Below are 143,775 nucleotides of genomic sequence, written 5' to 3'. Positions count from 1 at the left end.
CTCAATGTCCAGCTCCTGTTAACAGAATCTGTAATGGTTTTAATGGTTATAATGGAAGCGGTCACGTGCTTATTAAAACTGGTATTTATAAGTATCACACAGTAATAATTATTTTTCCTTAATCTGGTCAAAGAACATTTTGAAAACCACTATTTATTCTGCCTCATGTAGTACAAGAACAATGACAGCGCTCTAGTACAGCATTTAGATTAAAGAGCACCAATTATGCTAATAAATTAGCACGTTAGCACCTTATTGTAATATCCCATAGTACATACATGTTATTAAAACTTGAACTAATGCACTGTGAGTCTTATAAATTGCTTACATACCTCACCGATTTCTGCCAGTCTGGAAAACGCTCGGTTTAGTTCCTGTCTCCATAGATATGTATATAAAGGCTAGATGGCTCAAGGCGGAGTCAGCTGTGTCGTCACTTGGCGGCCATCTTAGGTCAGTGCTGCCATAGTGCTGCTCCCTGCTGCTGTGGACGGAAGGTGAGTGACATACGCCAACTAAAATGCTCGTAACTTGCTGAATTCTTGACGGATTTACAAACGGTTTGGTTTTTTACAAACGTTATTAACGTGGCTATAATTCTGGATGCTTTAACATGTTTCATGAATTTTTTATTTATTTTTAGTATACGTATTCAGTGTCATAGGTACATCTTTGACGTTTATAACAAACCAATCCGTTTGAAAATCGGTAAAAAATTAAGCAAGTTATGGTCATTTAAAAGTACCTGCATCATTCAAACTCAATGCTACGAGTGAGCGAGCGCCCTGTCCTAAGATGGCCGCCAAAATGCGGACGTTCCACTCAATTGGCCATCAGCGCGGACGAGCCATCTAGCCTTTATATACATATCTATGCCTGTCTCCGCCTCCCAAAATGTCTAGTGTATTCGGATTGGTCAGATGACTACTCAACTGTTATTGGTCAACTGGGTTCGGCGTGTGTTTGAAAGGTTACGCCCCTGACTACGCGTGGGTTTTCCGGTTCTGACTGAGAGTCACAGGCAACGTAAACTAGACCCCGAAGCCATTTGTTTTGAGAATAATGGCTGGCTGATGAAGTTATTGGCTGGCTAGCCGGCTCAGCCGAAACCTAAATGGCTGCTGCAGCCGCCAAACTTTTCATAGCTGCAAATGGCTGAAGCTGCCACATGTCTACAGATGTCTACGTTATACTGATTAACAGTGTTGGGAAAATTACTTACAAAGTGTAATACATTATATATTACAAATTACTGTAATTTGAAAGTAATTAGTCACATTACAATATTACTGTCTCTGAACTGTAATGAGTTATGTTACTTTTGAGTTACTTTCATAAAAATAACAGAAGTATGACTAATTATAAAATGTTAAAATATAGTTTATTGCTGCATAAATCTAGAAGTTTTGTGTTTGCCCTCGAGCTTTGAATAGGCACAGTGAAGACTTATGGCAAAATACAATAACAATCACTGTCAGAATTATAAACATAGACATATGATCTGGTAAAAGTCTGGTAAATTATGGTACACATTACCAAACACAATAGAGCTAGAGCCCACTATAATGCTACCTATAGACTAATAACATGGCAAAACACGCAACCTCTTTTCATTTCTATTCTTTAATTCACTTTTAATTCAGATTCACAGCACAAACCTGGCATGCACTGGGTTGAATGAATGAATGAATATAGGTTCCCATACAAAGGTTGGTAAAAACTTTTAACATTGATGTTTAAAAGTCTACACTAATTTTACGTTGTAGTTTTGGTTGCTGTTTGTAATAAAACTGAAGATAGCATAGCAATAGCCTAGCAATCTATTATGTATCTGGACTGTAACCATAGCAACGTTAGCTTACCTTGTCATTGCTGGTGTGATATGGATTTTACTGGCAAGCTTTTTAAAAGTCTCTTTACTTCTGGGGTTGAAGCAGCATGGGAGACCGATAGAAAGAACTTTCTGTTGCTTTTACTTAGTGCTCTCATTCGCAGAATTATGCGTGCGCGACGCTACCGGACCTGATTGCGACCACTTTAGTCAATGTTATACAGCCACGGACTTCCCAGAAGAAACGCTCTTATAAGAAACGCGTCTATATTTTACTTCACCGATTCCAAATCGCAGTTCCAATACAATATTAAAGTAAAAATGAACATGCTGCATACAGCACCCGGAAACAGACATACAAAATTTTACCGGCAGCTTTTTCCTGTGTGGATGCTGGTCGCGCGCATTGGTCAAAAATAAAAATAACACGGTCTATTTTTGAAATGCATTGTCGTGACGCGCACGTTGCATCACTTCTTCTGTACGGAAAACGAGCAATTTTAATTTCCCAATCCGAAGACTGCAGCCTCCGGAGGTCGCATTTTTACGCTGCCTACGTCATCAACACGGTCTTATTTCAAAATATCAACAATTATAAAGTTTATTCTTATTATAAGTTAATCGTAAATTGTTGTAATATGCGTATGGCTTGCGAATGTAATGCTCAGTTAACTTAAATAAACCAGGCTTGATGACGTTTGCAGCCTGCATATGCAACCTCCACAGGTTGCAACCCCTTTGTGTATTGTACGAGCGAGCACAAGACTGTGCTGTTATGAAACCAATCGGAAAATGGATCTCGTGTATTGTTTATATATTTTGTGTGTGTATGTCTTTATGTGATAGAATTATTATCTGATTGCAAATAATTCTAGCCGGCTCAGCCAAACTTTATCAGCTGGCGGCTCAATTTGGCTTAGGAAATTATTGGCTGATGGCGGCTGAACTTCTAAATGGCGCAAATGGCGGCGCCTGGCGGCGGCTTCGGGGTCTAACGTAAACAAGCGCTATATTTCTCTATAAACGATGGTGTCTGTACTGCCTTAGCACTTCGAGCTCGATCCAGAGAATTCAGACGGCCGTTACGATATAAACGATCTCCGTCAATGAACGCGATTGGATTTAACTTTTTTAGGTGTCCTTAGCTCTGCCAGAATGCTAAACGAAGACGAAAATGTGTTGCAAAAACATCCAAAAGGTAATTATAACGTACTACATTACTTTGCAAACTATATGGAAACACCAAATGTAACACATAGAAAGTATTTTTTGAAATGATTATAAAACTATTTCACTTATTAACATTATTTTACTATAGTAAACTTTATTATAAAAGCCTGCTTACATACTATATTACTGTGCAAACTATATGGAAACACCAAATGTAGCACATAGAAAGTATTTGTTGAAATGATTATAAAACTATTTCATTTGTTAACATTATTTTACTATAGTAAACTGTATTATAAAAGACTGCTTACATACTATATCACTGTGCAAACTATATGGAAACACCAAATGTAGCACAAAAAAAGTATTAATTGCAATGAATGTTAGTTCTACATTATTTTACTATGGTAAACTTTATTATGAAAAACCGCTTACTTATAAGTGCTATGTTTTTACTTATTAGGTTTTAAGGAGAATGCAACATGTTCCAGGGCCTCTTACCTGCGTGATTCATCATCCAGGTTTTGCACAAATTGTCTAAATCCCTACACACAGAACATTTATTGTACCGACTATAAGCCTTTGAGGTGCAGGACTAGAGTAAGTTTTATTACATTTTTAAACCAATAACACTAAAGTATCATTATAGTAACAAAGTACCCAAAAGAACAAAAGATGTAACTTTAAAGAAAATATAATAGTCAGTCAAAAGTTTTTTTTATTTATTACAAATATATATTTAAATGTTAAACAATATACAAATAAACATACTTTAGTAACCATATTGTGCTCTTGTTTCAAAAATTGTTCAATTCATTTCTTACAGCTATCTATTCAGATAAATGGCATATCAAAGCTTTGTCAGCTGGTGCTATTTAAGACAACACTATAAGGTTATCATCCTGTCGTGTTGTTGTTCTCCAGATACGCTTGGAGCTAACTGATCAGATCGGTCACAATTTTGGCTTTCGACGACCCCTGCACTGAAGATGGCCTCCTTTGAAGGTCTCTCAAACTGTGATGCCAGGTCCATTGGAATCAGGGCTTCCTTCAGCTTATCTTCAAATACCTCATCAAACACAAGCCTGATCACATCATCCACATAACTGTAGAAATATTGCAGTCAATAAATCTTTTGTTTTGATCATTTATTTCCCTGCTTCATACATTAAGTTTTTAATTATGAATGTATTTGAAATAAAACATTACTGCTTACGGTATGTCACTTGTGTGTTTTGGGAACATAGCCTTGTACTTTCCCTCTCCTGCTTTTGTTACGGCTTGGTGACATTGTAATGGATGGCTGCAAGGTACAAATACCTGTAAAATATAAACAAGCAATTAATTTATTGTAAAAGTAAATACTACTTTATTTAACACAGTTACTAAAATACTTAAATACCTGCACAGCATTCCAATAAATGAGAAAATCAAATTTTTTTTGCTGCAAATCTGAAATCTCAGGCTACAGACGGCAAAGGCATCCACTGATGATGGTGATGGAAACATTGTGAAACGATGCTACTGCCTGGGTTCCTATTATTATGCAGAGAAAAAAACTTTGTCATCATCAGTTATACATTTAAGACTGGTAGTGGTATCACTAGCTAAATACATCATATGTGTTAAACACCTTTGCTCCTCATATGCCAGTTTGACTCCTTGTACTGTGTGTTATGATGTTGCATGTTTGCATACAGTGTAGAAGGATGTGTCCAGCTGCGAATCTAGGATATAGAGAAATAAAACAAACATGTATTCAGTCAAAAAGACATATTATAACAATAGAGTACAACGACTATAACTCGTTAGACTATTCATTAAAACGTTAATGTATTACATATTACATGGCCCAACATTAGCAACACACATTACGTGTTTACTTCGTTTCAAAATCTAAGAAAGCTTCAAGTAAATACAACAGTAAAATACATATAACTTTAAACAAATCATCTGTACTTAGAGTTTCTTGAGTTTGATCATGAGAACAAATTTTACTGGTAACAGTTTAGCTGGCATTTGTATTTGTATTTAGCTTAGCAACTTAGCAAGTTTGTAAACATGTCTAAACCAACATCGATAAAAAAAAACGATAGTCTGCATAATTCAACATACACGTGTGTAAATATGGTACGTTGTTTATGAAATACAGTATTACAACACAAAACAATTAGCTTGCAAGCTTAGCTCTACACGCACATTATGTTAATCTCCGGTTACCGGTTACGTAATGTACAGTAAAAGGCAAATAATAAACGTGAATACTTACAGCCTGTGATCCAAAGTGCACAGTAATCCAACTTTCAAGAGGAGACGTCGCGCAAATCCAGCTTCGGTTCATGAGAAGCAGTTATTGTGAAAACTCCGTGAAGAACTTCTGACTGGATTTTTCCGGAACCGTATTAAACATGATGTCCTCTGTGTAAGTCCATAAAGTGCTATTTTGCCCTCGCATCTAAAGAGACAGCGTCTACTCGAGAGATTTAATCGCTTAAACAATGAAACAAGAGTTTGCAAACAGAGTCAATGCAGGGACTCCCAACCTCCGCCATTTTAGCTCTCTTCTGACTCGGCGCTCCCCACCCTCGTCTTTGAGGGCGTACCCAAGCAAAGCAGAGAGGGCTGAACTATGATAATGTTGGTCTTATCTACGTCACTAATCCCAGGAAGTAAACTGTTGCCTACAATCCGAGTGTTTTTTGTAGTCCTCGAACGTTAGAGACGATAACTCGCGTCATCGTTTTCTTTGAGGTATGTACTTTTTGAATATCGTTAGCATGTACTAATGCACACTTACACACAAAAGGATGTTTAAAAACGTGTATCCCATAATAGGTGCTCTTTAAATAGAATATCTATTTAGTATATAAATATATAAGTAATGGCATGTATTTGACACATCGGCCATTGATTACATGAAAGAAATTAACACAAAATTCTTTAATCTGAAAGCATCATCAAATCATTGGGACTCTGATCTCTCGTGTGTGTGTGTGCATGCATGGCACAGTGGTTTCTCAGCAATTAAAATGAAAGCTCAGTTGTTGTCTCATTCAATTTTATTGTATGTAAGCGAGTAGCAATAATTTTTTTTTTTTTTTGAAAAATTAAAAAGTGCACTGTTATAGACTCTTTTAGTTGTGGATGTGTGTGTGTTTGTTGGTCACATTGAGGATGTTGTACATGTTCACCCCTTCATTTATGTGTATGCAAAATTTGCATTGTGTTGCATTTATTGATGGTTATTGGACTAATAAATGCTTAATATTTATATTTTGAGAAATGTTTATAACCAAACCGTTCATAAGCCCTACTCATTATGGAAAAATGAATACTATGGTTTGGTTTCAAACATTCCTGAAAATATCTTCATTTGCGTTCATCAGAACAAAGAAATGTATACAGATTTGTAACATCATAAGAGTTGGAAAATTATGACAGAATTTTAATTTTGGGGTGAACTATCCCTTTGAGTTTTTAACATTGTTGAATGAAGTCTAGCTTTATCTGGTATGCTTAGGTGGCAAACTTAAATGTTGTACCGATCAGGGGTGCATTTCCCAAAACCATAGTTGCTAACCTGTTAGCAACAGTGTTGGGGAAGGTTACTTTTAAAAGTAATGCATTACAATATTAAGGTACTCTCCAAAAAAGTAACTAATTGCGTTACTTAGTTACTTTTATGGAAAGTATGCTTACTTTACTTTTGCATTACTTTTGCTGGCGGAGGCTTGATCTCTTTCAGGCCTTGCAGGTGTTTTTATGATCGCAAAAATGTCAAGCGCTGGCCTGCCATCTCTGTTTCTGACTCAAACTGTTCCCGCTCAGGCGCATAGAGTGCGTAATTCTATGTTCATATGATCAGTTTAATTCAGTACATTATTTTATTTTTAAATCAAATTAATTAAACTGAATACTAACTCGCATTACTTTTTAAAAAAAGTTACTCAAATATGAATGTGTAAATTTTGAAAGTAATGTGCTACTTGTTACTTTAAAAAAAGTAATATTACGTAATGCGCGTTACTTGTAACGCGTTAATTTTTTGCCCATAGTTTAGATATAGTTCCCATGTCCTGTCAGGAAATCACAAAATCTGTGCTCAAATATCAGCTCTGTTGTGAGAGTTAATACTTCAAATCAACCATGAGGTAGACACAGAGATGAAGAGAAAAACAGCAGACAGGAGATGAAGTGATGTTGAATCAAATAAAGATGCTTTATTGAATAATTTTAGTTGCACTGTCAATGCTCTGAGTAACTTTGTCTGACTAGAAGCAGATTAAGGAGGTGTTATTATATCAAACAGAGAGTGGACACTTAATGTTTTACAACATTATAATGAGGTTAATAAAAACCTTGCGATCTAGTCCATCGGAGACTCAAATCAGCATTTAAAGACAATACAGCGGCAACATAAGATTTCAATAATATTAAGAAAAATAATGTAGAATAGAATAACTAGATAGAATAAAATATGTAAGGGAAAATGTATAGGCAGCAGGTTGCAGAAATAACTCCCGATACTCTGATCATGTATCACACTGAAGGGGCTTATTTTGCGATAACAACCTGCTGCCTGTGTACACTATCCCGCTTATTACACGGCTATTTACCTCATAAGTCTAACAAGGAATATTTTATATTGACTTGAAATATATTTAATTTGCTAATTTTTAACGAATGCATACCTTTCATGAGAAAAACGCGTTTACTTTTGGTTTTAAGATAAGACCATCAAATGTCACGAGCGCAATACTTGGTTTAATCACTTATAATGCTGGAATTTGTTAAATTGTATCTGTCAAAATGATTCGGAGCATCCGTGTAACCGTATGTTATTTGCTTTGAGCGGTAGTTATTTGAAAAGAACGAACCTTGGAATGTCATGACTGGCCAATCAGAATCTAGTATTTTAGAGAGCAGTGTAATAAAACATATTAATTAAAATAAAGGTGAATGATAAAATAAATGAATATGTAAGGGATAATCAACAAATCGTGCATTTAAGGATTTTAAATGCATGACACAAACAAAGAACAACCTGACACGCTGTGCTGTAGATTAACAGCAGCTCCGGGAACGTGAAGTAATGCTCAGATCTCATTGGTCAACCAGGGAAAAAGAGGGGAAATTTGACACAATGGTCAAAAAAAATAACATTCGCTTTTCGTCGCAACTAACCGAGGTCAATGTAAAGTCATTAATAATAAAAGCTATTGTTTTCATAGCATGTTATAGCATGCAGAATAGGACCACACGGTCAGTCTGGAAAGTCTTTTAGATGCTATGATGATTTCAGTCTATTTGTTCATCAGTATGTTCCTTCTGATTAGGGGTGTGACGGTCATTATATAACCGTGAGACCGACGGTTATAGTTGAACACCGTCATTAGAACTCTATAACCGGCAAAACCGTGTTATTAAAATATTTTTTTTTAAACATTTTTTATCATAAAGAATTTTTAAATACTAATTAAAAACAATTGTTAACAGTCTGTGTTATACGGCCCCTCACGTTCTCACGCAGTGAAAAATACAGAGCGGAGCAGACACTGACAACGCGCTGACATACAGGACAAACCAGGTTGCTTTTCGGTTACTTTTGAGATTAAACATATTAAACAAAGTCTCACCTTTGAAATCATCTCTTCCTTCTAGTTAATTTATAGCATCAAATAAACATGAATGACCATGAGAAGGAATGTTGTTTTAACCGCGGAAAGGCGTCAGTACTCTCCGCTTTTCAAGTTCAAATCCTCCCATGCTAATCTACTAACTCTCTTGAACGCACATTCACTGCTAGTTGTCTTGCTGTTAGTTTTAAAGAAACGTAGAGCAAGTAGCTAATCAGCGTCTAGTTTATTCAAACGCCGGGTGAACACTGTGCAGCGCGTCTGCGGAGAGCGTTTGCTGCGCGTGGCCATTGTGCTTTTACACCGGCTGCGTTTAATAACAATCTCAAGTTCACATTACTTTCTTTTACCTGCATTTATGAGCAAAACCTCTTCAATACGCTTTTAATCCACATTGTTTTCGTGCTGTTCTGGTCCGTGTAATGACCGATATAGACACAATTACAGACATAAAAAGCCCAATGCACAAATCTGTTTCTATTAAGATTATTAAAATAGATGATAGATGAGAGAGTGACAACGCAGTCTTCTGGCAACAGTGTGTTTTTTAAATATTTCATTGCTTTCTGTTAAATTGTTCAAAGTTATTACTGTTTAAAACACACTTGGCATCACATTCATGATTTGATGGTAAAATGACACTTTCCCGTCAATCCACGAGCATTTAAATGAGCAAAACGCCCCCCACCGACGGTTATGTTATGAACCGTCACATTTGACTCACGTCATAACCGTCATCACCAATTCTAAAACCGGCACACCCCTACTTCTGATGATTTTGAAGACTTTTGGCATGAGTGAATTTCTTCTCACAGATCAAGCAGACGTAAGGTTTCTCTCCTGTATGAAATCTCTCATGGGCTTTTAAGGAACCTGACTGAGAAAACATCTTCTCACAATGAGCGCATTTGTAAGGTTTCTCTCCAGTATGAACTCTCTGATGAGATTTAAGGTGACCTGACTTTGTAAACGTCTTCTCACACTGAGAGCATTTGTAAAGTTTCTCTCCAGTATGAAGTCTCTGATGGACTTTAAAGTCAGATGAATAAACAAACGTCTTCTCACAATGAGAACATTTGAAAGGTTTTTCACCTGTATGAATTATCTGGTGTCTCACTAAACTGCTTCTATGATCAAAACTCTTCTCACAGACATTACAGTGATGAGGGTTATCTCCAGTGTGAAGTTGCTGATGGGCTTTAAATTTACCTGAATGAGCAAACGTCTTCTCACACTGAGAGCATTTGTACGGTTTTTCACCTGTATGAGTTCTCTGATGAGTCACTAAATGTTCACGTCGACTGAAACTCTTCTCACAGACATCACAGTAATGAGGTTTCTCTCCAGTGTGAAGTATTTGATGGGCTGTAAGAGTAGTTTTACGATTGAAACGTTTATCACAGTGTGAACATTGAAAGGGTTTCTCTTTAGTGTGTAGTGTTTGGTGTGATTTTAATTGACTTGAATCCCTAAAGTTTTTTCCACATTCACTGCACTGATATGGACTGTCATTGGTGTGTGTAAACACATGTTTCCTCATATTATATTTTTGGCTGAATCTCTTCTCACAGTAAGGACACTTGTATGGTTTTTCTCCTGTATGAATTCTCTGATGAACATCAAGACTTTGTTTGCTGCTAAAGTAATAGCCACATTCAGTGCAGTAGAAAGGCTTTTCAGCATTGTGTGTCCTCATGTGAACTCTCAAATGAGATAAGGAGCCAAAATCCTCCCCACACTGCTCACAGTCAAACGTCAGCTGCTGCTGCTTCTCTCTGTGCTCTCCAGTATGAAGTCTCTCATGGGCTTTTAAGTGACCTGACTGAGAAAACGTCTTGTCACAATAAGCACATTTGTAAGGTTTCTCTCCAGTATGAAGTCTCTGATGACATTTTAAGTTAGATGAATAAGCAAACGTCTTCTCACACTGAGAGCATTTGTAAGGTTTCTCTCCTGTATGAAGTCTCTGATGGGCTTTTAAGGAACCTGACTGAGAAAACGTCTTGTCACAATAAGCACATTTGTAAGGTTTCTCTCCAGTATGAAGTCTCTGATGAGATTTTAAGTTAGATGAATAAGCAAACGTCTTCTCACACTGAGAGCATTTGTAAGGTTTCTCTCCAGTATGAAGTCTCTGATGGTCTTTAAAGTCAGATGAATAAACAAACGTCTTCTCACAATGAGCGCATTTGAAAGGTTTTTCACCTGTATGAATTATCTGGTGTCTCACTAAACTGCTTCTATGATCAAAACTCTTCCCACAAACATTACAGTGATGAGGGTTCTCTCCAGTGTGAAGTTGCTGATGGGCTTTAAATTTACCTGAATGGGCAAAGGTCTTCTCACACTGAGAGCATTTGTAAGGTCTTTCACCTGTATGAGTTCTCTGATGAGTCACTAAATGTTCACGTCGACTGAAACTCTTCTCACAGACATCACAGTAATGAGGTTTCTCTCCAGTGTGAAGTGTCTGATGGGCTGTAAGAGTAGTTTTACGATTGAAACGTTTATCACAGTGTAAACATTGAAAGGGTTTCTCTTTAGTGTGAAGTGTTTGGTGTGATTTTAATTGACTTGAATCCCTAAAGGTTTTTCCACATTCATCGCACTGATATGGACTGTCATTGGTGTGTGTAAACACATGTTTCCTCAAATTGATTTTGTGGCTGAATCTCTTCTTACAGTAAGGACACTCGTATGGTTTTTCTCCTGTGTGAATTCTCTTATGAGAATCAAGATTTGCTTTGGTGCTGAAGTAATAGCCACATTCAGTGCAGTAGAAAGGCTTTTTAGCATTGTGTGTCCTCATGTGAAATCTCAGATGAGATAAGGAGCCAAAATCCTTCCCACACTGCTGACAGTGAAACAACTTCTTCTTCTTCTTCTTCTTCTTCTTTCTGTGCTCTTCTGAATGAAGTTTCTTCTCTTGTAAGGTAGTAAAGCTGATCTTACATCTCCTGCAGGTGAAGAGTTTCTGTTCTGTGTGTTTTCTCTCTAAATGTCTCTGTGAGCTCAATAGGGGTGGGCAAAAAAATCGATTCTTAGATGAATCGCGATTCGGACGTGGGACGATTCTGAATCGATTCACAAATGTCAAGAATCGATTCTTAAATGTTAGTTTACAAAATAACGTCACGTTATCAGAACCAAAAGGCGGAACTCAACTGGGGGAGCGGTGATGCACACGGACAACTTAAGAGAGCGCGCCCTGCAAGAGCGCATAGCGGAGCTTACAAGAGCAGAAGAGAAAGAACATTTTAAATGCTTGTAGGACTATACTGCATATATCTTTACATTGAATTTAGGGCTGTCACCATTACTCTATTCTTTTTGAGGAGTTTTAAAAAAAAAATCCTTGAGTACATGTCGAGTACTCCTTAAAATAGCGGAGATGCGGTTTAGTGAAACAAACAGAAGCATACAAATCAGCGCTACGCTGCCTCTCTCTCCCTCTCGTTTGCTCGCTCACACACACCGTGCGTGTGAATCAGGAACTGCGTGAGACAAAAATGCGCATCCATGTGAATTTTGGAAGTTAAAGACGACTGAGCTGCAGTGGCATGGCAAAACACATTTGAGAAGAAAGGCGCAGCAACTCAAAAAGACCTGCATGTTTCACAATTACTCCAAAAGACCATAATGACAATTTTGCGCGTGGAGCAGCAGTTGTGCGATCTACCGGCATTGCCTTTGCGATCGACGTATTGGACACCCCTGCCCTAAACCATCCGCAGACTGTTTAGATATAACATGAATATACTTCTGTAAAAATATGCACATAGTTTGTTATTCAGTCGCTGGGTGCGCTGCATTATATAAATACAGTAATACTGCCAATCACTGTGTATAATGATGATGATTAGACGCTTAACGTTCGTGGAAGTTAATGCCGGTTAACATATATAATTAATATGTCACGTTAAATTAATATTTTTACTGGTTTTAATGTCTTACAACGGAAACAGGACATGTATGTATATAAGAATGACATTATTTATCCCTAGTTGCATTAAAGTACAGTATATGACAGTTCAGAGACTAGCAAAAGCGCAAACATTAACCTGGCTTTGAAAGCAAATGCGATGTAATGACGTCACATATATGCAAATTAGTACGTCAAGAATCGATTCTGAATCGAATCGGGACCCTAAGAATCGATTCTGAATCGATTCATGAGGGTCCAAGCGATTCCCACCCCTAGAGCTCAATGTCTCTCCACCGGTGATGCAGGAAAGAGTCAAGGATGTTATTTCTCCATCCAAACATAATTCACTCTTTACATCTGAAAGAAACATAAAACAATTAAATGATTTTTTATTTACACAAAGAAGGATGAATTGAGATTGTGTATCTTTCTCTATATTCAGAGACAGAAGACAGCTGGGTCACTGCACATCAAATAAACCAAATTATGTTAACAAACACAGCTAAAAACATAACTAGTGATGAACGAAAAAATATTAAATTCAATGCATTGAGTAATCCACAATTTTGTAGTACATCTTTCACAATCCGACCGTGATGCATTAAATCTGGGAATAACCATCGGATGTCATGAAGAAGGATTTATATAAAGAAATAAAGTATAATCTATATGAATATAACCAGTTATGTGTATCAATTAGTTTAGCATTATGTACTCAGGTTGTTCTTTTACCAATATGCTAGGGGTGTGCAAAAAAATCGATTCACATTTGAATCGCGATTCAAGCTTTGCCGATTCTGAATCGATTCATAGAATTCCAAAAATCGATTCATAAATTTTTTTTGTAATGCCGTTTTACTATTGTCCTGAAATGAGTTTATCTCAGTATTCCCATAGATGACGCTGCGTCGTATTCACTCTGACGCCTGCACACTCGTCACAGTGTTTCCCACACATTGACTTTACTTGGGTGCTGTGCTTAGTTATATTAACAAGTGCCCAAGTATTTCTGGCGTCAAATTAAGTCTTTTTTGTTTTTCTGTGATGATGACACTCTTTAATAATGACATTTTGTGTGCGACATGATGAGCTCGGTGTCCGTTCACGTGCTCTCTGTTTCGCAATGAATTGGGATGCGACGCGAACAAGCTCGTGTCACATTATCCTTCATGTTTCTGAACTTGAGCAGAGTTTTACCATTAGAGGACTTCACTGAGCACCCGCGGACCGTATTCCGGGTTTGTATTTGAAATGGTCAGCCAGGTCCGGGTCAGTCAAAGTTAAATTACTTCGGGTCCCGAGTCTGATTAGTGAGTAAAACCCGAGTCGATCGGAGAATGACCGTGAGCGCTACCGTGCTAAAGCTCGCGTGCAGTTTCAGCGTGCCTGCGGTTTCTATGGCGATAAAAACGGGCTCTTTTCTAACATTATTAATAAACCATATCTTTTCCAAAATCTATTGCACTGAACGAGCAAAGCTCAAGCTGACTCAAGATTTACAAAACGCAAAGCTGTAATGTAAAGTCCCCTGTCACTGGGACAGCAAGAAGACTTTTGAATCTGAAATAATGAGTGGATTTAGCTTTTTTTTAATTGGCAAGAGAGAAATAGAGAGGGACTTTCCTTGCTTCTGCTCTATCTAATAGACATAATAACCATTATAACACCAGTCACATTTATAATCTATAGACCTGCACTGTCTATCATTCATATTATATTATTTGTATTTAATAGAGTTTGATAAAAGGGTTCATCTAATTGCTTCATATCAGTTTTTATTTTTGCATAAAGACATAAAGTAATATCAAACTACATTTAATTTGTTGTGTTTTTTTCTTTAAAATTGTATATCTCCTACATTCAGTCACATAGGAAGAAGTAAACTACATTTACATACTGTGAATAGTTTTTTAAAATCAAGAATCGTTTTTGAATCGAAAATCGATTTTGAATCGAATCTTGAGCCTAAGAATCGGAATCGGATCGAATCGTGAAATTTTCTGAATCGTGCACCCCTACAATATGCATTGCAATCATGTGTTGGAGAAGAAAGGCATACATTGTGAAGGTCTACCGCATGTCAAGGGTCACAGAGGGTCTTAATATTATGAGTAGCCCCCGGGCTAAAGGGCGATTTATAGTCGTGCGTAGGTCCAACGGTGTAGCAGCGACGGCGTAGGTTCCGCGTCGGTTTTCATTTATACTTGTGCGTCGCCGTCCGCGTCGACGTGCAAAGACACGCGAAACCGCTGGTTGGCAGTAATCACGCGTGTAACCACAGTAGCAGCAGAAGTCGTCACAGAAGAAGAAGCTAAGCAAGTAAACCCACAAACGAAGAAGAAATAGCAACTTGTTGTGTATAATTTGAGAAGACCAGCAATGATGGAAGTAAATAAACAGCGACTTATGTTTCAGTTTGAGTTAAATCACTCCTCAACTTGGCTCATCTTTGTTTTCACCGTCTCAAACGGAAATACCTATGACGCTAGGGGTGTAACGGTACGCAAAAATCACGGTTCGGTGCGAACCCCGGTTTTGAAGCCACGGTTCGGTTCATTTTCGGTACAGTAAGGGAGAAATGCAAACATTAAACTGCAGGTTGTTTATTACTTTAAACTTTTTTTTACAATTTGTTTACACTTTTTTAAACACTTTATTAAAGTATAAAATATATATAAAATGAAAAAATAATAAATAAAATACTACTGCAAAGTTATTTTTTACATTATTTTATAACAGAAGGTAACTCTTATCTTAACCTTCTCTTAAACTTTTTCTACTAAAACCTTGAACTAACAAATTCAATTCCTGAATACATTTATGAACTATTAGCCTACATTTTTGCCACTAAAAATTTTCTGTTTTGATTTATTTTGGATTGTTTAACTCACAGAATTGAATTGGCTATGTACCATCTCTGTATAAAAATAATATTACTGCTCTATGTGTAACTGCATAGCAAGCAACATGATGATATATTTATTATACACTCATTTTGAGATTAGTGAGCTGCATACATAGCCATCTTTGATCTTTTGCACGTTTCTCCTAATCTTTGCTTGTGTCATCAATGTAAGCTGTGACTTTACTTACGAACCCCTCCGTAGCTGAGTAACAACTGAGTAAGCCCGGGTTACAGCTCTTCTCTGTCCCGACCAGCTGATCGCATTGTGACAATGATATGATTGACGTGATATGCAGATGAAAAATCTGATCACGCATTCCTTATTCTTGCTGTCACAGAAAGCGCGTCTCATGAATGCGTAGCAACGAAAGACGTGCATCCTCTCACGCACTTTTGAAAGAACAAAGCAGCGCGTTGACACGCGTTTAACATGCGCTTTTAGATACGACACGTAAACGTTTACATCAATAATCAAACGGATATACAACTAAGTAAATAAAAATCTTTCTGCGGGCCGAATTATGTTATATGTTTGACAGAAGACTTGCGCTGAACGCGGAGACTTCCGCCACTTAATATGTTCGTGCGGAAACGCACGTATTATGTTCCGCACAGGCGCACACAAAATACTTTCGGTGCACGTGCGCACCGTGCCGAAAGCCCTGAACCGAAACGGTCCGGTTCGAATACACGAACCGTTACACCCCTATATGACGCAGTTTTTTTTACCTGACGGGAGGGGTTCTGGTGGACCAATCACAGCGCTTACGGTCCGCGTAGAGCCGACGCGCTGTTAGAAATTTTGTGAGGTGCGCGTCAGGCTACGCAGAGCTACGCACAGGCTACGGATAGCCTACGCCGTAGCTACGCCGTAGGACCTACGCACGACTATAAATCGCCCTTAATGGGGCATGGGAAATAGACACTCAGTCTCAGAAACGATGACCTAGGGCAGTGTTTCCCAACCTTTTTTCTGCCACGGCACAGTTTTGATAAGGAAAAAAATCATACGGCACACCACTTTCACAATAAGAATTAACAGATCTGCATAAACCTGTATTGCAATGCTTAAAGGGACACTTCACCCATTTGCATTAAGCTTTGTATAGTTAGAACCCTAGTCATGTTTTTGAATGGTCATGCATCATTTTCTCAGTTGCCGCTGAGACAGGAGAAATACAGATTTCAGTGTTGCACTTCCTTCTTTCAATGATGTAAAAAGCATAATTTTGCATCATTGAAAGAAGGAAGTGCTATATCTTTGTTGAGGGAGTGAGACTACAAACACCCCTTTTCTCTGTCAAATAGGCACCAAATTCGAAATGTATGTTACATTTCGACTACAAATATGAAACACTTTCAATATTAGAGGTGTGAATCTTCACTGGTTCCTCGATTCAATTCGATTCCGATTATTAAGTTAACGATTCGATTCAATTCGATGTTACGATGCATCATGATGCATCACGATGCATCACGATGCATTGCATCCTTTTTTTTTAATTACTGCACATTGCTACATTTATTTTGATGAATGTAAGAAGTCAGATACAGTATTTGAACTCCTTTGTATTTTGTTTTCTTCAAGAAGTATACTAAAGTATACTACTTAATAGGAAACAAGACAAACTTGTTCTGTAAACAGCAAACAACAGCAGCATTTAAAACTAAAACATTAGGAAAAACTAAAAGTGCATAATACTACTGTCAATTAAAGCATTATCAACACTTGCATTCTTTAGCAGCTCAGGGTGAAAACGGTTAACGTGGTTTCTTAGATTAGTGGTATTGCCTACATATTTTATTTGTGCATGGCAGGCTTTACACTAGAGCTGAAGATCTTTGCCCGAACCCGACGGGACCCGTCGGAACCCGACGGGCTCGGGCGGGTTCGGGCTTTATTTCTAACATTTTACACGGGCTCGGGGCGGGCTCGGGCTTCCGCTCCGGCTTTGTGAGGTAAATGAGCAGTCAAGTTCAGTAGCGCAGGACCGCGCTGAAGCCATTTATTTAATAATTTTCCTAATCAAAAACATGTAGTCTAATCTTGGTGAGTAAAGGTTTTTCAATGTATAACTAAATATTAATTGAGTCTTAAATACATAATTTAGACAAAGGATATAGACTAATGTTGGCAGTAATGGAGAGAAGTGCCGACGCAAATCCCACGGAGCCTTTCTCTTAATTTCGTTATTGCCAAATACCCATCTTAATTCAGAATGTATTATCTTAATTTAATTCGTTAAGAAATAATCTTTTTATTGGCCTATTTATAGTGTATTGCATAGGCATATTTAGAATGAGATGTTACAATGTTACAGATGACTTATTTTATTTCTTTGTTTCAACTTCAACTTTGCGTGTAGATAATTAGTAATGAATAAATAATGTTAAAACCTGTGTAAATTTCTCATTCTTTACAAAAGCTGTGTGTGTGCGCACATTTAAATAATGTCGTGCTGTAAACGGGTTCGGGCTTTTAAAAAGCTGTCAATCTAAATGTACGTTCGGATTCGGGCTGCATTATGTCGGGCTCCGGTCATTTCGGGCGTGTGTCTTGTCCAGTTCGTGCTTACCAGCATGTTCATAGAAGCCGAAATAAGCCCAGACATCGGCTTTTAAAATACCCGGTGCATTTTTTATCACTCGTTTCTCACAACCCTCTGCCATTTTTTCTACCGCCACATACCTGTACGCGACGAATGATGTAAGCAGGCTAGGGGTGGGCGATAAACCGGTAGACAAAATTAACCGGTAGAAATTTGTCAACCGGTAGAGATTTTGGACTATCGTTTCTATCGAGGTTACGTGCCCACGTCACGCTCCTGTGCGTGTGGTCGCGAAAACGTAACGTTTGTACACGTATTTAAGCACTGCAGTTTTAAAACAAGTTATTTTAAGCCATTGAAACACAGACAACAGATCTGTATGCGTGCGTTCTTTCTGTGTGTCAGGAGCGGACAAGTCGCGCAACCGCTGCTCTTTCTGTCTGTGAGGAGCGCGCAAGTCGCGCGACCTCTGCTTATTAAGCTCGTGAGCATTTTTCCCGCTTTATTGGCCTTAAATACACATATGCGTCAAAATTCCCGTCTTTGCAAGCATCATCATAAACACGACCAGTAAGGTCTTAAGAGAAAGTAAACAGCTAAAAGAGAAAGCGCATGTGTAACAGTGTATTGGATCCGGACTTTGGTCTTAAAGGGGAAGTTACCTAATTTTGCTCCTGTCTGTCACTCGTGTTAATCAAACAGCATTGAGAAAAAAATCTCTCGCTCCTGATTAAATCACTTTTCTACCTTAAATAAAAATATATATAGGCCTATACATACATGCATAATTATTTATTATCATTCTTATTGACTGTGTATCTTCAGAGAGCTTGAGTTTTGTTTGTTTTTATCTTCTTTCTATGCTTGTATATGTTTTTTGTGAGAATTATGAACATTTCTATGGTATTAAAGATTTAAACCTTATTAAAACATAAAAAACTCTACCGTGATACATATCGTTATCATGATATAAAATTAATCCTATTGTGATAGAAGATTTTGGTCATATCGCCCACCCCTAAAGCAGGCTATAATCGATTATGGGTTATTACTGCATCGATGCAGAATCGTCCACCCCCGCATCGCGATGCATCGCACAATCGATTAATTGTGACACCCCTATTCAATATAGATTAATGTTTCAACGGGTGAAATGCTCCTTTAAATGACTTGTTAAATAATACACTGTATTAAGCTTAGTATTCACATTAAATGTAAAACTTGATCTAGTTTTTATGAACACTAATGATATCCTGGCTGGAATTGATGACAGTGACACACACAGCTGTAACCAACTCGGCAACCTGGTAGCTAGATTCGGGTGCTTTTTCAAACACTGTGGCAGTTAGTGATGCTCCGATCAATGCCAATCTCCACAAAAAAAAGCACGGAAGGGAGGGGGAGTGGGAGGAGTTAGCTTCGCTCCGTTTGTTTGAAAACAGTTCAAACATCAACAAAAAGTGACGTCTCGCAGATTCGCTTAGAGCGCCTTTAAGACATTTCCTGGAGCTGCGTGTCATCATTCAATTCAATTCAATTTTATGTATATAGCGCTTTTCACAATAGTTAATTGTTTCAAAGCAGCTTTACATTAATAGGAGTAGTGAAAAGCACAGAAAAACGACAGATAGCACAACATAATAGACGATAGCATAAGCAGCTAAATTTTTTAGCCAGGGAAATTAAAAAAAAGTCCTACGAGGAAAAAACCCTTGGGAGATATATCAATATATCAGGTTTATCAAAGCCATTAAAAGTACTATTTTTGATGGTTTGTTGATCAAGAAGTACAAAGTAGATGAGGAAAACTAGGATTTCGTGTGTATTCAAAGTGCCGCCATTGTAGGGCTGCAGCTATCGATTCTTTTTTTGTAATCAATTAATCTAGCACTGAATCGATCGATTAATCGAGTAATCGGATAATTTTTTGTGTGTTTTTAAACAACCAAAACAAATAATGCATAACGAAAATGACTTGGCTGTAAAATGTTCAAGCATTTGGCTTTCATTTCTAAAAAAACCAGAGGTATTTGGCTCCAAGAAATAAGCCTATTTATTTCAATTTTTTACCCATTTAGTGTTTATAAGTGCCAGTGCCAACAATTAAACACTTTAATTTATTAATATGCACAACAGGTTTCATGCTGTAATCTAGCCCTGACATCAAAGTAAATATCTGGTTTATGTACATTTCTACACCTGCAGCATTTACCATTAGGCTTTTAACATATAATATATCATTTCTGGGGTGAGCCTATTTGCTATGGTAACAACCTGTGTGTATGTGCGTACGTGCACTTGTGTTTGTGTGTGTGCACGCGTTCTGTGCGTGAGGAAGAGTGACACCCCAGTCAGACGTTCAGTTGCTTCATTGCATTTTGGTACTGCAGAAATACATACATTACTTTTCAATAGAACGCTGCATTTGGTTTGCATCACTTGCATTGCGGTGCATTTTAGGTTAAGAATCCGTTCGAAAAATCACAACATCACGTCCCGCTGTATACAGTGAATGCATGCTGAAATTATTGTTGCGTGGCTACATAAAAGTTTAAGCATATGTGATGCATTGCGCGATCGGTCTGACTCGCGTGAGAGAGAATAACTTCCTTATGCTAAACTCCAATAAGACAGAGATTATTATTATTGAACAGAATATGTCAGATTACAAGTTGCCCATATATGATTGCACTGTGGTGCCGTTTTTTGGTACACACACCTGTAGTGTATGCGTGCGTGTGAAGGGGTTCTTTTTTAATCTATACTGTCCTGCAATTGAACGTGAATACGTTTACTACTTAAAAACATCAAAGCTAAACATCATATCTAGTCAAACCGCATAACGACATCGCTACAAATACAGTATGGGATTAAAATCAACGGAAGCTACGTTACCTTGTTTCATCGACGCTTGGTGAAACAGCAGTGGATGTTTTCGGTTCAGATGCTGAATGTAATGATAATGTAATGATCCCAAACTTTAGACAGTCTCTCTCTGCCGTTTATGGACATATTCGCTCCGCCATCGCGCCAACTAAATTCAAAATGTACCACGCGCTATGATGTGCTTCCTGAACATTGAACAACGGTCCGTGTGAATCAGATCTCGTCATAGGAATTTAACGAGGCTTCGAGGCAGAATTTTTGCCTCGAGGAATTTTTTGAATCGAGTAAATCGAGTAACTCGATGAATCGTTTCAGCCCTACGCCATTGTTGTTTATAATGCGTGGAATGGTTCGCTGTAATTTGTGGAGCAGATTTATTGCATACTGCAGAGAAGGAGGACTGGCGTTTATCGCGTTTTGTGAAAAAGGGAGAAAAGATAACAGAATAACACGGCGGAAATTGGATTTTACGTAAAATGAATGTACTTTTTGATACTGACCTGATACACTACTGATTTTGGTGGTAACTCTTTTTTTTCAAAAATGGCGTTTATTGCGTTTTGGAACCAAACTCTTCATATAGGGTTGTCTACCCACAAACTCCATGTAAAATTATGTTTTTCTATATGAATATAACCAGTTATATGTATCAGTTATATGTAAATAAATCCGCTCCACAAATTACAGCGAACCATTCCACGCACGCATTATAAACAACAATGGCGGCGCGTTGAATGCACACGGAATCCTAGTTTTCCTCATCTACTTTGTACTTCGTGATCAACAAACAAACAAAAAGTGTCTTTTTTACAAGCCAACATGCCTCAAAAAGACGTCAATCTCTCCTTTAAGATTTTTGACCTTCTTTTTGTTTGTTTGTGACTTTAAACTCCATTTTATCAAACAATGACATGAATAAAAATACAACTATAATTGAGGAGACATACCTGAGAGAATAAAATCATGACCATCATTATGTTTGTCTTCATATTTATCTGCTATGGCTTCTGTTATATTCTGCATTTGGTTCCCACTGTCCATCGGTTTGACTGAACACATCTTGAGTTTGGTCTGCAGGATCTGCTGCTGTTCTCCAGCGTTACAGACAAAATCCAGAGACTCTGTGGAGGTTTGATCAGTAGATTCCTCATCCTGTAAGCCCTGATCAGTTTCTGATTTACAGCACATCTCATCTCTCATCATTAACACTAAAATACACAGAGACAAGACTCTGTTTACACTCAATAAAACACTCAAGAGAGAAAAACACTGAGGACACACAAACACATCACACGCGAGCTCTTTCTTTCTTTCTTTCTTTAGAGGGTTTAGCGGCGGACTAAAGAGCTGCAGCGCCTCCTGCTGTACTGGAGAGAGAAGACGCTGCTCTGTTTGTCATTTGTCTCTGAAATTAATCGCATTTTAAGATTGAAAACTCATAAAGATTTGCACACGTATTAGAAGTTGAAGTTACGTTTTTTTTTATCTGTTAGTGGTTTCAAAATTAAATGTGCAAAAACAGCACATGAAGCACTGCTCTGTTTGTCACTTGTCTCTGAAATAAAGCGTACTTTTAAGGGCATAAACATGATTGTTTTCATTCAGGTCATAAAAGTTGTATCCACAGCTATGAGGGAATTTATCATACATTAAACATAAATTTCCATCTCTTTATCCAACTTATGCAAGTGGCAGCCATAGACATATACAGTATAGTCAGCTGCAAATAGGGCTTAACTTGACCCCCCAAAAATTCTAACACAAGGTTTCTCAGTGGTTTACAATAGTATCAGATGTACTTTTTTATTTGTACTTTAATTTACAAAAAAAGTCAATTGTTGTGTGTTTAAAAAATATATATAGGCTAATGTGTTTTTTCCTTTTGGTTTTTTTTATACTTTTTTAATACTTTTTTATTTATACATATATTTTCTATTTTCTTCCGTTGTTTGCTCTTATTCTGGTTTATTTTGTGTACTTTTTGCAATGTGACCTTCACTAGATTAACATTAGTCAACACACACCATAGAGGTTGATTAGTGATTCTCACAATTCCCAACTTGACATGGTCCACAAGCAGGCATCCATATGAAAGTGAATTGAATATATGCCCTCCAACTGCACCATTGTGTTCGGCAGGCAGATGTGCAATTTCAGTGGATCATCTGCACGAGGCTTTCATGGGCAGCAGTCTTTCCATTGCATAGACCACACAGGTCGGGTCGTTCCAGCTCACATTACTTTGGCTTGGTTAGCGTTTCCTTTAGTATCACTTCAGAGTGAGTTTGGTTGTGCTGGCTGGGGGTCTGGCTAGTAGCACATTGCAGTAGTTCAGTCTGGATAGGACAAGAGTCTGGTCTAGGACTGTGTAGCATGGTCAGATAGGAAAGGTCTAATTTTCCTAATGTTGTTGAGGATAAATCTACATGAGTGGGCGGTGCTGGCAACATGCTCTGTGAAACTATGCTGATCATCAATGATCACTCCCAGGTTTCTAGCTGTCCTGGAAGTCGATACACTAAGCTGAGAATCATTTTAGTTGCAAAAAATGCCATGCATACATGCAGATGTGCGTGTGCAATTCTGGAAAACACTGGTGTGGTGTTCCTGATTCTCATCCTGTGGATGTTTTTTTTTTACTGCTAAAAGGTAGTTTGGGAATTTACAACAAAGGACAGATGACAACTGAGACCACACACGCACAAGGGTGAAACTAACCTGCATTTAGCAATGACACTGGCAGTGACGATTCTCTCAGACCAATCAATGATCTACAGTGTTTTCATGTCACGTTTTAGCATTAGCCCAGCTTGCTTGGAACCTCAACCGAGGTGGTACTAAAAACGTATTGTGTACTACATACTGTACCCAGTGAAAAAGCCCCGAAAAGTGAGCTGACCTGACCCGTGGGGTATGAAAAGCGTCATACTGCTCAGGAACTGACTGTCAACCAGTTTCCCAAATCTGGGTGTGGGGTATGTGGTTTAAGTAGTCAAGGTATTTGGTCTGAGCAAAATGAAATACATTGTTCTGCCAACAACATTTGAATGAGCCAAGCAATATCAAATGTCAAATATCAAAAATCTTGGATGCCATCTTGAAAATTACAACTTTCTAGTGGTCAAACTTGGGTAAACTTTTAGTATGTTATTAAGGACGCCTATACAACAAAGAACAGCTGAGAAACCTTTTGTTCGAATTTTTTATAGATTTTTTTCAGCATACCAGCACCAGCATCCCATGCTTGTCATACCAGCATGACCAGCAAATGTTGTGTTTTGGTGCTGTGACCACTAGGTACCCTTACGAACATTAACCTTTTTGTGGTAAAAGTGTAGTAACCATGTTTTTTTGGTGTATTGATTGTTATCAGAAAAACCATGGTTTTACTACACCAACTATGTTTTTTTTTGGTTTTAACTGTAGTAAAACCATGGTTAATTCTGTTATCCAGCACCAAACCAGCATGGGAATACATACAGGGACTTTTTCCTCTTATTAAAATAGTTTTTAATTTTCTCCTACGAGTTTTTATTTAACCCATAGAGAGTCAGCTGTCTTCTATCCCTTACAAAAATCAACCATGTTTTTTGAGGGTAAAGGTGTAGTTTTACCACACAAAACCATGGTCAGTTTTCGTAAGGGATATGTTATTATTACTACGCATAACTAATATGTTTAATCTTATCCGCTGTAGCATACTCTGCTTCTTATGTTGTCCACTTTACTGTGATTTCTCCTGCTTTTATTAATGTAGAGCTGCTTTGAAACAATTAAACAATTGTGGAAAAGCGCTATATAAACAAAATTAAATTGAATTGCTTTCTCCTTTTTTGTGTTTATTTTTATAGCCCATCTTCCTTAGTGATTTCTGTGTTTTATTACCCATTGCTGAATTAGAGCAATGCTGCTGAAAATAACATTGCTGACTATATAGGGTCATTCATTATAGTTCAGTTTTAAACTTCTTTAAACTTTTATTTTATAATTATTACCCATATTTAGGGCTGCAATGCAGTATTAATATTTAAGTTTTATAATTGAAATGTATATATATTATAATATACCAGTGCGAGTCTGACGTTGTTGAGTGTCTTCTCTCTCCAGTACAGCAGGAGGCGCTCTGCAGCACTTTAGTACGCGGATAAACCCACTTAAGAAAGAAAGAAAGAGCTCGCGTGTTTTTCTCTCTTGAGTGTTTTATTGAGTGTAAACAGAGTCTTGTCTCTGTGTATTTTAGTGTTGATGATGAGAGATGAGATGTGCTGTAAATCAGTAGGAACTGATCTGTCCATGCTGGATATTGATGATTTCATCACAGAAATCTCTCACCTAAAGAAAGAGGTGGCGTTACTGGAGACAAAGCTGAGGTTAAGAGGAGATGAAGGACTGAAGAGAGAGGTTTGTACAGGTTAAACATCCCTTACCTGAATCAGACAACATCAAATCATTTCTAATCTTACTCTGTGTGTGTTTGTTGTGAGTCTTCCACACAGGACTCTGAGCTCAGTCTGACTTTACTCTGTTATACTGAGTCAAAGCCCACAGACTCTCAGGACACTACAGTGTGTGACAGTAATCAGGGCTTACAGGATGAGGAATCTACTGATCAAACCTCCACAGAGTCTCTGGATTCTGTCTGGAACGCTGGAGAACAGCAGCAGATCCTGCCGACCAAACTGAAGATGGTGGTAAAAACTGAACCTGTAGAAGAGGAAGATCACCCTGATGATGATGATTTTATTCCCTCAGGTATGTTTTCTCTTTATTTTGTAATATAAGTAAATGTTGATATGTTTAATTCTTGTGAGTCAATTTCAGTTTGATGAATTATAAGTTATTATTATTCATGATTAAACTTTTCGGAGCATTAATAACATGGGGGTATAATGGAGATAAAACATCATTACTAGCATTAGATTTTTTCATTTTAAAGTCCCAGCCCCCCTCACATATATTTGTTTCAGCTGTCACATGAAGCTATAACAGGACTGACAACTGTTTAGTGGTTCTGTGTGAATATAGAAAAAGACCTGAAAGTTATTAAATACTATTGTTTTACTTTCAGAAGTGAAGAGTGAATTATGTTTGGATGGAGAAATAACGTCCTCGACTCTTTCCTGCATCACCGGTGTAGAGACATTGAGCTCACAGAGACATTTAGAGAGAAAACACACCGAACCGAAACTCTTTACCTGCACCAGATCTGAGATCAGCTTTACTACCTTACAAGAGAAGAAACTTCACATGAGGACACACAATAATGAACAGTCTTTCTACTGCAGTGAATGTGGCAAATATTTAAGCAGCAAACACTCTCTTGATGGTCATAAGAGAGTTCACACTGGAGAGAAACCTCATCACTGTAATGTTTGTGGGAAGAGTTTTAATTGTCGCAGCACTTTAGTAAAGCACCAGAGAATTCATACAGGTGAAAAACCTTACAAATGCTCTCAGTGTGAGAAGATGTTTACTCGATCCGACATCCTGAAGGTCCATGAGAGAATTCACACTGGAGAGAAACCTTACGTCTGTTCTCAATGTGGAAAAAGCTTCACTGATCTATCTCGTTTCAGGGTTCATCAGAGAATTCACACTGGAGAAAAACCTTATCACTGTAGTGTTTGTGGGAAGAGTTTCAGTCGACATTACAGTTTAGCAAAGCACCAGAGAACTCATACAGGGGAAAGACCTTACAAATGCTCTCAGTGTGAGAAGACGTTTACTCAGGCATGTCACTTAAAAGCCCATCAGAGTAAAGCCCATACTGAGAACAATTTACTCTGAAATCATCATAGCGTTTCAATCTGTGAAAGTCATACCCGGAGTGCTTTAGAGGTCAATCACATTAGGGTTTCATGTGGTTTAGTGTTGTCGTTTGTTAACAGCCAATGCAGGCCTGGATTGGCCATAGGAAAGACCAGGAGAATTCCCGATGGGCTGGTCTGTTTTTTTGCCAAGAAGGGGCGGTGTTGTCATGCCACCGGGTTGAAGGTTGCTGTCCTTAGGCTGCCAGTACTTATCCAGCCCCACTTGAAAATGTTATTCTCAAGTTGATTGTGTCCTGAGTCCCAACCACTTACTGGAAGAATTCTTGCATTAGGGTCTATTAACATCTAAGACGTATGGAAAACGCAGGACGCACAGCTTTTTTTCTTCTTTTCAAATCCCTCGACCTGTGAACACGAGTTTTGTATCACACTTGTCTATATTTGAGTGTGGTTGCCATTTGTCTAGATTTAAAAATAAACTTGAACGCGACTTCATACGAACTCTAAAAGGAAAAGGATCTACAAATTGTCATAGATGTAACAAGGAGTTGTCTATTGCAAAAGTATCAAAATTCTATTTGATGCAAAGCTTATCAGTTTATTGGAAAAAAGTAAGTTTCATATGACTATCTCAAGTAAAACAAAATGTTGAAAGTTATATATTTGTTCTTTTTTGACACAAGGTAGGCCTACCTTACATTATTTGGCAATATACATGATCTAAGTACTAAAAAATGAAGATAGGGATTTGTATTTTTCCATCTGTTTCCCCTGTATACTAGATAAATATTGTATATTGTATATAAAGAGTTTTCAAACTTTAAAAAAATCTCAAGATTTTTTCAACATCAAAAAAATACAGGGAAAACACAAACACATTTGTTCCCTTTCAGAAGTTTACTCTAATAATATTAAAACACCTTATGGTAGGGCTGCAAGATTATGGGTAAAATAATTGTTTAAGGCTACCGTACGTGCACTGAATTGGATTTATTTTTATTTTTAAATACAATGAATTGCACGGCTGCAGAGGACAGTACACTGTCATTGCATTGAATCAATATCACAATTGCACCCTCCATTAATGTTGAAAAATAGAAATTTCAACAAACCACCATTTTGGTGATCAGTGTTTGCTTTATTTGGGCTCTTGGCTCATGACATTTGCCTAGTTTATTCTTTTTCAGTGCGTGTGTTTGCTTATTTAAGAACACGTGCACTGATGAAGAAGGCAATTTTTCAACGTTAATGGGTGTTAAGTTGGAATGACATTATGCTGCTTTTGGTGTTAATCCTTTTGTGACATGATAAATGACATCATCACTAATGATACAAACTTCAACACTGCTGGGAGTCATGGATGAGTGTGGTAGTATGTTGATATCCAGCATGCATTGCAGCATGAAGCTTACTTCTGTTGATTGTCATCATTGTTGAGTTTCATACACTGAATTTGATCATTCATAAGAATATTACAGCCATAAAACTGCTTCAATCTCACTATACTTTCACACAACATTTACACATCATTAACACAAAACACTATTTTTAAGTTTACAGATTAAATCAACTGATCCCCTAAGATCCTAATTTTCTTTGCAATAACCGATGCATTTTAAGACACTGTTACAACAGCCAGAGAAAACTAAACATTAAAACGCAAGAGTGAAGAGCCCAACTAAAGCAAGCATTGATCACCATAATGGTGGTTTTTTAATTGGGAAGTTATAGTTTTTCTGACTGCTATTTTGGATTTATTTAAAAAATAATTTATTAATTTCCTTGGTGCTCTACATCTCTTAAATAATATATTTGGCAGCAGACCTTGTTTTCTAAATAGCAATGTAACAGATTAAGGGCTCTTCAGAAAACACATTTCAATGTTATCATTAGGAAGTATTTTCATGAATGTATGCTTCATGTCAGATTGTGCTTTGCCATTTAAAAGGCATCTTAGTTTTCAGAAGAACAAACACGGAAAAAACACATTCAAACATGGAAAAAAATGAAAGATTTAACTTAGTGAAAGTCAAGAGCTTAACTAAAGCAGACACTGATCTCCATAATGGTGATTTGTTGAATTTTTTTATATTTTTTCAATATTAATGGAGGGTGCAAACTCATTGACATTGACAAATCAAAATTTTTAACATTGTTTGAATGGTTGCTTGCTATCTGGGCATACAGAGGGAACATAGTTTATCCTTTATGGTCAAGTGCCCCCAAGTTCCCCAATAACAGGACAAAAAAGAAGAGGCTACAGATAATCTATGGCGTAGCTACAGCGTAGACCTAACACATGAATATAAATTAGATTAAGGACCCAACCCCCTTCACCCCCGTGTACAAAAACCTGTAAATATTTACTATAACTATTTAAATCATGTTTTATGCTACGTCCCACAACACTGTTTTCTACCGGCTGGATATTAAAACGGATGTCTCATACAAAAAAGGAAATAAGTCACATCTTTTACTTCCGCGTTTGAAAATAAGATGGATAAAAGGATGAAGTTCTGAAGGGCCTCCAAGGTCTGCATTACATGATGTCATCAAAGCATGGACTCTCAAGTTTAATAACAGTACTGAAATAAAGTTACAATTGAAATTGTTACATCATAAATACATTAAATGGTAAGTAATAATACAATGAACTGTTTCCAATATGTATGAGATATTACCTGTTAGTAAAGTGCAGTGCTCAATCCTGGTCCTCAAGGACCCCCTTTCAAAAAGTTTTAAATGTTTCCTATTTTAAAACACTTTCTTCAACTAATCAGCCTCCTTTCAAAATGGTAAACCATTTGGCACCCAAACAAGCTGATGAGTTAAATCAGGTGTGTTAAATAAGGAGAATCTAAAACTTTTTGGAAGGGGGTCCTCAAGGACCAGGATTGGGAAGCACTGGTAAAGAGAACAGAGAAAGAAAGAATGTTAGAAAAAAAGAAAATTTGGAAGAAACTTGAGAATTGGAATCTTGGCCTTATGGCCTTTACCCCAGAGCTTAAGTAAAGAGGAAGAGCATAGAAAATGAACGGAGTCCCAGAACAGAGCTCATGGAGATCTCCCAGAAGAAGAAAAAAATAGCCCAGAGCCTATGCAAACATTGTCTTTTATCATCCCTTGATCATATGACCAAACCCAACATGATACATTCAAACAGACCAAGACCATCTTACTACATTCCTACGTTTTCAATCTTATATTTTACAGCTCATTTGATAAATTAGATTTTTTGCTATGTAGCCTACGTTTATAATGCTAAACAGCAAACTAGAGCACGAATCAAGCGCATATTTCTCCTCATTGGTCTTTGTTTTAAACTTGTATCAAAGTTGTAAACTGTGTGTTGGGTCGTTTTTACCCAGGGTTGGGTCACTATTGGACAGAACACAACAGCTAGGTTGTTTCAACTCGTGGTTAATTGACAACAACCCAGCAGTTGGGTTAAAGGGCCCATGGCATGAAAATGTTAGCACTGCCACTTTGTAGGTGTGAGCAAAAATGTGTCCTTTAAAATGCAAATTGGCGGATGAAGTGCAAACACTGATCACAATGATGGTGGTTTGATGCAATTCAAACTCAATTGCGCTGTCAATTATTTTTTCTTTCCCTCTGCACTAAATGGCAGTGATGTGGTTGGATAGTGCAGATTAAGGGGGTGGTATTATTATAATAAGAGCTCCTTATGACATCATAAAGAGGGCCAAATTTCAATGACCTAATTTTTGCTCACGCCTACAAAGTGGCAATGCTAACATTTTCATGCCATGGGCCCTTTAAAATCAACACAGCACTTCTTAGAGTTGTTGTCTTGTTGTGTAATGTATTTTGCTGCATTATTTGCATGCACTGTTATAAAACTCAAATGTAGCTAACTGCATGTTTAAATACAAGGCATGTGATTGGCCAAGGACAAAAAATAAGAGACTACAGATAATCTTCGGCATAGTACTTACACACAACTATAAATTGGACTTAAGGAAATTGGATTTATCATCAGAAATCACTGGCTTTACCCCCCCCCCCCAGGAAAATGTATGAACTAAAAAAATTCTAAAACTTAATATTGTAATTAAACAAAACCTATTAAATTATACAATGCATTGCCTTACTTTTCAGATTTTTTTATTACACAGAATTTATGAAACATTAATGTATTTTTAAAATTTCATAAAACTCTGGCCCCCTTGGCACAATCTCACAGCCCCAGTTTGAGAACCACTGCTCTAAAGCACTGGCGTGTATAGATTCACTATGTTTTCAAGTGTAGTTTGTTCTTCAGTATGTTTCTTCTGATGAGCACGAAGACTTCCAGAATAGGTGAATTTCTCTCCACAGATAGAGCACTGGTAAGGTTTCTCTCCTGTGTGAACTCTTAGATGGGTTCTCAGGTCATTTGATCGCGCAAACGTCTTCTCACACTGAGAGCATTTGTAAGGTTTTTCACCTGTATGAATTCTCTGGTGTGACGCTAAACTTTGAGGTTGACTAAAACTCTTCCCACAGACACTACAGTGATGAGGTTTCTCTCCTGTGTGAAGTATCTCATGGGCTTTAAAGGATGATGAATGAGCAAACGTCTTCTCACACTGAGAGCATTTGTAAGGTCTTTCACCTGTATGAATTCTCTGGTGTGACACTAAACTTTGAGGTTGACTAAAACTCTTCCCACAAACACTACAGTGATGAGGTTTCTCTCCAGTGTGAACTCTCTTATGAAATCTGAAATTAGATGGACTTGAGAAGCTCTTTCCACAGATCGAGCAGTCGTAAGGTTTCTCTCCGGTGTGAATTCTCTCATGGACTTTTAAGGACTTTAAAAGAGCAAATGTCTTCTCACAGTGAGAGCATTTGTAAGGTTTTTCACCTGTATGAGTTCTCTGGTGATTCACCAAACTGTCATGTCGATTGAAACTCTTTCCACAAACACTACAGTGATGAAGTTTCTCTCCAGTAGGAACTCTCTGATGAACTTTGACATGAGATGGATCAGGGAAGCTCTTTCTACAGATTGAGCAGAAGTAAGGTTTTTCTCCAATGTGATCTCTCTCATGGGTTATTAAGTGATCTAACTCAGTAAACGTCTTCTCACACTGAGAGCATTTGAAAGGGTTTTCTCCTGTATGAATTCTCGTGTGTTTCACAAAATTGTCATGTCGAGTAAAACTCTTCCCACAAAGATTACAGTGATGAGGTTTCTCTCCAGTGTGAATTCTCTGATGAACAATAATTGCACTTAGACCAGTGAAGCTCTTTTCACAAATCGAGCAGTAGTAAGGTTTCTCTCCGGTGTGAATTCTTTCATGGACTTTCAGATTAGATTTTAGACTGAAACGTTTATCACAGTGTGAACATTGATAGAGTTTATCAGAGTGTGTTTTTTGGTGTGACTTTAGACAACCTGAATCCCTAAAGGCTTTGTCACATTGATTGCACTTATATGGTCTCTCGTTGGTGTGTATACGCACATGTTTCTTTAAACAGGTGTTTTCTGAGAATTTCATCTCACAGTGAGGACACTCGTATGGTTTTTCTCCTGTGTGAATTCTCTTATGACCATTAAGACCGTGTTTGCTGCTGAAGTAATAGCCACATTCAGTGCAGTGGAAAGGCTTTTCACCATTGTGGGTCCTCATGTGACGTTTTAGCTGAGATAAGAAGACAAAAACCTTCCCACACTGCTGACAGTGAAACTGCTTCTTCTTCTCTTTGTGCACTTTTGAATAATGACGTCTCTTTTCTTGTAAGGTAGTAAAGCTGATCTTACATTTGGTGCAGGTGAAGAGTTTCTGTTTTGTGCGTTTTCTCTCACGTCTCTTTAAATGTCTCTGTGAGCTCAATGTCTCTCCACCAGTGATGCAGGAAAGAGTCGAAGATGCTATTTCTCCATCCAAACATAATTCACTCCTCACATCTGAAAGAAACATGATACACAGAAAATGATGAATTGAGATTCTGTATCTTTTTCTATATTTACACAGAGACAAATAGTACACAATTAATCAAGTAATTGGATTCTAAAGTATGAAGTCGACTCTGAATCGCTGAAACGAGTCGTCATATGGATTGAATCCCCTGCCTGTCTTTATCCACGTAATACGAACATTTTGCATAAAAATCTCCGCTTACAGTCTTGCTCGGGAGAAACGAAAACTATGACCTGCCCACAGACACTTTAGTTAGTTAGTTAGTGTGTCAACATCACATCACGCTGTGTTTCAGTCTGTGTTGTTCTCACTACCAAAGGATGAAGATCTGAAGAATCAGTGGTTAAAATTACTTTTTCAAAGAGGGATTTACTAAAGCAATAAGCCCCAAGAAGAAGTGGGTTACCAGTGCATTTTGTAACAGCTAAGGGGCGTTGTTAGGCACGACCCGAAGCGGATGTTATCGTTATTTTGTCACTTATTGGGAGCAGTATGCTAGCTGGAGCCATTCACTTCCAGTCTTTGTGCTAACCTAAGCTACCGGTGGCTGCGTCAGACAAGAGATATAGCACGCACGGAGATGAAAAAGGTACTTATCTAACTCTGGGGGATATGGTGAATAAGCTAAATTCCCATAATGTGGGCGTGTTCCTTTAAGAGACCTTTATTAACCAGCATTCATTTGAGCTTTTTTGCTTCTGTCATTGTCCTGACCTGGCAACGTTGGGTGCGGGATCTTGTGACCTCACAAAACTAATCGATTATGAAATTTGAAGCTCTAATTGGTTTTAGAGTTACATTGACAATTTGGGCCGGCAAAGTTACTGGATTATAAATTGTACAAATACAACATAAATTACGGAGGATACATACCTGACAAAATAAAATCATGACCATCATGATCGCCTTCATGTTCATTTGGTTTAGGTTTTGTTTTGATCTTCATCATGAGGTTCCTGCAGTCGATGAGTTTGACTGAACACATCGTGAGTTTGGTCTGCAGGATCTGCTGCTGTTCTCCAGCGTTCCAGACAGAATCCAGAGACTCTGTGGAGGTTTGATCAGTAGATTCCTCATCCTGTAAGCCCTGATTACTGTCACACACTGTAGTGTCCTGAGCGTCTGTGGGCTTTGACTCAGTATAACAGAGTAAAGTCAGACTGAGCTCGGAGTCCTGTGTGGAAGATTCACAACAAACACACACAGAGTAAGATTAGAAATGATTTGATGTTGTCTGATTCAGGTAAAGGATGTTTAAGCTGTACAAACCTCTCTCTTCAGTCCTTCATCTCCTCTTAACCTCAGCTTTGTCTCCAGTAACGCCACCTCTTTCTTCAGCTGAGAGATTTCTGTGATGAAATCATCAATATCCAGCATGGACAGATCAGTTCCTACTGATTTACAGCACATCTCATCTCTCATCATCAACACTAAAATACACAGAGACAAGACTCTGTTTACACTCAATAAAACACTCAAGAGAGAAAAACACTGAGGATAAACAAACACATCACACGCGAGCTCTTTCTTTCTTTCTTTAGTGGGTTTATCTGTGGACTAAAGAGCTGCAGAGCGCCTCCTGCTGTACTGGAGAGAGAAGACGCAACACTTCATTCATCATTCAATACACAAAACGATTGATGTTTCTTCATGATGTCGTAGAGGATAGAAACGATTATGACCAGATTAAACATACAGAGGAATAATTGACGACGGGCTTTTGAATTATAAGAAAATAATAAACACCCAAGGTGGTAATGCGGAATGACGCGAGACGGACTGCATATTAAAATAATTCAAAAGATCTGAGACAATTATTCTGCAAATACCATGCTTACCACTCCGGTGCCTATTTTTAAGACATTTTAACGGTTAGGTGTGCGGTTAACAGAAAAATAATCATCACCCATGGAACAGCCAATCAGAATAAAGCATAAAGTAAATTAAATAGCACACATCACATTATATAAATGCATCCAACTTTATAATAATTTACTCATTCATGTATTCACATATAAATGTATATTGTAAATGTCTTAATCAAATATTTATATTTGATAACATTGATTATGTTCTTGGTGCTTATGTTATATCTGTATATTAACCCAAATATACGATAATATGCATTATGTTTGGAAACTTCTTCATATGAATATTAAAAACTCTTTAACACTTCCACCTCAACATCCAATTTAATTCCATATGCAAACAACATGTTGGAAGACCCAGTTAACTTGCCATCTGAAAGTATAACCTCTGATTGATCACACCACATCTTCATAGTTTATAGACCCCTGCCTAAGTACACACCCTGAGGTGGTTTTTTTTTTTTTTTTTTTTTTTTGGAGTGTCAGGTCATCTCTGAGTTTCCCTCAGTCATCTCTGTCTTTACATCTCAGTCTTTCTGAATACTTTTAAGCCCTTTTAGGACTCTTGTCAGGATGAGGATGCGAAAATATGTTTTTTTCAGCGTACTTCTAAGTTTGTGCCAGGCCTAGGCATTGTCTTTTCATTTACCAAGAATCATTTGCATCAAGCTGGCTTTCTCTCTCATCAATCCTTTCAGTCAAGATCATCTGAAGCCTCACTTTCTTTTAATGGAAATGCAAGTATCATACTTATTCAGTGATATATCACACATCATTATCACCCTTTTAACTAAGGTGCATTCGCATTAAGTAATTTATCGTTTGTTTTAGGCTTTGATCTGGTGAATTACAAATACTGCCATAACTTCATGATTTATTATTTTCTCTACTTCAACGTTTACTTGTCCCAATACTGAACTGTATATATGTGTGCGTGTTTGTATGTTTAGAGTAATATGTGTTTAATTAGTGGATAAAGAATTTTTATCAGACATGATGTTGTTGTAGTTCATGCTCATAATCTGGAGTCACTAATCATTAAAGTAATCGCTACCTGCTCTTAAAGCTGTTGGATCAATTTTAGGATATTCATCTTTCTAGCCAAGAGAGCTAATAGTTTATAGTGTCTGACTAAACATTCGCTGGACGAATGTTGGCCAGACACCCAAGATTGTTTAATTGGTATGGTGAAGAATGTTTAAAATATTAATAATTAGTATAAATAATTATCATAAGCCGCTCATTTAAATTCCCTTAAATACATAATTGTATTATTGAATAAACTTTAAGACTTTAAATATACATAAAAAGAGCATACAAATACGAAAATTTATAAGAAGAAGTGTTGAGTGTCTTCTGTCTCCAGTACAGCAGGAGGCGCTCTGCAGCTCTTTAGTCCGCCGATAAACCCACTAAAGAAAGAAAGAAAGAAAGAGCTCGCGTATGATGTGTTTGTTTATCCTCAGTGTTTTCCTCTCTTGAGTGTTTTATTGAGTGTAAACAGAGTCTTGTCTCTGTGTATTTTAGTGTTGATGATGAGATGGATGTGATGTGCTGTAAATCAGGAACTGATCAGGGCTTACAGGATGAGGAATCTACTGATCAAACCTCCACAGAGTCTCTGGATTCTGTCTGGAACGCTGGAGAACAGCAGCAGATCCTGCAGACCAAACTGAAGATGGAGGTGAAAACAGAACCCACAGAAGAGGAAGATCACACTGATGATGATGATGATGATTTTATTAACGTTAATTCAGGTATGTTTTCTACTTCAGTTTTGTAATATAAATTAATGTTGATATGTTTAATTTTAATTTCAGTTATCATTCGTATATTATTATTCGTGATTTAATATTTGGGATCATTAATAACATGGGGGTATAATGGAGATATTTAACATCATTATTATCTTTACATTTTGTCATTTTAATGTCCCGACCTGGTGATCTCAGGTATTCTAATCACGACTAATCGTTTGCAGAATAAAAGTTTTTAATTACATCATATATGTTTCTGTACTTTAAATATAATAAATAAATAGAAACACATGCATGTTTAATTTTAAGAAAAAAATTATTTATATATTAAGTATTCATATTTATATATAATATAAATGACATATAAATATAAAAATGTTCATACACATGTAAATAATCCTTACACGTATACATGCATGTGTGTGTATTTATATGTACAGAGCTATTATACACAGTACACACACGTTTATTCTTCAAACGATTAATTGCGATAAAGGGTGTGACGGATCACAAAATTCACGGTTCGGATCACATTATAGTTTTTGAGGCGCAGATCGGATAATTTTTCGGATCAGCAAAAAAGGGGTGGGAAAATCAAATAAAGAAATAACAAACATTAATAGAAAAGTACAAAGCACATTAAGGAAGGTCTTAAATTAGCATTAGGTACAGATATTAAATCAAATGAATAATTATACTGTCTTTATTATATGGATTAAATCTAATTATAATTTTTTGGAGTTACATAAATGATTTTCTTTTTGTCTTGAGCTGTTTGATTAACATAAGTGACAAAGACTTAAGTAGGTTATTTGAGGTTACTGTCTCTTTAAGACAAAATAAGCACAGACTGGTGTCTGACTCCAATCTTAACATACATACACACTTAAGACATAAACAAATGTTGTTATTAGAAAAATAATACTGTGGGGATCATTTTGTTTGTATGTGCCCTGTCAAAAACAGAAAGATTTTATGTTCGCTTGCTTTTTTGAAACGCGTCTCTCCATGTGTGCACTTTTCAGTGCATTTAAATACGCGCATACAGACACAGATAGAGGGCGAATTCCAAACGGTGCAACAGAAACAGTCGCCCACATAAAAACGTTACGTTGTTTTTCATTGCTCTATTGGCCAAATGTATGTTAATGTACTACAGTATGAGACACAGTAGCGCAACTCTTTTTAAAATTTACACATCAAGAGTTCTGATCTTTGAAGGGCATAGGGATGATCACGTCTGACTGGATCTGGACAGGACACATTCAACCGCAGAAAACTGCTCACTTTGTAGTTAAATCACTTGAATGTTAACATTTGCAAGCATTTGAAACACATGCAACTCTCCCTATTTAAATTTGTGTATTCATTCGCAAATCACATGTGAGCCGAACTGTGGGTCGTGATCAGTATGGATCGCAGATCAACTGCGATCTATCACAGCAGTGCGATTAATTGTTATGATTTAAGAACTGGCCAACATTGGGGAGGAACACAGTATGGGCTGACAAAGACTATGTAACAATGCGACACAGATTTGATCAGGTGTCTTGTGATAAAAGTCTGAAACACCCAATGAAGCTGAGGTGCACAACTGATGTTGTGTCGCAGGATCATTCTTGTCTGCTCCCGTCGTCACTCATAAAACATGGAATGTCCTATTAAGCAGTGCTGACTATTGGGACTGTAACGACGCGTCCTACTAAGCAAATCTATGCATATCTACTGTTGACACCAATTAACAAACTCTCACATATAGTTGTCACATAAAGCTATAACAGGACTGTCAACTGTCAATATATTAAATGCTGTTGTTTTTCTTTCAGATGTGAAGAGTGAATTATGTTTGGATGAAGAAATAACGTCATTGACCCTTTTCTGCATCCCCGGTGTAGAGTCATTGAGCTCACAGAGCCATTTCGAGAGAGAACACACAGATCCGAAACTCTTCATCTGCAGGAGATGTAAGATTAGCTTTACCACCTTACAAGAGAAAAAACTTCACATGAAGACACACAATAATGAAAAGTCTTTCTACTGCAGTGAATGTGGAAAATATTTAAGCACCAAAAACGCTCTTGATGGTCATAAGAGAGTTCACACTGGAGAAAAACCATATCACTGTACTGTTTGTGGGAAAAGGTTTAATTCTTGGAGCAATTTAGTGTCACACCAGAGAACTCATACAGGTGAAAGACCTTACAAATGCTTTAAGTGCGAGAAGACGTTTGCTCGATCAGATGTCCTGAGGACCCATGAGAGAATTCACACTGGAGAGAAACCGTACGTCTGCTCTCAATGTGGTTGGAGGTTCTCTGATTCATCTCATTTAAGTATTCATAAGAGAATTCATACTGGAGAAAAACCATATCACTGTAATGTTTGTGGGAAGAGTTATAATTGTCGCAGCACTTTAGTTAAGCACAAGAGAATTCATACAGGTGAAAAACCTTACAAATGCTCTCAGTGTGAGAAGACATTTACTCAAGCAGGCCAATTAAAAGTCCATGAGAGAGTTCACACTGGAGAGAAACCTTTTGTCTGCTCTCAATGTGGAAAGAGCTTCTCTGATCCATCTCGTTTCAGTGTTCATAAGAGGGTTCACACTGGAGCAAAACTTTATCACTGTAATGTTTGTGGGAAGAGTTTTAATCACCGCGGCACTTTAGTGACACACCAGAGAATTCATACAGGTGAAAAACCTTACAAATGCTTTCAGTGCGACAAGACGTTTGCTCGATCAGATGGCCTGAGGACCCATGAGAGAGTTCACACTGGAGAGAAAACTTACGTCTGCTCTTAGTTTGGTTGGAGCTTCTCAGATTCATCTCGCTTACGTTTTCATAAAAGAATCACATTGGAGCAAAACTTTATCACTGTAATGTTTGTGGGAAGAGATTTGATCGCCGCAGGACTATAGTGTCACACCAGAGAACTCATACAGATGATAAATCTCACAAATGCTCTTTGTGTGAGAAGACGTTTACTCCAGCAGACCATTACAAAATTCCATGAGAGAGTTCATACTGGAGAGAAACCTTACGTCTGCTCTCACTGTGGAGAGCTTCTCTGATCCATCTTGTTTCAATGTTCATAAGAGAATACACAGTGGAAAAAAGTTATCACTGTAATGTTTGTGGGAAGAGTTTTAATCAACATTTAGTGTAACACCAGAGAATCCATACAGGTGAAAGACCATAGACTGTAAAAAAAGATGGACGACGCCTGTTCACTCTCTTCCATTGGTGAAAATTGAAGCCGCCAGTGTCCCGATATGGCGCTGACATCTTGGGTCTTGAGTCTGCGCAGTAGCGATTTAGGGACCAGTCATACGCAGTAGTGAGCAGGAAGTGAAGCCGCGAAATCAAGACCCCAACCTCGCTCTCGCAGATTGCGCATATCACACGATATCACAGCTGTCAATCATGACGTGACACCACCGTTTTTATATTATTAAATAACTAACTAAACACACTTATTTTAAAAACGAACATTTGAATTTCCATCAGCGTGATAAAAACTACAGTAAATGGCAGAAATCAGCTTTGGAAAAAAAATAATTGAAGTGTAATTAAATTTTTTTGTTGGCCTCAAGTCCCATTGAATAACATTGGGAGGCAGGCTTTATTACCTATACTGGGACCAGTCACTGGGGGGCGATCGAGACGTTTTGGCTTCACTTTTCAGGGCTTGTGCGGCACGCTTGTGAAAGACCTTACAAATGCTCTAAGTGTGAAAAGAAGTTTGCTCAGTCAAAACACTTAAACATCCATGAGATAGTTCCATCTTTTTTCAGTGTTCATTAGAGAATTCACACTGAAAAAAACTCTATTACTGTTGTGTTTGTGGAAAGAGTTTCAGTCGATATGACAATTGAATGTCACACCAGAGAACTTGTATAGGTAAAATGCTCTCAGTGTGATAAGACATTTACTCAGGCACGTCACTTAAAAGCCCATCAGAGTAAAGCCTATTCATAAAACATACTGAGAACAAATTACTCTGAAATCATCATAGCGTCTCAATATGTGAAAGTCAAACCCGCAGTGCTTTAGAGGTCCACATAACATTAAGGTTTCATGTGGTTTAGTGTTGCCGCTTGTTTACAGCCAGTGATTTCTGCTGAAATTGGACAGAAACCATTAAATAAATGTTCAATATGATTAATTTGTCAATGTTTATTGCATCTAATCAATATCACATTTCCATTCTCCATTAATGTTGAAAAAAATAAAAATTTAAACAAACCACCATTATGGTGATCAGTGTTTGCTTTAGTTGAACTCTTGACCGATGACATTCGTTAAGTTAATTCTTTCTAAGTTCTTATGGGTGTTTCTGTAAGAACACATGTGCACTGATGAAGAAAGCAATCTTTCAAAGTTAATTTGTGGATGGTTGTTTTTTATAATAGGTGTCAAGTTGGAATAACATTATGCTGTTTTAGGTGTTGATCGTTTTGTGACATTCTCTGCTTTGTAAATGCTGACAAACTTAGACATCTTCACTTGTAATTAGGGATGTGAATGTTTGTCATTTTTTTCATTTTGATTAATCCATAGGTCTGAAAAATAAGTACTCGATTAATTGGTGGTGGGGCAATCAAAGGAAGAAATTTCAGTTTTAACAGGATGTGTGATGAAGTAAGACTAAAGGGTTATTAAACACAAAGTGAATCGCTTTCTATATGACGCACTCTACGTTATATTAAGCATTGATACAACATAAATGTATTATACAACATGCATCTATCTGCACAAAGTGCAAGACTTCAACTAAGTTATGTACTCCCATTGTGGATGTGCACCATAACCCTAACAGTGTGTGTAACACTAAACAGACCTCCAAATCCCGCCATAACCACAAAATAAATAAACCCAAACGATAATTGTTTCGTGATTGGTTATCAATGCCACAATGCGAGATGTTTACATACTTTGGTATGTATACCACTGGAGTACACTGAATTGATCAGTTTTTTAATTTTTTATTTAAATTTTTTCTTTGATGTTCTACATCTCTAAAAGAATATATTTGGCAGTTGACCTTATTTTCTAAATAGCAATGTAACAACTTAAGAGGTCTTCAGAAAACACATGTCAATGTTATCATTGAAAATTATTCAGAGTTTCCGCTTCTTGCCGGGTGGTTCTTTGCCATTTAAAATCCTTAAATGCATGGCAAGCCTTTGAATTGAACCTATTGAATCTGTTTCTCAGGCAATGCTAAATAAAAATCATTTTTCATTTTATTTAACATCACTTCGTCTCCTGTCTCCGTTTTTATCTTCATGAAGTCAAAATACATATGACTGATATATACTGAGAGCTGTGTGTGTTAATTGTTTAACCTTAATCACTTTACAGACAAAAATAACTAGCTTTCACTAACAATGCCATCTTGAACTCTTCTGCATTCACGAGACATTGCTATAGGCACACTGCACAGCGACTTGAGTCCAAGATGGTGTTGTCACTGGAAGCTATTTATTACAGTTCAAAAAGTTTCAAATATGGTTCTTTTTCTTACAAAATCACATCTCTTACCCACAACATACTTTAATTTACATCTTAGGGCCATGTGGATTAAGCCTGTGAAATATAGATGCATTTTTGGGGATTGAAGTTGTTCCCTGATGCCTTTTTACTACTGTTATAATCTTGGAAAAGCAGGGACATTTACTAAAATAACTCCAAATGTATTCGTCTGAAAGATGATGGACGTGTATATCTTGGACTGCTTCAGGGTGAATAAATCATGGGGTAATTTTGATATTTGGCTGGGGTATGCATTTAATAAAGTTCTTATCCAAATTATTTTAAAGATGTTGTTTAAAGTGATAAAATTAAGATGGTTTAATCCCCCATTTTTGAATGTTTTTATAAGGACAATTTTTTTTAAAAGAAAATGCGTTTTATTTTTCCAAACAAAGTTCAGGAGCATTTTATCATGTTTTTTAGAATGGCAGTGTCAACATTCAAAGAAAGACCAGCATACTGTATGTTAACCTTGACAGACCTTCTGCTTTTGCCAACAAGATTTTGCCCTTTAACGAAAAGGTCTCTCTGGAGCCACATACAAAGTTTTTATTTGTATTTTTAGTGAATTAACATTCATGGGACATCTTTCTAATACATTTTTGTTATTAAGAAAAGTATGAAACATGATCTCTAATTTGAATAATACAAATTCCTAAATAATTACTTTAGTCTTTAATTGACATCAATTCACATTTGATAAGCCCAAGGCTTTGGAGAAATACTGAATATATTCTAGACAAGAGCTAAAGAGTGGTATCATCACATAATATCAGAAGTTGAATGTGATAGATTTAACTGGGACAGATGCAGATGGGTCATAGCATGAAAATTTGACTTTTCCATGTTTAAAAGCTAAAATTGGGCCCCCAGTGCTTCTATCAAAGTAGAAATTTTGAGAAAGAACAACCCAGTAACTTTGTTTTGGTAAACAATTCTCTGCAAGCTTGTGAAAAAACAGCTCATTCAGATTTCACCTGTTTTGTGACATAGGTAGCGAGTCGCATTACAATAATACAACCTCTCAATCTGCACTATCCAATCAAAGCACTGCCATTTAGTTCAGACAGAAAGAGAGAAGATAATTGACAGCATAATCGAGATTCAATTTCAACAAACCACCATCATGGATATCAGTATTTGCATTTTATTAGCTCATTTGCATAAAAAACACAACTTCGAAGTGTCAATTTTAACATGCTATAATAAATTATCTGTGGGGTATTTTAGCTTAAACCTCACATATGCCTCTGGAGATTCCAAAGACTTATTTTACATCTTAAAAATATCTCATAATATGACCCCTTTAAAGGAATAGTTCACTTTAAAATTAAAATTCTGTCATCATTTACTCATCCTAATGTACCCGTAGTTATAAACCTGTATTTTTTATTTTGATGAAAACAAAAGAAGATAATTTGATAAATGCTTGTAAGCACACAGCTGATTGTAACCATTTGCGTTCATAGTAAGAAAACAAATATTATGAAAGTGTTGTGATAAATGATTGTATGCACACAGTTGACGGTACGCATTGAATTTCCTCGTATTTGTTTTCCCTAACAAATACTAATTCGTATTTATTATTGATATCATAATAACAATAGTTTTCTATTTTTCAATTTCATGTAGGCCTACAGCTGTTTAAAAACAATAAACAACTGTGAATTCAATGGCATGTATTAATACAGTTTAGCACCACAATCACACCCTCCGTAAACCTGACGTAATGCTCAGATCTGAATGAGCGACCTGTTTATTTGTTGGGCGAAAGAGGGAAAATTCAGCACAGTTCTTGAAAAAACCTTTGCTTTATTGTGCCGCAAATAACCGAGATCAATGTAGTAATAAATTGTTTTTGTTCTAGTGCATAATAGCATCGAACCTTAACTCCAATTTCACGCAGTGAGTGACTTCAAGACTTTAAGACACTTCGATGATTTCTGGGTAGTTTGTGTCATCATGTTTCTTCTTCTGATGATGCTGAAGACTTCCAGAATAAAGAAATCTCTCTCCACAGATGGAGCAGACGTAAGGTTTCTCTCTTATGTGAACTCTCTCATGGGATTTTAAGTGACCTGATCTTGGAAACGTCTTCTCACATTGAGAGCATTTGTAAAGTTTTTCACCTGTATGAGTTTTCTGGTGTGTCACTAAACCGACATGTTGACTGAAACTCATCCCACAAACATTGCAGTGATGAGGTTTCTCTCCAGTGTGATTTCTCTCATGGATTTTTAAGTAACCTGCACATGCAAACACCTTTTCACACTGAGAGCATTTGTGCATTTTTTTATCTATATGAGATCTTTGGTGATTCACTAAATTGTCATGTCGCCTAAATCTCTTCCCACAAACATTACAGTGATGAGGTTTCTTTTCAGTATGAACTCCCTGATGGATTGTCAGCTGATATTTAAAACTGAAACATTTATCGCACTGTGAACATTGATAGCGGTTCTCTTTAGAGTGAATTTTCTGGTGTAATTTTAATGAATCCAAATCATTAAAGGGTTTTCCACATTCGTCGCACTGATGCGGTCTCTCCTTGATGTGTATAAACAAATGTTTCTTCAGAGTGGCTTTATATCTGAATCTCTTCTCACACTGAGGACACTCGTATGGTTTTTCTCCTGTGTGAATTCTCTGATGATTAACAAGACTTTGTTTGCTGCTGAGATATTTCCCACATTCAGTGCAGTGGAAAGGCTTTACTTTACTGTGTGTCTTAATGTGAAGTTTTAGATGAGATAAGAAGCCAAAATCCTTCCCACATTGCTCACAATCAAACTTCCTCTTCTTCTTCTTCTCCTCCTTTCTGTGCTCTTCTGAATGACGTTTCTTCTTCTGTATGGTAGTAAAGCTGATCTCAGATCTGGTGTGGGTAAAGTGTTTCTGTTCTGTGTGTTCTCTCTTTAAATGTCTTTGTGAGCTCAATGTCTCTCCACCGGTGAAGCAGGAAAGAGTCGAGGACGTTATTTCTCCATCCAAACATAATTCCCTCTTCACATCTGAAAGAAACAATTAAATTATCTTTTCACTTTTATTTACTCACAGAAGGATGATTTGAGATTTTGTATCTTTTTAAAATATATACAAACACAGACAAAAGACAGCTGTCTGTCCTGTTACTATAGCTGGGTCATTGCAAATCAAATAAATTAAAATTTTGTAAAGTTGCGAAGCTAAAGAGTTAATATTTTTTTATATATATTTTATAGGAATTAAGATAAACATAAATAGTTAATAAAGAAAAAATGGGTCATTTCCACTATTCTGTGGCATTTCAGGGAAGTACCTTTATAATATCCATGATTTTATCATTTCAGCCGAAAGCGGGCATATTAAACTATAAGAAAATTAAATTACATTGAATTAAAGCAGCAGACAAATGTGCAATTCCCTGACAAATCATGAACATTGTCTAAACTAATCTTCTTAAAATGTATAACATTTTAAGAAGTTAATAAGATTGCATATACAGCACTACTGCATTATCACAAAAACTAATAATCTCCTTAGATTTTACTGCTTTTCTTGCCTTTTGGTTAGTGAGTTTATGACTTAAAAAAACTATTTTATATACAGAAACTCACATGACCGTTAAAAATACTACAATGATTAAGGAAACATACCTGTCAGAATAAAATCATGACCATCCTGATTGTCTTCATATTCAGCTGCTGGAGGTTCAGTTTTTATTTCTGTAGGTTCAGTTTTGATCTTCATCGTGAGGTTCGTGAGTTTGACTGAACACATCTTGAGTTTGGTCTGCAGGATCTGCCGCGGTTCTCCAGCGTTACAGACAGAATCCAGAGACTTTGTGGAGGTTCGATCAGTAGATTTATCATCATGGAAGCCGTGATCAGTTCCTACAGATTTACAGCACATCTCATCTCTCATTATCAACACTAAAATACACAGAGACAAGACTCTGTTTACACTTAATAATACACTATAAAGAGAGAACAACACTGAGGATACGCAAACACGTCACACGCGAGCTCTTTCTTTCTTTCTTTAGTGGGTTTATTGGCGGACTAAAGAGCTGCAGAGCGCCTCCTGCTGTACTGGAGGGAGAAGACACTCAACCAGGGCTGGGAATCGACTCCAAAAAGAATCGATTCTGAGGCGTTGGGATTCCCATAAAAGGTGATCGAGTCCTTCTTAGAAGCCCGGGTAAGAGTACACACCCCTAATAAATTCAAAACATTAAAACATGACATTGTCATAACGTTTGAAAATAATAGAATGTAACTTTTGTCTAACATTCACAATATAGGTTTTTTAAAGTTAATAGAAATTGATAGAAACTTTTTTCATTGTTACATCAGTTAATTGTGTCTTTACAATAAACTTCAAAGTATCAGCTTTCAAATGAGATCAAACTTGTGCTTTTAGTGCTAAGCCTTCAAGAACTTTATCTATTCAGATTCATTAGATTTATCTCTCCATCACTAAATCTGTCCTCACATATATCAGCTCTGTTGTGAGAGTTAATCCTTCAAATAAACCATGAAGATACAGAGATGAAGTGACAAACATTAGGCAGGAGATGCTTTGAATAATCTTAGTTGCGTTCTCAATGATTGTCAGATTAACTTCGCTGACTTTAGCAGATTTAGGAGGTGTAATTATAGGACATTCGAAGAGTTTCGTTGCAAAACGAGATAAGTCTGTTTTTAACATTTTTGTCAAAACATGTTTATTATTATGTTTTATGGTGCTACTTAGCTGTATTTTTTAAGTTATGAAGGTTTAAATCAAAACAAACCAACTCAAGTTGAATTGATATTAATTGGAATGCACAACCAAAAGACGAGATCTCTGAAAAATTTATAAAATCTCATTTTGCAACGAAACTCTTAACTGTTTCACAACATTCTCAGTATGTTAATAAAAACCTTACTAAAAACTGCTTCATAGGTATTTCCGTTTGTGATTGTGAAAACAAAGATGGCCCAAGTTAAGAAGTGATTTAACAAAAGTTGCTGTCTATTTACTTCCATTGCTGCTTTCTGGCCAAGCTGCTTCTTCCTTTGCAGTTGAGCTGCTACTGTCGTTACACGTATGGATGATGCCTACCAGCTGTCTGCATGTTTGTTTTCATGCGACGACAACACACAAGTACATAGGAAAACCGACACGAAATAGCCTACGCCGTAGGACATAACTTACAACTATAATGAGTCCTACAATGAGTGGGTAACTGCAAACATATTTTGTCCTTTATTTCTGGATGAAATATTTCAAAGCAACTCGATAGTGCAAACTAGAATTATTGAGAAGAAAACATTTTTTTCAACAATATGAACATTTTATTACAATTTAATGAGCATAATACAAATTCTCAATAAAGCAAAAGTATTAGCACCAGAAGAAAAGTAACAAGTGTGAACTCCTATCATTTAAACCTGATTTACTTTTATACTGAAAAACTCGGCAAAATTCAAAATGTGTTACAGCACTAAAAAAAAACTTTAGATTGATCACTACTATAACACATGAAACCAGAAACACAACTTGTGTGTAAATACTTTAAGGCACAATGGGGTAGTTTCCCGGACAGGGATTATCTTAAGACAGGACTAGGCCTTAGTTTAATTAGGAAATATAACTAGTTTTAACAAAAATGCCTTACTAAAAATATTACTTGTGTGCATTTTGAGGCCAGCCAAAGAGAACTGATGTATTTTAATGATATGTCATTGCAAGTTGTTTTCTCAGTTTGGACAGCTCTTACATTTATTTTAAGTCTAGGACTAGTCTTGTCCCTATCTGGGAAACTGTCCCAATGATGATTTCAGTGTAGTTTGTTCTTCAGTATGTTTCTTCTGATGATGCTGAAGACTTCTAGAAAAAGTGAATCTCTCTCCAGAGATTGAGCAGACGTAAGGTTTCTCTCCAGTATGAACTCTCTCATTGACAATAAATTTAGATGGATTAGTGAAGCCCTTTCCAGAGATCGAGCAGTGATGAGGTTTCTCTCCTGTAGGACGTCTCAGATGGGTTTTTAAGAAAGTTGAATAAGCAAACGTCTTCTTACTCTGAGAGCATTTGTAAGGTTTTTTCACCTGCATGAATTCTCTGGTGATTCATTAAATGTTTACGCTGCCCAAAACTCCTCCCACAAAACACTCAATGATGAGATTTTTCTTCTGTATGAAGCCTCCTCTGATGGGCTTTTAAGGAAGATGACTGAGTAAACGTCTTCTCACAATGAGAGCATTTGTAAGGTCTTTCACCTGTATGAGTTCTCAGGTGTTTCACTAAACTTTCACTTTCATTAAAACTCTTCCCACAAACACTACAGTGATACGGTTTCTCTCCAGTGTGAATTCTCTCATGGACTACCAGATTAGATTTATGACTAAAACGTTTATTACAGTGTGAACACTGATAGAGTTTCACTTCAGAGTGAATATTCTGGTGTAATTTTAATGACCATGAATCCCTAAAGGCTTTGTCACATTCACTGCACTGATACGGTCTCTCATTGGTGTGTAAAAGCACATGTTTCTTCAGATGGGCTTTTTGGTTGAATCTCATCTCACACTGAGGACACTTGTATGGTTTTACTCCTGTGTGAATTCTCTTATGAACACGAAGAGTTTGTTTTCTGCTGAAATATTTGCCACATTCAGTGCAGTGGAAAGGCTTTTCACCACTGTGTGTCCTCATGTGAATCATCAGACTAGATAAAGAGACACAAACAATCCCACAATGCTGACAATCAAACTGCCTCTTCTTCTTCTCTCTGTGTTCTTCTGAATGAAGTTTCTTCTCTTGTAAGGTATTAAAGCTGCTCTCAGATCTGGTGAGGGTGAAGAGTTTCTGTTCTGTGTGTGGTATCTCTAAATGTCTCTGTGAGCTCAATGTCTCTCCACCGGTGAAGCAGGAAAGAGTCGAAGACGTTATTTCTCCATCCAAACATAATTCACTCTTCACATCTGAAAGAAACATGAAACAATTAAATTCACTTTTCACTTTTATTTACATAAATAATGAGGAATTGAGATCTTTTTCTATATTCACAAAGAGACAGAAGGGTCAGTCCTGTTATCATACCCATGTCAAATAAGTCACATGTTGGAAACATACACAGCCAAAAAAAACACATTTTTTGTTAACATTTTATTAGACTTAAGGCAAACTATTGGTAACACTTTACACTAAGGTTGTATTTGTTAACAATAAGTTAATGCATTAGCTATCACAAACTAACAATGAATAAATACTTCTACAGCATTAATCTTAGTTCATGTTAATCCTTTTGTAACACATTTTAAAATCAAGCGTAGCTTTTGCAGCTCAGAATGCCCGCACCTACAAACACCTGACAGCCAGCGCGCACACATTAATGTAAGCAAGCATGAATCGCCTTAGTCAGCTGACAAAAACAGGGAGCCAACTACAAACACTGCCAGCAGAAAAAGCCTCAGAAAGTCACTGGCAGCTAAGGTTGTTACCAGAAGTGCCACCACTGGCTGAAACAAAAAGTGGCAGCGCCCCCAACTGCTCAACTCTACTGTTTTTATAAAAACCAGGCAACAATTAAACAAATACAAACTCACTTTTCATAAAGTAAAAATAAGCCTTAATAAAAGGGAGGGTTCAATGGTATGCATTTTGACAGTTTAAGAGTTGTCAAAAAAACAGTGTGGTATAAACTGTAGCATGACTCGTGACTCGCTCCTCCGGCAGCTCGTGACTCCTCCCTCTAGATTTTTTCGTACGTTATCGGAAAGAGTCTTATAAAGGATGTACTACTATATAGACAGTTTTAGCAGTAACAACATAAACAACTTTCGTGGAACACACGTAACTTTCGGTATACTCCTCTAAGAATCAATACCAACAAAGTCCTTTAAAGAGTAGTTTATTTCTAAAGCAAAATAGTACAGTAGATTACCTTAGTTCATGAATGAAAATAACCAAGGAGACATACCTGACAGAATAAAATCATGAGCATCTAGTGTAGTTTCTATTTTTATTTCCGTAGGTTCCGTTTTTATTTCTGGAGGTTCAGTTTGTATTTCTGTGGTTTCAGTTTGTATTTCTGTAGGTTCAGTTTTTATTTCCGTAGGTTCCGTTTTCATTTCTGGAGGTTCAGATTGTATTTCCGTAGGTTCCGTTTTTATTTCTGGAGGTTCAGTTTGTATTTCTTTGGTTTCAGTTTGTATTTCTGTATGTTCAGTTTTGATCTTCATCATGAGGTTCCTGCAGTCGATGAGTTTGACTGAACACATCTTGAGTTTGGTCTGCAGGATCTGCTGCTGTTCTCCAGCGTTACAGACAGAATCCAGAGACTCTGTGGAGGTTTGATCAGTAGATTCCTCATCCTGTAAACCCTGATCAGTTCCTGATTTACAGCACATCACATCCATCTTATCATCAACACTAAAATACACCGAGACAAGACTCTGTTTACACTCAATAAAACACTCAAGAGAGAAAAACACTGAAGATACTAAAACACGTCACACGCGAGCTCTTTCTATTTTTCTTTAGTGGGTTTATCATCGAACTAAAGAGCTGCAGAGCGCCTCCTGCTGTACTGGAGAGAGAAGACGCTCAACGCTTCATTCTTATTCTTCTTCTATTGACTTTTCATGGCGGATGGCAAACCAACTTATAGTGCATTTACCGCCACCAACTGGATTGGAGTGTGAAGCACTGGTAGCATTCGCATAAGAGTATATCAAAAATTAATTCGATCAAATACTCGTCTTTCTTTAATATATTTTATAATAGAACCATATATAATACTTTGTTTTGCTTTGTTTTGAAGTTCTTTCAAAAGACTTATCAAATTGAATGTTTCAACACCCATATTCTTAACTGCATTAATGAGTTTTAACCTTTCTTTTCATATTTCTTGCATTGTATTAATACATGTTCTATGATCCAACTGGTCTTTGTGAAAATTGTAAGAAGCGACAGATTGAGATAAAAAAAACGGGCCTAGATTTTCCTTCCAAACAGGCTTCACCACCACAAAAACAAACAGCTCCTAACATATAACATATAAATATTCATAAACAGATCATAAATAAATAAGTGTATTATTGTATGAACATTAAAACATTACAGTTGTGGCAAAATGCTGGCACACCCTCTCAGTCAGAATGCACCAGTTGAAGTTGATTCAATAACTACAGCAGATATTTATCTTTTAATAACATTTTGCTTTTAGCTCAGTTTTGTGCATTAATTTAAACTGATCGAAGACTAACCTTGTATTTACATTCAGTTCATTCATGTTCTGTTGATAAAGAGCTGATCTTCATGTTTCATGTTAAACTTCAAGTGTTTGAAAACATATTTGATTAATAAAATGTTTTATCTGCTGAGTGATTGCAGGTCTCTTCGTCATAATTTCTAGATGTCTCTCATTAAAGTTTATTGTATGATATGAATGTTGTGTGAGCTCCAGCCGGTCTGCTTACTGGTCAGTTTTAGGGTTAAAACAACATTTGCTCAAATCATCAGTTATACAATCTAATAGTAAAACTTACATTCCAATAAAGATCATCTGTGTGTATTTGACTCCCTTACTGGTTATTATTGGTCATTACAGAAACCTCTGTTTTAGGTCAATACAGATTAATTTCATACTACATTTAACAAAATTTTTAAATGCCACACTTTTTGTTTTTGCCCCTATTTTTTATGAGCTGAACTCACTGAAGATCTAAGACTTTTTCCATCTACACAAAAGGTTTTCTCTCAAATATTGTTCATAGCTCGGTCTAAATCTGTCTTAGGCCTAGTCCACACGGACACGGGTATTTTTATAACCGTGAGTTTTTTCACGCGGTTTGGCCGTTCGTCCACACGAAACCGCAGTATCAGGGCACTTAAACCGAGCATATTTGAAAACCCCGGCCAGAGCTTTTTAAGAAACCCTGGTTACAGTGGTGTCGTGTAGCGAGTAAAACCGGGAGTTTTGCCTTGCGACGTCAGAGTGTGCACCGTTATCCACTGTGTTTGACGTCAAGATTGTGCGCCGCTGACTGCTTTGTTGATGATTCTGTGCAATGGCGGACGTATCTTGCTAATAATAACTGTGCTAACAGGGCTTCTAACATGTATACAGATATATGCTCAGTTATCTCACTATATTGCGGAACCCGATTTGGGTAATATCCCCGCCTGCTGGTGTGGCATGCTCTTGACAGCGCTTGATAGCGTGCTTTTGCTTTATCGTGTGGATGGATATTTAATTTAAATCGAGCATGTGTGGACGGGATTTTTTTTAGGGAAAACTCCGGTTATAAATATACCCGTGTCCGTGTGGACTAGGCCTTAGTGAGCACTACTCCTTTGCAGAGATAATCCATCCACCTCACAGGTGTGGCATATCAAGATGCTGATTAGACAGCATGATTATTGCACAGGTGTGCCTTAGGCTAGCCACAATGAAAGGCCACTTTAAATGTGCAGTTTTATCACACAGGACAATGCCAAAGATGTTGCAAGTTTTGAGGGAGGGTGAAATTGGCATGCTGTCTGCAGGGATGTCCACCAGCTGTTGCATGTGAATTGAACGTTCATTTCTGTACCATAAGCCATCTCCAAAAGGCGTTTCAGAGAATTTTGCAGTATCCAATTGGCCTTACAACGGCAGACCATGTATAACCACACCAGCCCAGGACCTCCACATCCAGCATCTTCACCACCAAGTTCATCTGAAACCAGCCACCTGGACAGCTGCTGCAACAATTGGTTTGCATTACCAAAGAATTTCTGCAAAAACTGTCAGAAACTTTCTCAGTGAAGCTCATCTGTATGCTCGTCGTCCTCATCGGGGTCTCGACCTGACTGCAATTTGTTGTCGTAACCAGCTGGCAGACAGCGTTTAGGGGTTGTGTGGGTGAGCGGATTGCTGATGTCAACGTTGTGGCCATTATAGAGGAGTGGACCAACATTCCACAGGCCACAATCAACAACCTGATCAACTCTGTGAGAAGGAGATGTGTTGCACTGTGTGAGGCAAATGGTTTTGGACCCCTGGACCCCCCCATAAAGTAAAACTGCACTTGTGGCCTTTTATTGTGACCATCGGCAAACCTGTACAATAATCATGTTTTCAAATCAGCATCTTGATATGCCACACCTTTAAGGTGGAGGGATTATATCGACAAAGAAGAAATGCTCACTACGACAGATTTAGTTAGATTTGTGAACAATATTTGAGAGAAATATGCCTTTTGTGTACATAGAAAAAGTCTTAGATCTTTGAGTTCAGCTCATGAAAAATTGTGTTGTGTTTATCATTTTTATCAGTGTATAATGATGAAGACAGAATGAGCTGATTTTTAACTTCATGATCCTGTATCAATAATGAAGCTTTAAATATTGTTAAAAGGAAACAATAAGTAAATAGTTTATTGAGTTAAATAAGGCAAAAACTACTTCATCTTAACTTCTGATTGTGTGTATAGCAGTGTCATTGTGGCTTCATGTTTCATCTTTAATATGAGGCGAACTGTACGATACAAAACTCTTCTATATTTACAATACATGTGAGAATAAACAGCATTGAGTTGAGTGTAGTGTAGTAAGAGTGCTGTCCACTAGAGGCGCTGTTTGACTGTGATGATGAATGCAGCGTTCAGTCACTGCTGATAGTGGGCGGGGCCAGTAAAGATGATTGACACTGATAAGAGCTGAATAAAGAGGACGAAACTGAAGAGCAGTCAGATGTGTAGAGACACACAGAGAACATTCAGCATCAAGAAGATCAACATCCTCAACTCACAATGAAGATCCTCCTCATCTTCACTTTCTTCATCATCTCAGGTCACAACTTTTCTCTTTCTGTCCTGCAGCACATATCATGTCATCTGCTTACTAATGTCATCATACACTTATTTCATCTATTAGTTTCTGACTCCTTTATATAACTGTACAGACAAATGAAAGGACTAGATGAGCTTTCTGACAGTATGAATCTGATTGACAGGTGCAGTGAGATGCTTCGATGTGATTGGATATTCTGGAGGAAGTGTTCTTGTTAATTCATGGAAATCTTGGTGTGAAGACTGTTATAAATATATGACTAAACTAAACCCACAGAGAAACATAATAAACTATAACAAACATGATCAGTGGATAAATGAAGGAAGATTCACTCTGTATTGTAACAATGATGAAAACCTGATGATCTACATCAAAGATTTGAACACAGAGGATTCTGGGACATACAGGATTGGCGTTTATAACCAAGGGTACATTGATATGACTCTGACTGTGAGAGAAGGTGAGTTATCTTAAACATCAGTGAAGTATCTGCATCATGTCAAAGCTATTGATGATTGTGAAATAAATGTCTTCATATGTGATTGACAGATTCATGTTGTGAGGCGTCACAGACAGTGATGGTGAATACCGAAGAAAATGCAAACTTCAGATGTCAATATTCACAGGATTATAAGTACAATGACAAGATAGTTTTTAAAGAAGGAAAAGACTCAATGAATACTATCTGCAGCAAATGGGAGAAGACAGAGAGATTCAGAATTTCTGATGACAAAGATAAAAAACACTTCAGTGTGAGAATAACTGATGTGAGATCAGAAGATGCAGGAGTTTATTTATGTGGAGTTCAGCGTTACAGAGACTCCTACAGTTACTCCATTATTACTGCTGTTCATCTCAACATTATGAGTGAGTAAAATAAACTCTCAATAACATCTCATGTCAATTCACACAGTCTGTGTTTGCTGCTGTAATATTTGATTCATTCAGATGTGATGAGATGCAGATGTGATATTTGTGATTGACAGGTAAAGTGGGTGTGGTCAAAGTGAGTGGATACTCAGCAGGTCAAATCATCTTCAAGTGTCATCACCCTCAATACAAAAATAACTCAAAATATCTGTGTAAAGAATCAGATGGATGTTCTGAGAGGAAATCTCCATCAGTTCAGGATCAATGGATGAAGAATGGAGATGTTTCTCTATATGATGACACCACAGCAGGAGTCTTGATGGTGTATTTTAGAGATCTGAATGCTGGAGATGCTGGGACATACAGGTGTGGAGTAAATGTATCTCAATATATTGAGAGCTTCACTGAAATACAGATGGACATTAAACAGGGTGAGGAACTTGACATCATTTATTTCATTCTTATAAATATAAACAAGATTTCAATGTGTGTGTAATTGTGTTTCCAGCGATGGCAGACTGGTGGGTGAATCAATCTGTGTATCTTGGTGATGAAGTCAATATTAGCTGTCAGATCCCAGAGGAACATCAAGTCTCAAAACTCTTCTGTAAAGAGGATGAAGATCACATCTGCCAAAACATCAACACATCTAAAGTTAAACTGAATGATTTATCTCCTAAAAGTGTTTTTACTGTGACCATCAGTAATGTGACAGTGAGAGATGCTGGAGTTTACTGGTGTGGAGCAGAAACCACTGAGAGAGATTTAACTTTCTTCTCTCTCACCGCTAAAGTTCAACTCAATCTGATCAGTGAGTAAACACATGTTGTTTTTATACATTCATCTATATGTATTTTTCTTCTGAGAGAATTCAATTTAATTTACTTTTTTATAATTAGAGAAATCATCTAACTACAGCATGATGTAATAAGAGATATTATAATTTTATTACATGTCTATATATATGTTTCATGAGTCTATATAGAAGTTCAGATAACTGGGCTGTTTACATCAATTATAAAAGACAGAGAAAAGAGAAAGCTCAGCTGTTTGAATTTACCAGTTTTACTATCATCATGTCTACAAAACCGCTTTCAATACTAATGTTTTTATTTATCATTCTTTTTTAAGCACTGAAGAAACCCAACGACGGAGAGGTGGAGAGAGATGATGGTTTGTAGATGGGAGATTGATTTGAAAGATTTTGTATTATTGTTTAATATGTACAAATGAGTTTTTTCTGTAAGCATGCATTTTTGTGTTTACTAGCTTTCTCCATGATCATCATTGTGTGTATTTGTGTAATTCTGCTGCTGATTGGAGGAATCACTCTCACTGTTTGTAAATTAAATCACAAGAAGACACCAGGTGATGACACGCATACACACACATTTGAGATTTTAATTGTAATCAACTTGAATTTAGAATTAATCTTCAACCTGTTATTTTTTATCTTGACTAGTTGATAAATTAATAAAAAAGTTAAATTAGTTTAAGTTATTTCTTCTTTATTTAATAAAGTTAAACTTCTCTCTTTATCTTCCTCTGGCTTGTTTTGTGTTAAATAGAAAACAGCTCAAGAACAGACGACACACAGAGAGATAAAAACAGATTGGTGAGTAATTGAGTGTTTCTGAGTGTTTTTGCTGTTATACACACAAGAGTTTCTGCAGTTTGTTTTAATAGTTTTTCTCTGTATGTTTCTGTGTTTATTTTCAGTCGTCCTGTGCAGACAGCAGGCGTCATTCACTCTCAGATCCTCAATCAGCTCCACTTTACTCTAATGCACAATTACCCACAATCCCCTCTGATGATCTGCTGTACGCTGCTGTCAGTTTCCACAAGTATGAAGATTCAGTCAGTGATGTTACAGACAACTTAAGTAAAGAGGAGATTTTAACCGACTACATCACTGTCAGTCGACACACAAGACTCAACTGATTCTTATACAGAAGATCAAAGTTAGTCAAAAATGACCAGCAGTATTTAAGAGAATGATTATGATATTTGCTTGGCTTTTGTTAAAACTGTATAATACGTAATTCAGTGTTTCTTTACTGTAGTTTAGTAAAAGATCATACAGATGTATAGCAGTGCTGAAAAAGTGGCATTTTTACTCTGACCTATGTTTCTTCTTTCATGTTTAGAACAGCAAGTGGCACATTTAATGTGTGTAGAGTTTACATTTAGCTGATGGTGTGAATGAAAGAGGAACAAACCTTTGAGTGACTCTTATAAAATAAACGTAAAGTTTTAAATGCAAACACAAACAGACACAGCATCATTTAATACATAGCCTACTTTTAACATATATTTTATTTAATCTTATTAAAATATCAGCCTTTAAAAGACAGGTAAACCTTTAATTACCCTTAAGTAATGTTTTTGGGGTCCCAGGGGACTTTTCCTTCATTTTTTAAAAATGTGATACCTTCATACCAGGGGCATGAAACTCTGTTACTTTTCCTAAATAATCTATCTAAACATGCACACACAAAAAAACGGGCTTGATTTGGTTGTTCTAAAGGGGTGTAAAAAAATGACCATTTAAGGTGTTTGGGGTCAAAATGACCACACATTGAAAATGAATGAAAAAAAATACTTTTATTAATGTTGTTTGTCAAAAAATAAATGTAAATCCATTATAAATCTGAATATTTCTACATATAAACCAAGGTCTGGTCCTGGAGCATAAATAAAAAGTAGAGCGAACTTCCACATCTCATACACACACACATGCACGCGCCTAATACTTTGATCTCTTAACACAAAGGCTCAATAAAAGAAACAGAAATATCATCAGAAATCACTAAACCACATTAAAACGCAATGTGATGTTGACCTCTAAAGCAGTGGTTCTCAAACTTTTTCAGCATGCGAAAAGTATGAAGACTCTGATGGGTTTTTCAGTTACCTGACTCAGTAAACATCTTCTCACACTGGCTAAATTAATCGGATTGAAGGTTACGACAATGCAGTTTACATGCACATTGCAATCTGGTTAAAATGTTTGTTTACATGTACATTCTAATCTGAACCAAACGTCTGCGCAAGCGCACACCCAGGGTTGCCAAATTTGCTTATCAAAACCATCCCAATGGACATTCAAAACGAAAAAATAACTGTTTGTGATTGCTTTTTTTAAAGCCTACAAGTCTGTGGCTCCAAAAGAGGTCATAATATTATAGATTTGAGTCTTGTAAGGCCAATTTCCTGAGTAAAGATAGCCCCGCCCCAAAGAACACAGCATGGGTTCACAGTGAATGTAGAGTCAGATATCAGTTTCCTCATTCTCTGTATACATTTTACATACACAAAGTATCTGAAACTGGTCTCGTTTGTATTTCAATTGAAATGTCTCAATGCAAGTGGTTACAATAGTCTCACTCATATGTTATGTATGTATCTCACTCACTCGTATCTTTGCATCATGTATTTCATTTTACTTTGAGGAATCTGTAGCCAGATCTTTCATTTGCCAATATTCTCATTTGATTATATTTGATTCTTCGTGTTTTTTTTGGATTGTGAATTGACTTTGAATTATAATCTTCCTACCTGGCTATTAAATTGTGTTTAGATTTATGTTGTGTTGCTACGAAAGTTATTGACATGACTAGTAAATTACGATGTATCCTTGTTACTGCAATGACTGAAATCAGGCTAAAATCCCAGTCTAGATGGCATAGTGGTACATCAGCGGAGGATTTAGGAGATCCGACTAGCACTTGGCGTTAGTTTAAGTTAAATTAGATGCGTGGAGGCTAATAGTGTATTTTGTGTTTAGAGTAACATATACATGTTGTCTGAACACTCTAAATCAGATGAGCCTCAACCTCTGGTTATTATATATATTAATATTAAATTATGGCACGATTATACAAAGCTATCATTAGAGAAGACGGCCAGTTTTGTTTTATGGTAATGGTAAATGGACTGCATTTATATAGCGCTTTTAACAGACCTATGGCCATCCAAAGCGCTTTACAATTTTTATGATAGTGGTTGTGAACCTCTGGATAGAAATAACTATGTAATAATTAAGTTGCACCTCTAAGGGGACTAATAAAATATGTTCAGAGATGAGCCTTCTGAGCATATGGTCCAACCTCTAGCAGCAACCAAGCCTGGTTCAATTGTGATTGTGGGCCCGCATGATTATTAAATATTAATAAATGGCCGGTGTTTGAGTCCAAAGCGACATGAGTAGCCGAATGAAGGGATGTAATACCAAGTAGGGCTAAATCAGAATAACCAAACATCCACCCAAATTCTGTAATCGTTATAAGTAATGATCAACCTGATTTGTATTAATTTTATCTTGTGGAGTCAGATAATAATACCTAAATTGCATATGACAAAACGTCATCAATAAGCACAGAAAAAGACTGAACGCCTAGAATCCTTCTTTTTTATTTATATTTTGTTCCTACCACACTATGAAGAAACATGAACTTGTGTTATAAATGAGAGATGAATGAAGTGTTGAGCGTCTTCTCTCTCCAGTACAGCAGGAGGCGCTCAGCAGCTCTTTAGGCCGCCGATAAACCCACTAAAGAAAGAAAGAAAGAGCTCGCGTGTGATGTGTTTGTTTATCCTGTATGTTCAGTCAAACCCATCGACTGCAGGAACCTCATGATGAAGATCAATTCTGAACCTACAGAAATAAAAACAGAACCTACAGAAATAAAAACTGAACTTATAGAAATAAAAACAGAACCTACAGAAATAAAAACAGAACCGACAGAAATAAAAACTGAACCAGAGGAAGATCACAATAAGGATTTTATTTCGTCAGGTAAGTTTCCTCAAACATTGTAGTATTTTTTACCATTTTTAACTTTCATGTGAGTTTTTGTTTTATTAAAGGGTGTTTTTTAAGCCACTAACCAAAAGACCAAAAAAATGTAAGGACTAAAATCAAAAGGAGTTTATTTAAGATATCTTTAATACTTATTGAGCAACAGACATGTAGTCTTTATAAAAGGACACACAGATGTTTTTCTCATTCCAGAAGAAGTGTCACCATATAATGCCACAAGGATTGTGAAGTCTTTAAACAAATAAAAAAATGTCCCTATCTCTAAATGTGATTCTGCCTGTAAACCCAGCTAATTAACTCTTTTCTACATGAAATAAACCAAAAACCAGCATGTGAAAATGTAAAATTGATATCTTCAGGTCAGGTGAAATAAGCTTTGATGCTCAACATCTTAGACTTTAGCTTAGTTTTTACCGGCAGGCAGGATAACTGACAAATAGTGGATTACTCACTTAGTAAATATTCATGCATAGCATTTCATATTTTATTTTTAATGACTAGTTTGTCTTTATTCTAATAAAATATTAACAGAAAAAAAGGATGGATTCCAACATTTTATATACTAAAAATTTTTGGTAATTGTCAAGGCTGGAAACTTTCCATGGGAATTAACAGGAATATATGGGAACTATTGAGAATAAACTCTGAATTTGAAAAAAATTGCAGAGTTGTCTATAACAGGAAACTTAAATGTAGTTAAAAATATATATATTTATTTTTTCAAAACAACAAGATTTAACGCAATTTCAGATTAATTTCTATATTGCACATTTCTCAGGGTCATTGAGGCCACACCGCCTGCATGTACTGAAAATTTCTTGATGCCAATAAATCAGATATCTAAATAATAATAGTAAGCACTATCTTATTGAAAATGTATGAGGCTAGCTATCATAAAGCTAGCTCAAGCTGTGATGCTCTTTCTTCTGCATTCTGCTAGCCTGTTTATGATACAAAATTACTGTACCAGTACCACACAAAAGTTAAACTTTCGACACATTACTATTTTTTAATGTTTTTTAAAAGAGACTCTGATGCTGATCAAGCCTGCATTTTTTTGATCAAAAATTATTCAGAAATCATTCATTTTACAATGAAATCAAATAAATCTACAGCTTGATAAGCAAAAGTATCAGGAAACTTCAAATTACCTTGTATGCATGTCTGCTTATGACCAAACTAAGTATATAATCAGTGTTGGGGGTAATGCATTACAATTAACTTGCATTACATAATAATATTACTTTTCTGAAGTAACGATGAGTAAAGTAACGCATTACTTTATAAATGTACACATTAATATTTGAGTTCTTATAATTGAACGTTCTGTCGTCAATCATGCCTTAACATAGAATTGTGCACTCTGTGTCGCGGATAAGTGGGAACAGTTTAAATCAGAAACGGAGATGGCAGGCAGAGAGTTTTGTGACGGAAATATGCAATTTCTCAAGTGCAGAACTTCTCTGTCATAAAAAACACCTGCAAAGCCTGAAAGACATCAAGCCTCAGCCAAGTAAGAAAAAGTAACTTAAGCATTACTTTCCATGAAAAGTAATTCCCTAAATTTCCAATTTGGAATATTCTTAAAATTCCCCAGATAAAGTTCTCATGGAACGTATCGAAATTTATCGGAAACTTTCCACCCTTTGCAACCGTAAGTATTTGATATGTAATGACCCAGGCAGCTACCTGTATAATAACAGGACTGACAGCTATATTCTGTCTCTGTGTGAATATAGAAAATGAAACAGAATCTCAATTCATCCTTCTTTGTGTTAATTAAAGTGAAAAGTGAATTTAATTGTTTCATGTTTCTTTCAGATGTGAAGAGTGAATTATGTTCGGATGGAGAAATAACGTCCTCGACTCAATCCTGCATCACCGGTGGAAAGACATTGAGCTCACAGAGACATTTAGAGATACAACACACAGAACAGAAACTCTTCACCTGCACCAGATCTGAGATCAGCTTTAATACCTTACAAGAGAAGAAACTTCATTCAGAAGAGCACAGAGAGAGGAAGCAGCAGCACCAGAAGATGCAGTTTCACTGTAAACAATGTGGGAAGAATTTTTTTACAACAACATCTAATATAAACAGACACATGAGGACACACAATGATGAAAAGTCTTTCTCCTGCACTGAATGTGGCAAATATTTCAGAACAAAACACAGTCTTGATGTTCATCAGAGAATTCATACAGGAGAAAAACCATACGAGTGTCCTCACTGTGAGAAGAGATTCAGCCACAAACCTGATCTGAAGAAACATGTGCGTATACACACCAATGAGAAACCATATCAGTGCAGTGAATGTGGAAAAGCCTTTATGTATTCATGTTCCTTGAAATTACACCAGAAAATTCACTCTGAAGAAAACCCCTATCAATGTTCACACTGTAATAAAGGTTTTAGAAATAAATATCAGCTGATAGTCCATGAGGTAATTCACACTGGAGAGAAACCTCATCACTGTAATGTTTGTGGAAAAAGTTTCAGTCACAACTCCATTTTAGTGTCACACCACAAAACTCATATCGGTGAAAAACCTTACAAATGCTCTCAGTGTGAAAAGACGTTTACTCGATCGGGTTCCTTAAAAGTCCATGAGAGACTTCACACTGGAGAGAAACCTTACCACTGTAGTGTTTGTGGGAAGAGTTTTAATCAACGTGAACATTTAGTGTCGCACCAGAAAACTCATACAGGTGAAAAACCTTACGTTTGCTCGATCTGTGGAGAGAAATTTGCTTATTCTGGAAGTTTTCGGAAACATCAGATGAAACATACTGAAGAACAAACTACACTGAAATCATCATAGTGTCTCAATGTTTGGGAGTCAAACCCAGAGTGCTTTAAAGGTCAACATCACATTGAGTTGTCGTGTGGTTTAGTGTTGTAGTAAAGCCAGTGATATTCTGATGATTCATTTATTGAAGCCTTTGTGTTAAGATATCAAAGGATTTGGCTTTGATACAGTGGGGCACAAACTGTAGCCTTTTGGCTTTGGCTCTATCATTCAAAAAATATTTAAGTTAGATGAATAATTTGTTTTTTACACAATGAACACACACATCTCTGCTACAAATGAACACTTAAAGTTTGTTTGTGGGACCTACCATTATCGTACAATTACACTGAAACTGACAGGAGTCTCTGACTAAACATTAAAACTTTAACAGTTAGAGGAAAAAGACCAAAAGCACAGATTGATCTGCCCTATATAAATATGTAAAGTTGCTGTGTTACAATTAACCCCACATAAGTTTATGCCCCACTCACCCCTATACCTTAAAATCTTTGGTGTTCCCAGAGTGCATATGTGAAGTTTTAGTTTAAAATACTTCACAGCTAATTTATTAAAGCATGTTAAAATTGCACATTTTTAGGCCTGAGCAACAGTGTGCCGTTTTTGGGTGTTGTTCTTTAAAATGCAAATGAGCTGATAAAATACAAACACTGATCGCAATGATGATGGTTTGTTGTAATTGAAACATAATTGTGCTATCAAGTATTTTTTATTTCTCTCTTTTTCTCTGCACTAAATAGCAGTGCTATGGTTGGATAGTGCAGATAAAGGTTAAATCTATACAAACTTATTTTTCAGACGCTTGCAGAAAATGGCTTACCCAAACAAAGTTGGGTTGATCTTTATTACATTTTCTAGGTTGATAGACGCACTGGGGACCCAATTATAGCACTTAAACGTGGAAAAAGTCTGATTTTCACGCTATGACCCCTTTAAATGCAATGTAAGTTACTATAAAGTGTCCAATACATAAATTTAATAGATCTGAGCAGAAACATACATTTGTGTTTTATTACATTATTTTATTTATCGTTAGTTGTATCACTTATTTATTTGATCATTCTATCACTTATTTTTATTATTCTTTTTTTTATATTGCATTTATTTTATTCAATCTAGTTATTCTATACCAGTGGTTTTCAAACTGGGGGCGCGAGATGGTGCCAGGGGGATCCAGTTTTATGACATTTTATGAAATACATTAATTTATCATGAATTCTGTGTAATTAAACCTAAAAAACAAGGCTACTAACCAAAAGCACAACTTTTTTGTATAATTTTAGAGTTTTGGGGGGCCGCGAAGGAATGCATCTTTTAAAAGGGGGGCCGCATGCTGAAAAAGTTTGGGAACCACTGTTCTATACTACATTATGTTTCTTGATATTTAAATCTTATGTTAGTGCTGTATTGTCCTTTTATTGTTGATTTGAGTCTCCAATGGTTTGGTATAATACCACCTAAATCTGCTTCTAGTCAGAAGTTGATCTGACAATTATTAAAAATGCAGCTAAGATTATTCAATGAAGGATCTTTATTTTATTCAACATCACTGTTAGCTTTTAAGTTTTTCGTCTCTGTACGCTATCTTGTGATTGATTTTAAGTATTAGCTCAGAGTTGATATTTAAGTACAGATTTACTGACTGAGAGAGAGAAAAGTTCATGAATGCTTTTCATTTGAATGCTGACACTTTGATGTTTATTGTAAAGTCAAAATAATCTTATGTCTTAATGAAAAAAAAATGTGTTAACATTTCTAGTAACTTTATAAAACCTATATGAAATGTCTTGAAATGCCTCATTAAAATTCTCGTGTGATTGGCTGAATGTTTATTCTGTCAAATTTGAAGCTGCTAAAGCCACAGGTCTGACCATGTTCTGTTTGAAATCTGAAGATGATGACAATTCATTTATAGCACAATTAATTTCAACTTGCGTCAACCAATGTGCTTTCCATCAGGATAACTCTTGTAAGATTGAAAATGTTGGAATTAATCTGTCACACCCCCCATTTCCATCCTGTACCATACATCCATGTGTTCATTGACTATTGGCCAGTATACCAGTATGTGGGTGGTTAAAGGTGGTTTAATGACCACCCAGCGACAGTATCCAATGGCGTGGTGAAGGGATTCTGTCCTTCCTTAACGCTTCTATAAGAATCATTAAATTTATTTGTTTAAATTTAAATCTTTGAACTCCGTGAATGTTCCAATCTGACTCCAAATTAATTTTAGTAAATAATACCAATTGTCTGTTGATCATAATTTAGATATGTGATTATTTATAAATTCTCATAATCTTAGTTATTCGTTCATTAGGGACCCGATATCGAGTATACGTCGGCCATATCTTAAGGAAACAAAATTCTCAGTCTGAGTTTAGTCAGAGGTTGCCGGGTAAACTAATACTTATTAACGTCTGGCCTTGCTAAGATCATAAAAATAGTTACTTTAGTCACGATCATGCAACTTGCTAAGTCAGGTGATAGACATAGATCAGAGAGCCCTGGTGAATGTGCCCTATGCTCCAATCACCTTTAAAACATCGATCATATCCTGACATACTTATTTTGCAGTAATACCAGACTCATTGTAATCTACTGGAAATAACAATTTCTGAAGAATTAAAATGAATCAATAAAAACAATTTATTGTGCCAGGCAGGTTTCAACTTCAAACATCAATTAAAGAATACAAAACAGAATATGATTAAATTCTATATTTAAAATTATCAACAGTTGCAAACGTTACAAATTCATACTGGCTTATGTTTTAATACACACACACACAGTTGTTTACAAATTACAGAATCCTCACTGAGTCATGAGACAAAGAATCATAAAAGTCCCAAATCAGGATTTGGTTGGTCAGGTTCACATGACCTGAAGGGGCACCAAATGGGATTGTTAGCCATCTGTTAACTAGATCTCCTCAGGAGGACACACTTCTCGTAGGAGTGCAGATTATGCTATAAATTCTGAACTTTGGTACAGTTTCTTTTAGACTTATATAGAAATTAGACATTTTTACCCATCACAACATGGCCTTTAAAATGATACCACACATGAATATAAATTGCACTCTCAGTAAGAACAACATATATACATAAGATCATATATATTCAGCAGATACTCAATCATGTGAGCCTGAAGGCTGGGAGGAAGGTTTAGGATGTAAGAATTTGTAGTGAAGAGATCAACGAGGTTTGAATGCATGTCAGCAGCCTCACCTGAGGGTCAAATCAGATTAACAACACCAACCAAGATTGTATTGCTTTACAATATCTCTTCATAAACAAACTCAAATTGACTGTTTAACCTCCTGTCTTATTGGAGGTTATTGTCTTAGTCGTGTAAAGACTTTAAGGCAACTATGTTGATTTCAGTGTAGTTTGTTCTTCAGTTTCTTCTGATGATGCTGAAGACTTCTAGAAAGAGCAAATCTCTCTCCACAGATCGAGCAGATGTAAGGTTTCTCTTCAGTGTGAAATCTCTCATGGGATTTTAAGTGACCTGATCATGTAAACGCTTCTCACACTGAGAGGTTTTTAAGGTTTTTCACCTGTATGAGTTTTCTGGTGTTTCAGTAAACTGCCATGTTGATTGAAACTCTTCCCACAGACATTACATTGATAAGGTTTCTCTTCAGTATGAAGTCTCTGATGGACCTTTAAGTTACCTGACAGAGTAAACGTCTTCCCACACTGAAAGCATTTGTATGGTTTCTCTCCTGTATGAACTCTCTGATGGGCTTTTAAGTGACCTGACTCCGTAAACGTCTTCTCACACTGAGAGCATTTGTAAGGTTTCTCACCTGTATGAATTCTCTGGTGATTTAATAAACGTTCATGTCGACTGAAACTCTTCCCACAAACACTACAGTAATGAGGTTTCTCTCCAGTGTGAACTCTCTCATGGACTTTAAGTGTAGTTTTAAGACTGAAACGTTTATCACAGTGTGAACATTGATGGAGTTTCTCTTCAGAGTGAATATTCAGGTGTGATTTTAATGAATCTGAATGGCTGAAGGTTATTCCACATTCAGGGCACTGATACGGTCTCTCATTGGTGTGTATACGCACGTGTCTCTTCCATTGATGTTTGAGGCTAAATTTCATCTCACAGTGAGGACACTCGTATGGTTTTTCTCCTGTGTGAATTTTCTTATGAGCATTAAGAGTTCCTTTGGTTCTGAAGTAATGGCCACATTCAGTGCAGTAGAAAGGTTTTTCACCATTGTGTGTCCTCATGTGACGTTTTAGCTGAGATAAGAAGTCAAAATCCTTCCCACACTGCTGACAGTGACATTTTTTCTCTCTGTGTTCTTCTGAATGAAGTTTCTTCTCTTTTAAGGTATTAAAGCTGATCTGAGATCTGGTGCGGGTGAAGAGTTTCTGTTCTGTGTGTTTTCTCTCTAAATGTCTCTGTGAGCTCAATGTCTCTCCACCGGTGATGCAGGAAAGAGCCGATGATGTTATTTCTCCATCCAAACATAATTCACTCCTCACATCTGAAAGAAAGAAACATGAAACAAAAATTTTAATCTTAAGCCCTATTCAGACGGTAATTGTTTCGGGTGGTGTGATTTTTTTTTGCCGTCCAAATTTAGAATGTCTGCGTTTTTCTCCAACCACCTGTAAAAAAAATTCCAGCCGAATTACCTACTGATTTTTGAAAAACACCAAGGTTGTGTGGTCATTCTGTACATGGTTTTAAACCACTGAGAAGTACCTTATGGTCACGCACTTTGCATTACTCAGCATCAGTAAAGTAGCTTTCTATGCATGCATTTTAAACATTGACACATTCATAACTGAAATGATGAAAAGTATATATGGGTACAAACTTTCATCATCACTCCAATATAAAGTGTGGAACTGATGTGATTAAAAACAAGAAAATTATTAAACATTTCCAATGGCCCATTATCATAACAACAGGTACTAAATACAATTTTAAAATGTATTTAATTGTACAGATTCATAAACCAAGTAACCGGGTCATGTGAATGATTAACCACATGAAAAGTGCATTTCATGGTGTTTAGAAATATAAACATGCCCACTGCAAATTTATCTTCATCTGAACGCATGATCAAATCAATTTTTACAGACGTCCTAAGATAAACAATTACTGTCCGAATAGGGCTTTATTAAAGAAGGATGAATTAAGATTTTGTATCTTTAACTATCACACGGACACAGAAGACAGCTGTGAGTTCTGTTATTACAGCTGGGTCATTGCACATCAAATAATATAATTTTCAATGTATGCAGGTAAACATTTTTTTCGTTATTTATTATTTTATTTATGCATTGAATGAGTAATCCAGTAATCCACTATTTTCCTAGCTAAAAGATATTGGTGTTTTGTTTAGTTTAAAGTCACCCTTATGGTGATCAGTGTTTGTTTTAGCTGGACTCTTAGACCTTGTACACACTGTCAATCCAAATTTGATTTTGGTGCATATCCGATAACAGACTCACTGTCCGCATTGTGAATCACAACTGTTGATCCAATCTCTGCGTCCTGTAGCGTTTTATGGTTCTAGAAATAAAATGTCTGTAGTTTTTTTTAGGTTATTCAAAAAGACCCACTCTACAAAGTTCTCGGGAACGTAAAAAAATAAAGCATAAAAACACAGTAAGCTAATCCCCCAAAACATTAGTGGATTGTTCTGTGTTAACAGGTGTCAAGTGCACCTGCTTGGCAGTTGATCATGTTCTTCTTGGAATGTCTGAACACCTGTTGCAGTCGATAAAGCGTTTCTGCTGACAGCGCATGCACCTTAAAATAGCTGGGTGTTTGTAATTTATTTTAAGTATGGTATAGCATATGTACAGAGTTTTTACAAACTAATGCACATCACAACAATTAAAACTATAAAATAAATTATAAGGAACAACAGCTGTGTGTAAAGAATGCGAGAAGAAGAACAGACATTCCGAGGAGAACTGAATCGGCTGCTATATGAAAGTGAATTATTGTGAAAAGACAACAAAAGAAACATACCTGAAGAAATAAAATCATCATTGTCATGAATGTCCTTATCTTCTGTGGGTTCAGTTTTAATTTCTGTATGTTCAGTTTTTATTTCTGTAGGTTCAGTTTTGATCTTCATCATGAGGTTCCTGAAGTCGATGAGTTTGACTGAACACATCTTGAGTTTGGTCTGCAGGATCTGCTGCTGTTCTCCAGCGTTCCAGACAGAATCCAGAGACTCTGTGGAGGTTTGATCAGTAGATTCCTCATCCTGTAAGCCCTGATCAGATCCTGATTTACAGCACATCACATCCATCATCAACACTAAAATACACAGGCACAAGACTCTGTTTACACTCAATAAAACACTCAAGAGAGAAAAACACTGAGGATACACAAACACATCACACGCGAGCTCTTTCTTTCTTTCTTTAGTGGGTTTATCTGCGGACTAAAGATAAGAGCTGCAGAGCGCCGCCTACTGGAGAGAGAAAACACTCAACACTTCAATCATCTTTCATTCATTACACAAGCAGTTTTAAGATTACTTTTTTAAAGTTTAAAAAATTTAAAAGGTACATCTATTGTGAAATACAACGCATCTTGTGAATGTCTTTTATTGTCATTTTTTTGTTCTTCAGATTTTTGGAGTTTCTGTCTTTGATGCCTGTTTTCTGTAATGATGTTTATATGTTCTCTAATAAAAAAAAGTTTAAGAGATTGTTTAGCACCTGTTACTATCTGTCATTTATAATCAGTGTTTTGTGTTATTTGATGTACCAGAGTAATATAGTTCATGGGTTTAATCCTCATGTTTATTAGTTCTTATGTTTATTTAATGTTTTGTATTACTGCAGGAACTCATTAATCTTCGAAAAACTGAAAACTATCAGTTTTGCAGTGTGATATAAATCCTGTGAAAAAGTATTTTATCTAAAACTTTCTTTCTTATAGTTACAATAATGTGTGAGAATCTATATTTGTAAATCGTGAATATAAACAGCATTGAGTTGTGTGTAGTGCCGTGCTGTCCACTAGAGGCGCTGTTTGACTGTGATGTCGTTCAGTCACTGCTGATAGTGGGCGGGGCCAGTAAAGATGATTGACACTGATAAGAGCTGAATAAAGAGGAAGAAACTAAAGATCAGTCAGATGTGTAGAGACACACAGAGAACATTCAGCATCAAGAAGATCAACATCCTCAACTCACAATGAAGATCCTCCTCATCTTCACTTTCTTCATCATCTCAGGTCACAACTTTTCTCTTTCTGTACTGTAGCACTCATCATGTCATCTGCTTACTAATGTCATCATACACTTATTTCATCTGACTCATTTATATAACTGTACAGACAAATGAAAGGACTAGATGAGCTTTCTGACAGTATGAATCTGATTGACAGGTGCAGTGAGTTGCTTCGATGTGATTGGATATTCTGGAGGAAGTGTTCTTGTTAATTTATCGAAATCTTGGTACAATGACTATAAACAATATCTACGAAAGAAGCAACCAGATGAATGGCATACCTTATTATATAATGAGAAACACAATGCATGGACTAACAAAGGAAGATTTACACTGGTTCGTGATAAAAATGAAAATTTTATGTTCTTGATTAGCGATATGAAAACAGAAGATTCTGGAAGATATCGGATTGGGGTTGTTAACAAATGGTCTATTGATATGACCCTGACTGTGAGAGAAGGTGAGTTATCTTAAACATCAGTGAAGTATCTGCTGATCATGTCAAAACTACTGATGATTGTGAAATAAATGTCTTCATATGTGATTGACAGATTCATGTTGTGAGGCTTCACAGACAGTGATGGTGAATACTGGAGAAACTGCAAACTTCAGATGTCAATATTCACAGGATTATAAAACTGATGACAAGGTCATCTTCAAGAAAGAAAAAATATCCATTGTGATGATCTACAGCACATGGAGGAAGACAGAGAGATTCAGTATTTCTGATGACAGAGATAAAAACCTCTTCAGTGTGAGAATAACTGACGTGAGTTCAGAAGATGCAGGAGTTTATTTATGTGGAGTTCAGCGTTACAGAGACTCCTACACGTACTTCATTATTACTGCTGTTCATCTCAACATTATGAGTGAGTAAAACAAACTCTCAATAACATCTCATGTCAATTCACACAGTCTGTGTTTGCTGCTGTAATATTTGATTCATTCAGATGTGGTGTGATGGAGATGTGATATTTGTGATTGACAGGTCAAGTGGGTGTGGTCAAAGTGAGTGGATACTCAGGAGGTCAAATCATCTTCAAGTGTCATCACCCTCAATACAAAAATAACCCAAAATATCTGTGTAAAGAATCAGATGGATGTTCTGAGAGGAAATCTCCATCAGTTCAGGATCAATGGATGAAGAATGGAGATGTTTCTCTATATGATGACACCACAGCAGGAGTCTTGATGGTGTATTTTAGAGATCTGAATGCTGGAGATGCTGGGACGTACAGGTGTGGAGTGAAAGTATCTCAATATACTGAGAGCTTCACTGAAATACAGATGGACATTAAACAGGGTGAGGAACTTGACATCATTTATTTCATTCATATAAATATAAACAAGATATCAATGTGTGTGTAATTTTGTTTCCAGCGCTGACACACTGGTGGGTGAATCAATCTGTTTATGTTGGTGATGAAGTCAATATTAGCTGTCAGATCCCAGAGGAACATCAAGTCTCAAAACTCTTCTGTAAAGAGGATGAAAATCACATCTGCCAAAACATCAACACATCTAAAGTTAAACTGAATGATTTATCTCCTAAAAGTGTTTTTACTGTGACCATCAGTAATGTGACAGTGAGAGATGCTGGAGTTTACTGGTGTGGAGCAGAAACCACTGAGAGAGATTTAACTTTGATCTCCCTGACCACTAAAGTTCAACTCAATTTGATCAGTGAGTAAAATCTTTCATTTTTTTTTATTTTTTTATCAAAAAACATCTCAAATTGATCATGTTTCTTTTGTGTGTTTGAAGTGTGTCCACTGCATTTAAACATCAGAAGGGGTAAGAACATTTAGTTTTATTATATTTCTTTTCAAAATATTTTTTGGTTTGTTTTCATTTTCATCATTATGCTTCATCATATAAATATTTAATATAATATATATTAAAAGTTTATTTAACCATTTAAATATATATATATATATATATGTTATATATATATATATTATGTTACTGTAATGTTTTCTTTGTCTGACCTGTGGAACCTCTGCTTTTCTCAACACTAATTTATTATTCAGATATTAACAAAAACCAATAGTCCGATTAGCTGTGATGGGTTAATATAAATGCATAATTTAACACTATGTAATATTATTTTGTCCCAGAGTGCCTTATATACACTGAAGATGTTATTTTGTGTGTGATGAACTGACGTGTTTTTTTCCGACCACAGAAAACAGTTGAAGGTTCAGGGTCTAACTTTATTTTAAGTGTAAAGGTTTAACAAACACATTCAGGAAACCAACAGTAAAACCTCAAGACACAGTTTATATGCAGTCTGCAAGAGACAAGCATTTGTTTTATAAAACTTCATTTATAATTCAGCATTCACTATTTGAAGACACATTTGTTTTGAATAAATTAATGGTAAAATGTTTTTGTTTAACAGATCATCCGTGTATTTCAATAACTTTACTCAGCATTATAAAAACTGATTGAAATGTTATAATGAACAGAGCAACACTGTGAAATTTTATTAAGTAGACTTTAGTTCAGCATGTGTTGTCTATTCATGTTAAATATATAACATGGATATGAAGAATATAAATAACATTCATGTTTTTATTGTTAATATTTTATTTTCAGATTTCTCTCTGATCATTATTGTGTGTGTTTGTGTTTGTCTGCTTCTGATTGGAGGAATCACTCTTATTGTTGTTTGTAAATTCAGACACAACAAGACAGCAGGTAAACACACGCACACATTTAAACACACACGCACACTCAAACAATAAAGTGAGTTATTTTCTTAAAATGTTTGTATTATATGTTATCAGGTCCTGGATCAGCACAACCCACAATCCCATCTGATGATCTGCTGTACGCTGCTGTCAGTTTCCACAAGTATGAAGATTCAGTCAGTAAAGAGGAGATTTTAACCGACTACACCACTGTCAGTCGACACACAAGACTAAAGTAACTTTTAAAGAGATCAAAGTGACAATTACTTTAAGATTTCACTCCAGATGAGACACTGTATCGTTCCCTCATATAATCACTAAAACCTCTTACAGTAAATATCAGCTGATGATTAAACCTTCAGAATGACTTTTGAGGATTGACTTACAACATTGGCACAGTGTTCATGGATAAAATAACAGCTTGATTTGTTATCTGAGATGGAAGAAGATTAATTTTTTATCACAATATATCAGAACTGCTTGACTGAAGATATACTGGAAACTAAAATACTTAAAATTCTTAAAATTATTCATTATATTAAATACAGTACTAGTTTCAAAATGGCACCTGACAAAAAATTTTTTCAGTCAGCTTTAAACCAATAAAAATTACAACAGCAATCTGAAGATGAACTTTTGTGGTTTTACTTTCTGCTGTTTATAGAAACCTGAGGTGACTTTGTGTTTTCTTGTGATAAACAATGGTGGGAACCAGATGAAGGTGTGAGTTAAAACAGGAAATGGTTTCTTTAGCAAAACCATGACCCTAATCTCAATCCGCATGAGCTGCTTATTGGTTAGCATTTAATTTATTTCTGCATCAGAGTGCATCTATATGATTTACATTGAGTAAATGTGTGATGTCTCATTTATGATTTGTTCTCATAATAATTAGTAATGATTGAATAATAATTAAATCTTGAATAGACAGTACAGCACAGACAGTGAACACACAGAGTTGATGTGTAAATTAATCTTGTGTCTCCATCTAGTGGTGAATATTAGTAAGAGTTCAGATTGACTGCTGCTGTCTGTGGTGCTGAACTCACAGCTGTCTGTTAAAGTGATTCTGAATCCTGCTGCTCCTCACAAACATCACAAATAAACATCAACATTGATTCATACATGCAGCTTTATGTTTCAGAAACTTTTATTTTCACATTAACTTACAAAACTCAGTGATGTGCAGGTGACGCCAATTTGTTTACATTTTTATTTTAAACCTCAGCGTGAAAAAGGGCATATAACATGTCAAAGGAATGTTTTGGTTTTAGATTTTTTTTTTAAATAGAATCATGTTATAATAGTTTATTGTGTGTAATATTAATCTAAATAAAACTTGATATAATAGTATTATTTTATCTTTATTTTAACCAGCTTGATTGACACATTCCTATTTAGGAATATTGAGGTCCTCATCTACAATCTACTATCACCAACTAGGGGAAATTTTAAATAATGTCGCTCTAGATTTGTCTTTAATCCTTGTTTCAAATCAAAGAAGAATGTGCAGCTACGACACATAATATATTTCAGAATCAATTGCATAAAGCAAACAAACAATCCCATCATTTTTTTTACATACATGTTAAGATCCATGACTATTTAAAGAGTATAAGGTCTGTCCAATTCTGTTGACTTAATCCAGGGTTCCCCAAATCTTACCCTGGAGGGCTGGAGCACTACAGAGTTTAGGTCCAACCCTGATCAAACTTACCCACCTGTGATTTTCTAGTGATCATGAAGACCTTGATTAGCTTGCTCAGGTGGGTTTGATCAAGGTTGGAGCTAAACTATCCAGTGCTCCGGCCCTTCAGGGTAAGATGTGGTGAACCCTGACTTAATGGGTGACTTTTATTTTGTAACTCGTTACGTTCTTTGGCAGATATGATGATGACGTCAGTAATGCAGTGAGGAGTGATTGTAACTTGCTATTTAAATGTTTACGAGATATGTTTAACACCTGTTATTATCTGTTGTCATTTATAATCAGTGTTTTGTGATATTTAATGTGCCAGAGTAATATAGTTCATGGGTTTAATCCGCATGTTTGTACTATTAAGCTCTTTGTTGTTTTTATTTAATGTTGTATTACTACAGGACAGCAACCAAAATACTAAACATTTTTGTTTATTTTCAGTTTCTTATATATTTTATTGAATTTACAAATAATATACAGGACAGATGCAGGTCGTACACAACAAAAAAATTGTGCTGTAAAATAACAAAAAAATACTGGCAGCTCGGTTGGCTGCCCTATACTGTGAATTTACACCTCTGGTCTAACATTACCTCGGTTAAAATAAATGAATCTCTCTTCAAAGATCAAGCAGTGGTGAGGTTTCTTTCCAGTGCTAACTCTCTGATGAGTCCTCGGGACATCTGATCGAGCAAATGTCTTCTCACATTGAGCAAACTTTAACTTGGACCAGAGAAGCTCTTTCCACAGTGACAGCAAACATAAAGTTTCTCTCCAGTATGAACTTTCTCATGGACTATCAGATGAGATTTCAGATTGAGACGTTGATCACAGTGTGAACATTGACAGAGTTTCTCTGTGTACATTTTGGTGTGCTTTTAAATAGCTGGACCGTGCAAAGGTTTTTCCACATTGACTGCACTGATACAGTCTCTCGTTGGTGTGTAAACGCATGTGTCTCTTCACATGAGGTTTGTATCTAAATCTCTTCTCACAGTGAGGACACTTGTATGGTTTTTCTCCTGTGTGAATTCTCTTATGAGCATCAAGATTTTGTTTGGTGCTGAAGTAATGGCCACATTCAGTGCAGTAGAAAGACTTTACTTCACTGTGTTGCCTCATGTGGACGTTTATATTAGACGTTGTTGTAAAAAGATCCTTTCCACACTGCTCACAGTGAAAATTAAGCTTCTTCCTCTTCTTCTTCTCTCTGTGCTCTTGTGAATGAAGTTTCTTCTCTTGTAAGGTATTAAAGCTGATCTCAGATCTGCTGCGGGTGAAGAGTTTCTGTTCTGTGTGTTTTCTCTCTAAATGTCTCTGTGAGCTCAATGTCTCTCCACCGGTGATGCAGGAAAGAATCGAGGACGTTATTTCTCCATTCAAACATAATTCACTCCTCACATCTGAAAGAAACATGAAACAACTACATCTCTTATTTACACAAAGAAAGATGAATTGAGATTCTGTATCTTTTTCTGTATTCACACAGAGACATAAGACAGCGGTCAAGCCTGTTATGGCTGGATAATAGCTAGAATTGCACACACACACAAAAAATCTAATTTTCGCAACACACACTGCAAAAAAGTGATCAAAGACAAAATATTAAATGTAATGAATATTTACTGAGTGAGATATCCACTATTTTGTAGAAGGAAGTCAAATGGACATTTTTTATTTGTACAAAGACTTTAACAATGCTTACTGCATTAAATGGTGACTCTTCTAAAATGAGAAAAAATAGAATGAGAAAAATAATAATTTTGTGGGTTTTTTTTAAGCCTACATGTCTATTGTTCCAAAAGAGGTCATAATATCCTTAGATTTTAGTCCTTATTTTTTTGTCATTTGGTTAATGAGTCTGTAAATTAAACCCTCCTTTATAAAACAGGTACTCACACGACAATTCACACGAAAAATTGTACAAATACTACAATGATTTAGGAAACATACCTGTCAGAATAAAATCATAAGCATCATTGTGATTGTCTTCATATTCATCTGCTGTGGTTTCAGTTTTTATTTCTGTGGGTTCAGTTTTTTTTATCTCCATCATGAGGTTCGAGCAGTCCATGAGTTTGACTGAACACATCTTGAGTTTGGTCTGCAGGATCTGCTGCTGTTCTCCAGCGTTCCAGACAGAATCCAGAGACTCTGTGGAGGTTTGATCAGTAGATTCCTCATCCTGTAAGCCCTGATTACTGTCACACACTGTAGTGTCCTGAGCGTCTGTGGGCTTTGACTCAGTATAACAGAGTAAAGTCAGACTGAGCTCGGAGTCCTGTGTGGAAGATTCACAACAAACACACACAGAGTAAGATTAGAAATGATTTGATGTTGTCAAACAGGTAAAGGATGTTTAAGCTGTACAAACCTCTCTCTTCAGTCCTTCATCTCCTCTTAACCTCAGCTTTGTCTCCAGTAACGCCACCTCTTTCTTCAGCTGAGAGATTTCTGTGATGAAATCATCAATATCCAGCATGGACAGATCAGTTCCTACTGATTTACAGCACATCTCATCCATCATCAACACTAAAATACACAGAGACAAGACTCTGTTTACACTCAATAAAACACTCAAGAGAGAAAAACAAGTACGTTAAAATAAATCTCAAGTAAACTCACAGCGGTTGATGTTGGTGTCTCTTCGTTGGTTTTAACGGCGGTTTGTATTTACAGAGTGACTCTACTGCCATCTTCTGGGGATGTTTTAACTCCTGCACGCAGTCAGATAAAATTCTTATATGCCTCGTTTTTATTAAACACCAGAAGTTCGTGTTATTCTAATTCTTTCTTTAATTCTTTTATCATTTATTTTTCACGAAGAAACATCAATCTTCTTGTGTAATGAATGCGAGATGAATGAAGTGTTGAGCGTCTTTTCTCTCCAGTACAGCAGGAGGCGCTCTGCAGCTCTTAAGTTCGCCGATAAACCCACTAAAGAAAGAAAGAAAGAAAGAAAGAAAGAAAGAAAGAAAGAAAGAAAGAAAGAAAGAAAAAAGAAAGATAGATAGAAAGAGCTCGCGTGTGATGTGTTTGTGACACTAGGATCTGGGGAAATTATAAGGTCAGTTTTAAAATTTATTAAGTATAGTGGTCTTAGAAATCGAATATAGACATATTTTAACATACTACTAGACTGAAATCACTTCACACTCCAGCACAGGTGGTGGCGGTATGCACCAAAAAGTTGATATGCGACCGGCCAATAAATCCATAGAAAAAGAAGAAGACGAAGACGCTTAATGCATCATAGGTACACCCAATATGTGTTTAATGACATGTGTGAAATATCAGCAGGAAAGAATATTGTATATTAGAGAAGTACAAGAAATTGGTACTACAAAATTCACAATGGGTAATATTTTAAATGAAGGGACAAATACGGGTAGGCTAATAAGGGAAATAATGAAGTTCTTAAAAACATCGCGGTAATTAATAACATTTAATCAGATTCATGCAGAGTATCTTGGTGGCGATATGCACCTTTACAGTTGGTTTGCAACCCGCCAGTAAACCCACAGAAGAAAGAAGAAGAAGAAAATGTGTTTGTGTATCCTCAGTGTTTTTCTCTCTTGAGTGTTTTATTGAGTGTAAACAGAGTCTTGTCTCTGTGTATTTTAGTGTTGATGATGAGATGGATGTGATGTGTTGTAAATCAGGAACTGATCAGGGCTTACAGGATGAGGAATCTACTGATCAAACCTCCACAGAGTCTCTGGATTCTGTCTGGAACGCTGGAGAACAGCAGCGGATCCTGCAGACCAAACTCAACATGTGTTTAGTCAAACTCATCGACTGCAGGAACCTCATGATGAAGATCAAAACTGAACCTACAGAAATAAAAACTGAACATACAAAAGAGAAAGATCACACTGATGAAGATGAGGATTTTATATCGTCAGGTATGTGTCCTCAATGAATGTTGCGTTTTTTACCATTTATCTGTCATTTGAGTTCCTGTTTTATTAAAGGGTATTTTTCAAGTCACTGACCAAAAAAAAGGCAAGGTAAGTTTATTTGTATAGCACATTTCATTCACAGAGGTCATTCAAAATGCTTTACATAGAAATGATAAAACAAGTATGTAGAAATAAGAGAGACACACACACACACACACACACACACACGGAAAAAAATCAAATATACATGAGAATTTAAAATATCTAAAGAAAATAAATGTGATTTTAATAAAAACAGTTTAAAAGTGTGAAAAAGAATAAAACTGGAATAGAAGTATAAAACAGTTAAAAATAGTCAGATATCTAAATACTAATACTAAGCACTATTTCATTGAAGATGTGTAAGGCTAGCTCGAGCTGTGTTGCCCTTTCTTCTACATTCTCCTAGCCACTTTTCTGTTATTTTTATACAGAATTACTGTACCACCCAAATGTTTGGACACATTACAATTTTTTGGAAAAAAGTCTCTTATGCTCATCGAGCCTGCATTTATTTGATTACAAATCTTCCAGAAATCATTCATATTAGAATGAAATCAAATAAATCCACAGCTTGATAAGCATAAGTATCAGGAATCTTCAAATTTTCTTGTATGCAAGTCTGCTTATGACCAAACTAAAGTTTATTTATGATTGTATATGATATAGTTTATTGTAAATTTCCCTAAGTTTCCAATTTTGAATAGTATCTGGAAATTTTCCGCCCCATGCAACCCTAAGCATTTGATATGTAATGACCCAGGCAGTTACTTGTATAATAACAGGCTTGACCGCTGCCTTCTGTCTCTGTGTGAATATAGAAAAAAAAACACAATCTCAATTCATCCTTCTTTGTGTAAATAAAAGTGATTTTAATTGATTTAAACAGATAATAATTGATGCTTCTTTCAGATGTGAGGAGTGAGTTATGTTTGGATGGAGAAATAACGTCGTCGACTCTTTCCTGCATCACCGGTGGAGAGACATTGAGCTCACAGAGACATGAGAGACAGAACAGACAGAACAGAAACTCTGCACCAGATCTGAGATCAGCTTTACTACCTTACAAGAGAAGAAACTTAATTCACAAGTGCACAGAGAAAAGAAGAAGAATAAGAAGAGGCAGTTTCACTGTGGGAAGAATTTCTTTACAACAACATCTCATATAAACACCCACATTAAGACACACAGTGAAGTAAAACCTTTCTACTGCACTGATTGTGGCAATTACTTCAGCACCAAACAAAATCTTGATGTTCATCAGAGAATTCACACAGGAGAAAAACCATACGAGTGTCCTCACTGTGAGAAGAGATTCAGCCACAAACCTCATTTAAAGAAACATGTGCTTATACACACCAATGAGAGACCGTATCAGTGCAGTGAATGTGACAAAGCCTTTAGGTATTCAGTTTCATTAAAATTACACCAGAAAATTCACTCCGAAAAGAAACCCTATCAATGTTCACACTGTGATAGAAGTTTTGGTTATAAATATCAGCTGATAGTCCATGAGGTAATTCACACTGGAGAGAAACCTCATCACTGTAATGTTTGTGGAAAAAGTTTCAGTCACAACTACATTTTAATGTCACACCACAAAACTCATATCGGTGAAAAACCTTACAAATGCTCTCAGTGTGGAAAGACGTTTACTCGATCAGGTTCCTTGAAAATCCATCAGAACGTTCACACTGGAGAGAAACCTTACCAATGTAGTGTTTGTGGGAGGAGTTTTTATCAACGTGAACATTTAGTGAATCACCAGAGAATTCATACAGGTGAAAAACCTTACAAATGCTCTCAGTGTGAGAAGGCGTTTGCTCAAGCAGGCAACTTAAAAGCCCATGAGAGGATTCACACTGGAGAGAAACCTTACCACTGTAATCTTTGTGGGAAGAGTTTTAATCAACCTCAACATTTAATGTCACACCAGAGAATTCATACAGGTGAAAAACACTCTCATTGTGAGAAGACGATTACTCATTCAACTTCTGTAAAATCACATGGGAAAGTTCACACTGGAGAGAAACCTTACAGCTGCTCAATCTGTGGAAAGAGCTTTGCTTATTCTGGAAGTTTTTGGAAACATCAGAAGAAACATACTGAAGAACAAACTACACAATGAAAACATCATAGTGTCTCAATGTTTGGCAGTCAGTCAAACACAAATTGATTTAGAGGTCAACATCACATTGAGTTGTCATGTGGTTTAGTGTTGGAGTGAAGCCAGTGATATTCTGATGATTTATTTATTGAAGCCTTTGTGTTAAGATATCAAAGGATTTGGCTTTGATTTCCTATAAACTAGGGATGTAACGATTCAGTCACGTTCCCCATTAAAAATGCCTGTCTGAAATCGATTCTGAATCGCAAGGCTGCGATTATTTGTTTCATGCACAGCTTGTGCGTGTACTACGGCATTTGGTCAGAAGGAAGTCCTTATTAATCTAAAATAGTTGTTTATAACGTGCATTTAAAAAAGCAACACTCCTTAAATAAACATCATTCAAAATATTCTTTGTTATCATGAAAATACCTCAAACAATTTGAAGAACAGCGTATAAATATTCCTGTAGACATTTCCTGGAATAGCGTTTGTAATGCTACCTCTTCTGTAGCAGAAAGGGAGTTTCTGCAAAAGAACGCCCCCTGGCATTCGGATGTACCGGGATTTCACCGTAATTCATTAAAATTCGTTCATTGAGAAAACGCGCATTTGCACGGTTAATCGTTACACCCCTACTAAAAACACAGAGTAAGGCACTAACTGTCGCTTTTTGACTTTGGCTCTATGAGTCAAAAATATTTAAGTTAGATGAATAATTTTTTACCTAATCAACACACATCTAAATTGTAACACTGTGTGAGTGTTAATAAAATAGACAGCACAAGTGTGTGGTTCCAAAAATAACAGATGTACAACACATTAGATTTTTTATTTTGTATTATTTTATTTTGTTTATTTTAAGAGTTGCTGACATGTTTCAAAATTGTGTTATGTTTTGGGTAACAAATAATATAAGATTGTATTTGGTGACTTGCACACCCAACTCAGAAATCAAAACCAAAAACATAAGATGAAGAATTTCACATCCATGCCTCCAAAACACTCTTTGTGTTCAATATCTTAACAAAAACTTTGCACATATTCACAGGAGTTCATCTTCTGACAGTGCAGATTAAGTGACTTTATTTTGCCGAGTAAAAGGATGGAAAATAGAGAGAGAGAGAGAGTAAAAGATTGGCAATAGCACTATGGCTTAACATCTGCACAAACCATCGGAACCTCTAAGAATAACCTTAATCAATAAGGGGTCATATAAGCTTATACATCAACAAAGTAACAAGCGGATACTTGCATTTGGCTTTTGTGATGCAGTGCAAAGTTTCGGATGCACACGTGTGCGAGCGGATAGAGAGAGAGGATCCAGATGTGTTCGTAAGAAGATATGGTCCGTTAAGTTGTTTTGAATGGTGGATTGTTCTGCGTAGATTGTCTGAAGTGCAAATGCAAGTGCTTATCTCTCCAGCTTATCTCTACTGTCTTATCTTATAAGACACTCGCTTTTGGTGTGAGAGACCCGGGTTCGATTCCACTGAGACACACCATTGTGTCCCTGAGCAAGACACTTCACCCCTAGTTGCTCCAGAGGCCTGCGACCTCTGACATATATAGCAATTGTAAGTCGCTTTGGATAAAAGCGTCAGCTAAATGAATAAATAAGCGAGCTTGGCTGGGTGCTACGGCTGAGTGTCGAACTGTGAACTGCTGGAGGAGAGGTCCTTTTGACCTCTCATGAGTCCAACCCACTAAGGTCTTTGACTGATCACCATAATAGTGACTTTAAATGAAACAGCCAACATCTAAACCTAAGTTAAGAAAATGATTTTACAAAGATGTGAAATGCAATGTTATGTTTCAGACAGAGATGGTAAGAGAGAGGATAACAGAGCTTTTAATTCTGCTCAGTGTTACTTTTAACACTCTGTAAGATGGGACAATATATACATCCAGCAGTGTTCATTTAACTCCTGGGATTTTTCTGTGTGAAAGCTTCCTGGGGGCTAAGTGAGGGCTGCCCATGCAGGGCCAGTGCTAAGGGGCCAACATTTTGCCAATGAGCAAACCTGTGCATGGCCCCAAGGCTAGCTGTAAGTGGGCACACAAAGGGCCATCATAGGCTTGCTTGCAGGCTTTCAATGTCATACAATTTTATTTACACCTGTGTCATTACAACAGAATGCAGCAGACACCCACGTTTCCTATAAATCTCTTATTCTGCCCAATTTTAACATAAACATTGCAAATAACATCAGAAGTAACAATAATTTATGGACACATATCCTACACTGTAAAAAAAATATTGTGAAATTCACAGTAATTAACTGGCAGCAATTGACAAGTAACTTACTTTAGAAAAAGCACAGTAAGTTACTTGTCAATTGCTGCCAGTTAACTACTGTGTTTTTTTCTATAGTAAGTTACTTGTCAATTGCTGCCAGTTAACTACTGTGTTTTTTTCTATAGTAAGTTACTTGTCAATTGCTGCCAGTTAAATACTGTGATTTTGCCGTACTGTAAGTTACTTGTCAATGGCTGCCAGTTAACTACTGTGATTTTGCCGTACTGTAAGTTACTTGTCAATTGCTGCCAGTTAACTACTGTGATTTTTCTGTACAGTAAGTTACTTGTCAATGGCTGCCAGTTAAATACTGTGATTTCTTTTCCACAGTAAGTTACTTGTCAATGGCTGCCAGTTAACTACTGTGATTTCTTTTCTACAGTAAATTACTATTGTCAATGGCTGCCAGGTAACTACTGTGATTTTTTCCACAGTAATTAACTGGCAGTCATTGACAAGTAACTAAGCAGAGATTATATATTTTTAATATATAGTTCATTGTGGTTTTCCCTACAGCATTTGATTGGTTAGTTATTTTCTGTAAACATTCATCAATGTTAAAATAAAGTTGTAATGGCCAGCCTTAAAGGTTGAGTTACAATTATTTAAAAACTCAAGACTGTTAAAAGAAGGAAATACAAAAAACAAATCTAAAACAATATAAAAGTCCAAGCGTGTTAAAAGTCCAAATGTGCAAAGTTTCCACCGTGTATATAAAATCCAAGAAAGTGATATCCAAAGTCCATAAAACGTAACTGGACAGGTAAGCCCAAATACACAAACTCCACACACCAGCAACCGCTTGTTTTAGCTATAGCGTCAGCTAACCATGTGCTCCTGCTCCTTCCTTTTATACAAAGTTCCATGTCATGTGACCCCTCACATGACAGGCAGACGAAGCAAAATAAAAGACATACACACATAAAATAGCAAAAGGATAAAATGGCTAAGAAAACATGTAAAACTAATTTAAACTCAAATACATAAGTCACAATATAATGAGTGGTAAAACATGTATCTTGTCTGATCATGTCACAACGTTAATGATCTAATTTAAATATGCTAAATTACAAAACAATACAATAAGTTTTCTGATTTGAAGGAAAATGCTACTGTTTCACAGATATGTACTAAATTAAAAAAAATTTTTTTTACAGTCAAATACATTCAATAAATGCATGCTAACATTTGTAAAATAACATTTTAATTTGGATGAAAAAGTATGAATTCCCAAGAAATATATCTTAAAACATTTTAAACTTTTGTTACAATCTAAATAATAACTAAATATAATTCAGTACAATCTGTAAATAAAACAAAATAATAATTATCAATCAAAAGTACACTACAAGTAAACTGTAAGTTTCCTCCAATTCTTATTAATCACAATATTACTGTCAAGTATAATATCTGAAATGCAAAACAAATTTATGTCTACAATATTTTCACTCCAAAATAAATAGTTCTAGTGCACAACACAACCATTGATTCTAAAAATGATTCTAAATTCAGAATCCTAATTTTACAGTGTATAAATAACATTAAAATATGCCCAAAAAGGTCAGTGAAACCATACCACAACAGACAATGTTAAGAGATTGAAAAGCTATTTTCATTTAAATTGCTAGTAATCTACTGGATCCTACAGTATGAATAAACATATTTACAAGATTTACTAAAAGTTAGAATTTATGTTTTAATTCTATTCAACATGCTTAAACACATTATTGTTTAATTTACATTAAACGTGCCTGTATTGACATTTAAGTACGAAATAATATCAGCTTTGAGTGGACTAGTTATCAGATGTTTAAGTGAATCACCAAAACATGACTCCAAACAATGGACCTTTTCCTATAGATTATGTATCATATATGTGAACAAAGTTATTTATTAAGTTATTTATACACACTTCACTTTGATGAAACTGTGCAATTTTATTTCCTGTGTGCAGATTTAGCCACTGGTAAAACTCTTATGGGACTGCTCTCCATTCAGAGGGCTTATGTGTTTTCATGTCTCACCAGCATATGGCCAAGATGATTTCAGTGTAATACTGTTTAAAGTATCTATTAGCCTACCATGTGTATTTTCTCTAAAATTAAATATTTTAGCAGCAAAAAAAAGTCACAGAAGAAGAAGCTAAGCAAGCTAACCCACAAACGAAGAAGAAACAGCAACTTGTTGTGTATAATTTGAGAAGACCAGCAATGATGGAAGTAAATAAACAGCGACTTTTGATTCAGTTTGAGTTAAATCACTCCTCAACTTGGCTCATCTTTGTTTTCACCGTCTCAAACGGAAATACCTATGACGCAGTTTTTTTACCTGACGGGAGGGGTTCTGGTGGACCAATCACAGCGCTTGCGGTCCGTGTAGATCTGACGCGCTGTTAAAAATAGGCTTGTTTGAGATGAGCAAATTCTGCGCAGAATCGATCACCGGTGATCAGCGCAAGATGCATTCCGGTTAGAAAAGTGTCCGACTTACGTCCGACTTGCTCTGATGTCACGCTGACGTGTACAAAATAACTCTCGCGATGGAGAGGCGGGCTCGTCGGATTCTACAGCCGAGCGCAGTTGCTCTCCACCGACTGCGTTGACGAAAAGCACGATGGGAAAAGACTTGCTGACGACACAGCTTAATGCTCATTTGCCCGGGAATGTCAGCTGATGACTTTTTAATTCTAAAAACTACACTTCCTGTAGTAGTTTTTATATTTATTCAACTTGTTCTTGACTTATGACATTTATATTATTAATAAATTCCTTTAAACTTTTGTATTGGTGTTGTATTATTTGTACTGTGTGCTGTTTATATTTCACACAGAAACGAATTTGGATTACGTCTAGACTTAGATTACATCCCAACCTTTACTAAGAAGCCTTTTCCAATAATGAACAGTTCAGCTTTGTTGATTCTCCTTATAAACATCTTAATGTAAATGTATTTGTTGGTATTTCAGTTGCATCTATTTAATCCGCGATAAAATACGCGAACGCGATCTCTTCCATTGCTGACGTTTGCCGTCAACAAAACAGCGAGATTCATGAATCGTCCGGCTTGCCTACACTTTTTTCACTCCTCCCCTCACTGCAGCCGGCTACTCTCGCCTATATTTCAGGCAAGGCAAGCTGCATCTCAAACAAGCCTAATGTTGTGAGGCTACGCAGCGCTACGCACAGGCTACGGACCTACGCACGACTATAAATCGCCATTTAAACTGACATACTGGGTGCATCCCAATTCAGGGGCTGTGGCCTTCCAAGGCCGTATCTGAAGGCACATGACATCACCGGGCTGTGACGAAGGCTGTCACAATTCGAAGGCTCCTTCATATAAAAGCCTCTTACTGTGGCCTTTTCCCCACTGTAACCGAGTTAGGGCTGTAACGCTATAGCTTGTCCCATTAAAAAAACCTGCCTGATTATGCATCAAAAATCATAATCATTCAAAATAAAACAAAATCATTCAAAATCATTCAAAATATTCTTTATTATCATGAAAATACCTGAAACTATTTGAAGAACAGCAATATAAATATTCCTGTAGACATTTCCTGGAACAGCGTTTGCAATGCTAGCCTACTTCTTCTGTGGCACAAAGGGAGTTTCTGCACGAGAACGCCCCCTGGCTTTTGGATGTGGCAGAATTTCAATGTAATTCATGCAAATTCATTAATTGAGAAAACGCGCATTTGCACGATAAATCGTTAAAGCCTACCGAGGATCCATAGATGTATCCTTCAGAGCTTTGGCTATTCCAAAGTTCAAAATGAAGTCTGGGTATTTTGAAATAAACATTCAAAACTGTAGTTAAATAAAAGTGTATATTTTGCTAATTAAAGGTCCTTGTGGCTGTTTTACTATTATAAATGATGTTTTAGTGATGTAAATTAATATTATTGCTGCAATGTTGTGTGTTGCGTTTTGCTTTTGTATATTTCTAAGGTTGGTGAATTTTACATACTGTTGGATAGTTTAATCTGCATCAATGCGTTATATTTTCTAAAGTAAAATAAAAAAAATCTGCCACCATATATATTTTTAAAAGTCTGATAGGTCTCAGCTTTTGTGTCCCAGTGACAAGCGTAGTGGGCGGGAAAAGCAAGTGATGCCCCCGTAGGCTAGACCGTCTCATTTCATTTCACTTTGTGGCGTTTATGCTGCTGCCTTCAAATATTGAGCCTTGCCTTCAAAGTCCACGGCCTTAAAAGGATCCAGACCCTGAATTGGGATGCACCCTCAGTTTGTTCAAACTAAACCAGTGCTCACACAGCAGTCATTGGCCAGTTTACTGAATGACAGTCATATCAACCAATTATACTCAAAGCAACATTGACGAGTCAGCCAATACAATTTGGTAACACTTTTTTTCTATAGTCCACTTTAGACATTTTACTAATTATAAGTAACTTTGCAACTACTTATCCTACCAATCTTTACAGTATTAGACTGTCTGCTTAATATCTATTCACACTTTATTGTGATGATCCCTCAACAGACATTCAACTGACTAAGTATCTTTGCAGGTGCATGTCAACTTATTCCACTAACCCTACCCTCTTCCCTAACCCTAACAGTCTACTAATACTCTAAGGACAGTTAGACAGTTAGTTGAGATATAGTTGCAAATTAGTGAAAGTTGGTTGACATACTTGAAAACTTATTTATAGTTGTATAAGTATTAAGTGTAACCTACAATTTATTTCAGTGTGGTAGCATATTTAATGGAATGTTGTGTGTACCATGTTGTAGACAAAACAATAATCATAGTGACTTTCTCCTTTAAAGAAATAGAAAATAAATCTAATTTGTCATTACTAGCATAATACTCAAATATAATATAATAAATATACTTTAAAATCTATTCCCAACAAAGATTATTGAAGAAATAATTTTCTTCAATTTATTTTGTGTATCCTGAATAAGATTAGACAGAGTTTTTAAAAATAAAAGTCAATCGGGTTTAAATGTCAGGAGTTCCTGTCGGGATGAAAGTAACACTTGTTACTCTTCTCCCACTGCCAATACTGTTGCATTATGTTGAAAATGTATATTTTTTTATTTGATTTAATTTTATTGTGTTTAAACTGTTAAAAAATTTTTTTTTTTTCAACAATTCAAGTTTGTACTGTCAGGTTGCTTTAGAAACATTTGATGAAACCAAAATTTAACCGAAAATACATATAAACAAGATCATAGTCATGTTTATTTACTAAAAACAAGTGTAACACAAAAATCTATCTTGTTCTGTTCTGTTACTTTTGAACCACTTGTGTGTTACTTTCGTCCCTGCTGACAGAGTCTAAGGCCATTTTGTTTCCAAAATTTCACCTGGAATTCATAGTCCACACTTGAGTTACTGATCACAGCAAAAATATATCTGTCTAAAACTTTATCTTTTAAAATTAAGTTTTTCTGAAAAATGGTACTTTCGCCCCTGCTCACCCCTACTGTGAGTCTCTACAGTACAATGTTGGTTACTGTGAGTCTCTACAGTACATTGCTGGTTACTGTGAATCTTTGCAGGATATTTTATTCACTGTGATTTTCTACAGCACATACCTTTTTACTGTGATTTTTACAGTTTTAAAACACTACTGTGATTTCACACTGAATGCACTGTAATCCACTGTGAACTTTATTAGAGTTATTTGCTGTGCATGAACACAGTTAATTACTGTAGATTTCACAAGCATTTTTACAGTGTAAAAATGAACTGATACGTTGTAAACCGGGTGAATTTAGATCATGATAACAAGATGGGCACTTGAACTCTGCAATGCTTCACCTCACACTGTTACTTTAAGCGTTCTATGCGCAATCCAGTCATTTATAAAAATCAATTGTAAAGGCCTATAAGGTTGTATGTGTAAAGTGTGCATGAGTCTGTTCCTGAACAAAATGCTTTTAGAATTAAACAAGAATTTGTGTGTATGTGTGTAGGTAGGATCTACCACATATGTATATGGTGAACATTCCTAGTCTTTACATTGTGTGTACTGTCTACACCTGGCGCAAGAAGCATGACCTGACAAATTCCCAAAGTAAATGTCTCATTCTATTTATGACCAAGCAGCCCTCTCAATATGTCTAATATGACCCTGATGAAAAATCCAGCATCAAACCAGCATGGGAATTATGCTGGTTTGATGCTGGTTTAGCTGGTGGTCACCAGCATACCAGCACCAAAACATCATATGCTGTGTCTTGCTGGTATGACCAGCATGGGATGCTGGTGCTAATGCTGGTTTGGTGCTGGTTTAGCTGGTGCTAATACTGGTTTAGCTGGTGCTAGTGCTGATGCTGGTTTAGCTGGTGTTCAGTAGCAAACCAGCACCAAAACACAACGTATGCTGGTCTTGCTTGTATGCTGTTTTTTTCAGCAGGGGAAGAACAAATGGATTTCCAATGGTCGCTTTGTCACTCCCGGTGTAGAGAGTTTCTCGCTGTGTGGCACGGTAAGACACGACAATGTTAGACACAGTGTTTGTATAAAAAATGAATTGAAAAATAACAGTGAGTAATCGATTCTTGAAAAAAAATCCGGAATCAAAAAGCCTTATTTAGTGGGTTTATCGGGAGACTAAAGCGATTTCAGATTTCTAGTGATTTATATGTGTGTACGATGTTGAATTACATGCCATCTGGCTTGTAAAACAAATCAGTTTTCAATATCTCTTCAGTTAAACAGTTCTGTGTTTTAATGTAATAAAATTCAAATGTTCTTTCATCTCAGACAACAAATCAAACTGTTATTTTAACTTTGAACACTGCCAATGTTTTCGACCCAGACCCAGAGATCAGCTAAATGGATTTCAAAACAGTAAAAATCGAATGTTTAACTCTAGGGGAGCTGGAAAATGAGCATATTTTCAAAAAAGTGGAGTATGTCTTTAAATATAATTATTAACAAAATTACTGAAAAAGGAACTAATTTTACAGGTCAAAAACTGATGCTCCAATCTTTCTTTCTCTCAAAACTAGGTCAATCCGACAAATTATCTTATTGGAGCTTCAAAATAAAAGTGTTTCAAAATATCAAATTACACATTCGCTCATTAATCACAGTTTTATACACTCATATGAATTAACAAATAAAACGATGACATGGCTCTTACAATTTGTAAATGTGTATGTAAACAGCATTGAGTTGAGTGTAGTGTAGTGCAGTAAGAGTGCTGTCCACTAGAGGCGCTGTTTGACTGTGATGATGAATGCAGCGTTCAGTGACTGCTGATAGTGGGCGGGGCCAAGAAAGATGATTGACATGGATAAGAGCTGAATAAAGAGGAAGAAACTGAAGAGTAGTCAGATGTGTAGAGACACACAGAGAACATTCAGCATCAAGAAGATCAACATCCTCAACTCAAAATGAAGATCCTCCTCATCTTCACTTTCTTCATCATCTCAGGTCACAACTTTTCTCTTTCTGTCCTGCAGCACTCATCATGTCATCTGCTTAATAATGTCATCATACACTTATTTCATCTGACTCTCTGACTTATTTATATAACTCTACAGACAAATGAAAGGACTAGATAAGCTTTCTGACAGTATGAATCTGATTGACAGGTGCAGTAATATGCTTCGATGTGAAACATGATCACTGGATTAATGAAGGAAAATTCACTCTGTATTGTAATAATGATGAAAACCTGATGATCTACATCAAAGATCTGAACACAGAGGATTCTGGAAGATACCGGATTGGGGTTGATGGCTCAGATGCTTTTAAAATGAATCTGAATGCGAATAAAGGTAAGTTATTGTGACGAAAACACAGTATATACAGAATATATTGCAAAGTTTAATGTAAATTTGTTAATATTCATTTGCTGTTTTTGTAATTTTGCTGGTAATTTGCTGTTTAGCTCAATATCTTTATTTTACCACTAAATAAAATACATCAAACTCACATTTTATATTGTATATGTTCTTTGTGAATGACAGATTCCTGTTGTTTCATCTCCAAGAGTTTGGAAGCAAAAATGAAACGAACTGCTGTTATTAAATGTGAATATTCACAAAATCATTTTGGAGATGTCAAGGCTGTATTCAAAGAGAACAAAAATTCCATTGAAATGATTTACAAAACTAAAACCAATATGGGGAAAAATAAAGGAAGATTCAGTGTAAATGATTACACAGATAAAGGTCAATTAATCATAACAATTACTGATGTGAGATCAGAAGATGCAGGAGTTTATTTATGTGGAGTTCAGCGTAACAGAGGCTCCTACAGTTACTCCATTATTACTGCTGTTCATCTCAACATTATGAGTGAGTAAAATAAACTCTCAATGACATCTCATGTCAATTCAAACAGTCTCTGTTTACTGCTGTAATATTTGATTCATTCAGATGTGATGAGATGCAGATGTGATATTTGTGATTGACAGGTCAAGTGGGTGTGGTCATAGTGAGCGGATACTCAGGAGGTCAAATCATCTTCAAGTGTCATCACCCTCAATACAAAAATAACCCAAAATATCTGTGTAAAGAATCAGATGGATGTTCTGAGAGGAAATCTCCATCAGTTCAGGATCAATGGATGAAGAATGGAGATGTTTCTCTATATGATGACACCACAGCAGGAGTCTTGATGGTGTATTTTAGAGATCTCAATGCTGGAGATGCTGGGACATACAGGTGTGGAGTGAAAGTATCTCAGTATACTGAGAGCTTCACTGAAATACAGATGGACATTAAACAGGGTGAGGAACTTGACATCATTTATTTCATTCATATAAATTTAAATAAGATTTCAATGTGTGTGTAATTGTGTTTCCAGCGCTGACACACTGGTGGGTGAATAAATCTGTTTATGTTGGTGATGAAGTCAATATTAGCTGTCAGATCCCAGAGGAACATCAAGTCTCAAAACTCTTCTGTAAAGAGGATGAAAATCACATCTGCCAAAACATCAACACATCTAAAGTTAAACTGAATGATTTATCTCCTAAAAGTGTTTTTACTGTGACCATCAGTAATGTGACAGTGAGAGATGCTGGAGTTTACTGGTGTGGAGCAGAAACCACTGAGAGAGATTTAACTTTCATCTCTCTGACCACTAAAGTTCAACTCAATTTGATCAGTGAGTAAAATCTCAATATGTTTTATCATATACATGTATGGTCACAGTTTTATCTCATATCTGTTTGTGTGTTTGCAGTGCCTCCAGTGTTTGGAGATGAAGGAGGATCTGCTCAGATCATCTGTCCTTATGATCCCATCTATAAATCAAAGTCAAAGTATCTGTGTAAGAGCTCCACTACAGATAGAAATCCTCTCATTGAGACTGTGAGAGATGAGATGAAGATGAACAGATTGACTGTGATTTATGACATGACAGCAAGTGTGTTTACTGTGAACATCACTGGATTGACAGCAGAGGATGCTGGGAAATACTGCTGTACAGTGAGATTAGAAACAGATGTGATTTATCTTTACACTCATCTGATTATTATCATGAACGAGGGTGAGCAACATTTTCAATGAATATGAATATTTCATGTGACTGAACCTGCTGTGCTGATATTAAAACTATTGATGTTTTTTAGAGATGATCTTGAATAAATGTGAAGGAGACAACATGTCAATCCAGTGTAAACATCATGCTGTATTTCAGAAACTCTTCTGTAAAGCACAAGAACCCTCAATGTGTGTAAATGATGGAGTTTCATTAAAGTCAATGAGAGATAATGAAACATCTGCTGGAGTCTTTACTGTAAACATCAGTCATCTGAGAGAAGAGGATTCTGGGATATACTGGTGTGGATCTCACATCATCACTAAAGTCAAGTTAAACGTCACAAGAGGTGAGAGAATTTTATTTCCTTCTATTTTATTTTTCATCCCACTTAGCAAATTAAAAATATTTTCACTGTATGAAATGTTAGAACAGAGCTACAAACACAGAATGCAAGAAACAAGACAGAAACTATTGTGTTAGAAACTTTTGATTGTCAATGTTAATAGTCAATATCACTTCGGTGTGTTTGCTTTAATTGGGCTTTTGACTTCCAACAAGTAAATTTTTTTCTTCTATAGTGCTTGTATGTTTTAAGTAGGAATATATGTGCACCGCTAAAAATAAATTTTATTTAGGTAATGTGTGGTTGGTTGCTTTTCATGATAAAACAACAACACGCTGTCCTACACTGTCAGAAATAAAGGTACAAAACTGTACCTTTTCTGTCACTGGGGCTGTACCCTAAGTTTCCGATTGGTACCTTTACAGCAATACAAAACAGAATACAATTTTGGGTAGATTACCGTACCTTAAGGACCTACATTGTTAGAAAAAAGTCAAAATATGTACCCTAGCTGTCACTGGGGCAGGACCCTTTAATAATGTAATCGTATGGACCGTTAGGTACAGATATGTAAACATTTATTACCAATATGTACCTTTGAGATACTAATATGTATTTTTGGGGTACTAATAAGCTCTCTATGGTCCCAGCATGCACTTCTGAGGTACTAAAATGAATTCCTTAGCTGCAAAGCTGTACTTTTTGAAAGGGTACACCCCCAGTGACAGAAAAGGTACAGTTTTGTACCTTTATTTCTGAGAGTGTAGTTTCTCTTTTCTTGATTGTAATAAGTGTTCTGCTTTACAAATGCATTGAGACAAAGCAGAGAGAATGCTGACAAGCTTAGATATCTTATTTATCCTCAACAATTATGACAATCATCTGCATTGCAGCTGGGTTCAACTGCATGAAGCTACTTTTGTTGACTGTCACCATTATTGAGTTCCATACACTTATTAATGATGTCAGAGACTGATTTGGTAGTTATATTCTTTGACACATTACTAACACGACACACTCTTATTTTGGCAAACCCACAGTGATTAAATTGACCAGATCTCCAAAGATCTTATTTTTCTTTACAACAACAGATGTATTTAAAAACATTGTTATAACAGCCAAAGAAAACTTGACATTAAAACACAAGGCAAAGGGTCAAACTAAAGCAAACACTGATCACCATAATAGTTGTTTATTGAAGCAATATTTTTCGACATTAATGGAGGGTGCAAACGTGATTTTATGCAATGAGCATTGACAAATCAACACTTTCTAACATTGATTCATTGGTCCTTTGCTATCTGGGATGCATTCAGCGTAGACTCACATGTTTAAACATTCATTTCTTCAAACAATGCGGCTCAAAGAGGACAAAATAGAGCAGTTTACTTTAGATATGAAACAAACTCTCCACTTTTCAATTCTGTAATTTTATATTTAAACAATAAACAACTGGGATACTTAATGTGACATGACCTGTGATTAACTGTAACACTATTGGGAAGTGGGACACAACATAATTGAAAACTCTGAATTATTGTGAAAATACAACACACATAAACTCTAGTTTGATTTCCTCTGGTGCACGCATCTGACATGTGCATGCTCTTTCTCCTCTGCATCAGCTGGAGCCGCAGTTTGCATCATTTATAAAATACTGTCTTATTGATTTTATTGTTTATTTTTCTTTAGTCAATAGCTTAAAGATATGAAAGTAATTATATATTTTAGTGATTGCAGAAAGATTTTATGAGTCTAAATGAACATGAGGTTACTGAAGTTTTTTGTGCTAGTGGTTAGTGAAGATGCACAGTTTGTTATGGGTTTTGAAACCAAAAACATCAGCGACTTCCACAGAACATGACATTTATGAGACACAGTCCTTCAGAAAAATTAACTAAAAAATAATGATGAAGTGAACACAGTTGCTTGTTTTCGTGGTCATTGTAATTTATTTAAAATAAATTTAAATTATTTTGGTCTATATTTTACACAGTAAATGAATCTGAAGAGAGTAAACCTTTGTAGTGTAGCATTATTTAGGTTGAACACACAAGAAGACATTTTTATGTTGATAATTTATGTATTTGTATCTGTCTGATCTGTGAAACATTTTTTTGGGTGATGAACAATTGACAACGGAAAACAGTTAAAGGTTTAGGGTCTAAATTTAGCTGTGAAGATTTTAAAGACACATCCAGGAAACCAAACCACATGAGAACAAAGGTTATGATCAGTCTGCAGAACACATCAGGCTAAATGTTTTACAATATATCACTGTACTTATAACTTATAATTTAGTGTTAACATTTTTGTATATAAAAATTGCATATTAAAATGTTTAACAGATTAACAGATCATGTTTTAAAAACATACAAATATAAATGATATAAAAAATGTTATTATGCTAACGATTAGATGTTAGATTCTATTGTGTATGCATGTTTAATATGTACAGTGGATTTGTATATTTTTTTTTAAATATCACTCATGTGTATATATTTTTCTGTTTTGTTTGTTTAATTTCAGATTTCTCTATGATCATTATTGTGTGTGTTTGTGTGATTCTGCTGCTGATTGGAGGAATCACTCTGATTGTTTATAAATTAAGATGCAACAAGACTCCAGGTGATAACACACACACACACACACACACACACACACACACACACACACACACACACACACACACACACACACACACACACACACACACACACATTAAAGTTATTTCTTACATTTTTGTATTATATATTTTCAGGTCCTGGATCAGCACAATTACCCACAATCCCCTCTGATAATCTGCTGTACGCTGCTGTCAGTTTCCACAAGTATGAAGATTCAGTCAGTGACGTTACAGACACGTTCAGTAAGAAGGAGATTTTAACCGACTACACCACTGTCAGTCAACACACAAGACAAAATTTACTTTTTTATAAAAGATCAAAGTGACAATTATAGGTTTTCATTCCAAACATATTTGAGATACTTTACACCCTAACTTTCCCTCATATAATAAATAAAACCTCTTACAGTAAATATTGCCAAAGTATATTTGTTATCACATTAAAAACTCAGAACTGCTTGACCGAAGAGTTTTTAAAAACTGAAATTGTTTGATATACTTTTAATTTTACTACTGCCAGTTGCTGACAGTACTGGTTTAAAAATGCCACCTGACAATTCAACTTTCAAACCAATGGAAATAATTACACTAAAATGAGAGATGAACCAATTTTGTGGCTTTACTTTGTTTGATGTTTATAGTAACCAGAGGTGACGTTGTGTTTTCTTGTGATAAACAATGGTGTGAGTCAGATGAAGGTGTGAAGTAAAAACAGGAAATGGTTTCTTTAGCAAAAGTAAGCACAAAGACTTTATGAACCTCATCTCACTCTGCACAAGCTGCTTACTGGTTACTGGTCATATTCATTTCTGCGTCAGACTGCAGCTACATGATTATTATTGAGTTAAAATTTTTGAAGTCTCATTTATGATTTGTACTTATAATAATTAGTGTTGAATCTTGTTAGATCAGTTCTAGACAAAATATTTAGGATCCAGCCCCGGATGCCAGATCCCGCCAGAAAATATAAATTACTCAGCGGAGCCGTTAATACCAAGATTGGTGTTAAACAGACTTCTGTCAGTCAAGAGGTTGATTGATTAAAGCTAGAGAAGAGCACAAGCCAAGCACGAGACAAAGTTATATGATGATAAATAGGAACAGAGTTTTTATTGAACAATCTCAGTTGCAAATGTCTCAATGTTCAAACTTCATCTGCAGAGCATAAATTCAACATGCACTGTTATACTGCTTAACAGCAACATCCCATTTCACCTTGGGCTTCCATAAACTTTCCCTTATCTATCTCTGCTTACACAGACAGGATAGCTCATGAAACTTCGCAAATATGAGATTGAACACCAGTTAAATTAATAAGACATATAAAATTTAAAAATATAATGAATGAATAAATGAATAAACAATAATAATAATATAATTATAAAAATGATAAAATAATGAAATTGATAATACTAATAAATAATCAAATAAACAATCATATGGATAACTAATGATTATAAAAGGATTATGTAATTAAATGATAAGAAAAAAACTAAAAAACACAATAATAAAAGCTTTCTGCACGTGAGGATCTAAGGTAGGATCCATCAATCTTGAATAGACAGTACAGCACAGACAGTAAACACACTGGGCTCTATTTTAACGATCTGAAACGCAAGTGCGAAGCGCAACGCGCAAGTGAGTTTGTGGGCGGATCTTGGGCGCTGTTGCTATTTTCCCGGCGTGAGAAATAACTCTTGCGCCGGGCGCAAATCAATAAGGGGTTGGTCTGAAGTAGGTTCATTATTCATAGGTGTGGTTTGGGCGTAACGTCAAATAAACCAATCAGAACGCTAGCCAACATTCCCTTTAAACGCAAGGGCGCAAGTTCCATGGCGGGTTGCTATTATTATGACGGATTTACCAGGCGCACGCCAGGAGCGGTTCACAGCCGAGGAGACCGACGTCCTTGTACGGGGGAATCCCACGCTTGCCAGCATAAATCGGGCACGCCGTGTAACGGGAGGTGGATCTGCCTCAGGACTTGACGCCAGCAGAGGACATCGCTGCGTCCACCCTCACCGCTGAAAGGGTTTGGGGGCTTTGAAATCGGACCCAAGAAACGCAAGCAAGGTCCAACCCCAACCCACCCAGCACAAGACGTCATTTAGACGTTGTTTTTTGGGCTAAATCACGTCGGCCCGTCATGACCTTCATTTAGTCCAAAAAAAGACGTTGAAAACTGGTCTTTGTTTGGTCCGTCTAATTCAGTCCAAATTTAGCCTAAAATTAGACGTCTTTTTCGGACCACTTTTCAACGTGTCTCCATTCAATAATAATCCAGACAAAATATGCATGAATGTATACGCAGAAAAAATAAATACTGAGCACATTGAACGATAATGAAATGCTTTGTTTAAAGTCTATTAATATTTCTGTTTATTTTAATTAAATAAATATGTTAAATGTGCTCTAAACAGGTCATTTTGGTCCACTACAGCACTGATAGAAGCACTTCATTTTCATCTTTTAACAAATATCTTTATTTTCTTTTAATATGATATTATTGGCAGAGGCGCGCGACCATCTCATGCTTTGTGGTCACGTGATTATTCAACCGGAGACGCGCGTTAGGGATTTTCTCCTCAGACCAGTGTTTCTGTTTTGTGGTCGATTCTGGGGTAAGTTTCCTTAAATTCGTTGTTACTTTATTGAAATTAGTTCACAGGGATGTTAATTCAATTGTCAGTATATGTCGATACGACTAATAAATGATCAATTTGAATGTTTATCGTTTGTTAGTAATGTTAGCTCGAGCGCTGTCAGCTTGACTGAGCTCGTCGCGCAGGTGTGAGCTAATGGACATCTTTTATTTGTCTTTATATCTTCTATATAATCGTGTTATGCTTGTTTTTAAATGTATTTTAAATTGTTTAGTTAATTATAATAAGTTTACTCCATGTAGTGTGGGCTTTTTTCAGTTTACGGCTAGCCTGATTGAGCCCGTGGCACAGCTGTGAGCTAACAGTTAACGTTAGTGGATATTTGTTTTATATATTTTATAAAAACGTGTTTTGAAACGTTTTTTCTTAAGTGTATTAAACAAATTATATCGCAAGTTTACTCCATGTTTTGCAATATATGTGTGCTTTGTTCAGCTCCCTATCAAAATTACATTAACTACTCTACTTTAAATGTTAAAGGCCATTCTGAATAAATAACTGTTGTATATTTATTGTTACTTCTTTCAGATCCTTTTCTTGGTGTGTCTTGATGTTTTCTATTGGCTAAAGAGTAAGTATTACTTTGTTCATATTTTTACAGCCACCAGAATCAGACTCAAGTCAAGTGCTCAAAAGTGAAATAGCATGTTGGTCTCTTCAATGCAATGATAAATAAAATAGTTATAACTAATTAAATAGTCATATCTCACTTTGACTTTATGTACAGTTTGCTCGAGGTCAAAACACAGCTCATTCATACAAATCAAACAGTGACACTGGCTATATGTCTGCTTTCTTTTTTATAGCAATAAAAGCATAGAGATATATAAAGCAAAGACAACTATAAGATAATCCTTTAGGAGCCAGTAAAACATCTACAGTTACAGCAGTAAACATACTTGTTATGGGGTAAGAAAAACTAGTACAGTGTAGATATGAACCATGGTATCCTAAGCACTTCTCTTATTATTGCTTCTGTCTTGTTTTTCATTTTTTGTAGTGCAAATAAGGAGACTTAGAGTAAGTACAAATTGAGCTTTTAGTAGGCTACTGACGTGAATATTACATCGCCATTCGTTTGAAAGAAATAAGACACTTTGAATGAAAGTGGTATGAATACTTAAAGGAATAGTCTATCCATTTTCCATATTAAACTATGTTATTACCTTAACTAAGAAGAGTTGATACATCCCTCTATCATCTTAGTGCCTGCACGTAATCGCTGGGGCGCGCTGCGACACTTCGATGGCATTTAGCTTAGCCTCATTCATTCAATGGTACCAAACAGAGATAAAGTTAGAAGAGACCAAACACATCAACGGTTTTCCTATTTAAGACGAGTAGTTATACGAGCCAGTTTGGTGGCACAAAATAAAACGTAGCGCTTTTCTAAGCAGATTTAAAAGAGGAACTATATTTTATGGCGGAATAGCACTTTTGGGAGTACTTGGACTCGCCTGAAAATTCTGCTACCCTTCTCTCTCTCATAATGGGAGAGGGAGGGTGTTACTGCGCCGAGTCAAAGTACTCCCAAAAGTGCTATTCCGCCATAAAATATAGTTCCTCTTTTAAATCTGCTTAGAAAAGCGCTACGTTTTATTTTGTACCACCAAACTTGCGCGTATAACTACGATAATAATACTTTTTCTGATGCTGCTGTTTACTCCATTGTAGCATGTCTCTGTGAAACTGACAATCTCAGGTAGGAGCTGCTGGTTTGTGGTTGGCAGTATGGATCACAGTCTGCGACTCATGAGGAGCTGGGCTGGAGACATGAAGAGGTTGTTAACAGGTGTGTTCCTGTACTCTCTCTACCAAAATGAGATCGGGATTAGTCATGTGGGCCAATGTGTGTGAAACTTAATGTTTTTGCAAAGTCTTCAAACTCTTTGTGTTGATATTGTGGACCTTTTAATTTCACTGGTATGCCATGTCTCGCGAAAGTGACTAAGCTTGCTGATGACAGTGGCAGCCATAGTAGTGTTGAGTTTGTCTAATTGGAAGAAATGGTTATAGTAATCTACATTAACCATTTATTCATTGTTCGAGGTGAAGAGGTCTGAAGCTAATACCTGCCACTGTCTGATTGGTATTTCATTAGGAATCATGGGTTCCTTGGTATTTGAATTATGTTGAACCAGGCAAGTACTCCATCTTTCGATCATGTGTTCTATCTGCTTACACATTTCTAGCCAGAATAACATTTCGTGCTCTTAGCTTAGACTTCTCAGCGTGTGCGCATATCTCAGGTCAGATATTATGACTATTTTCTTATCTTCACTGGTCAATAAAAGTTTGTCTTAAAAGTCAATAATGTATGTGGGAAATTGTCTCCTCTTTGCAGGCCATCCATCCAAGATCATCTATCTGAGCTGCTGAAAACTGCCTCGGTACGGATCTGTTGGAGCTTTGTGTCACTGACTGGTAAGTTTTTATAATTAAGTGAATCTACATGTCCATATCTTTGATGAGATTGTCATGTTTTGTTGCTATGGTCTTTCTGGAGAGGGTGTCTGCCACAGGAATCTCCTTTCCTGTTCCGTGTTTGATGTCATATTTCTAGGGCTGTAGAATCATTCTTTAAAGTCATGGAGGAGCGGCATCTAGCAGGACCCTATGAAATCCATTACATTTTTGTCCCGAATTCAGTTTTATTTTTCTCAAATAATCACACCAAACGCTTTTTAAAAAAGAGCAGTGTGACGCGACTTTTCATATTGCTAGCAACCAACGAGTCAGCTGTCTTGTCAATCAAATATTGAAGCGTGATATTATTTTGCTATAAACTGTCATATTAGCAGAAACTTTATAAAGAGGACGCTTGCTCTGACCTTGTTTGAGGGTGAGAGGTGCACAAACACGTAGGAGAGTGAGCGAGTGGAGTCCGGTTCTTCAAAGCAACTGTAAACTTCCCTCACCACACCGTAAGGCCCGCCTCTCCCCCCATTTGATTGGACAATAGAAAGATGCGAATGACGTCGGCTGGTTTTCCGCTCTCAGCGCTCCTTCAAAAGCGTGTGCTGCGGCTGGTGACAAAAAACGCAAGGCGTTCGGCGCGCATAAACAGTGCGCAAATACTCCCTGCCCATAGAATATAATTAAAAAAGGCGCCTGCAACTGCCATAAATGCGTTTGGTGTGATTGGCCACTAAGAGTGATTCTTAGCTTTAAGAAATTTGACAACTTGCTTTTATACTTAAGATTGAAAGTAGGAGTATATTTCATGAATTCTTAGTACTTAAGACAAAAATGGCACTTTCAGAAGCTTGATAAATATGGGAACAGTAGTCCAACTTAAAACTAACTTCAGTTTCTTTCCTTTCCTATCAGTATTTCTGCAAATTCCTGTTCCGTGTCAAATGGCTTATGCAAGACTGAATCCATAAAGGTGAGTCGTCATCATCATGAGAAACGTCTTTGCTCACTGCATGCACATTTCTTTTATAAGCAGAATGACACACTTTGGTGAAGTGATTGTGTTTTTGGGGCTGTTTAAACTTGGTATTAAAGCCGCTCTATGCATTTCGGCGTTTTTGTCAAACAGCGACCCCTAGAGTCGCTGGAGAATACTTGCAACTGTCGTAATTTTCCACTCTAGTACTCCAAAGGTAATGACCAGGTAATGTTTCACAATTTCATACAAATATTAGGCTACTGCATATTCTACTAAACTACAGATGATGGTAATAGGATAATAAGAAGTTTATTCCAAGTGTAGAGTGCATATAATAATAAAGTACCGCGTTTGCTAGCTTGTAACGTTTTACATGATTGCAGCTAAATCACAAGTAAACATTACAAAATGCCATGACAAAGTTAATTGTGTACGTTGCATTATTTCATAACATTGTTCGCTATAATGTCACTATACATGATTATTGCTATCTATCATAATAGTTTGCAAATTGTGCATGTTCACACTATTTACAACCTCTAGGCTTATTTATGTCCTGATAATTATGTGAGATATTGACAACTGTTGTCATGATAATCGCATGACATACTACAAGCAAGCGCAACAACATACAACATAGACCGCAAACAAGTTTACAAATAAGAGATTTACTTACTAGTCCATCAACAAGATCGCCAAATCAGCAACCCATCCAGTGCTGTCTTTTAGCTCACGCCAACGAGTAAAAACCTGACCGAGTGGGACTCTTGTCCGGTTACTAACGCGGTCAGATTCTCTTTTCCTTTTCCAACTCTCTTCCGAACGCGCTTTCTTAACTTTTAAATTGTTTAGCCTCACGTCTCAAATTCGCGCGTGCAGTTGTTGTCATAGGCTTGATCAACTTTATGCGGCGCTGCAAGAACCGACAGCCGGATGACGTCAAAGTGCCGTCTCGGATCATTCTCGCGGTACTTTGACGTCATCCAGCGGTCGGTTCTTGTAGCGCCACACAACGTCGAACAAGCCTAACGTGTGTGACGTCGTTGCCGTAAAGCAAGTCGTGATCTCGCGAGATTTGTCAGGGGCGGTTCTCTCAAGCTTGCATTGCTGGTTTTGGTAGCGCCGTCCTCCCCGAGCTTCAACAGGAGGATGATTCGCCCTACTATGACTTTGTTTACCACCGAAATAACTTTGAAGTTGTTACATTAAGGTAAAATAACTGCATAGTGTGTCTTTAAGATGTGTGTGTTTTTTTTGTCGATCGGATCATAAGCGGATGAGAAGGACACATTCTGTTACACCTGGTATTTAAATCCGTCAGTTTTGTCCCCTTTCAACCTCTTCTGTTCTGAATACTTTTAGGGGATGGTCTGTGGAGACTGTGGGCGATTCCTTCTGCTGTCATTTAAACATGAGCAGGAGTAATGACGGGATTTAAATGGACGAAGCTAATATTATGCCAGAGTCCGCTGCTTGTAAGTAAACATGCGGCACAGTGTTTTGTACATTTATATGTAAAAGCTTTCTTTGATATTTCTTTGATATTCTCTTGTGGGTGTTGGAACACATTCTACCACATGCACGCTTACACTACATAAGCAATCCGATTAAAAGTGTTTTCAACTACCTCTGAATGTGGTCAAAAGTGGACAACCTCAAGATGTTTTGAAAATCATTTACACATGTCTTTAGCATCGTCCACTTGTGATCCGATCGACAACAGCACATCTTAATACCAAGTGAAAATAGCCCCTTTTTTACTTGCGCTTCCAAGCTTTATAATGGTAGAAAATATAAATTAGGGAACAACTTCTTACTTCAAACCTCAAAAACGTGCATTCATCCTTCACAGAGGTAATCCATATTCAAATGTTTACCGCAAACTAGTTATTATAGTTTATAAAGTTTAAAACATTATCTTTTCTTAGCATCGATTACCCACAGAAGAACTTTATTAACCCCTTGGAGCGGTGTGGATTACTTCTTTAAAGGCTGCACTTCTTTGGGAAAATGTACCCTGATCCATGTTTTTTCCCATATTAAGCTCGGAAAAGCAAGGACATTTACTAAAATAACTCAATGTGTTCGTCTGAACATGTGTATGTCGAGTTACTGAGTGTGAGTACATCACGGGGTAATTTTAAAATCTGTCTGAAGCATTGCTTTAAATATTTAAATGGAGTATAGCAATACATAATTGGTACTAAATAACAAAGGTAAAATAAAATATAAATTCCTTTTAATATTAGTGTACCTAATTGGATTGATCATGCTTTACTTTTTGTTAAGACAACCCCTGTTTTTAATGTTAACATTTAATTTTTTTTATGTTCTCACTTAGATGTTGTAACCATAAAGCAACCAGGACAACACACCTGGAGTGACCGAGAGCAGGATGAAGAAAGAATCGGACGAGAAAATATCAACTGGTGCCCATGAGGAGACATATTGTTCTTGGACCGGCTTTTTCTGTTTAGTAATAAGTGGTTTTATGTGGTTACATAAAAGTAATTTAATATTCAATCCACAAGCTAAATTTCCTACATTTTCTTAAAAGGGTAGTTGACCCAAAAAGGAAAATTCTGTCATTTACACAAACAGTTTGGTTACAAACATTTCTCACAATATCTGCCTTCCTGTTTATCAGAACAAAGAAATGTATGCGGGTTTGTAACAACATGAGAGTGTGTAAATGACATAATTTTCATTTTTGGGTGAAGTACCCCTTTAACATTTTTATACACAGGGGTAGGGGTGTGCAGCGGAGTCAGTATTTGTATCTGTAACAGTCTCAAAATTATTTGTATCTGTATTTGTATTCGGATTAAACCGGAAGTGGGTGGGTTGACAACTCATATTACATTAAAATGGCATTTTAAATGCATTTTTGCTTTTTATTATAATTATAACTTAAATAACTGTAAATATTTATTCAAAATAATAATACAAAATTTTAATCAAAAAGACAAATAACTTGATTCTCGTTAGTAATACTCATGGAAAGCAAACAACTCATTTTTAAAGCCTCATACAGCTTGTGCTATGCATCATTGTATTGTAGCATTAAAATAACAAACTTGAAAGCACGTTGACAAAACTGTAGGCTAGATCACCTTTAAATGTTTATTGTGCCTGTCAGCACAGTTCCATGAGACCCATTCTTTCTAAATGAGTGCGATGTTTTCAGAAAAAAATAAGTAGCCTACATTAATCCCTAGTCTAGCGATTTAAATATAGTAATTAAACATCTAAAATTATCGTTATTTGTAAGTTTTCTAAAAGAGTGAAATATAACCTAATACTACTCATATCCATGTCTGACATCTTGGTTTCAGTTTAAAAACATGCAGGAATTTGATAATAAAATGCAGGACTTGCTTGATGCTTAAAGAGTTATTAAGGGAGATAAAGTTCGGGAACTGATTTATGTTAAAAAGTTATTACGATCGACAAACTCGCGCTGACTGACAGATCCGAAATGCAACGCAGGGACACGCAAGTGGCGCAGTATATGCACAGAATAGTTCAAAAACATCTGTTTTGATAATAATTTACGAAAGCATAATAAGCATTAGAACAAACTTGCTGAGCTCATTTTTATCTATGTCCATATAGCGTTTGCGCGAATATAACGAATTTTTTAAAAAAAACTTTCTTATTAATCTTCATCTAAATAAATATATAATCAGATAGTTGTTTAAATTTTTAAATAACAGTATGCTCTATTAAAAATCAGTTTTGACTTAGTTCAAAACCAGCAACATGATTTAAAACAATAATGTAATTAGAAATATTTAATTCAAATGTTTCAGTTGTTATTTGCTTACTTTATTTTTATGTTAATTGCAATTCATGTCATAGTATTCTTCAGTTTAAATTTTGCTTTTAAAATGTTACATTTTCATATTTTTATCTATTTACTTATTTATTTTATATTCACCTAGATTGACAATAAAGCTTGCTTCGACTAGAAGTAATTAAAATATCATCTACCGGTGCCACAGAGATACAGAGTTATTAACGAATATTTTATTATCAGAGTGCAGCATTTTATCAAGGTTTTCTGTCCTAATTAAATAAAACGGATTTTTTTTTTTTTAAAGTTGGGTTAAAAGAAGTTTGATATTAGCAGCGTTTTTAAGATTTTAAACTAATTCCAAAACAGCTCGCGTTTCTAAATAAGGGTTGCGCCGAAAATGTCATTTTATAGATTGCACTCATTCACTTCACACACATATTATTCTTGCTTTAAGGGGTTTATAATTTAGAGCTGTTCCAGTAAACATGTGATTATGTCTGGCCGAATATTTTCTCTGTTATTCGGATGAATTCGTTGTTCGTTTTGAAGCTATTATCCGTGCCCTTCCGAATAACGTATTCGGCTTCGGTCACATCCCTACCCAGGGGTAAAAGAAATGTATGTTAAACATTTTTAGTTTGTCTTTTTTTGTTACTGCTACTTTTAACAAGACTAATTATTCAACCAAGCTTATTTTGTACTTTAAGAAATGAACAGCTTTTATGGGTTTTAAGACACAGATATGTGCTCACAGTTTGCCCATAGAATGCCCAGTGGTGTCCCACAATTTTCCCGCAGTATGCCCACATTTTTCCCACGTATTTGTATTTAAATAAATTTTTCCACACAGTATTTTGTATTTGTGATATCTGAATTTGTGATAGTAATTTGAATTTTAAAACAATTCCATGTATGTATGGCTATCTCAGATCATATGCATGTGAAAGGCAGTTTCTGGTATAAATAGATCATGAAGGTAAGAATCTTAACCATGCCAGGTGAGGGATATATTATGGCTGAAAAAACAATAAACCAATTAATGAAATATTCATGTCATATGTGTGTTTGACATATAAATTCGTATTACCTTTTTGTTAGCTGTCCTATTTTGAGATAATTATTAGCCTAATAATAATAATAGTATAATTAATATTATATAATACATTCTTGAAACGAGGTTAAACCCTTGGAAAGACATAGGAAATAATATCGAAATTTAGCCCATTTATAGACGTCTTTTCAACGACCATGAAAAGACGTCTTTTAGCCTTTCACTTTTCAACCAAATTTAGCCTTTTTCTAGACGTCGATTTATAGACGTCTTTTCAACGACCATGAAAAGACGTCTTTTAGCCTTTCACTTTTCAACCAAATTTAGCCTTTTTCTAGACGTCGATTTATAGACGTCTTTTCAACGACCATGAAAAGACGTCTTTTCACCTTTCACTTTTCAACCAGAATTTCACGTCATTAAGACGTCTGGAGAAGTCGTCGTTTCGACGTCTTTTCAACCAGATTTTGCTGGGTGGGAAAGTACTCTTACAAATCAAGTTCATATACATTAAGGTTTCTTATGAAAACATTTTAACTATTATTTACATAAAATAAACGTAATACAGCCACACAACAAAGTTATGAAAATATTTTAATCGTTATTTGCATGAGAATAAATAAAAACGATCACCACATGCTCACCACTATGATTCCCCTTATCTCGTGTATTAATATTTTTAAGTGTAACAATTTATGATTTGCAAAAATAACTGTTGCATCTAGATTAGATAAGCAAAGTGTATGCGCGTTGTTCACGCTATACATTATGGTCAAGCATGCGCCCTTAAAATAGCATAATGAACCACGCGCAACGCGCCACTGACTTTAGACTAGTTTTTTTTGGTTAGTAGCGCAATTGTTTTGTGAAACTGCAAAATAGCATAAGAGATGGTTTGCGCCGCAACACGCCTCCTTTTTGCGCTGAACCGCCCAGGGAGCGCAAGTTCATTCCCTAGTTTGCTGACGTGCATCTGTGGAGGGAAAAACCCCGCTGTGCGCCGGCGCAAAATACGAATGAGGCTGTTTACACTTGGTATTAAGATGTGTTTTCATCGATCGGATCACAAGTGGACGAGAGAGACACATTGCGTTTACACCTGGTATTTAAATCCGTCTCTTTTGTCCACTTTCGACCGCATCTGTCCTGAATACTGTGAGGGGGTGGTCTGTGAGACGGTGGGCGAGTCTCTCTGCTGTCATTCAAACGCGAGCGGGAGTAATTATGAGTTTATATGGACGCAAACTTATATTATGTCGGAGCCCGCTGCTTGTTCAGCAAGTATACATGCTGCACAGTGTTTTGTACGTTTATTTGCTGGAGCTTTCTCTGAATTTTCAGCGCAATTGATGAAATAGGATCGCGCAACTTTCACGCTTTCAAAACGAAACTACGGAGAACACCCCGCAGTAGTTTTATCAATGAAAGGCTAAAAATAGCGCTGTTCACCGTATGTTCACGACAGAAGTCAAAAAAAGACGTAAAACTTGTGTTTAATACCTCAGATTAGAGAAATGGGCGGAGAGAAGGCGGTCGCATGTGGCCGTTCGAACGCATTCAACCACATTGCGTTCCGCAACTCCAAAGCGATCCGATCGAAAGTGGTTTCGACTACCTCTGAATGTGGTTGAAAGTGGTCGAAAGTGGACGCGTTCAAAACGTTTTGAACACCGTTTACACCTGGCATTAACGTCGTCCACTTGTGATCCGATCGACAAAAACGCATGTTAATGCCAAGTGTAAACAGCCTCAATGATACATGCGTCACTGACAAAGTCAATTGCGCTGGGTGCAAGATAGGGCCCACTGAGTTGATGACTAATAGAATCGTTTGTCTCCATCTAGTGGTGAATATTAGTAAGAGTTCAGATTGACTGCTGCTGTCCATGGTGCTGAACTCACAGCTGTCTGTTAAGTCAGCTTGATAGGTCCTCATCTACAATCTATTATCGCCATCTAGTGGAAGATTTAAGTAATGTCGCTCTATAGATTTGTCTTTATAATGTGCAGCTACGATACGCAAATTTTGTTGTTTTTGTATAAATGTACATGTTAATATTCATAACTTTTTAAAGATGTATAAAGTCTGTCCAATGTCTGTTATAAATATGGGACTTTTATTTTGTTATGGATTACGTTCTTTAGCACCTATGGTGATGGTGTCAGTAAAGCAGTGAGGTTCGACTGTTGCGGTTACAACTTTACGAGATTGTTTAACACCTGTTATAATCTGCTGTTATTTATAATCGGTTTTTTTGTGTGTGTGATATTTGATGTACCAGAGTAATAACATTTGTAAACTCACAGCGGTTGATGTTTGTGTCTCTTCGTTGGTTTTAGCGTCGCTTTGCCTACCATCTTCTGGAGATATTTAAAGGAAAACAGATAAAGCAGATAAACAGATTTTTTTAAGCAGATAAAAAATGAGATCTGTAGGGCGGAAGAGCACTTTGCAGCACTTCGACCTCGGTGCGCAACTCCTGACTACTCCCACTTTCGTTCAAACTTCTATATTACTGCACCCGATGTCCAAGTGCTGCAAACGAAGTGTTCTTCTGCCTTAAAACATAGTTCTCATTTTTCAGCTTAAAAAATCGCCATGTTTTATTTTGTGCCACAACACTTACTCATGTAACAGTCTTTAAATAGGGAAAACATGGAAGTGTTTGGTGGCTTTTAAATTCATCCCTGTTCGGATCCTGAGGAATGAATGGGGCTAGACTAAATGCTAACACATTCACGACGTGCTGTGCAAAGATGAAGAGCATGCATTAAAAAACATAGGTATGTATTAATTAGTCTAAGTTGAGGTAAGAAACTCATTTTAATTAAATACCAGAAGTTCCTCTTATTCAGATTCTTCTCTTCTATTATTATTAATTTTTTCATGTGTTTGCAAGTACCACACCACGAAGAAATGTGTAATGAATGACAGATGAAGTGTTGATATCTTCTCCCTTCAGTACAGCAGGAGCGCTCTGCAGCTCTTTAGTCCACAGACAAACCCACTAAGAAATTAACCTGAATAAAAGAAAGTATAGACTAACTTTTACAATATCACCCATTTTTTAAGTGAACCACAAATAGACCTCACAATATGAAAGGGAGAAAGTGGAGGGAAAAACAAATCAATGAAAATAAAACATATTAAAACTGTTCATTTTTCATCTGTTCACATTTATACTGATAGGTCAATAAACCTTGAGTCAGGGGTCACTGGTGCAACCTTTAATGTCTCAGAGTTTAAGTATGAAAACTAAGGGAGATTAACTAATGCAACGTCAGTGTACACTGCAGAGCTAGCGGCTATACAAATGGCTCTTCAATGGATTGAGGAAACAAGGACACTAACTGTAAAAGAGGTTTTAATATGTTCAGACTCAATGGCATCTCTCTTAAGTCTTCAAACTTTTCAATCATACAGAAATGAAATATTAACAGAAATTTTGATTCCTTTATATAGACCAAAGAATGTGGGAATATTGGTGAGGTTTGTTTGGGTTCCAGCTAGGGCTGGGTATCGATTCAGATGTTCCAGATCGATTCAATTTCGATTCACAAGCTATCAAATCGATTCGATTCCGATTCTCGATTAAATTTTCGATTCCGGTTCTCAGGTAGGTTTTTATACTCGATTCTCGATTCAACTCAATGAATATAGATTTAATACACATACTATATTAATAAAAAAGAACAGTGAACAGCAGTTTAAAGTGGGTAATTAATAAAAAGAAATTAAAAGCCACAACACGTCATGCTTGCAAGTCTAAAATGCTTCCATTCCTCCGTTCAATGTTTGCGGAAATAAATATAAAAAAAAAAAAACGATTCTGCTCTTTGAGAATCGATTTTTAATCGACCACGTTTTAAAAAACGATTAATCGAAAAATCGATTTTTTTGCCCAGCCCTAGTTCCAGCCCATGTTGGGATTCAGGACAATGAGATGGTAGATCAAACAGCCAAACGTGTGAGGTACCAGCAGGAAAGAATATCATATATTAAAGAAGTACAACACATAGGTATTACAGAATTCACAATGGGTAATATTTTAAATTAAGGGACAAAAACGGATATGTTAATAATAGTAATAATGAGGTTCTTAAAAAAAAACAGCGCGTTAATTAATAGAATTTAACCAGCATGGTGCAGATTATTCTTGTCACACTCCAGTACAGTAGGTGGCGGTATGCGTCTTTACAGTTGGTTTGCAACCCGTCAGTAAACACAGAAGAAAAAAGCGCTCGCGTGTGATGTGTTTGTATGTCCTCGCATTGTTTTTCCTCTATTGAGTGGTTTATTGAGTGTAAACAAAGACAGTTGAGTCTTGTCTTTGTGTATTTTAGTGTTGATGATGAGATGGATGTGACTGACGGGAGCTCCCGTGCCGCTGGAGAACAGCAGCAGATCCTGCAGACCAAACTCAAGATGTGTTCAGTCAAACTCATCGACTGCACGAACCTCGTGAAGAAGATGAGAAGTGAAACACCCCCGTCAAGTGAGCCGTCATCTGCAAATGCATGGTCAAGCCAGCCGCAGCCTAAACTGTGTTGCACGTCATTCTGTAACATTACGGTACGGATACTTACAGCGGCCAAAAAACTGACATAGACCAACGCGATTCGACTTCGCTCGCGCGCCGAAAGAATTGACGGCTGCATGACGTCAAAGTACCGCGAGAGCGGGTCGAGAAATAATACGGAGGGTAATATCGGCTCGCTCTCGCGGTGTTTGACGTCATCCGCCTGTCATTTTTTTGCTATTTAATCGGTTCATTTACCCAATAACAAGATAAACGTATTAACAACTTATTTTATATTACACATTACAAATAAATTGTTTAATCACAGTATGAGACATTTCACTTTCAATTGTTGACAAAAATATTGTTTTTTTAAGTGTTTCCAAATGTATTGTAACATTAATTTCTTGTTCATTACTTTAATTCATTACTTTGCCTACAGGATTTATCTATTAACAGGATCTTCTTCAGGATGACCCCACTCTGTTTGTTACTTATCAAAATAAATTACAGCAGATTAACAAAGAAACTGTACACAAAGACTGTCCACAATAAATGAACATGCATCATTTTTGCCCTGGTATTATTCAAAATCCTTAACGTGTAACAAGAACATTTTAAGAATATCTTCTTTAGGATGACCCACACTCTGTCCATGTCAATTTTCAAACTGTTTCACTGGACATTTATAAAGAAAACTATAGGCAAAGTATGTGAACTATACATCAACCATACATCAACATGTAGCATTTTTACATTGCTATGATTCAAAATCCTTAACGTGTAACAACAACATTTCAAAAATATCTTCTTTAGGATGACCCACACTCTGTCCACGTCAATTTTCAAACTGTTTCACTGGACATTTATAAAGAAAACTATAGGCAAAGTTTGTCAACCATACATCAACATGCAGCATTTTCACATTGCTATTATTCAAAATTCTTAACGTGTAACAACAACATTTCAAGAATATCTTCTTTTGGATGACCCACACTCTGTCCACGTCAATTTTCAAACTGTTTCACTGGACATTTATAAAGAAAACTATAGGCAAAGTCTGTCAACCATACATCAACATGCAGCATTTTTACATTGCTATGATTCAAAATCCTTAACGTGTAACAACAACATTTCAAAAATATCTTATTTAGGATGACCCACACTCTGTCCACGTCAATTTTCAAACTGTTTCACTGGACATTTATTAAGAAAACTATAGGCAAAGTCTGGCAACCATACATCAACATGCATCATTTTTACATTGCTATTATTCAAAATCCTTAACGTGTAACAACAACATTTCAAAAATATCTTCTTTTGGATGACCCACACTCTGTCCACGTCAATTTTCAAACTGTTTCACTGGACATTTATTAAGAAAACTATAGGCAAAGTCTGGCAACCATACATCAACATGCATCATTTTTACATTGCTATTATTCAAAATCCTTAACGTGTAACAACAACATTTCAAAAATATCTTCTTTTGGATGACCCACACTCTGTCCACGTCAATTTTCAAACTGTTTCACTGGACATTTATAAAGAAAACTATAGGCAAAGTATGTGAACTATACATCAACATGTAGCATTTTTACATTGCTATGATTCAAAATCCTTAACGTGTAACAACAACATTTCAAAAATATCTTCTTTTGGATGACCCACACTCTGTCCAGGTCAATTTTCAAACTGTTTCACTGGACATTTATAAAGAAAACTATAGGCAAAGTTTGTCAACCATACATCAACATGCAGCATTTTCACATTGCTATTATTCAAAATTCTTAACGTGTAACAACAACATTTCAAAAATATCTTCTTTTGGATGACCCACACTCTGTCCACGTCAATTTTCAAACTGTTTCACTGGACATTTATAAAGAAAACTATAGGCAAAGTATGTGAACTATACATCAACATGTAGCATTTTTACATTGCTATGATTCAAAATCCTTAACGTGTAACAACAACATTTCAAAAATATCTTATTTAGGATGACCCACACTCTGTCCACGTCAATTTTCAAACTGTTTCACTGGACATTTATGAAGAAAACTATAGGCAAAGTCTGGCAACCATACATCAACATGCATCATTTTTACATTGCTATTATTCAAAATCCTTAACGTGTAACAACAACATTTCAAAAATATCTTCTTTTGGATGACCCACACTCTGTCCACGTCAATTTTCAAACTGTTTCACTGGACATTTATTAAGAAAACTATAGGCAAAGTCTGGCAACCATACATCAACATGCATCATTTTTACATTGCTATTATTCAAAATCCTTAACGTGTAACAACAACATTTCAAAAATATCTTCTTTTGGATGACCCACACTCTGTCCACGTCAATTTTCAAACTGTTTCACTGGACATTTATAAAGAAAACTATAGGCAAAGTATGTGAACTATACATCAACATGTAGCATTTTTACATTGCTATGATTCAAAATCCTTAACGTGTAACAACAACATTTCAAAAATATCTTCTTTTGGATGACCCACACTCTGTCCAGGTCAATTTTCAAACTGTTTCACTGGACATTTATAAAGAAAACTATAGGCAAAGTTTGTCAACCATACATCAACATGCAGCATTTTCACATTGCTATTATTCAAAATTCTTAACGTGTAACAACAACATTTCAAAAATATCTTCTTTTGGATGACCCACACTCTGTCCACGTCAATTTTCAAACTGTTTCACTGGACATTTATAAAGAAAACTATAGGCAAAGTCTGTCAACCATACATCAACATGCAGCATTTTCACATTGCTATGATTCAAAATCCTTAACGTGTAACAACAACATTTCAAAAATATCTCATTTAGGATGACCCACACTCTGTCCACGTCAATTTTCAAACTGTTTCACTGGACATTTATTAAGAAAACTATAGGCAAAGTCTGTCAACCATACATCAACATGCAGCATTTTTACATTGCTATGATTCAAAATCCTTAACGTGTAACAACAACATTTCAAAAATATCTCATTTAGGATGACCCACACTATGTCCACGTCAATTTTCAAACTGTTTCACTGGACATTTATTAAGAAAACTATAGGCAAAGTCTGGCAACCATACATCAACATGCAGCATTTTCACATTGCTATTATTCAAAATCCTTAACGTGTAACAACAACATTTCAAAAATATCTCATTTAGGATGACCCACACTATGTCCACGGCAATTTTCAAACTGTTTCACTGGACATTTATTAAGAAAACTATAGGCAAAGTCTGGCAACCATACATCAACATGCAGCATTTTCACATTGCTATTATTCAAAATCCTTAACGTGTAACAACAACATTTCAAAAATATCTTCTTTTGGATGACCCACACTCTGTCCACGTCAATTTTCAAACTGTTTCACTGGACATTTATAAAGAAAACTATAGGCAAAGTATGTGAACTATACATCAACATGTAGCATTTTTACATTGCTATGATTCAAAATCCTTAACGTGTAACAACAACATTTCAAAAATATCTTCTTTTGGATGACCCACACTCTGTCCAGGTCAATTTTCAAACTGTTTCACTGGACATTTATAAAGAAAACTATAGGCAAAGTTTGTCAACCATACATCAACATGCAGCATTTTCACATTGCTATTATTCAAAATTCTTAACGTGTAACAACAACATTTCAAAAATATCTTCTTTTGGATGACCCACACTCTGTCCACGTCAATTTTCAAACTGTTTCACTGGACATTTATAAAGAAAACTATAGGCAAAGTCTGTCAACCATACATCAACATGCAGCATTTTCACATTGCTATGATTCAAAATCCTTAACGTGTAACAACAACATTTCAAAAATATCTCATTTAGGATGACCCACACTCTGTCCACGTCAATTTTCAAACTGTTTCACTGGACATTTATTAAGAAAACTATAGGCAAAGTCTGTCAACCATACATCAACATGCAGCATTTTTACATTGCTATGATTCAAAATCCTTAACGTGTAACAACAACATTTCAAAAATATCTCATTTAGGATGACCCACACTATGTCCACGTCAATTTTCAAACTGTTTCACTGGACATTTATTAAGAAAACTATAGGCAAAGTCTGGCAACCATACATCAACATGCAGCATTTTCACATTGCTATTATTCAAAATCCTTAACGTGTAACAACAACATTTCAAAAATATCTCATTTAGGATGACCCACACTATGTCCACGGCAATTTTCAAACTGTTTCACTGGACATTTATTAAGAAAACTATAGGCAAAGTCTGGCAACCATACATCAACATGCAGCATTTTCACATTGCTATTATTCAAAATCCTTAACGTGTAACAACAACATTTCAAAAATATCTTCTTTTGGATGACCCACACTCTGTCCACGTCAATTTTCAAACTGTTTCACTGGACATTTATGAAGAAAACTATAGGCAAAGTCTTTCAACCATACATCAATACATCAACATGCAGCATTTTTACATTGCTATTATTCAATAGATATTACTGTTCTTTGTCTTCGCTGACCACCTCGACCTCCTCTCACACAAACTCTTCCTCTCAGACTTCTATCCATTGTAGGGCCTCACAAACCAGTGCTCTCTGAACTGGCTTACTGTATATGTTCCCTCACATCATTAGCCACAAGTGTGATCAATTTTGAGTTGTTGGGTTCAAGTAGTGACACTTGTGCTTTACAGTTTTTACCAATTGCTTACGTTTTCAAAACTAAGTCTACTTTTTTCAAAACTTTAGACACAATTTTCAAAACTGCACACACAAAATGCAAAGTAGCTCACATGTCCTTCAAAATGGAACACTGCATTCAAAATGCCACAAACACATGTCAGAATGAAGCATTTGCATCAAATGGCAAACATGGGTTCAGGCAACTGAGCATTTGGTTCAGACAATTGGGTTTAGTGTTTAGCAATTGAGAAAAACTGTAATTCTCATTGTTTTGGACAAATTGAAATTGCTTTAATTCAATCAAGCAGATGATTATGTACAATTGTCTGCTTTTTCATTGTCATGAAAATACATTATACTGGTTTCTGTCTTACACCTCAAAACATTTAGTAATTAGTTCATTGTGCAAGTAATGCAAAATTGGTGACCATCTGTTACGATAAGCATGAAACATGTATTCAAATGGGGGTTTTTTATGTAAAAAGAATTGATAAATTCCTGTCAAGTGAATCCAGAAATTTGGATTTTACAAAAATTTTGACATTTACACTGTACTCTAAAACATATTTCTAAATCACAATGTGTGCAATTTGTTTACAGAAATAATGTGAAAATGTAAATCCATCCAGTTTACATCAAAAAATACTGACACATATAATTGTGTACACTAGATTTATTGACAACATGCGTAAACATTTTGAATGTCTTGTTCATGAACAATGACATACATACAGACTAGCAATTTTAAAATGAGGATTTTGAAGAAACTTTTGCAGGACATCCATGATACTTACTACAGTATACAACAGTGAACTGGCTTATATTGGTTGTGTCACATTATTTGAAACTGGTTAAATCCATTTTGAGTGGTTGTGTTTACAGTTTTTTTCAACTGCTTACACACAAAATTATTACTTGTCACACAATTTTAAACCAGACACTCAAACACCAGAACCACACACTAAATCTGCAAAACCATACACTAATTTTTGGCCTTTTACTCAGTTTTCAAATTCATTAAACACTTTTTGCAAAACACAACACACAATTTTTCTATGCAACACACAAAAATCTGACAGGAAGATTTTTGATTTCCTTTTATAAACACAACCAATCAAAATGCCTCGTACTAACTCCTCACATGTGCAAACACTCTTTACTTAACAACAAAAAATCATGACTTTAGGACTGGCCTATAAATAGGCCAAAGGTCAAGTAATAGCTTTTGGATAATGAATGCCCATGCCATTCTCCATGAACACATTTATGTGGATGAGGTGGGCGTTAATCTCAGTAAAACCAGAAGAAGGGGAAGGAATGTCATTGAACAACGTGGCGGAAACATTACAATGTGTGCTACAATTTCACAAAATGTTGGTTTCCTGCACCATCTCGCCACACTTGGCCCCATAAAACCGATCACATCATACAATTTCTGGAAACCATTGATGACATGCTCGTTCAGGGTCTGCAGAATGAAGACCAGGCAAGATTTGTCAACATCTGGAAAAATGTCAGGTTTCATCACGCCCATCAGGTCCAAAACTGATTTGCTATTCATCCCCATTTTTCTGTTGTCTACCTGCCTCCATATTCACCATTTCTAAATTCTATTGAGGAGTTTTTCTCCACATGGCGCTGGAAAGTTGGATACGCCATACAAGAAGGTTCTTTTCACATTGTCTGGCAAGAGAGAATATAGCATGAATTGGATGAAGTATTGTGGCCGGACCCAGCACGGAGGAAAGATGGAGCCTTGATACACCCAATCATCTCCACATGCAAGCACACACGTTTGGTTTTACACTACATGCAACAACACTACATTTTGATGTATTTTTTCCTTTCAAACTGTGTACACTAGTTCTACATTTACAACCACAAAAAGCAAAAAATTAAATCATAAATAAAAAGTGTGGTTTCAATTTTGCTTTTGATTTTACTTTATATATTCGACAGCTCTCTCCCAAATACATTCAATCATGTACATGGGAGCTTTTAAAAGAAGAGCTTTAGGTTTTGAATAACAGTGTGTATATGACATATTCAGAAATATAACATTATGGTAAAGGTGTTTACAACGTAAGACAAATGTTTGCTTTTGAAATATGTTTGTGATATTTTGACTGTGGTGTTTCATTTTGAAAGAGATGTGAGGCATTTAACATTTTGTGTGTGCAATTCTTGAATTTGTGTGTTAAGTTTTGAAAAAAAGAGGAAAACTCTGAAAAATGTGTGTAAGCAGTTGAAATAAACTGTAATCAATGACATGTGTGCTCTATTTGTGTTTGATTGTTGCCGCTTGTGTTAAGCAGTATGCATGATATGTGTATTAGAGTGCAGAATGTGTTTTGAGAATGAATATGTGTGTGTGAAGTGTTGCTAAAAAGTCTAAGTGAGATCTGCCAAATGTGGTTTACAGTTTTTACCAATTGCTTACACACGTTTTCAAAACTAAGTCTCCTTTTTTCAAAACTCTACACACAATTCTCAAAACTGCACACACAAAATGCAAAATAGCACATATCTCCTTCAAAATGCAACACTGCATTCAAAATGCCACAAACACGTGTCAAAATGAAGCATTTGCATCAAATGGCAAACACTTCTTTCAAAATAATACATTTTTGGATATACCATGTAAACACTGCTGTTCTAAATCTAAAGCTCTTTGGTCTTTCATGGGCTTATATCTACATTTCAATACAATGTTCTACAGTGAAAGTAATCTGCCGAGAGGGGTAAAAAGTACACCGGAGACGCCAATGCAATGTAGAAACAGAAAATATTTATTAGTCCAGATATTACTGTTGTATACATTAGCATACAACAAAACTATAAACATGTACACCAAAAGTATATTCTTTACAGTAGAATACAGTAAATTGTGTGTGGGGTCCTGTTCCAGGAATTGGCAGGGGGGGTGCAGATTGACAAAACAGTGACCTTTGACCTATTTATAGGCATATCTATACTACTGTAAAGTAAAGCAGTGATTGGTTAGTGATCAGTAAAGCATTTAGTGTTTGCACATGTGAGGAGTGTGTCTGTGTGACCTGGTGAATGAGTGTAGCATTTTGATTGGTTGTGTTTGGAAAAGGAAAGCAAGTGACTTCCTCATAGATCTTTGTGTTTTAGGTAGAGAATTGTGTGTAGTGTTTTGAAAAAAGTGTTTTATGCAATTGAAAACTGAGTCAAAGGCTGAGAAATAGCTTATGGTTTTGAAGATTTGGCATGTAGTTTTGCACTTTGAGTGAGAGGTTTTGAAAATCGTGTGACATGAATAGATTTTGTGTGTAACCAATCGTAAAAAACTGTATGATGTGAAATGGTTTAAGGTATTGACAACAGACTGTACAATTAGATAAATCAGTTCATGCAACTGAGAACTTTGTTCAGCCAATGGGTTTTAGTGTTTTAGCAAATGAGAAAAACTGAAATAGACATATGCTGTTTTCTTAAAGCTAAGATTAGCGTTGTCACATTAGATTAAGGTAAAGTCCACTAGCTACACAGGTAAAGATGCAGAAATATAGACTATAATATATATCTAACGGCATATTTGTATAAATGTAGTTTGAGCTGCTGTCAAAATGCAAGTATAAATTATATCAATAGCATTCTAATAAATTTGCATGCGATTTTGTTGTTGTTTTTTAACTAAAGGGGGCACCACAGTAAATGTCCGCTTAGGGCAACCATTTGACCAGCAGCGGCCCTGTGTGTGTGTATGTATGTAAAAATGTGTGTGGGTCATCCTAAATGAGATATTTTTGAAATGTTGTTGTTACACGTTAAGGATTTTGAATCATAGCAATGTGAAAATGCTGCATGTTGATGTATAGTTGACAGACTTTGCCTATAGTTTTCTTTATAAATGTCCAGTGAAACAGTTTGAAAATTGACGTGGACAGAGTGTGGGTCATCCAAAAGAAGATATTTTTGAAATGTTGTTGTTACACTTTAAGGATTTTGAATCATAGCAATGTGAAAATGCTACATGTTGATGTATGGTTGACAGACTTTGCCTATAGTTTTCTTCATAAATGTCCAGTGAAACAGTTTGAAAATTGACGTGGACAGAGTGTGGGTCATCCTAAATGAGATATTTTTGAAATGTTGTTGTTACACGTTAAAGATTTTGAATCATAGCAATGTGAAAATGCTGCATGTTGATGTATAGTTGACAGACTTTGCCTATAGTTTTCTTTATAAATGTCCAGTGAAACAGTTTGAAAATTGACGTGGACAGAGTGTGGGTCATCCAAAAGAAGATATTTTTGAAATGTTGTTGTTACACTTTAAGGATTTTGAATAATAGCAATGTGAAAATGCTGCATGTTGATGTATGGTTGCCAGACTTTGCCTATAGTTTTCTTAATAAATGTCCAGTGAAACAGTTTGAAAATTGACGTGGACAGAGTGTGGGTCATCCAAAAGAAGATATTTTTGAAATGTTGTTGTTACACTTTAAGGATTTTGAATCATAGCAATGTAAAAATGCTACATGTTGATGTACAGTTCACATACTTTGCCTATAGTTTTCTTTATAAATGTCCAGTGAAACAGTTTGAAAATTGACATGGACAGAGTGTGGGTCATCCTAAATGAGATATTTTTGAAATGTTGTTGTTACACCTTAAGGATTTTGAATCATAGCAATGTAAAAATGCTGCATGTTGATGTATGGTTGACAGACTTTGCCTATAGTTTTCTTCATAAATGTCCAGTGAAACAGTTTGAAAATTGACGTGGACAGAGTGTGGGTCATCCAAAAGAAGATATTTTTGAAATGTTGTTGTTACACGTTAAGGATTTTGAATAATAGCAATGTGAAAATGCTGCATGTTGATGTATGGTTGACAGACTTTGCCTATAGTTTTCTTCATAAATGTCCAGTGAAACAGTTTGAAAATTGACGTGGACAGAGTGTGGGTCATCCAAAAGAAGATATTTTTGAAATGTTGTTGTTACACTTTAAGGATTTTGAATCATAGCAATGTAAAAATGCTACATGTTGATGTACAGTTCACATACTTTGCCTATAGTTTTCTTTATAAATGTCCAGTGAAACAGTTTGAAAATTGACATGGACAGAGTGTGGGTCATCCTAAATGAGATATTTTTGAAATGTTGTTGTTACACCTTAAGGATTTTGAATCATAGCAATGTAAAAATGCTGCATGTTGATGTATGGTTGACAGACTTTGCCTATAGTTTTCTTCATAAATGTCCAGTGAAACAGTTTGAAAATTGACGTGGACAGAGTGTGGGTCATCCAAAAGAAGATATTTTTGAAATGTTGTTGTTACACGTTAAGGATTTTGAATCATAGCAATGTGAAAATGCTACATGTTGATGTATGGTTGACAGACTTTGCCTATAGTTTTCTTCATAAATGTCCAGTGAAACAGTTTGAAAATTGACGTGGACAGAGTGTGGGTCATCCTAAATAAGATATTTTTGAAATGTTGTTGTTACACTTTAAGGATTTTGAATCATAGCAATGTGAAAATGCTACATGTTGATGTATGGTTGACAGACTTTGCCTATAGTTTTCTTCATAAATGTCCAGTGAAACAGTTTGAAAATTGACATGAACAGAGTGTGGGTCATCCTAAAGAAGATATTTTTGAAATGTTGTTGTTACACGTTAAGGATTTTGAATCATAGCAATGTAAAAATGCTACATGTTGATGTATGGTTGATGTATAGTTCACATACTTTGCCTATAGTTTTCTTTATAAATGTCCAGTGAAACAGTTTGAAAATTGACGTGGACAGAGTGTGGGTCATCCAAAAGAAGATATTTTTGAAATGTTGTTGTTACACTTTAAGGATTTTGAATCATAGCAATGTAAAAATGCTACATGTTGATGTATAGTTCACATACTTTGCCTATAGTTTTCTTTATAAATGTCCAGTGAAACAGTTTGAAAATTGACATGGACAGAGTGTGGGTCATCCTAAATGAGATATTTTTGAAATGTTGTTGTTACACGTTAAGGATTTTGAATCATAGCAATGTAAAAATGCTACATGTTGATGTATGGTTGACAGACTTTGCCTATAGTTTTCTTCATAAATGTCCAGTGAAACAGTTTGAAAATTGACGTGGACAGAGTGTGGGTCATCCTAAATAAGATATTTTTGAAATGTTGTTGTTACACGTTAAGGATTTTGAATCATAGCAATGTAAAAATGCTACATGTTGATGTATAGTTCACATACTTTGCCTATAGTTTTCTTTATAAATGTCCAGTGAAACAGTTTGAAAATTGACGTGGACAGAGTGTGGATCATCCAAAGGAAGATATTTTTAGTTGTAAGTACACGTTAAGGATTTTGAATAATACCAGGGCAAAAATGATGCATGTTGATGTATTGTGGACAGCCTTTGTGTACAGTTTTCTTTGTTAATTTGCTGTAATTTATTTTCATAAGTCACAAACAGAGTGGGGTCATCATGAAGAAGGTCGTGTCAATAGATAAAGTAAACCCTGTAGGGAAAGCAAGAAAGTAATGTTACAAAACATTTGGAAACATTTAAAAAAAACAATATTTTTGTCAACAATTGAAAGTGAAATGTGTCATAGCCTACTGTGAATAGACAATTTTTTTGTAATGTGTAATATAAAATACGTTGTTAATACGTTTATCTGGTTATTGGGTAAATGAACCGATTAAATAGCAAAAACAATGACAGCCGGATGACGTCAAACACCGCGAGAGCAAGTCGAAATTAGCCTCCGTAATATTTCTCGAGCCGCTCTCGCGGTACTTTGACGTCATGCAGCCGTCAATTCTTTCGGCGCGCGAGCGAAGTCGAATCGCGTTGGTCTATGTCAGTTTTTTGGCCGCCGCAAGTATCCGTACCGTAATGTTACAGAATGACGCGCATCACAATTTAGGCGCCGGCTGGCTTGACCATGCATTTGCAGATGACGGCTCACTTGACGGGGGTAAGAGAAACCACAGCAGAAGATCAAACTGAGGAAGAAGAGGTTTTTATTTCTTCAGGTATGTTTATTGTTGTATATCATTTTAACCATCCTGCGAGTTATGTTTTAAAGGGTGTCACAGGTGGTCACCAACCTTTTTACGCCCAAAATCCCAACCTCGGCCTGGATGAAAGGCAAGATCTTCTTATCAAAGTGCCTAGACCAAACCTCCAGCTTGAGGTGTTTTTTTAGGATAATTATATTTTAATTACATAAAATGCATGGATTCACTTTCAAACCTTTACAGTGAGATACTTTCAATAATAATAGATTCATCTTAAATCATCTTAGGTTCATACCAAAGCGTGCTAGAACATTACATTTAATTTAAAAGCCCATGTTTAAACTGTTGAACTTCTTTCTCTGTGTAAATGTAATGTTATCATGTTTCTTTCAGATGTGAAGAGTGTTTCGTGTTTAGGTAGAGAAATAACGTCATCAATAAAACGACGGACAGCACAACCTCTTTCCTGCATCACCTGTGGAAAGACATTCAGCTTACAGAGACACTTAAAGAGACATGAGAGAAAACACAGAGAATATGAACTCTTCAGCTGCAGGAGATGTGAGATCAGCTTTACTACCTTACAAGAGAAGGAACTTCATTCACAAGAACACAAAGAGAAGAAGATCAAGTTTGACTGTCAGCAGTGTGGAAAGGTTTGTCTCATCTTATCTCAGTTGAAACGCCACATGAGGACACACATTGATGAAAAGCCTTTTCACTGCACTGAATGTGGCAAATATTTCAGCACTGAAGAATATCTTGATGCTCATAAGAAAATTCACACAGGAGGAAAACCACACAAGTGTCCTCACTGTGAGAAGAGATTCTTCCAAAAAGCCAATATGAAGAGACACATGCGTTTACACACCAATGAGAAACCGTATCAGTGCAGTGAATGTCACAAGTTCTTTAGAGATTCAGATTCTTTAAAAGTGCACCAGAAAATTCACTCTGAGGAGAAACACTATTATTGTTTACACTGTGATAAACGTTTCACTCTTAAATCTAATCTGGTAGTCCATGAGAGAGTTCACACTGGAGAGAAACCTTATCACTGTACTGTTTGTGGGAAGAGTTTTAAGCAACATTGCAGTTTAGTGACACACCAGAAAACTCATACAGGTGAAAAACCTTACAAATGCTCTCATTGTGAGAAGACGTTTGCTCGATCAGAACACTTAAAAGTCCATGAGAGAGTTCACACAAGAGAGAAACCTTACGTCTGTTCTCAATGTGGAAAGAGCTTCTCTGATCCATCTAGTTTTAAAGTTCATCATAGACTTCACACTGGAGAGAAACCTTATCACTGTAATGTTTGTGGGAGGAGTTTTAATCAAAGTGGCGGTTTAGTGTCACACCAGAGAACTCATACAGGTGAAAAACCTTTTCACTGTAGTTTCTGTGGGAAGAGTTTTTCTCAAAGTTGTGCACTATTGTCACACCAGAAAATTCATACAGGTGAAAAACCTTACAAATGCTCTAAGTGTGAGAAGACGTTTGCTAAGTCATATTCCTTAAAAGTCCATGAGAGACTTCACACTGGAAACAAACCTTACGTCTGCTTGATCTGTGGAAAGGGCTTCTCTCAATCATCTCAAGCTATAGTTCATAAGAGAATTCACACTGGAGAGAAACCTCATCCCTGTAATGTTTGTGGGAAGAGTTTTAGGCAACGGACTAACTTAGTGAAGCACCAGAGAATTCATACAGGTGAAAAACCTTACAAATGCTCTTATTGTGACAAAACGTTTACTCGTTTATTTTCCGTAAAATCCCATGAGAGGGTTCACACTGGAGAGAAACCTTACGTCTGCTCGATCTGTGGAGAGAAATTTGGTTATTCTACAAGTCTTCAACATCATCAGAAGAAACATTCTGAAGAACAAACTACACTGAAATCATCGTAGTGTCTTAAAGTCTTTACACAGTGGCGTTGATTATCCCTTAAATATTCATTTATTTTATTATTCACTTTTATTCTTGTTTTTTATTACACGGCTCTCTAAAATGCTAGATTAGATACATTATCCCTTACATATTATCTGCATTTGATTCAATCTAGTTATTTTATTCTTAATATTCTTTCAATTTTATTTTGGCACTGTATATTTTTTAATGCTAATTTGAGTCTTCAGTGGTCTCCATCTCAAGGTTTTTTATTAACGTCATGAGAATATTGTGATGTCCACTGTCTGTGTTTGGTATAATAACACCTCCTAAATCTGCTTCTAGTCAGACAAAGTTAGTCAGAGCATCGTATTCAATAAAGCATCTTAATTTTATTCAACATCACTTTGTCTGCTGTTTTTCCCTTCATCTCTGTTTCTTCTTCATGGTTGATTTAAAGTATCAACTCTCACAACAGGGAGAGAGAGATCTAGATAAAAAGTTAAATTAACATTAATTCAATTCTTGTAACTCAACAACACCTTTATGAAATATTTTATGAAAATAAAATTGGCTTTGTATCAGTCTAGAAATGCACTGCAGCTAAAGCCACATGTTTGACTATGTTTTGTTGCAAATCTGAAGATGATAACTCTAAATTCACGTGAATTTAATTTTATATAGAGTTTTATTTATAGAAGACACTTTATTTAACATCTCTTAACCCTCAAGTGATTTTGGGTCATTCTTTGCAGGGCCTGTTCTGGCCCAGGTCATGGGCTATTATTTGTAATCCAGAACTGGGCCACTGTAGGGCCGTCATTCTTCGTTGTATGTGGGCCGAAGAAAACTGGTTGGGTGGGCCAGAGCTGGGCCGGAACAAAATTGCTATGTGGGATAAATTAAAGCAAAATAATATCAATCTTAATCTAAGTAGGAAGGAATATACACTATTTACGAGATTAAGAATGGGACATACTAGGCTCAATGCAAATAATTACATCATAGGAAAACATATTGTATTAATATGTATAATAATTATATTAAAATAGAGGTTTTTGTGATGTGTGTCAGGAAATGGAGACGGTGGAGCATGATTTAAGGACATCTGTGAGGTATCAGCAGGAGAGATTATCATATATTAGAGAAGTACAAGACATAAAAAAACAATAGACACCATCACAGAAATTCTATTGGTTTTATTGTATTTATTGGGAATTTCATTGGTTCTAATGGAATATGGCCCAGAAAACACTACAGTGTTTTGGTCTTTGTTGGTCTCTAATGGTATGTATTGGTTCTATTGATTCTATGTATTGGTTCTAATGGAATATGACCCAAAAACACACTACAGTGTAGTAATTTTAATGGTAAAAGCTAATGGTTCCTATTGGTATTTCATTAGAATTTTCTGTAATGGTTTTATTGTTTTTTCAGCAGGGAGGTATTACAGAATTCCCAATGGGTAATATTTTAAATAAACGGACAAAAACTGGTACGTTATAGTGTTATTAAAAAACACCACGTTAATGAATAAAATTTAACCAGTGTCTTGCAGATTATCCTTGCCACCCTCCAGTAGGTGGCTGTATGCCCTTTTACAGTTGGTTTGCAACCCGCCAGTAAACCCAGAAAAGAATAAGAAGATAGAGCTTGCCTCATGTAAAAAGTGTTTTATTCCATTACAAGAAGTATGATTCATAGAGAGAAGAGTTAAAAAATGCATTAAGACAAAATGGAGAGCAAAATATTTTGTCATATTTTGGGAAAATCTTCTGTTGACAAGAGTTGGGCTCTCCTATTAGATTATTTAGGAGCAACACGATTAATGAATATAATCTGATGATTAAAAACAATTAAAAGAATGTTTATTTTTTATTTATTTAATTTGTTTATTTATTTATTATTATTATACACTCCAGATCACTGGGTGGCGGTAAATGCAACCGAAAGTTGTTTGCCAACCGCCAATTAAACAAGAGAAGAAGAAGCGGCAGCTCGCGTGATGTGTTTGTGTATCCTCAGTGTTTTTCTCTCTTGAGTGTTTTATTGAGTGTAAACAGAGTCTTGTCTCTGTGTATTTAAGTGCTAATGATGAGATGGATGTGATGTGCTGTAAATCAGGAACTGATCAGGGCTTACAGGATGAGGAATCTACTGATCAAACCTCCACAGAGTCTCTGGATTCTGTCTGGAACGCTGGAGAACAGCAGCAGATCCTGCAGACCAAACTCAAGATGTGTTCAGTCAAACTCATAGACTTCAGGAACCTCATGATGAAGATCAAAACTGAACCCACAGAAATAAAAACTGAACCCACAGAAATAAAAACTGAACCTACAGCAGATGAAGATCACACTGGTGAAGATGAGGATTTTATTCTGTCAGGTATGTTTCCTCAAACATTACAGTATTTTTTTTAGCATCTTTTAACTATCATGTGAGTTCATGTTTTATCAAAGTGTGTTTTTTAGCCACTAACCAAAAGATCAAAATGTGACCCTGCTGTGATTTACTGTTTTCTATATAAAATAAACATACAGAATATAAAGAAAATTTAACTTTGATATCTTCAGGTGAAATAAAACTTTGATGCTCAATATCTCAGAGTTTGACTTTGTATTTAATATTTTGTTTTTAATCAATAGTTTGTCTTTATTCTAAAACAATATTAACAAAAATTATAAAAACAAAAATTGCTGCATATGATTTCAAAAATCTATATACAGAATTTGAGCCAAGCAGCTAACAGGACTTACCGCTGTGATCTGTCTCTGTGTGAATATAGAAAAAGATACAGAATCTCAATTCATCCTTCTTTGCGTAAATAAAAATTAATTTAATTGTTTCATGTTTCTTTCAGATGTGAAGAGTGAATTATGTGTGGATGGAGAAATAACGTCCTCGAATCTTTCCTGCATCACCGGTGGAGAGACATTGAGCTCACAGAGACATTTAGAGGAACTTCATTCAGATGACCACAGAGGGAAGAAGAAGAAGAGGCAGTTTCACTGTGACCAGTGTGGGAAGGATCTTTTTACAACAACATCTAATATAAACGCCCACATTAAGACACACAGTGAAGTAAAGCCTTTCTCCTGCACTGAATGTGGTAAATATTTCAGCACCAAACAAAATATTGATGTTCATCAGAGAGTTCACACAGGAGAAAAACCATACGAGTGTCCTCACTGTGAGAAGAGATTCAAACACAAACATAATCTGAAGAAACATGTGCTTATACACACCAATGAGAGACCGTATCAGTGCAGTGAATGTGACAAAACCTTTAGGGATGCAAGTACATTAAAATCACACCAGAAAATTCACTCTGAAAAGAAATGCTATCAATGTTCACATTGTGATAAACGTTACTGTTTTAAATATCAGCTGATAGTTCATGAGAGAGTTCACACTGGAGAGAAACTTCATCGCTGCAGTGTTTGTGGGATGAGTTTCAGTCAACATTACAGTTTATTGTCACATCAGAGAATTCATACAGGTGAAAAACCTTACAAATGCTCTCAGTGTGAGAAGACGTTTGTTCGATTAGATGGCCTGAGAACTCATCAGAGGGTTCACACTGGAGAGAAACCTTACGTCTGCTCGATCTGTGGAGAGAGATTTGCTTTTTTTAGAAGTCTACAGCATCATCAGAAGAAACATACTGAAGAACAAACTACACTGAAATCATCTGACCATGTATAGCTGATTCAGCGCGAATTCTCAACGTGATAATGTGCTAGAACAGAAACAATTAATTTTTATAAATGACTTCACATTGAACTTGTAAAGTAATTTTTCGACTACTGTGTTGATTTTCCCTTCTTTCACCCGGGTCGACCAATGAGATATGAGATTATCCTTGCTGCCGACTTAAATGCAATATAAATCGTGATGGATAAAAGCATCTGCTTAAATATAATAAAAAAACTAAATGTTTCATTTGATAGATCTGAATAGAAACATACATTTGTGTTCAATTTAATTTATTACATTATTAATGATGTTTTATTCTTATATTTGTTATTATTTTAATAATATTCATTTCATTAAATTTAGTTATTCTATTCTACATTATTTTTCTTAATAAATCTTATGTTGGTGCTGTATTGTCTTTTAATTCACCAATGGTCTCCATTTCAAGGATTTAATTGATGTCCTGAGAATGTTGTGAAACAGTAAATGTCCACTGTCAGTGTTTGGTATAATAACACCTCCTAAATCTGCTTTTAGAAGTTAATCTGACAATCATTGACAAGAAAACTAAGATTATTTTATACATCACATTACTTCATCTGCTACCAGATGTTTTCTCTTTATCTCTATATCTGCTTCATGGTTGATTTGAAGTATTAACTCTTGATAATTGAGTACAGATTGAGTGAATCACTGATGGGGGAGAGAGATCAAGTGAAACTGGGCTGTTAAATAGATAAACTTTATGAAGTTCTTATTTGAAAGCTGACATTTCAGGGTTTTATTGTTCAGTGTATTGTCTATTGTTTTGTGGCACAGACAGACGGGTTATTCTTTTGTCTTTATTATAATTACTGAAATTCTATTCAGTGTATTAATCCCTCTATTTTTATTTTTGCTCAAACATCTCACTTAATAACTTTGATTTTGTGTCAAATGCCTATTACTTTTTCTCCTGCTAAAAGTACCCAAAAAGTTCGGTAACACTTTATTTTACGACCCGCAAAGTACCGCGTAATTAAACCGAATTTACAGCGTACCTATTTGTAACAACAGAGTACCTCTACAGTACGTACTTGTAGTTATAAGGGAATAATATTTTAAGTTTGGGGTAATAAGGGGGTAAGAATATATGGAAAATTATTCTCTAAGTATTTCATAACTACAGGGTACCTATTGTAATATTACGTGGTATGTATGACTTAGTCTATGGGTAATATGGTCTATGTGTAATATGTTTTTTTTTTCATATTTGCTACTTACCTGATGAAGTGTTTTGTATAGCCTACAGTTGATGTCTACAAGCCACGTCGGCAAATAAAATATAACACACAATAAAAATAATAGCAACTTGTACCTCTTTGATCTGTATATGTATACAGGAGTTACCAGGTAACTCTTATATTTGCGGGCTGTAAATTGAAGTGGGGCTTATTCCCCGATTGTTCGGTGTATGTACCAGGTAACTCACATATTTGCGGGCTGTAAACTAAAGTGGGGCTTATTCCCCGATTGTTCTGTGTATGTACCAGGTAACTCACATATTTGCGGGCTGTAAACTAAAGTGGTGCTTTGTTCACCTCTTATAGGGTAAATACCATAAACATACAGAATAATGTTATTTTTATTTTAAAACAACTTATTTCAAAACATCTTTAAAACACTATAATTAAGCCAACACTTAATGTTTATTATCACATAACTTTTATTTAAAATAAAAAGTCATGACAATTTTTCATTGTTTTTGCGGCTTGGCTTCCTCTGTTGGTGTTCTTGTCCACTCGGATGATGAGTTGATGTCGTCTCACAAATGCTGTTCTGCATTACATATAAAAAACATAAATGAAAGCCTTCAGTAAATGTTTCTTCACTGTGCCTTGACAGAAACAGAGTTTTCTAAGCCAGTTACGTTTATAAATTTTAGGCTTACTTATGTGCTAGCTAACCTGCTACCGTTAGCTAGCAACTTTCTTGAAAAACATTGTTTGAAATGCGTGAGTCATGTATTAACAAAACCAGTCACCTTATCCAGCATGCGGATCCTGCTAACATCACTCGCAGCCGTACTCCACAGTGTAGAACGTTTTTAAAACCTTTTAAAGAAATTTCACCTCAGGATCGCGTTCCAGCAAACCTCCTGCAGACGGCCGCGCGCTCTACACCTGCGCAGTAACCTACGCATGTAGTCGTCTTTTGCTTTAGCGGGAGCTGATATCTGCTGTTGTTTCATTCTGGTTTGCCATTTCATAAATTATATTTGGCTAAAATACTTGTGTTTACAGTAAATAAATTGCAAAGCACCACTTCAAATATGTCCGCAAATGTAGGAGTTTCCTGGTAAATAATAAGTTGCTATTTGTATTGTACTTACCTTAAAAAAAAGATAACCACATTAAATCAGCTGGACTTTTGTTATTAAAAGCAAGTAATATAGGCTACTAAAATAAAAGTGATATGCTGTTATATTTATTTGCCGATGTGGCTCGTAGACATTGACTGTATACAACATTCAGTAGTCAATATGAAAAATTCACAATAAAAAATAAATAAAACATAATTTCCCCATAGACTTGACTAAGTCATACATACCACGTAATATTACAATAGGTACCCTGTTGTTATAAAATACTTAGAGTATAAATAATTTATAATTCTTCATATTCTTACCCCCTTATTACCCCAAACTTAAAATATTATTCCCTTATACCTACAGGTTACCTACCCTGTTGTTACAAATAGGTACACTGTAAATTCGGTTTAATTACGCGGTACTTTGCGGGTCGTAAAATAAAGTGTTACCAAAAGTTCTTAAAAGTCTAATGACTCTGAAAATGTATATAACTGCAGATGGCAGCAGATTTGATTCAGTTCATCCACTGAGAAGCATAAAGTGATGATTTGTGATTGATTGGTCAAATAGAGGGACTGACACATTCAAAATACACCAAACCAAATGAATACTCTGAATTAAACTAAAGCAACGAATAATCTGCATGTCAACACCGTAATTATATTCTGTATATAAATATATTATTGTTTATAGATGCCAAATATCAAATTTACTCGCTGTCACAGCAAACATTACGCAGTCTTCTTGTGCTCAAAAAACACGCAAGGGAATCGCGTCTTTTCTCTCCAGTACAGCAGGAGGCGCTCTGCAGCTCTTTAGTCCGCTGATAAACCCACTAAAGAAAAATAGAAAGAAAGAAAGAAAGAGCTCGCGTGTGACGTGTTTGTGTATCCTCCGTGTTTTTCTTAGTGGTGGGCAGAGCGAGGCTTCGTGAAACACTGAAACAGTTGAATCAATTGTGCCGTATGTTTTGAGGCTTCGAAACATCAATCCGAAACCGCCTCCACAGTGACACCTAGCGGTCGAATCCGAAACCGCCTCCACAGTGACACCTAGCGGTCGTTTGCATGTCTTTACATGAAGCAGCCTTGACAAGATTTTAGACGAGCGCTAACAAATTGTATCCCACATGTTGGTTGATTGACACACAAGTGATAGAATGGGAGAGTGGATAGTGCTCTTGACTCTCATGCGTAGATCTTAGGATCGGACCTGGGAAATACATGCGCTACGTCATCATAATTAAATGGTTTTTGTTGTTGTTTTAACATCTGTTTGACAACTGCATGAGCTTTTAGGCTCACAATTGTCGATAACTATAGGCTATTCCGGTCTATTTAATGAAAAAAAAGATAGAATAGAGATATACCAAATAAATAATAAGAGATTCATAAAATTTATCAAGCCATAATATGCCACATTGTTTACATATAAAGATCTTTATTCAAATATATAAATTGTTCTGTGTTGATAAACTCAACCAGCTACTTTTTTACATATAATTTCTCCAGCCTTTGAAAACATTCTCACACAAGGGACACTTGTTGCTGGCATGCATTTTTTGTAAGTAGCCTAAGTGTTACATACCTATGAGGAAAAATTACTTCTTTTCAGTAATTTATAGTATTTGATCTTGCCAAAAACGCATCTATGAGGTATTGTCAGTTTTGTTTCCTACCCTGTCAGTTTAAGATTCGAAGCAGATTCGACAGGTACGCCACCTTTCGAAATACTTGTGAAATGCACCGCTTGGTGTTTCGAATCACTTCATCACGTGACATGGGTGTTTCGAATCACATTTCGGAGCAGTGTTTCGAAACATTTACGCTTCGGGATCTCGACACAGTGTCGAAACGTCAGTTTCGCGGGAGCCATCCCTAGTTTTTCTCTCTTAAGTGTTTTATTGAGTGTAAACAGAGTCTTGTCTCTGTGTATTTTACTGTTGATGATGAGAGATGTGATGTGCTGTAAATCAGGAACTGATCAGGGCTTACAGGATGAGGAATCTACTGATCAAACCTCCACAGAGTCTCTGGATTCTGTCTGTAACGCTGGAGAACAGCAGCAGATCCTGCAGACCAAACTCAAGATGTGTTCAGTCAAACTCATCGACTGCAGGAACCTCGTGATGAAGATGAGAAGAGAAACCACAGCAGGAGAAGATCAAACTGAGGAAGAAGAGGATTTTATTTCTTCAGGTATGTCTTGTTGTATAACCATCGTGTGAGTACTGCGGTAAAGTTAGTTTTATGTTTGACATACGTTTGATATTAAAATTCATTAAACTCTCTGTGCATTCCATGTTTTGAGCGCAAGCCAGTGTAAATGTACATAAAAAAGTGTTCTCCTCATGGCACAAGGCTTAAAATCACAGAAGAAATATTATTAATTAAGCCTTAAAATTAATTAAACAATTTAAGCAAATGAATTTATAGCATAAAACCAACGCATACATGTTCCAAAAAATATCCCCTTCATGGCACAAGACTTTATTGGGGAAATTGCTAATTATACTTTTAATACTCATTTTAATACTTTAAATAAATGTAATTCTTTAAATCCATTCAACTCAAAAAGCGTTTGTCATAGACATGTCAAAACAACTGCAGATTTGTGTCGTTTATTCAGGGGCTACTGAATATACAATAAACTTCTGTGTTTTGATGATATTCAATAAAAAACACTTCTGTGAAACAGTTTCAAACATTCGGGGCAGGCTTTGTCATGCTAACATGATGTTTGTTAACAAACGTTTCTATCTAGATATGTTTCCCTTTATTTTAATAAAATGATAAAAAAAATTTTTATTGGCATATGTTTCCAAAATTTGATTTGATGTGCAATGATCCACACAGCAAAATCCCCAGTGTTAAATTAACACCGGCTCTGTGTTTATATGGGTACCACCAGTGAAGAAGTTTGTTTTAATCCGAATATAAAGGAATATCTGTATCAAATACTTTACCATTATGTTTTTATGTTTTTCTATATGGACATAACCAGTTATATGTATCACTTAGTGTACCATTGTGTTTGTAGGAAAATTACCAGCATGCATTGCATTTTGTTCAAAAAGTACATGTCGAGGGTAGGGACAAAAGACCTACAGTCCCAGGAATGTGACCGCCATGTGTTTCTGTATGATATAAATCATATGTTACTTCATGTTACAAACCCTTGAGAATAGAAGCATATGCTAAGGTCAATGTAAAGGTCATGGATTGCGTGCGAAGACAGGCTTAAATAACTGCTGTATAGGAGGAAACTTTCAGTCTTGGAGTTTTTTTGCAAGACTGCTCGTGAAGAAGTTTATTTTAATCCCAATCTACATTATTATCAGTTTACCATTATATATTATGTGTATCAATAATTTTACCATTATGTATTATTTATATGAATATAACCAGTTATGTGTGTCAATTAATTTACCATTATATATATATATTCATTGCAATCATGTGTGGGAAAAGTTTGGCATACATTGTGAAAGTCTACTGAATAGTCTGGGGTCTTAATATGAGTTGCCTGAGGTGGGTCTAAGTATAATGAGTAGCCTTGGGTCAAATAGGTCATGGGAAGGAGACACTGGTCTGAGGAACAATGATCTATGGTGACCCTTACAAAAGTGATGTAATGTGGTTCATCATGTTACAAGCTTGAACAGAAACATATTGTATGAAGCATGGAGGGGGGCCAAAACCCATATATTTACCAAGCCATGGCTCAGAGGGTGAGACTGATCTTGCAGAATCCTCCCAGGACCACACTTTGGTTCTGGGGGTATTCACCAGGGCGGCCTCAGCTTTTTATTTGTTCGGAAAATAAAATTCTATCTCTTGAAATCAAAACCTAAGACTGAAGATTGTTTCATTTGAGGAAAAGGAAACCACAACACTAGGCTTTTATTTGTCTGGTTAATAAAAGTCTATCTTTTGAAAATGAAACCTACTGCTTGAGTATTTTATTCTTAAAGAACCCAAAAAGAAAACCACAACACCAGGAGGGTGTTAAAAGAAACACCGAAGCAGTTTTAGAGTTAATTAGATAATTAATTGATAATTTGAGTGATGATTATTTGATTACTAAAGAAAGACACTTGATTATAATGAGCATAATCACTTAAAAGAAACACAAGATCTGCAACTGACTTCCAACCACTGGCTTAGATAAAATCAACTCAAAATACATTAAATCTTGCTTATTACAAACCAGACTCACTTTATTTCTGTTATTTGTCTACATTTATGTAATTTTTTTAGACTTATTACTATTAGAGGTTTAGATGCTGATGTTTTATTGAAATGTTTGGTCGCTATTATGGTGATCAGTGTTCTCTTTAGTTGTGTAGTTTGATTCTAGGCTTTTTTTGCTTTCTTTGCAACAGTGTTTGTCAAAACACATTAATTATTGTATAGAATGTTATAAATGAGGGCATCACTTGGTACAGCTTAAGTTAAATAATAATTTTCCAGTGTCATCAGTTATTATAAACTGTTATTTGTTGCTTTTAGTAGGGTTACATGGTTTGATTGTCTAAATCAATTTTTATATATTCAGGGAATTGCTGCTTTCAACATGCATCCAGATATCATGAATCAATCCATGAATCGGAACCATGGTGATAAATATAATGTTGCAATGCATGCTGAGATCCACCATATTTTATCTACATCTATTTTATTATCTAAGAGTAAGACACTTTTCTACAGTGTAAACTATTTACTTGATAACAAATAATGTGTTTTACAAACATCGTTGACTACCGAAAGACTTCAAAGGGAACTCTAAGAGTCAAACTCTCCAACTAAAGGAAACACTGATCACCATAATGGCAACCAAACAATTAAGCAATTAAATCAGACAAAAGTCAGTCTGGTTTGTAATGAGAGAAATTTAATGTCTTTTCAGTTGATTTTATCTAAGGCAGTGGCTGGACGTCATTTTTAGTTCTTGTGTTTCTCTTTCCTTCAGTGATTATGTTGATTATCACCAGGTGTTTTAAAAAAATCATCCCTCAAATGATCACTTAATTATCTAATTAACTCTAACACTGCTTTGGTGTTACTTTTAACACCCTGCTGGTGGTACCCATATAAACACAGAGCCGGTGTTAATTTAACACCGGGGATTTTACTGTGCAGCTGAAATAACAGGACTAACAGCTGTATTCTGTCTCTGTGAGAATATTGAGAAAAATACAGAATTTCAATTCATCTTTCTCTGCATAAATGTAATGTATCATGTTTCTTTCAGATTTGAGAAGTGATTCGTGTTCAGGTGGAGAAATAACGTCCTCGACATCAAAAAAGCGACGGACCGCACAATCTCTTTCCTGCATCACCTGTGGAAAGACATTCACCTCACATTTACATTTAAAGAGACATGAGGGAAAACATACAGAACATAAACTCTTCACCTGCAAGAGATGTAAGATCAGCTTTACTACCTTACAAGAAAAGGAACTTCATTCACAAGAACACAGAGAGAAGAAGATCAAGTTTGAGTGTCAGCAGTGTGGAAAGGTTTGTCTCATCTTATCTGAGTTGAAACGCCACATGAGGACACACATTGATGAAAAGCCTTTTCACTGCACTGAATGTGGCAAATATTTCAGCACCGAAGGATATCTTGATGCCCATAAGAAAATTCACACAGGAGGAAAACCATACGAGTGTCCTCACTGTGAGAAGAAATTTGGCAAAAAAGCCCATCTGATGAGACATGTGCTTATACACACCAATGAGAAACCGTATCAGTGCAGTGAATGTGACAAAGCCTTTAGGGATTCAGATTCATTAAAATCGCATCAGAAAATTCACTCTGAGGAGAAACACTATTATTGTTTACACTGTGATAAACGTTTCAGTCATAAATGTAGTCTTATAGTCCATGAGAGACTTCACACTGGAGAGAAACCTTTTCGCTGTACTGTTTGTGGGAAGAGTTTTCGTCAAAGTGGCAGTTTATTGTCACACCAGAAAGTTCATACAGGTGAAAGACCTTACAATTGCTCTCATTGTGAGAAGACGTTTGCTCATTCATCTCACTTTAAAGCCCATCAAAGACTTCACACTGGAGAGAAACCTTATTGCTGCTCTCATTGTGGAAAGAGCTTCTCGGATCCATCTTGTTTTAGAGTTCATCAAAGAGTTCACACTGGAGAGAAACCTCATCACTGTGATCTTTGTGGGAAGAGTTTCAGTCGACATGACAGTTTAGTGACACACCAGAAAGTTCATACAGGTGAAAAACCTTACAAATGCTCTCAGTGTGAGAAGACGTTTGCTCAGTCAAGTTACTTAAAAATACATGAGAGAGTTCACACTGGAGAGAAACCTTACGTCTGCTCGATCTGTGGAAAGAGCTTCTCTCAATCATGTTATTTTAAACTTCACCAGAGAATTCACACTGGAGAGAAACCTTATCACTGTAATGTTTGTGGGAAGAGTTTTAATGTACAACAGAGTTTAGTGCTGCACCAGAGAACTCATACAGGTGAAAAACCTTACAAATGCTCTCATTGTGACAAGACATTTACTAATTTATCATCCGTAAAATCCCATGAAAGGGTTCACTCCGGAGAGAAACCTTACGTCTGCTCGATCTGTGGAAAGAAATTTGGTTATGCCATAAGTCTTCAGAATCATCAGAAGAAACATACTGAAGAACAGACTACACTGAAAAAAATCGTAGTGTCTTAAAGTCCTTACGCACGAGACGGTGGCGCTACAGCACACACAATTGTATTGACAGTGTGTCGGGTTCTTTCTCTCTGCTTCATGCATTTAAAATCCTTTAATGCACGTCAAGTCTTGATTATCCCTTTAATATTCATTTACTTTATCATTCACTTTTATTCTTAAATTTATATTTTGATTTATATTACCCGGCTCCCTAAAATGCTAGATGCTAGATTAGATACATTATCCCTTACATATTATCTGCATTTGATTCAATCTAGTTGTTTTAATATTCTTTAAATCTTATTTTGGCACTGTATATCTTTTAATGCTATTTTAAGTCTTCAATGGTCTCCATCTCAAGGTTTTTATTAACGTCATGAGAATGTTGTGATGTCCACTGTCTGTGGTACAATAACACCTCCTAAATCTGCTTCTAGTCAGAGAAAGTTAGTCAGAGCATCGATGACATAAGTAAGATTATTCAATAAAGCATCTTTATTTTATTCAACATCACTATGTCTCCTGTCTGCTGTTTTTCCCTTCATCTCTGTGTCTACCTCATGTTTGATTTGAAGTATTAACTCTCACAACAGGGAGATAGAGATCTAATGAATCTGGAATAGATAAGAGTTCATGAAAGCTTTGCACTAAAAGCACAAGTTTTGTCTTATTTGAAAGCTAACACTTTGAAGTCCAAATTTACTTATGTCATAATGATAAAAAAGTTGCAAAAGTAACTTAAAACCTTTATGAAATAATTTTATGAAAATAAAATTTAAATTGGCCTTGTAGATATGCACTGCAGCTAAAGCCGCATGGCTGACCATGTTCTGTTTAAAATCTTAAGATGAAAACTCTGAATTAATATAAAATTAAAACCATGTGAATTTAGAGAAGACACTTAATTTAACACCTCTTAAGCCTCAAGAGATTTTGTGGACAAATCTGGACATTTATTTTCATATATTCTGCTTTTCTTTTAATCTGACCAGTACAAAATGTAACTACTTTTCCTAAGTTTACCACCTAAGCATACTCAAAAAAGCTGGACTTTATTCAACAATGTTAAGTTGTTGAAAATGAAAACCTCCTTAGCCTTCTAGACCTGGTTTGTCCACATGTGGAGATCACATTTTTTATTGTTTGAACCATAATACTTAATTCTGTGTAACTGGAACCTGTGGACAAGTACACTGCTTCATGTTCAAAGAAAAATATTTGGTTATATTTATTGGTTCTTTCTAACTCCAAAATCTGAGGTAGAAATCTGAAAAAAAAAGACAAACCAAAGATGACAAATAAGTCATCAAGGGGTGGTTTCCCGGACAGGGATTACTCAGCTAACAGAGAAATGTTCTAAAAACGTTCCTTAAAAGTTTCCAAGGTAGGAACAGAATAACAAACATTCCAGACCTCTCCCCAACTGCTACATCTGGACTGGATTTTGGTGGGTTAACACAAACAAGTGTCAAGTTCGATCAGATAAGAGACTGCTCTGACATCTTTTATGGCCGACCTCAGTGTCAAAGCGGGAAGGGGAGGACGTTTTGATTGGTCCGCAGCATTTCTCCTTATCATCCATGAAAACTTTTAACCTCCTCCAAAACCAGGATGATCGTAAATTCCTTAAACATGGCTTTACAAAACCAAAGGAAAAATCTTTACATTCTTTCAACAACAAGATGGATATTAAACCATCACCTATTGACTTCATACTCGTTTAAAGACACTAACATTCTGAATTACATCTTTATGTTATGAAACTGTTCAATTAATCACAGATATAAAAATTATGATATACATTTGATTTAAATTGTTTTTAGATATTGATATAGATGTTATGTGTTGAATTCGGCCATCAGGTGTTTAGTAAAAAATACAAATTATTTAAGTCATGGATTTATGTTAAACTGTTGCCGAATTTATAGTTCAGCTATCATTTAAGAGCTACATGTGTGTTCTGATATTTATCACTGTAGCAGCCTAAACCTTCCTGATAATATTAAGTGGTGTATTGTACATCACACATTCAGGGAAGTGTCAGTTTATCTCCAGAAAACTTTAGAAAGCTGAAAAATAAACTATAAACATGCCGATTAAACCCATAAATTATAAGACAAACAGTTGTGAGTTCAGCACCACAGACAGCAGCAGTCAATCTGAACTCTTACTAATATTTACCACTAGATGGAGACACAAGATTCATTTACACATCAACCGTGTGTTCTTTTTTCTTTCTTTTTTTTATAAATTCTTTAAACCATTTGAGCATCTATGGCTATTTTCATGGTGAGAACTGGTAAATCCATATACAAGTTGATTGATACAAGTTTATTCATACACATTTTGGGGGAGGGGCAGTTATCTTCAATTCACCTAACCTGCATGTTTTTAGCCTGTGTGAGGAAACCGGAGTAAACCCACCACGCTGACAAAGGGAGACATGCAAACTCCACACAGAAAGGCCACCTGACATAGTCAAGCTCAAACCTTCTTGCTGTGAGGCAACAGTATTAGGGTTTTAAAATATTAGGCTTTTCCCAAGTTTAGAGAAATAGGTAAAAAGTTAGTGGAGAGCTCCAGAGTCACATTCACACGTTAACTGGCAAAAATCTTTAAATTTTACTAATGCAGGTTGCTGTTTAAATCTTATTCATTATATTAAATACAGTACTGGTTCTCAATATGGCACCTGACAATAAAACTTTTCAGTCTCCTTCCAAAATATGAAAATCATTACAGTAAAGTGAGAAATAAACATGGTTTTACTTCAAAAAGTGTTAAAAAAGCTCAAAAAAGCATGAAGGAGTTGACATACAAGTACCACTGTGTAAAGCAGAAATGTAAACCCCCTTACCAGAATTAACCATGGTTTTACTACAGTTAAAAAAACATGGTTACTGTAGTAAAACAAAATTACCATGGTTTTGACAACCATGGTTTTCAAAAATCATAGTTAAACCATGGTTAGTGTAGGAAAACCATAGTTTTGCTGATAGTAATCAATACACCAAAAAACATGGTTACTACACATTTACCACAATAAAACTATGGTTAATTTTCGTAAGTGCCATTATGAAAGGTCTCTCTCTAAAACTATAGCAGTAATATTGGGACAAATCAGACACTGGGAGACATTTTTACAATATACAAAAACAAGTAGGTGTCTGAGACAGGGCAGGGCAGGAATCCAAAGGTACAGATGACAATTACAATTGCACACACTGGATTAAATCACTCAATTAAATGCACAGGAAAGCATCCTACTGGATTCTGTGACTACTGTAATGCACAAGAGACTTTAAAACACACACTGCAAGAAATATCAGGAGGCAAGAAATTAGTTGGAAAATCAAATCGGACAACAAAACATGACAATAGAATATTTATTGAGGAAAACATCTTAAGTTCTAGATATACCTTAAAACTATTGGACAAATCGACAGATTATAATAGCTTGGTTAATTTTAATTTTACCATATTTTAATCTGTTGCTTACACTCCAGTCCAGTAGGTGGCGGTAATGCACCTTTAAGCTAGTTTGCCAACCGCCAACAAAACCGAGGAAGAAGAAGAAGATTCGAAATAAAAGATTCGAGGCTTTATGAAGCACTGCTTTGAAAGCGCGCATCACTAAGACAAGAAAATAATGGACCGCAGTGGGAGTTAACAAGGAATTAAATATTTAATTTGCTTTATGACTAAAACTGGACTTATAAGAAGAATATAATGGCCAAAGTATGTGGAAAATAACCAGAACCAGAAGATGGCAGTAATGCAACCTTAAGGTTGCAATCTAACGTTACATTTAAAACGCTAAGAAGAAGAAAGAGCTCACGTGTGATGTGTTTGTGTATCCTTGGTGTTTTTCTCTCGTGAGTGTAAACAGAGTCTTGTGCCTGTGTATTTTAGTGTTGATGATGAGATGGATGTGATGTGCTGTAAATCAGGAACTGATCAGGGCTTACAGGATGAGGAATCTACTGATCAAACCTCCACAGAGTCTCTGGATTCTGTCTGGAACGCTGGAGAACAGCAGCAGATCCTGCAGACCAAAATCAAGATGTGTTCAGTCAAACTCATCGACTTCAGGAACCTCATAATGAAGATCAAAACTGAACCTACAGAAATAAAAACTGAACCTACAGAAATACAAACTGAAACCACAGAAATACAAACTGAACCTCCAGAAATAAAAACTGAACCTACAGAAATACAAACTGAAACCACAGAAATACAAACTGAACCTACAGAAATAAAAACTGAACCCACAGAAATGAAAGCAGGACCTACAGAATATGAAGACAATCATAATGATGGTCATCATGATTTTATTCTAACAGGTATGTCTCCTCAAACATTGTAGTATTTTACAATTTCTACTGTTCTAATGTGAGTTCCTGTTTTATTAAAGGGTGTTTTTTAAGCCACTTATCAAAACACACAAAAATGTAAAGATTAAAATCTTAAAGGAGTTTATTGAGGATCTTGTAAAAAGACACAAGGCTGTTTTTCTAATTCTAGAAGTGTCACCATATAATGCAACAAGGATTGTGAAAGTCTACAAATTAAAAATGTCCCTCTCTCTATAAAATTTGACCCTGCATGTAAATCCAGCTAGAGCTATTGAACTGTTTTCTATCTTAAATAAACCTACATAATGTAAAAACATTTTGTGAAAATTTAACCTTGATATCAGGTGAAAAAAAACTTTGATGCTCCATATCTCAGAATTGTACCCGATTTTCACAGGCAGGATCACAAATAGTGTATTACTCACTCAGTAAATATGCATGCATTGGTTTTTGTCTTTGATCACTAGTAGTTTGTATTTATTCTAATAAAACATTAACAAAACAAAATTCTATATACATTATTTGATATGTAATGAGCCAAGCAACTATAATAACAGGCTTGACAGCTGTCTTCTGTATCAGTGTGAATATAGAAAAAGATACAGAATCTCAATTCATCCTTCTTACTGTGAATAAAAGTGAATTTAATTGTTTTATGTTTCTTTCAGATGTGAATAGCGAATTATGTTTGGATGGAGAAAAAAAGTCCTTGACTTCAGCACAAATTCAAGGGAAGAGGCAGTTTCACTGTCAGCAGTGTGGAAAATGTTTTGACTTCTTATCTCATCTGAAATCTCACATGAAGACACACAGTGATGAAAAGCCTTTGCACTGCACTGAATGTGGCAAAAACTTCAGCACCAAAGAAAATCTTGGGCTTCATCAGAAAATTCACACAGGAGAAAAACCATACGAGTGTCCTCACTGTGAGAAGAGATTTTCCTACGCATACAGTTTAAAGTCACATGTGTGTTTACACACTAATAAGAAACCGTATCAGTGCAGTGACTTTGGAAAAACCTTTAGGGATTCATTCTCTTTAAAGTCACACCAAACACTACACACTGGAGAGAGACCCTATCAATGTTCACATTGTGATAAAGTTTTTGCTCAAAAATCTCAGCTGGTATGCCATGAGAGAGTTCACACTGGAGAGAAACCTTACGTCTGCTCTCACTGTGGAAAGGGCTTCTCTAGGCCATCTATATTAACTGTTCATGAGAAAATTCACACTGGAGAGAAACCTCATCACTGTGATGTTTGTGGGATGAGTTTCAGTCAATATTACAATTTAGTGGCACACCAGAGAACTCATACAGGTGAAAAACCTTACAAATGCTCTCAGTGTGAGAAGAAGTTTACTCAGTCAGGTTCTTTAAAAAGCCATGAGAGACTTCATACTGGTGAGAAACCTTACCAATGTAGTGTTTGTGGGAAGAGTTGTAGACATCGTGTCAATTTAGTGAGACACCAGAGAACTCATACAGGTGAAAAACCTTACAAATGCTCTGAGTGTGAGAAGACGTTTAATCATTCAAGTTCCTTAAAAGCCCATCAGAGAGTTCACACTGGAGAGAAACCGCATCGCTGTGATGTCTGTGGGAAGAGTTTCGTTCAACACTACAATTTAGTGTCACATCAGAGAGTTCACACTGGAGAGAAACCTTACGTCTGCTCGATCTGTGGAGAGGGATTTGCTCATTCTAGAAGTCTTCACAATCATCAGAAGAAACATACTGAAGAACAAACTACACTGAAATCATCATAGTGTTTTGATGTTAGAGAGTCAGTCAAACCCAGCTGCTTTAGATCAGGGGTTCTCCAGCGATATATTTTTCTTAAACAGAATACCGCTTTTAAAGACTACAAAGTACGGCCAGTTTGGACTACAGCCCTTTACTTCCTGGCTAAATGCCCATCTTTGTTTTGTTTTTTTTACCGTTGGAAGCGGAAATGATTATAAAGGAATGCAACAGATATTTTTGACCTGACACGAGGAGTTCTAGTGGGCTGAGATAAAAGCTGAGATAATTGAATTTTTGTGAAGGACTTTGATAATTTTTGCTGTTTGTCCTGAGGGGTTGCTTCCAGGTTTTATAAGTTGGGTAAGGGCACCACCTGGTGGATAACGGAAATATGGATTGCCGTAAAAACTCATCATTTGCACGGAAAGAGTTAAATGCAGTGTAAGTCACTATGGATAAAAACATCTGCCCAATACATTATGTTTGATTTGATAGATCTGAGCAGAAACATTAATTTGTGTTATTTCATTTATTATCAATTGTATCACTCATTTATATGATAATTTTATCATTCTCTTATTTTTACTATTCTTTTTATATTGCATAAATTGTATTCAGTGTAGTTATTTTATTCTACATTACTTTGCTTAATATTTCAAACTTATTTTAGTGCTGTATTGTTCTTTAATTCTGACTTGAGTCTCCAAAGGTCTCCATCTCAAGGTTTTTATTAACGTCCTGAGAATGTTGTGAAACAGTAAATATCCACTGTCTGTGTTTGGTACAATAACACCTCCAAAATCTGCTTCTAGTCGGACAAAGTTAGTCAGAGCTTTTTACAATGAACCATTAAGTTTTTATTGCCTTAGAATGAGACGTTTTTATCTACATACAACGAGGGTCCCCTTACGTAGAAGTCGCCATTTTGTGCTGCCATGTTTCTACAGAAGCCCTTAACGGACAAACTTTTTTTTACTAAGTTTACTAAGGCTATCGTAGCTTCTCTATGCGTTTGAAAAGCGATGGGTGAGCAGTGGACTGAGCTGTTGGTTGCAATTTGCAACCTTACAACTAGATGCCGCTAAAATTTACACACTGCAACTTTAACATCTTAATTCAACATCACTTATTCTCCAGTCTGCTGTTTTTATGTCTGTTTTTATCTATGGTTGAGATTCATACTCTGATTCTTGATGTTTGTACGTCCCAAATATACATAAGTTCAATTTTGTCGAAAGTTTTTAAAATCCTTTATAACAAATTGTTGTGAGTATGCTGCATCTCATTTACATTATTGATGGAAAAGAAACTTGATGAGGAAACCAATTAATTAGACGATGATCTTTACTATTATGTACCAACCACTACAGAATTGCACTAACTTTACAATACAAATGTGTTTTATACACACAAAGTAATGCATCTAAGGGAAAACTAGCAAGCAAA

At 36.0% G+C, this 143,775-nt stretch overlaps 11 protein-coding genes, 1 long non-coding RNA gene and 1 pseudogene across 17 annotated transcripts; 8 read left to right on the top strand and 5 right to left on the bottom strand.

Moving 5' to 3' along the window:
- Window positions 1-7,196: 7,196 nt before the first annotated feature.
- Window positions 7,197-22,243, bottom strand: LOC135752376 (uncharacterized). Its single transcript, XM_073814502.1, has 4 exons — window positions 21,850-22,243; window positions 12,847-12,919; window positions 9,412-11,654; window positions 7,197-8,334 (listed from the first exon to the last, which is right to left on the bottom strand). Exons 1-4 carry the CDS (start codon window positions 22,103-22,105, stop codon window positions 8,300-8,302), a joined length of 2,607 nt encoding a protein of 868 aa, XP_073670603.1. The 5' UTR covers window positions 22,106-22,243; the 3' UTR covers window positions 7,197-8,299.
- A 2,261-nt stretch (window positions 22,244-24,504) lies between these two features.
- Window positions 24,505-39,951, top strand: LOC135752364 (uncharacterized). Of its 2 annotated transcripts, XM_073814527.1 has the most exons (4): window positions 24,567-25,303; window positions 25,387-25,654; window positions 25,971-26,622; window positions 38,371-39,951. In XM_073814527.1, the coding sequence occupies exons 1-4, from the start codon at window positions 25,148-25,150 to the stop codon at window positions 39,029-39,031; spliced, it is 1,737 nt and encodes a 578-aa protein (XP_073670628.1). In that variant the 5' UTR covers window positions 24,567-25,147; the 3' UTR covers window positions 39,032-39,951. The 2 variants fall into 2 exon arrangements, with proteins under 2 accessions (XP_073670627.1, XP_073670628.1); XM_073814526.1 differs by lacking the exon at window positions 25,971-26,622 and having other exon boundaries at window positions 24,505-25,303; window positions 38,055-39,951.
- LOC135760506 (uncharacterized) lies at window positions 27,836-34,169 on the bottom strand. Its single transcript, XM_065274514.2, has 3 exons — window positions 33,873-34,169; window positions 33,477-33,777; window positions 27,836-32,590 (listed from the first exon to the last, which is right to left on the bottom strand). The coding sequence occupies exons 1-3, from the start codon at window positions 34,026-34,028 to the stop codon at window positions 30,903-30,905; spliced, it is 2,145 nt and encodes a 714-aa protein (XP_065130586.1). The 5' UTR covers window positions 34,029-34,169; the 3' UTR covers window positions 27,836-30,902.
- Window positions 39,952-42,580: 2,629 nt separating the features above from the next.
- LOC135760526 (uncharacterized) lies at window positions 42,581-45,773 on the bottom strand. The gene is made up of 2 exons (XM_065274539.2): window positions 45,401-45,773; window positions 42,581-44,776 (listed from the first exon to the last, which is right to left on the bottom strand). Exons 1-2 carry the CDS (start codon window positions 45,666-45,668, stop codon window positions 43,689-43,691), a joined length of 1,356 nt encoding a protein of 451 aa, XP_065130611.1. The 5' UTR covers window positions 45,669-45,773; the 3' UTR covers window positions 42,581-43,688.
- Window positions 45,774-47,075: 1,302 nt separating this feature from the next.
- On the bottom strand, window positions 47,076-68,490 carry LOC135752220 (uncharacterized; annotated as a pseudogene).
- Window positions 53,485-58,744, top strand: LOC135760514 (polymeric immunoglobulin receptor-like). 2 transcript variants are annotated; one of them, XM_065274523.2, is made up of 9 exons: window positions 53,485-53,570; window positions 53,734-54,030; window positions 54,120-54,437; window positions 54,557-54,871; window positions 54,949-55,251; window positions 55,572-55,613; window positions 55,710-55,808; window positions 56,009-56,055; window positions 56,160-58,744. In XM_065274523.2, the coding sequence occupies exons 1-9, from the start codon at window positions 53,531-53,533 to the stop codon at window positions 56,379-56,381; spliced, it is 1,683 nt and encodes a 560-aa protein (XP_065130595.1). In that variant the 5' UTR covers window positions 53,485-53,530; the 3' UTR covers window positions 56,382-58,744. The 2 variants fall into 2 exon arrangements, with proteins under 2 accessions (XP_065130595.1, XP_065130596.1); XM_065274524.2 differs by having other exon boundaries at window positions 53,489-53,570; window positions 53,740-54,030.
- A 740-nt stretch (window positions 68,491-69,230) lies between the features above and the next one.
- LOC135760528 (polymeric immunoglobulin receptor-like) lies at window positions 69,231-70,992 on the top strand. Its single transcript, XM_065274542.2, has 4 exons — window positions 69,231-69,761; window positions 69,853-70,170; window positions 70,290-70,604; window positions 70,682-70,992. The coding sequence occupies exons 1-4, from the start codon at window positions 69,662-69,664 to the stop codon at window positions 70,990-70,992; spliced, it is 1,044 nt and encodes a 347-aa protein (XP_065130614.2). The 5' UTR covers window positions 69,231-69,661.
- A 3,186-nt stretch (window positions 70,993-74,178) lies between these two features.
- On the bottom strand, window positions 74,179-76,325 carry LOC135760530 (uncharacterized). Its single transcript, XM_065274547.2, has 3 exons — window positions 76,068-76,325; window positions 75,647-75,974; window positions 74,179-75,096 (listed from the first exon to the last, which is right to left on the bottom strand). The coding sequence occupies exons 1-3, from the start codon at window positions 76,218-76,220 to the stop codon at window positions 74,522-74,524; spliced, it is 1,056 nt and encodes a 351-aa protein (XP_065130619.1). The 5' UTR covers window positions 76,221-76,325; the 3' UTR covers window positions 74,179-74,521.
- A 1,143-nt stretch (window positions 76,326-77,468) lies between these two features.
- On the top strand, window positions 77,469-80,299 carry LOC135760548 (uncharacterized). The gene is made up of 2 exons (XM_073814578.1): window positions 77,469-77,598; window positions 78,648-80,299. Exons 1-2 carry the CDS (start codon window positions 77,469-77,471, stop codon window positions 79,760-79,762), a joined length of 1,245 nt encoding a protein of 414 aa, XP_073670679.1. The 3' UTR covers window positions 79,763-80,299.
- A 9,744-nt stretch (window positions 80,300-90,043) lies between these two features.
- On the top strand, window positions 90,044-94,829 carry LOC135760515 (polymeric immunoglobulin receptor-like). Its single transcript, XM_065274525.2, has 7 exons — window positions 90,044-90,325; window positions 90,445-90,759; window positions 90,837-91,139; window positions 91,218-91,523; window positions 91,606-91,863; window positions 94,390-94,488; window positions 94,622-94,829. The coding sequence occupies exons 1-7, from the start codon at window positions 90,127-90,129 to the stop codon at window positions 94,810-94,812; spliced, it is 1,671 nt and encodes a 556-aa protein (XP_065130597.1). The 5' UTR covers window positions 90,044-90,126; the 3' UTR covers window positions 94,813-94,829.
- Window positions 94,830-96,581: 1,752 nt separating this feature from the next.
- On the top strand, window positions 96,582-103,562 carry LOC135760549 (uncharacterized). Of its 3 annotated transcripts, XR_012336603.1 has the most exons (8): window positions 96,582-97,107; window positions 97,678-97,720; window positions 98,824-98,941; window positions 99,251-99,398; window positions 99,494-99,573; window positions 100,480-100,537; window positions 101,906-102,018; window positions 102,885-103,562. It is a non-coding gene; the product is annotated as an uncharacterized lncRNA (long non-coding RNA). The 3 variants fall into 3 exon arrangements; XR_010537427.2 differs by lacking the exon at window positions 99,251-99,398 and having other exon boundaries at window positions 96,588-97,107; XR_010537428.2 differs by lacking the exons at window positions 99,251-99,398; window positions 102,885-103,562 and adding an exon at window positions 102,472-102,702 and having other exon boundaries at window positions 96,588-97,107.
- A 6,056-nt stretch (window positions 103,563-109,618) lies between these two features.
- On the top strand, window positions 109,619-128,382 carry LOC135752367 (uncharacterized). The gene is made up of 5 exons (XM_073814577.1): window positions 109,619-109,872; window positions 121,570-121,622; window positions 122,001-123,513; window positions 125,509-125,885; window positions 126,361-128,382. Exons 1-5 carry the CDS (start codon window positions 109,655-109,657, stop codon window positions 127,203-127,205), a joined length of 3,006 nt encoding a protein of 1,001 aa, XP_073670678.1. The 5' UTR covers window positions 109,619-109,654; the 3' UTR covers window positions 127,206-128,382.
- A 2,539-nt stretch (window positions 128,383-130,921) lies between these two features.
- On the top strand, window positions 130,922-143,539 carry LOC135760454 (uncharacterized). 2 transcript variants are annotated; one of them, XM_073814519.1, is made up of 3 exons: window positions 130,922-131,744; window positions 134,800-136,139; window positions 141,327-143,539. In XM_073814519.1, exons 1-3 carry the CDS (start codon window positions 131,492-131,494, stop codon window positions 142,350-142,352), a joined length of 2,619 nt encoding a protein of 872 aa, XP_073670620.1. In that variant the 5' UTR covers window positions 130,922-131,491; the 3' UTR covers window positions 142,353-143,539. The 2 variants fall into 2 exon arrangements, with proteins under 2 accessions (XP_073670620.1, XP_065130512.2); XM_065274440.2 differs by lacking the exons at window positions 130,922-131,744; window positions 134,800-136,139 and adding an exon at window positions 139,852-140,572 and having other exon boundaries at window positions 141,253-143,539.
- Window positions 143,540-143,775: the final 236 nt, after the last annotated feature.

Source organism: Paramisgurnus dabryanus, chromosome 4 (assembly GCF_030506205.2).
Source record: "Paramisgurnus dabryanus chromosome 4, PD_genome_1.1, whole genome shotgun sequence".
In the NCBI taxonomy this organism is placed as follows: Eukaryota; Metazoa; Chordata; class Actinopteri; order Cypriniformes; family Cobitidae; genus Paramisgurnus; species Paramisgurnus dabryanus.
The sequence above is the reverse complement of the archived record's forward strand: the minus strand, read 5'-3'. Positions and strand labels throughout refer to the sequence as shown.

What these genes read in the sequence shown, in the direction of transcription:
- LOC135760530 (XM_065274547.2), bottom strand. Translation starts at nt 76,220, where the DNA reads ATGATGGATGAGATGTGCTGTAAATCAGTAGGAACTGATCTGTCCATG. An exon ending in ATGAAGGACTGAAGAGAGAG is followed by an intron (nt 75,975 to 76,067) that starts GTTTGTACAGCT and finishes TCTTCCACACAG; the next exon opens with GACTCCGAGCTCAGTCTGAC. An exon ending in TTATGATTTTATTCTGACAG is followed by an intron (nt 75,097 to 75,646) that starts GTATGTTTCCTA and finishes TGTTTCTTTCAG; the next exon opens with ATGTGAGGAGTGAATTATGT.
- LOC135752364 (XM_073814527.1), top strand. Translation starts at nt 25,148, where the DNA reads ATGATGAGAGATGAGATGTGCTGTAAATCAGTAGGAACTGATCTGTCC. An exon ending in ATGAAGGACTGAAGAGAGAG is followed by an intron (nt 25,304 to 25,386) that starts GTTTGTACAGGT and finishes GTTTGTTGTGAG; the next exon opens with TCTTCCACACAGGACTCTGA. An exon ending in TGCTCTCAGTGTGAGAAGAC is followed by an intron (nt 26,623 to 38,370) that starts GTTTACTCAGGC and finishes TTGTGGGAAAAG; the next exon opens with GTTTAATTCTTGGAGCAATT.
- LOC135752367 (XM_073814577.1), top strand. Translation starts at nt 109,655, where the DNA reads ATGTCCTCGCATTGTTTTTCCTCTATTGAGTGGTTTATTGAGTGTAAA. An exon ending in AGAGGTTTTTATTTCTTCAG is followed by an intron (nt 121,623 to 122,000) that starts GTATGTTTATTG and finishes TGTTTCTTTCAG; the next exon opens with ATGTGAAGAGTGTTTCGTGT. An exon ending in TGAGGATTTTATTCTGTCAG is followed by an intron (nt 125,886 to 126,360) that starts GTATGTTTCCTC and finishes TGTTTCTTTCAG; the next exon opens with ATGTGAAGAGTGAATTATGT.
- LOC135760548 (XM_073814578.1), top strand. Translation starts at nt 77,469, where the DNA reads ATGTGTTTAGTCAAACTCATCGACTGCAGGAACCTCATGATGAAGATC. An exon ending in TGAGGATTTTATATCGTCAG is followed by an intron (nt 77,599 to 78,647) that starts GTATGTGTCCTC and finishes CATGAGAGACAG; the next exon opens with AACAGACAGAACAGAAACTC.
- LOC135760528 (XM_065274542.2), top strand. Translation starts at nt 69,662, where the DNA reads ATGTTCTTGATTAGCGATATGAAAACAGAAGATTCTGGAAGATATCGG. An exon ending in GACCCTGACTGTGAGAGAAG is followed by an intron (nt 69,762 to 69,852) that starts GTGAGTTATCTT and finishes TGTGATTGACAG; the next exon opens with ATTCATGTTGTGAGGCTTCA. An exon ending in ACAGATGGACATTAAACAGG is followed by an intron (nt 70,605 to 70,681) that starts GTGAGGAACTTG and finishes TTTTGTTTCCAG; the next exon opens with CGCTGACACACTGGTGGGTG.
- LOC135760514 (XM_065274523.2), top strand. Translation starts at nt 53,531, where the DNA reads ATGAAGATCCTCCTCATCTTCACTTTCTTCATCATCTCAG. An exon ending in GACTCTGACTGTGAGAGAAG is followed by an intron (nt 54,031 to 54,119) that starts GTGAGTTATCTT and finishes TGTGATTGACAG; the next exon opens with ATTCATGTTGTGAGGCGTCA. An exon ending in TGTTCATCTCAACATTATGA is followed by an intron (nt 54,438 to 54,556) that starts GTGAGTAAAATA and finishes TGTGATTGACAG; the next exon opens with GTAAAGTGGGTGTGGTCAAA.
- LOC135760515 (XM_065274525.2), top strand. Translation starts at nt 90,127, where the DNA reads ATGATTTACAAAACTAAAACCAATATGGGGAAAAATAAAGGAAGATTC. An exon ending in TGTTCATCTCAACATTATGA is followed by an intron (nt 90,326 to 90,444) that starts GTGAGTAAAATA and finishes TGTGATTGACAG; the next exon opens with GTCAAGTGGGTGTGGTCATA. An exon ending in CAAGTTAAACGTCACAAGAG is followed by an intron (nt 91,864 to 94,389) that starts GTGAGAGAATTT and finishes GTTTAATTTCAG; the next exon opens with ATTTCTCTATGATCATTATT.
- LOC135760454 (XM_073814519.1), top strand. Translation starts at nt 131,492, where the DNA reads ATGATGAGAGATGTGATGTGCTGTAAATCAGGAACTGATCAGGGCTTA. An exon ending in AGAGGATTTTATTTCTTCAG is followed by an intron (nt 131,745 to 134,799) that starts GTATGTCTTGTT and finishes TGTTTCTTTCAG; the next exon opens with ATTTGAGAAGTGATTCGTGT. An exon ending in ACTCCGGAGAGAAACCTTAC is followed by an intron (nt 136,140 to 141,326) that starts GTCTGCTCGATC and finishes GGGAAGAGGCAG; the next exon opens with TTTCACTGTCAGCAGTGTGG.
- LOC135760526 (XM_065274539.2), bottom strand. Translation starts at nt 45,668, where the DNA reads ATGAGAGATGAGATGTGCTGTAAATCTGTAGGAACTGATCACGGCTTC. An exon ending in TCATGATTTTATTCTGACAG is followed by an intron (nt 44,777 to 45,400) that starts GTATGTTTCCTT and finishes TGTTTCTTTCAG; the next exon opens with ATGTGAAGAGGGAATTATGT.
- LOC135760506 (XM_065274514.2), bottom strand. Translation starts at nt 34,028, where the DNA reads ATGATGAGAGATGAGATGTGCTGTAAATCAGTAGGAACTGATCTGTCC. An exon ending in ATGAAGGACTGAAGAGAGAG is followed by an intron (nt 33,778 to 33,872) that starts GTTTGTACAGCT and finishes TCTTCCACACAG; the next exon opens with GACTCCGAGCTCAGTCTGAC. An exon ending in TCATGATTTTATTTTGTCAG is followed by an intron (nt 32,591 to 33,476) that starts GTATGTATCCTC and finishes TGTTTCTTTCAG; the next exon opens with ATGTGAGGAGTGAATTATGT.
- LOC135752376 (XM_073814502.1), bottom strand. Translation starts at nt 22,105, where the DNA reads ATGATGAGAGATGAGATGTGCTGTAAATCAGAAACTGATCAGGGCTTA. An exon ending in TGCATCACCGGTGGAGAGAC is followed by an intron (nt 11,655 to 12,846) that starts ATTGAGCTCTAG and finishes TTGCCCACCCCT; the next exon opens with ATTGAGCTCACAGAGACATT. An exon ending in TGCCAAAAGTCTTCAAAATC is followed by an intron (nt 8,335 to 9,411) that starts ATCAGAAGTAGG and finishes GTCACACCCCTA; the next exon opens with ATCAGAAGGAACATACTGAT.